Source organism: Nothobranchius furzeri, chromosome 7 (genome assembly GCF_043380555.1).
Source record: "Nothobranchius furzeri strain GRZ-AD chromosome 7, NfurGRZ-RIMD1, whole genome shotgun sequence".
Lineage (NCBI taxonomy): Eukaryota > Metazoa > Chordata > Actinopteri > Cyprinodontiformes > Nothobranchiidae > Nothobranchius > Nothobranchius furzeri.
Window position 1 is genome coordinate 52,537,786 of NC_091747.1, and position 114,744 is coordinate 52,652,529.

At 41.7% G+C, this 114,744-nt stretch overlaps 1 protein-coding gene and 3 long non-coding RNA genes across 12 annotated transcripts; 2 read left to right on the forward strand and 2 right to left on the reverse strand.

Moving 5' to 3' along the window:
* Nucleotides 1–314: 314 nt before the first annotated feature.
* eya1 (EYA transcriptional coactivator and phosphatase 1) lies at nucleotides 315–44,645 on the reverse strand. Of its 9 annotated transcripts, none has more exons than XM_054751138.2 (18): nucleotides 44,412–44,645; nucleotides 39,007–39,134; nucleotides 38,430–38,495; nucleotides 37,294–37,368; nucleotides 35,646–35,712; nucleotides 35,155–35,297; nucleotides 34,288–34,410; nucleotides 26,242–26,324; nucleotides 25,646–25,835; nucleotides 24,978–25,120; nucleotides 24,229–24,312; nucleotides 21,101–21,190; nucleotides 4,852–4,910; nucleotides 4,600–4,760; nucleotides 4,343–4,457; nucleotides 3,927–4,048; nucleotides 2,783–2,883; nucleotides 315–626 (listed from the first exon to the last, which is right to left on the reverse strand). In XM_054751138.2, the coding sequence occupies exons 2-18, from the start codon at nucleotides 39,128–39,130 to the stop codon at nucleotides 546–548; spliced, it is 1,827 nt and encodes a 608-aa protein (XP_054607113.1). In that variant the 5' UTR covers nucleotides 39,131–39,134; nucleotides 44,412–44,645; the 3' UTR covers nucleotides 315–545. The 9 variants fall into 9 exon arrangements, with proteins under 9 accessions (XP_054607113.1, XP_015810751.1, XP_015810752.1 ...); XM_015955265.3 differs by having other exon boundaries at nucleotides 34,288–34,425; XM_015955266.3 differs by having other exon boundaries at nucleotides 35,155–35,300.
* LOC107382914 (uncharacterized) lies at nucleotides 40,504–97,915 on the forward strand. The gene is made up of 4 exons (XR_001572679.3): nucleotides 40,504–40,636; nucleotides 44,590–44,678; nucleotides 46,509–46,565; nucleotides 97,778–97,915. It is a non-coding gene; the product is annotated as an uncharacterized lncRNA (long non-coding RNA).
* Nucleotides 56,665–58,962, forward strand: LOC139070615 (uncharacterized). The gene is made up of 3 exons (XR_011521098.1): nucleotides 56,665–56,778; nucleotides 58,548–58,667; nucleotides 58,750–58,962. It is a non-coding gene; the product is annotated as an uncharacterized lncRNA (long non-coding RNA).
* LOC139070616 (uncharacterized) lies at nucleotides 71,160–79,832 on the reverse strand. Its single transcript, XR_011521099.1, has 3 exons — nucleotides 79,672–79,832; nucleotides 75,808–75,930; nucleotides 71,160–71,281 (listed from the first exon to the last, which is right to left on the reverse strand). It is a non-coding gene; the product is annotated as an uncharacterized lncRNA (long non-coding RNA).
* Nucleotides 97,916–114,744: the final 16,829 nt, after the last annotated feature.

Here is a 114,744-nt window from a genome sequence, read left to right on the forward strand (position 1 = left end):
GACGTCCACTGTCCCGCCGAGGGGGGGCTTTAGAAGCAGGTAAAGGTGGAGCAGGAGAGGGGTAGGGAGGTGTTTGCTGAGTTCTGTGGCGAGGAAGGCGAGGTCGTCGGTAGCTCTGCTCCCCTCCGAGGTGTGAACCCTGACAGAGTCCCGGCATGAGCAAGTGAAGGGGCTGTTGGGTGTGTGTGTGTGTGTGTGTGTGTGTGTGTGTGGTAAAACACGTCGACAGCTTCAGAAAGCAGCCGATTCACAGTAATCAGGGCAAGCAGCTGCTGCGCCGTAAATTCCCCTCTCTCCTTCGCTTCGCAGGAGAGGAAAAAGTTTAGGTTTAAGACGACGTGCGACAGTATGTCAGCACATTAACCGCCTGCTTCTTTGTTCCACTCTCCTCTTCTTCGTTTTTGTAGTGAAAGACACATGCCAGGCAGTACGGGGGCGAGCCGCAGGTGGAGAGGGAGGTGGGAGGGCAAGCAGGCCTGGAGGGTGAAGGTGAAAGGTTGTTTGATGTGCTGAGGCGCAGAGGGGTGTAGGACGGCGACGTAGTGCTACAAGTACTCCAGGTCCAGAGCATGGTGGAGGGCCATGAGGTCTGAGTGGCTGGAAATCCTCCAGAAGGGCATGTTGTGCTGTGGAGCAACAGAAATAGCGATTTAGGGCTAAATCTGAATAAATAACAGTGTTACAGACACACAAATATGCTTTCTAAGTTTAAATCCAAGCTACAACAAATTTCAAGTAGAAGTCCTCCAGTAAACAAAATAACTGTGGTAGAGACCGCTGATGTTGGCTTTTATTAAAGTTACCATAGATGTTCGGATTCAGGCACAAACAACCGTTTCTGGCAAAACCGCAGCAAGGAAATGAACAAAACGGGCTTTTTTGTTTACAGTTGGATCACATGGAGTCAAATAAATAACAAAAAGATGGTCATTTCTAAATAAATCCTCCATCTTTATTTGTTACAGATGAATATAAATGTAAAAGGGAGCCGAGGTCACGCTCATCTACTTCCGGATCACGGGTCCCCAGAAGAACAAAAAAATGAATGCAAGTCAATGTGGCTAGAAAAGCCATGGGTTTCACCTGACGTCCGACTCTGATGCCAACAAGTGCTTGCTTTTGAATACGGGAATGTGTGAAAATACACGTAGGACTACAAATGCGCATCACCAGATTGACGTCACTGAACCAGACACAGAGAAGAACAGGGGTGTAAGTTCAGCGAACTTTGAATCCTCCCTTCAGGAGCAAAGAACCACCATAAATCTGGCCGTGTGGTAAGTAGCTAATAGTAAAACAAGATAAAATGTCTAACAAAAGGTTGCTTTACTTTTCTTAAAAATCGATTTTTGCCTCGTGTGATCTGTGAGAATTGGTACATTTTATACATGATAAAAAGCAAATAAGTATATGAAATACCACGAGCAAGGTTTTCCTAAGCTTAAAAAACTTTCTATTAGATTTCAGTCTTCTTAGTGCATTCAATAAACGGATACCTGGGAATTTCACCAGGAAAAGCAATCGTTTCGATAATGCACGTTTCGTCGACGTGTTCACACACTTTTAGCTCTAAAGTGCGTTTTCATAACTCCAAACTGATCCAGGAGCAGTTAATAGTCGTTCTGAATGGGTGTGTGTTTTTAGCACAGTGCAAAGGAGCTGCCAGGTTAAAAAAAAAAAGGATGGAGGAGAAACCCGAGTCGCAGAGAATGAAAGGAGCTTGTCAGGTGGAGTTCTCGGCTCTTCAGTATGTGGAGCCCATTTACCCCCCCCCCCCCCCCCCCCATCAAAGGTATTGCCTCTCCCAGGCATATGTTCCGCTTAGGAGAGCCTGCACTGACCCTTAAAAAGCTCTTTGCTTTTTGTTTTGTAAATCGTCTTTGCTTTTAAGTTTAAAAGCAGGAGATGTTATCTCTGCCTGGTCTCCCGGGCGACGGTGATAACTGAAGACAGAACTGTGTCGAGGGGGATTTCGGACCTTTTCAGACATTTGCTTTTGTGGTTCCACGCGGCGTCGCGTCCGATACGCGCCTCCTGATGGGTGAAGTCGTGGTGTGTTGACACAGAAACCATTCACTCCATCAATGTCAAGTGAAAATGACTGCATCTATTTCAACCACCGTCCCTGAAGAGCACATTCCCCGGATGTGTGGCTATTGCACTAACTTTTATCTGGGGCAAAACTTGTTCCCCCTCTCTAATCAGTCCTCAGTTGTCCTCCAGCGTCCAGTCGGAGTGTACTGACGGGTGAAAATGTAAAAGGAAGGACAAGTGGCTCGCTGAAACTGTAAGGAAGATGTGCTCTAGAGCTGTGCAGGTAACACACACACACACACACACACACACAGGTCAGGATCTTAGACGTTGAGCTGTTTCTCCATGCTAACAAGCCTTCCGCTGCAGTAGATTTTCCAATTTGATCAAGAATGATTTAGGTCTTCTTTATGCGACATGCCTGAAAGGGCTGGTCTAGCATTACACACGCAGCGTTCACACTGCTCAGAGCACCAAGCAGGAATATATAATTATGCCATCTCCCTCCTCCCTGCTCTGTGAACCTGAGACGGAGGAGGAAGCACACTGATTACACGCTACACACTCTCTCTTGTACTCAGATGCATTATGACAGGATGAAAGCAAAGTGAGATTGTTGAAGGGAGCTGAAGTGCTAATTACTTTCTTTCTGCAATGGTACAGCTGTTCTCTTGACCTCATGAAAAAGAATAATAATAATAATAATAATAAAGCTGCTGTTGGGCGAGCTGGATTTGGTGCCTCTCACCTTTTTCGAGCCCTGCTCCTCTTCCACACCGTCTCCAACAACAATGTAAACAACTTTCCTCCCGAACCTTTGAATTACTCTCTCAAAACAGCTTTCCTTCCCTGTGAAACAGTAAAAAGCAGGATGTTAGAGTGATGCACACCTGAAATGACAAAAGGCAGAATGTGAACTGAGTTAGGGGGGAAAACATTTAAAGTTACTTAAAAGGGACATATTATGACTTTTTTCTCGTTATAATAGTGATATGGTTGATGCAAAACATGTTCCCAAAGCTCTTTGCATGAATTCGGCATTTGTATTCTTGACATTTTCAGTACCTTCCAAAATGAGCCGTTTCAGGGCTCTAAGAAGTTGGACCTGGCCACACCCACCCATCCCCTGCTCAGGCTGCTATAAGCTCAGAAGCTCCGACATCTGGGAGGGGCTTAGAGTAGAGCCGCTAGTAGAGCAGCAGCTCTATTTTACAAATGAGAGGTGTTTCTGTTCTATTCTAATTTTCCTATTTGTGACATCACAAATGGGATCTTTTTCAAACAGCTTGTTTTAGGCAAATAATTCCTAAAACCAAACCCTGACAGAAAACGGATGGACGTTGTTTTTCCCAGTTTGGAGTGTCTCTAGAGGCAGTAGAGATCCACATGGCAGCACAAAAGGATGCAAACGGTGAGATTTTCTTTATGTGTCTCCTTTGAATCTAAAACAAACAGACTTTCGCATGTTACAGGGTCGGTTTCATCATGAGAGAGCTCAAAGTCAGCTCCGATTGGCATGGAAATGTTGCAACAGCGAAGCTGGATGTTTATTTTGCATTTGAAACGTGAAAATGAGGGGGTGGGGTGCTTCTGTTCCTCTGGAATGACATAAATGTGCAGAAGTGGTTTCATATGCAAGAGGCGAGGAGCAGAAGGCCTGTGGAGGCCCATCGCAGGTCCTGCTCCAAGGAAATAATCCCAGGTTGATTAGGTCTATTCCCTCACAGAGGAACATCAACCCTCTCCGGTGACCAACCACCCCCCTCCCCCATGATTCCCACCCAGCCTCAGCCACAGTCCTGTCACTGAGGTCCTAACAGTTTATCCTCACCATGCCGGCAAAACAAAAGAGAAACAAATCACGAGTGTCAGACAAAAAAAAGCACCGTTACCTATTTTGGTTGCACTATAAATATTCTCTATAGGAAAGACGGTTCCCAAGCCATAGAGCAGAACCTTTGCCAGAGCGGGGATGAGCTGCGTGGTGGTCACCAGGATGTTCACACAGTTGGACCTGAGGAGAAGAGCAAAGAGCATCATCCTAAATCACTCCAAGGGAGGACAAGAGAAAACCGCGTACACACACAGCGATGCACGAGTTCTGTAAAAACATGTCCAACAGTGAAATATTGGCTCGTTTTTCAAGTCGGATCATTTACCCGTCTTATTTGTCAAAATTAGAGGAAGCAGGCTGTACAAACGACAAATACACAACCTGGTTTCTTTATTTAGGAGCTAAGAAAGGATTTATTGACTCCACATAGAGGTTTATAAATGTGCAGTGAGGGACTGGGTACGGTTTTCCTACCTTGAGTGGATGAGCGTTAGTGCTTTCAGTGCCAGTGTTAACCAGGAGTCTGTCAAGGCTTCGATTTCTGCTCGCAATTGCAACCAGGCTTCCCTTTTGGCTGGGCCCAGCAGACCTGAAGCGCAGGGGTACATTGTTTGGATTGGCCCAGCTTCCCCAATACCTCTGATATTTTTCAAAACTCGCCCGAGCTTCAGACACAATCAGGGCACACAGACACAGCGGTTTGAGAGCAGAGCTGCTTTGTTGGGGATTACCTCCGACGTTATTTTTGTAGGTGGTGTAGATTTCTTTTACTCGTCTGTAGCGGAAGGCCAGTTTTCTCATCCAGTCCACGCCTCCGCGCACGCCGGTGGCCAGACACAGGTTGGCACTAGTGGCTGCTGCGTGGAAACCATCAGCGCCGAAGTTATACGTACTAAAACAGACACACATAGGATCTGTCACCACAAGCTGCTTCCACATTAAGATGTTTTGTTTTGATCAATTGTCCAGCTAATCTCGTGTACCTCAAATCCTGGCCGTTGTCGTCAGAAGAGACATCATCAATGTGCACCTGGTCACATTCCTGAAAACAGACAAAACATTCACTCTCAAAGAAACGGTGCAACTTTTCCGATGTTTTTCCCCTTTTCGTAGAAAATGTTGACAAGAAACAACATCTCATAGAAGACCTTGATCTTTGTCTCTTATTTTTCTCCTTTCAAGCCCCTTTGGATATCCCAAACAAACTGAATAACCCCAAAATTCCACTACCTCTGCTCCGCTCCGGTCCGCCCCCGCCTTCCGCAGCTGCTCGCTTCCGAACTCAGTTTTTACTGGTACCCGCTCTACAAAGGCTCCGCTCCGGTGCGGAGACCTGAGGTGCGCAAACAGGCATGCGCGGGATTTTCGAGATCTTGCGATACAGTCCGAGCAATAAACGCGGAAGTTAGATCCAAACACCCGTTGTGTGGGAGAAGCATTGAAATGAACTGTTTAATCTGCCCATCAGTTGTGTTGAGAGATCAGCAGTGTTTGGATCAACAACAACTACTTTGATAGTGGAAACTGTATTTATGGCTTACTTTTGTGCATTTAAAGTTCAGCTGCCATTGATAGTTGTTAAAAGTTGTTAAACCTGTGCATATGAAACAAAAAACGCCTTTTGTTTATCGATTTATTGTGAAATAACAGAAGTTGTGCTTGCTCCCTTTCCTGTTGGGCGGTTGTGATTTCTGTCCGTTGACTGCGGAGGTGCTCCGGCGTCCCGCAAAAATAGAATCGATCCTATTTTTGCTGGATGGCGGAACGGCGGGCAGCGCACTGCGCCGCACGGCCGCAGTAGTGGCACAACTCTGACTGACTACAACGGGACCGATTTTGCTGCGGAGTTCGTGCCGGAGCGGAGCGGAGGTAGTGGAATTTTGGGGTAAAGCCTTTTATAAAAGGATAGATTTCAGGAAAGGCTTATTTCCAAAATGAAGGGAAGTCTAACAGCCACAGTGAAGTGTTTTTAAAATGAACAATTTTTCACCATCTGAAAAAATTCTATCTCATAAATTTAAACAACGCCAGCAAATGATATAATGTTGATTTTTACAGCGCAGCACATCGGCATGGACACTTGTTTTCTTTGGAAATAGTAGGTGCGTGCAAATAACCTAAATAAAGGTACAAACAAACGTCTACACTCTTGGTACTTGATGATTATTGATTAAAGTGTAAAATAACTCAAGAATAAGAATGTTTTACTAGCTCAAATCAATCAGAAATGCAAAATAAATAAATTTAACACAAACTGAACCAAATCGATGTCTGGAGTGCTTTATCATCGGTTCTCTGTTCCTTTGAAGAAATTCTGCAGGAAGTTTCAAACATTTTTGGAGAACTAAAAGATTATGAACACAAAATTTTGAGCCCTAGTCTCAGTCTTGATGACGTAGCTAGCCTGTACTCTAAAAATGTAAATGTTGACTTTACTTTATCAAGTTTTGTCAACTAGTCGGAGGAGAGGGCGGCAGAAAAGGACAGGACTCTTTTGGATTCTTACTCACCTCGCCTCTGATTGGCTAACAGCATCATAACTCTACCACTGACTCTGTTTGATCGGCAGCACTGATGTTTCTTCTCCACAAACAACACAAGCCTGAAGGAGCATGAAGGAGTTCTGCCATTTTATAGAGTTGCTAATGTTAACTGTTAGCTTCTACTAGCCAAGATGTCCTCCACGTTTCAGAATCTATTTTCTATTGATGGCTAATGCAGGAAATTGGGGTAGAAGACTACTTTACGTTCAACGTGCATGTGATACTCGCTGACTGAGCAGTTTTAAAAAATGAAAAGTAAAAAAATGGTTTCTTAGTGAACTTTGTCTTTAACTGTGAAGAGTAATATTCATTGACGTTACAATGTATACCAGCCTTTACATTAAAGGCACACCTGGCAGTTTTGGCTAGCTTTTAGCACCCCCTAGTTTTGGTTAATCAAAACATATTTGCTCGTTGTGCGTTCATCTTTTTACCACTTTAATCCAACAGCTGAAACGTCTCCTCAGCTTTCATTAGTGTCTACAGGGGTAAACAAATCAGCTGTGTTCATGATCTAAAACATGCAGGAAATGTAGCTTATCCAATCTTTCTTTCTTTCTTATCCAACAGGTGGCGCCCGCCAGTCTAAAGTTGCAAGAGAGACATTCAGGCCACAGTGAGCGGTGGGGGTCTGAGTGACTTTTCGTTTACCCTGCAGCGTAATTTTAGCACCTACTGGCTCAAGAACATGATTTTAAATCGCATCGTATCCCTTTAAAGAAGCTAGGTTTGGCGGACCCAGTTGACATAAATTTCTTACAGTGTAACACAGAATCTAGTCATCATCCTGTCTTTTAGTATAATGGTCATTACTCGGCACTAATGGTTGAGCTTTGTGCACACCGCTCTTCCTGCAACAGCTCCTCTTGGAAAGGTGGAGGGATTTCTGCAGCTCTGCACTGATTCCACCGTTACACAGTAACACAATCCAGACCTTCTGGTAAATGTAACCTACTAGAAAAATTGAACCTGATGCTAACCGCCAATGAAATTATGACCTCTGATTGCTGCTGCGCCACACACCAACACAGCCCCGCGGCTAGCCAGCCAGCCGGCCGGCCGGCCAGCAGAGCAGCACAGGATGAGGCAGACCAGGGGAAAAAAAATCTGTTATTAGTTTTCCATGCATAGGAGGGCTGAAGTGCCTACCGACCCCCTTCCTCCTCTTTCTCCGACCCACCAGCCAGCTCTACATGGGAAAGCCTTGCTTCGGCATTTAGATCAACACTTTTCATATTTAAAAGGGGAAATATGCTCTTTCTGTGAGAATGTGCTTTTAAAACAAATCAGATTCATGACATTTTAATTTGAAGATGTTTTCCTTTGAATTTATCAGGAAACCTGCAGGCTTTGAACAGGTAAAGGGAGCCAACAACACCAATCTCACCTGTTTAACGTTACGTGAGAAATAAGAATTTCACGCAGAAACTGAAACTTGAGGGGGACAATTCCTCTGGCTTCGAGTACAAAAAATCCGCTCCAACTTTTCGAGCTTTTTAATTAAGTTTCATCCGGTTGTTAAGACACCCAAACACAGAAAGGACTTCCTTGTTTTAAGTCAATCTAAGTGAGGCCAAATGCTGACGTTATTACATTCCTGTCTAATGCTGGAGCAAGGAAAGGGTAAGGGCTTTGGACCGTAAACCTTTTTTATTTTACTGGTTCCCCTCTGAACAAATTTTTCATCTCCCTGGATTTGTGGCACGAGGGGAGGGAAGAGAGCGACGTGAGGAGAAACTCAAACCAGCTGTTCTTTAACAGAATTAAAATCTTGACCCCCCCAACCCCGGCTCTAATGCAGCCATTCTCTAGCCAAGCCTCTCCCAGCAAGCCCCGAGATCCAAAGAGGAAAAGACTTTGACCTCGCGACCCCTCTCCCCTCCTCTCCTCTAGCTCCAGCACCCTGATAAGGGGGTGGAAGGCTAGGGAGGTGGAAACAGAGGAGAGCGACAGGGTAAAAGTGGCCGCACATGGAGCACGCTCTGAGCTCCAGAAGACGAACGGCCAACTGATGTGGGGTACGTCTCTGGTGCCCTGAGATGTTTCCACACTAGCTTGATTTGTCCCATTTGAGGATCTGGTGCCAACAATTGTGTGGCTAATCTATAATAATCCACACATGTTCTGCAGAACGACTCGTACGAAGGTGCTCTTAATTCCTTAAGCAGCAGAGGCATGTCTGTTTGTGCAGGAAAACAAAAACAGCACCTTTGGGTTAAGCCTCCTTTCAACAGACTGGAATGCCTCCATTATCCAGTAATTACCTGCTGATGAATCAGACACAACCTGCCAACAATCAGCCCTCGCCACCTCTTTCACTGCACCGGTACCGCACCGTTCAGTCCCACCGGTTTGGTAAAACATCCTAAATTGCACGCTGCCTGCTGGAACCGGGCTGACAACCGTGTTCGTCCTCCCCGTGTAATTTGTTTCTTTCAGAAGGTGACAGCCAGCATGAATCAGAACAGATATTTGAGAACAATGTTGTTCAGTGTGCTAATTATAGACCTGCTTAAGTTCGTGATGCTGAAAAACCCCAAAACGCACACACGTGCACACACACACACACACACACACGCACGCGCGCGCACACACACACACATGCACGCACGCACACACACACCTCAGTAATTAGGCCTGACTATGAAGGATTTTTTATCGCCCCAAAGCTAATAAACACATCAAACCTCAATAAATGTAAAGCACTCAAGATTCCATGCGCCAAGAGAAGCTGTTAGAATCTGTTCTCTTCTACTTTACCGTTCCTGCTTGTGTCTCGTGACAAAGTCGAACGAAACAGCGGAATATCCATGAAATAAGCACGTCCATTTGAGTGTTTATGAAATAAAAATGGAGTTTCTAAAAGGACGGGGGTGTTTCTAATTCCAACTGAGGTTGGTATGAACACTGTGGGTGATGTCGCTCAGTAACCCTTTCACATTCTCATTATAGGCCACTTCTGAGAGCCTCGTAAACACAGCAGAGCCGTGAGAGAATGGAAAGAATAAATATCAGGTCGTGAAATTTACTGTTCAGACAAATAAACACCCAGTGAAGGAAATCCAGGTTAAATACGCGGTGAAACGCTACGATATTTGGTCAAATTCATAAGAAGGCTTTTGGGAAGCTGGCAGGACTAAATGATGGTGACACACTGAAGCCTCAGAGTTTCTCAGAACCTTTTGAACATCACTTTTCCACTAAATTCCCCCGTTCTCCCCTCACCAAGCAAACAGAGGTTCCTCTGAAACCTACAATCATGCTAACTCACACCAGATGTTCCTACTGTACTAAAGAGTGAAGACCCTCCATCAGAAGTCACTGCTATTACTCCACGAGAAAACACTATGCTTTTCTGCTAATTTAATCGGCGACATTTTTCTCTTTAATCTGAGCGGAGTTCTTATCGGCACAGGAAAGAGGAAGACGCGTCCATCTGCTGAAAACCTTTCACTGGGGAGGTTGTCAGAGCCCTCTTTGTTCTCCTGGCGTCTGTCACTGATGTCAGTGATGACGGGCCGAGTCTTCCTGTAGCTCTTCGAGTGGTGACTGGAACAGTCAGGAGCAGAGGAAGGAAAGACGCCACGAAAACAACTCTGAATTCGCTTTTCTTCCTCGTGAAGAGTTGGGTCGCTTTTGACGTAATCAGGTAAGCCGCGGATCTGTAGGGGGCGGAGTCTCATCGTTGCGGAATTCCTGGCTACCTTACGGGGTAAAGAAATGTGAAAAAGGCTCATCCGGGGTTCACGGGTTCTCAATACCGCCGCTCCACCGGCAGAGGCTGTCATCCCTTCACCTGATCTTGGTCTGTGACCCCCAGGAACTTCCTCCTCCGTTCCCACCACCGGCACCTCTGTCTATGGGGGGTGGGAGGAGGGGGAGGGTGCAGGAGGGAGGTGGGCTGTGATTAACTGGGGGTCAAACACAGGATGTGGGCAACAAAGGGAGAGTTCTTCAAACCCACTTCTTTCCAATCCACAATCTGTGCTTGAACAGTTACGGAATTCACACAGGAGTGCCAAACAAAGCACAGGTACAGAGGAGTCGACGCTGGTTTTACTGGTGAGAAAAAACTCCCACCGTCAGGAGCAGGCACACAGAGAGAGCTTTGATTCCTGACAATCTGTGTTTTAACTGTGTCTAACTACAGCAGAAAACATAAATTAGTTATGTCTGATAGATGAGCTGCTCCAGAGGTGCTTCCAAACCACGTCTCAAGGCGAGGAACATTATTTGCTAGATCAAATCTCCGTCATTTAAGAGGCTCCCTCCGAGCAACAAACACATTCACAGTCTAACAGTTTGTTTCTGCCAGTAAATCAGAGTTTATGCTCCTTTCCCTCACAAACCCTGTCTAGCAGGTGTTGCATCTTCATTTTTAATCCAAAACCAAGACGTCTGCAGACTGTAAGACTAGACTGTTCCATGCACCCTCAGTCATTATTGGTGTTTTGGGATGGTGGGTAGAGGGTGGGGTGGGGTTGAGTGAAGACTGACACCACAGCTTTGAAACCTCCACCTTCTGTCTGTAGTCCTTCCAGAAGCCATCAGTGGCCCAGCCTTGAGACTTGATGGAGTCATGTTGAGGAACATGACAGAAGTGCTGCATCAGGGGCCAAGCAGACGATGAAACGCCCACGCGAACGACCCAAAGCAGCACATCTGACTAAGTAAACGGAAATAGTTCTGTTTGGTTTAAGAATCACGCTGTTAAAAACGTTAACAGCAACCCATGATTACTGCTCGCACCATTACGACTAAAACTGCAGGGTGTTTACTTTGAGGAAACGTGTCTTCTTTTTTTTTAAGAAATCAATAAAAGTGACAGTCTTACCCTGAACTGTGATATAATGTAGGCATTGTTGTCACACCATGTGTTTTAGCTCTGCTGGACGGCTAGAGACGCGCGTTCACGAACGAGAGGCTGTAGGGGGAGGGGCTTAAGGTGCAGTACATGTTTCTGCCTCTAGATGGTGCCCTCTGAGGAAAAATACACCAGACTGCTGCTTTAAGCTGCTAAGTGACCTAATGTTACATTTTAATGGAAATCATCAGGTCTCGCTTTCCCAAGAAAGGGAAATTCAGAGAAATAAAACACCAGGAAAATCATAATTGGGCTACCAGTTGTACGAGAGGGCAAGCACAGGATCTGACTCTCAGCAGCAGGATGTAAAACCAACAGAAGGGTTCCAAAATAAGAGCCTCTGGAGAACCATTCTGGGCACTCTGCAGAGGTAACCGTGCATTTCACAGCATCCCTCATTAACAGGCAGCCCCTCGGTGAGAGTGACAGAGGAGGTTTCAACTCTACGACGGACGTTTGGGAGCTATAAATGGTATTCGGCATACCCTGTTACAGTCCAGCTGCACAGGTATGCATGTAGAAAGTAGCTGGAGCACCACATGTTTGAGGGCATGTGTACAAGTGTTGCACATAGTTCAGATGAATCAGAGGACTCATTTCAAATGTTCCCACCTTTAAAGACCTCTCACCCCTCCCTCTCTCTCTCGCTGAGTGGTTTGCCCCCATGCCCTTTATTCTGCAGACTGGGAGGGTTGTTTTCTCATCCAAGGAGGCGGGAGATGGCAGGCCCCCCATACCCCACTGAGAGGGGATCGCAGGGGGCTCGCCTAGCCAGAACGAGGCCCCTGGTTCCCACATACGGATCAGCGTTAAGGGTTCGGGCTGCAGCAACACACCTATAGTAAACTCATACCCCTGAGTCGCAGCAGAGCTGTCAGTCTTCTGGTGAGCTCAGTCTCAGTGGGCTTCATTACACACACCACTTTAGACCATCAGTTAAATTCACATCTAATGTCTAAAAAATTGCACCCAGTTAAATTATCATGTTTGAAATTGTGGCTTTGCAAACTAACCTGGGAGTTCAAAGCCTATTTTCAAGCTTTTTGCTTTAATATACAGATCAGTCCTATTTCAAGAAAAAAGTCCAAATGTCACAATTAATAATCTACATTAAAAAAATCCAAAATGTTGATCAAATATGTGAAAATTATTTTCAGTGATGTGGAAATGTCAAGAGAAAAACTCAAACTACTAAGATTAAATTTAAGATGCTGAGAAAAGGGACTAAATTCGAAATGTCACTAATATTGTAGATGTTTAAAAACAGTGGAAAAGGTAAAAAGAAAAACACAAAGTCAAGATTAAAGTAAAAGTAAAAAAATTGGCCAAAATGTTATAAAAAAAGACAAAAAACTATTGCGAGACTTTCAGGTTTAAGAAAACCACCGAAATACGAAACAACAACTAAATTAGTACTAGAGTAAAGACCAAAGATACTCATTATGCCGTGTGTAAAATCAAGGTGATGTTTTATGAAAATGATTGTTTACATGTACTGCAACTCTGCCCAATTGTAAAAAACTTCCCATAATTCATAGCTGCATTCTGATGTTTACTGGAAAATGTAATTTAAATCAAATTCTAGCTCCAGATTTTCTGTACTTTGAGGAAAATCTGATTGTTCACGACTCTTATTGTGAAGGATTGAAGGAAACTGATTCATTCAGTTAGACATAAACAAATAGTCAACACATGGACTTAACTATTTTCCCTTCCGAACATTCTTTCCACATTTTTACATTAATATTTCACTTTATTCGCATCATCTTGGCTTAAATGTCAAAAATAGAAAAATCTAAATTTTTTTCTTTTAGGAACATTTTTCATGTCATTTTAAATAAAATATCTATATTCCTATCTGACTCAAATACAACTTATTTGATATGATAAAATTAATATAGTGAGAATCACATCAATAAGTATCACATCGCCTGGAATCACTTTCCTAATCCGTCCCTCACTGAGAGCATTTCTGATGATGAGAACAGATTGTGCTGCCCCTACACTCGTCCTTTACAGGGCCGGGCGGCAAATGGGTTGTGGGCGTCGATCGATAGAGATGTCTGTGTGTGTGTGTGTGTGTGTGTGTGTGTGTGTGTGTGTGTGTGTGTGTGTGTGTGTGTGTGTGTGTGTGTGTGTGTCTTTTGGAGAAAAAGTTTAGAGAGGAATTTTTGAAGATGTGAGAGGGGTGAGGGGTGGAGAGAGAGAAAAGGAGAGAGAAAGAGGGGGAGAAAGGGAGAGAGAAAGAGGGAAAGAAAGAGAGAGAGAGAGAGAGGGGGAGAAAGAGAGGGAGGGAGAGAGAGAAAGAGCAAGAACAAGAAAGAGAAAAAGGAGAACGAGAGAGAGAGAGAGAGCTTGTGTAAGAGAAAGAGAGAGAGTATAGAGGAAACTTTCTAAAGATGTGAGATAGATAGATAGATAGATAGATAGATAGATAGATAGATAGATAGATAGATAGATAGATAGATAGATAGATAGATAGATAGATAGATAGATAGATAGATAGATATAGAGGGGGGAGAGAGAGAGAAAGAAGGGGATAGAGAAAGAAAAAAGAGGGACAATGGGAAACAAAGAGAGAGAGAGAGAGAGAGAGAGGGAGGGAGGGAGGGAGAGAGAAAGAAACAGGGGGAGAGAGAGAGAGAAAGAGGGGGAGAGAGAAAGAAAAAAAGAGGGACAATGAGAAACAAAGAGAGAGAGAGAGAGAGAGAGAGAGAGAGGGATGGAGAGAGAAAGATTCTGTGTGTGTGTGTGAGAGAGAGAAAGAAACAGAGAGGGAGGGAGAGAAGAGAGAGAAAGAGGGGGAGAAAGAAAGAAAAAAGAGGGAGAGTGAGAAACAAAGAGAGAGAAGAGAAAGAAAAAAGGGGGAGAACGAGAGAGAGAGAAAGATCGTGTGAGCGAAAGAGAAAGAAAGAAACAGAGAGAGAGAGAGAGAGAGAGAGAGAGAGAGAGAGAGAGAGAGAGAGAGAGAGAGAGAGAGAGAGAGAGAGAGAGAGAGAGAGAGAGAGAGAGAGAGAGAGAGACATAAGGGTGAAACTGATCCCCGTTGACCCCTTCGGCATGCCCTCTTTCTTTTATGACTTTCTCCCGAATCATCACTCACCAGCTCCATCAACACGGTCCAGCCTCCACTCACACACGTCCACGCTGCCGTGGTTTCTCTAAAGGTGCTTAGACTGTTTTAAAAAACTCTCTTAGTTTGGATTTTTCTTCAGAAGAAGAGACAAATTTGAAAGAGTTCATGTGTGTTGGACCACTCCTGCACCAGTAACCATGCACCTGTGTTTCTGCACAGCCTCTGGGGTCTCCCTTTATGGCTTAGACTAAATTAGATGGGCCCAATGCATTTCTGCACATGCTTAAATACATAACTGCTGCTGGCAGCGGTATTTATAGTGGAACTCTATTTAGCTCTATTCAAGATGGTGGGACTGTAAATCAGCAGAGAGGAAACACAACTGGTAAGGCATTGCTGAGGACTGGCAATTAACACTCGGACCATCTCAGCTTGGTTTAGGAAGAGAGACGGATTCGCCTCTGAGGGAATGTTACTCCCTCTCCGACATGGTTATTAATGACAATCACTGCAGCCCCTGCAGAGACGGTCTAGAATGCATTCCATGGATTGGACCACTTTTGGCCGCTGCAGTCGTGATGGTTTAAAGCAGAGAGAAAAAAGAAATCAGAATCTTTTTAAGTGTCAAAACAAAATCTAATAATTTGGGAGAAATATACGCTCAGGGTTTTCATATAATTTTATAAGTAGACTGAGCTGCCAATTCATCTGTGAGCTTCGTACATGAAAAGAAATCAAAACAAGGGACAGATGTTGAGCAAAAACCACATTTAAGACATGTCACTGACGCCCATTTTTTCTTTCAGATGATCGGAGCACGTCTATTAAATAGCTAAAATGGATTCTGCACAGTCGAGGCATGAGGGAATATTTAACCAGTCAATTGCAGCCAATTAACTTTGATCACGATGACTGAGTTTGGAATTCCAGTCACTTGTCTGTCTAAAGGAGTACGAATGTTTTCTTTCTCCGTCTCATTTTTTCCCCTTTTCTTTCCTGGGTTTGCTTCGTGTAACACGGCCGAACACGGTGGTGAGAAATGAAACTTGGCAGACTTGCCGCAGATTTCTATGCACTTAAGAATCAAACAAAACATTTCCTCTTTTGTGAGGTCAGCATAAAGCAGCGGTTCAGATTAACTGGGAGAAAAAAGTCAAGGAGGTACGGACAATAAAATACCCACAAAATCTGTTGGATGTCTTGACTTGAGCATATACGTCCTGAAGCTATCTGCCTCCCTCAGTTCAAGACAACTGAGCATCTCCTCATCTGTCCCAGGGGAAGATTTTACATCAGTTATACATGAATCAGTGGGGCAAAGAAGCATGAGGGAGGAGACGGTGGGGGATTGCATGCTGTGATGGAGGTGTAGGAGGACAGTGACACCAAGCACACCCTGTGACACACGGGTAGACACAAGAGCCACAGAAACACAAGACCCTGACAAATTGCACTGGCTGCCATGAAAGTGGGAAGAAGGTGGAGGTGGTGACCCGAGAGATCGGCAGCACATGTAAAATTCATGGTATCCCTTGGGTTCTGGGGTAATTCTTCACTCCAGCAGGGTGGACAACTGAGAGACAAGATTCAGGCTGAACTTAAGTTGTTGCTCTTATAAAAAAAAACTCTCAAAGGGAAAGTTTCTTGGCTACGTTAAAGTTTGCTGTATTGTAAAAATCTTTAATTACGTCCTACCCAAGCTTTCCACTGTAAAAGACTTGCTTCCCCACAAGCTTTGCAGCGTGTCCCTTTCCACCGGAAGTATTTCAAACGCTAATTATTAACAAAAAAGTTCCACGCAGCTTGTCCTCTGAGGTCACGAAATCACAAAGGAATTGCAAGACCAAGAAAAAAGACGATGGCATGTATTGTTACCTTGGCCATGTAGGTGTCACATATTTTGACATGACATATTTTTTGTTGTACTAGTTAAGCAACTGTAAATCTGCACGTGTCTTTTATTTTGAAAGTTGTCGTTTGTTTTACGCTGCTTTCATCTTTGACTTCTTGCCTGGCCGATCGTAACTACTGAGCTTGAAAATAAGCTCAAAGTGTAAATTTAGAAGAGCGACGCAACACTACGCTTCGAGGACCCATCCAAGACGCTCCCATTTACAGCCAGTAGATACTCATCAACTGACTAAAACAGCAGCTATTTGCTGGATGATGCACTCCACGGATGTTACACAAGACTTACGTGCTTACCATACCATACCATACCATACCATACCATTCCATACCACACAGGGTTTCCCCCAGCACTTTATAAGCCTGGCGGCCCGCCAGACTTTGCTTGACCACCCGCCAGGCTAAGCGTCATGCCCCGCCCCTCCCCGACCCTACCGTGTCCGCTGACACGAACGCGCAACAAAACTAGAGCCCTCCATCAGCTGATGCTGGTGAGAAACAGCAGCGGAATGTGTGGAACACCCCGCTCTCACAGAGGAACACTGCGGGACGAAGCGCGCGCACCCCCCCCCCCCCCCACTGACGGCCGAATCCGCAAGGCTTAACTCATTTTCTGGGGAAAACCCTGCCATACCATACCATACTAAACTATCCCATACAATACTATACTATACTATACCGTAACGTACTATACCATACTATACCATACTATCCTGTACTGTACTATACTATACCGTATGATACTATACTATACTATACCAGGGTATATGCAGGAATCTCAAAATAAAATTTAAGACTTTTTCCAAGATTTTTTAAGACCTTGGAAAAATAAAATTAGGACTATCGCAAAGAACTAATCAACTGTTAAACACTTATATTGTTTTTAAATACTGCATTGCTTCGTTTTCCACTTCTTGTTGGGTTACGTCACATCCAGGACAGCGAGGCTGTAGCAATAACACGTAAAGCCAAGTGATACAAAAATGCAAACTGCGTGCATAGAAGAACAATATATATATGTTTTTAGTTTACATGCATCTGTTTTTCATAGCCACGAACTCCGAGGCTGTGAAAAAAGGGACAACTAAAATAACTCCCCCAAACAAGGTCCTCACGTGCTGCAGATGTGCATCTATTCTACAGTGGGTTTTGTAGTGACCTCTGACATTTATATACTTTTATTTTATTGAGAATTAAAAAAAAACATTTATGTGATGGTTTTGCAAAATGCAAACAATTTTCTACCAGTCCTACAGTTCAAGAGAGCTAAATATAATAAACTGACAGAACTGATCAGATAATTATTATATGATGATCCCTAATCGTTAACTATTATTATGAAACTCGTCGTCGTCTTCCTCCGCTTATCTGGGTCCGGGTCGCGGAGGCAGCATCCCAACTAGGGAGCTCCAGACCGTCCTCTCCCCAGCCACCTCCACCAGCTCCTCCGGCAGGACTCCAAGGTGTTCCTGGACCAGATTGGAGATGTAATCTCTCCAACGTGTCCTGGGTCGACCCAGGGATCTCCTGCCAGCAGGACATGCAAGAAACACCTCCCCATGGAGGCGTCCAGGAGGGATCCTGACCAGATGCCCAAGCCACCTCAACTGGCTCCTTTCGATCCGGAGGAGCAGCAGTTCTACTCCGAGTCCCTCCCAAATGTCCGAGTTCCTCACCCTATCTCTAAGGCCGAGCCCTGCCACCCTACGGAGGAAACTCATTTCGGCCGCTTGTATCCGCGATCTTGTTCTTTCGGTCATTACCAAAGCTCATGACCATAGGTGAGGATTGGGACGTAGATCGACCGGTAAATCGAGAGCCTGGCTTTCTTGCTCAGCTCCCTCTTCACCATGACAGATCGGCTCAGCGTCCGCATCACTGCAGACGCCGAACCAATCTGCCTGTCGATCTCCCGATCCCTCCTACCCTCACTCGTGAACAAGACCCCAAGATACTTAAACTCCTCCACTTGGGGCAGGACCTCTCTCCCGAACCGGAGTTGGCAAACCACCCTTTTCCGGTCGAGAACCATGGTCTCAGATTTGGAGGTGCTGATCCTCATCCCAGCCGCTTCACACTCGGCCGTGAACCTACCCAGCAAGAGCTGAAGGTCAGAGCTGGATGAAGCTAGGAGGACCACATCATCCGCAAAAAGCAGAGACGAGAGTCTCCGGCCACCAAACTCGACACACTCCACACCACAGCTGCGTCTAGAAATTCTGTCCATAAAGGTAATGAACAGAACCGGTGACAAAGGGCAGCCCTGGCAGAGTCCAACCCTTATGAAACTAATTCACAAAACACCAAACATAAAACAACTGAAAATATTCCAATTTACTGTAATCATTCTTAAGTAGGATGACCAGATCCCAACTCACCAAATGTGGGACAGAGACTACTCACTGTGGGACGTGAAGTTTCATTGTAACCAGATAAAGATAATTATTTTTTAATCTATTCTGCCTTTTATCACTAACATGACTGTTAAATATACATACAATTATTATATAATTGATGTCTTATATATTCTATTTAAACTTGAACAAGCAAACAGCAAAAGCTTTAATGCTGTTTCTCAGTCCCTCTCCAGCTACCACAGCTTAACTCGGACTGGACCTTCTACAGTGGCTCTGAGTAACTTTAGTCACAGTTACTTTAAACAATCAACTGATTTTATAAATATAGACAGGCCCGCCATAAAATAATGAAGGTTTAAGTAGCTTTTTAAAGTTTTCACAGAATATTTGTGCTGACTTTCCACAACAGAATGATAGTAAAAGTACCAGAAACATCTTTAGATGTATTTATGTTTATTTTCCAATAATAACATCTCACTGAAAACAGATCCATGCTGTTTTGCAAGTTTTTCTTCTTCTTGATTTCAAATCTCTTATATAACATGTAGGGAAGCCATACCTAAAGGGTTTAGCCTGTATGCACCTGAAACAACAACCACAGCAGCTTGTCTGAGAATCTTTTTTAGGTTAGGATGGACCTGTCTAATTACTGGGAAAGCTGTTTTTGACCAACACTTGAACTCCCCCCCCCCCCCCCCCCCCCAAAAAAAAAGACCACAAGCCTCGGGAAACATCAGTTAAGGCTGAAACTGAAAGGAGACAAAACTGCTAAAGTTCTGGACAGAAAACTGATGTATCTGGAGGGGATTTTGATCAGGGGCGGATTTAGGACTGAAGAAGATCCAGGGCTTAACACACACGCACGTCCGTGTGCGTGCACACACACACACGTGACATGCACTAGTCTTTTCATAAAACATTCGGGGCTTGAGCCCAAGTAGCCAGCCCTAACACCGCCCCTGATTTTGATGATGTTATGAACTTTAAGCTCCAGCCACAGCGAGATGTTGGAAGCAACAGTAGTAGCGGCGCCGTGATACCGGCAACGACAGCGTGTTTTTCCCTAGCTGTCTCCGTGACTGTGATTGGTCAAATGGCAACTCGTGACCCACTAACAAAGATGGTTTTTGAAGAGGATGAACACTCCTCATTTTTCTGAAACAGATTCTTATAAAGCGTGACTGAAACCCAACCAAAGATTCACCTTCCCTAAAACAAAAACTCTTTGATTCACGTGAACATATTTGGTTTCATAAATGGCAATTTTTGCTGAAAAGCGTAAAGTTTGCAAGTATGAGACAAACGCATTTTAAAATCACATCAATACGAACCAAATTTAAGACTTTACTAAATCGACTTTTAATAAGACTTTTTAAGACCCTGCGGATACCCTGTATAATATACTATACCATACTATACTATACTATACCACACAGTACTATACCATACCACACCATACCATACCATACCATACTATACCATACCATACCATACCATACCATACCATACCATACCATACTATACCATACCATACCATACCATACTACACCATACCATACCATACCATACCATACCATACTATACCATACCATACCATACCATACCATACCATACCATACCATACTACACCATACCATACCATACTATACCATACCATACCATACCATACCATACCATACCATACCATACCATACCATACCATACCGTACTATTGGCAGAAATCTGGCTATACAAAATATATCACAAAACAGGCAAGACAATACACTATTTAGGGTTAGGGTTAACCCTAACCTGATAGGGTTAAGGTAAGATGATTTTTGCAATACTTAAGATTGAATTTAGTAAGAAAACGCAAAACAGATGTTTCCAAGACTTGTGCAGTATTATCGCGAGATGCTCTGTCAGAATGAAGGTGATAAAATCTGCTGCCACCTAGCAGTTGGAAGTTGAATTGCACAAGGCAAAAAAAAGACATAGATATTTGCATGAAAAATTTAAATTAAAAATTGTCTCACTGCTTTTAAATACTGATTCAATATCAAAACATGGAATAATACAATGCTTCAGTGTATTGATACTTTCTTACATCCCTTTTGGTTGCAGAACCACAATGAAATATAAAAATTAAAGCTCAAAAGAAAAATGAGAATACATTTAACAAAAAGAAAAAAAGGAAAGTGTGTTTCCAGGTGTTCACTGAAAGATGGAGCTGTTTAAAAATGGCAGTAATCCACTTTGCTATTGGTAGCACTTGAACTGGATGTTCGCTCAATCGTCATGGCTGCAAGCACCATTTCTCCAAAATGATGCTACTCAGGAAGCTAACTACGACAGGTAAGATACTAAGTATTTATATGTTTTCACAACAAACACACTTCAAAAATACCCCGAAATCCTTTTAAAATGTAAATCCACATTTTCAAGACAAATAACACACTTTACTGGTTGTCAAAGACACACCACACAACAAACACCAAGACTCACCTCCAAGTCGTTGAAGAATAAGTGCGTGTCGGCCAAGTTGAAGATCATTTCTTCCATTCTTAGACCTAATGACACAGATGATGGAGGGTCCTGAAAAATAGATAAAAAAACAAGTAAGAAAAATGTATTAATTTCAGTTTCAGACGTGATATTGTCTGTTTAAGCACATCAGAACAAAGTCGTGCAGTAACTAACAACATTCTCTATTAGTCCCTGAGTTTAGACAGAATCCCTTTTAAAGTCCACAGCAGGCTGCTCCCATAAAGAAGACATCAGTTCAACTTGAAAGTTTCTGCTTTTACGAGCCTCTGAAACGGACCAGAATAGTCATCAGGAATGCCACGGGCTTGAATGAAAGCTGTAAAGGGTGGCCGGTTAAGGAGAGCCGGGGTCACAGCCTGAATCGTAAATCGCCCCGTTCTCCACATATTTGCACCAATGCATCATCGGATTGCTCTCCAGGTGACACCACACCATCCCTGCTGAAGCTTCTGCTTAGGTTAATAATGCAGAATACAGATTTGTCAAGCTTCGTGACGCGGACAGCTGCATATTTTTCTTCTCAAATCATGAGTAATGCGACACCAGCTGTAATGACGATCTGATTGCACTGTCTGTAAGCCAATACCTTGAAAAGAGTTTGTAAATAGTTAATGAGACGGGGGCAATGTGTGCAATTTTCCTTGTAGGAAGTTCACGAATAGGCAAAAACCCTCTACCTTTTCAAACAAAGTTTTAAAAAGATTTTAATCATTTTCAGGTGTTAATTAAATAAAAAAGCATGCATTAATTCCCCTTATGTCTTATATCTTCAATCAGCTAATTGTCTGGAGTGAGTAAAGGATGAGGACAGACAATGGTTTTCTGTGGAGGAGGTTTCCGTGCAGCTGCATTTAAGACGGACCAGGCAGGACCAGAACCTGGGATTAAGGAGCTAAACCTACCTAAAGACACACCTGAGCTCTCCACTGATTAGCTGTCACACCCCACAATGCTTATGCTTTCGCTAAAACGACAAGAGTACAAACCACACAAGCAGAGCGCAATCCCCACTTGTCGGGGCTTTCTCGTTTCTCTTAACCTCCCAGTTTGAATCGATCTTTCAGTAAGAATTAATCAAAAACAATTAGCCTCCTCCTTCAGCGCCGCTACCTCTCTCCTCCCATCCTCCGCCTCTGTCGGTTCAGTTTGGTGGGAAAAGTCGACCCTCTCCGGCCCGAGTGAATCCCCTCCAATTAAATCTAAACAATCAGTCAGTGAGGGAGTTAAGAATACAAGCAGGCCAGAAGGCCAAAGTGCTGCTGCTGTCATTGCTCCAGCACCACCTGTCCTGAGATGTCACTGCCTCCAGAAGGGCGCCAAGTCCCCCCCCCCTCGCCAGAGCGCCTTAGTAATAACACCCCCACGCCAAACATCCTTGCAGAGTTTAAGCCTGAGCTCTGGCCAGCCCAATAGCAGCACAGCTGGCCTCAGCCATCAGCTTTATGGGGGGTGAGTGCCTTGATGCCAATTAAAAAGGGCTGATAAGAAGAGCACTGTGTTTATATGAGAGTCCGAGTGGGTGGGAGGTCACAGCGAGTGAGGGAAAGTGTGCATGTGGACTCACTTAGACACACATCTATTTATAGTAAGTTAAGAGCAGCGAGGAGAGAAAACTGTTTAGTAACTTCTTCTTTTTGTTTATGCCACTGAGATTGACGTGATGTGCATGACTGACACATGGTGGCAGGATGAGGAGTGGAGTACAGGATGGTGGTTTACAGACCAGGAGCTGGATGCTCTGTGGCTTTCTTGTGTGGCCTCTCTCACTCAAAATGGAATCAATGTGATCAAATGTAGGTGAGAAAGGTGCAGAGGAGGAGAAAAAATGAAGAGAAAAGAGAGCGAGCGGGACTCTAGAGGCTGACACATCCCACATGAGGTTTGATGGAACGGGCCCTTCTGGAGTAAAGAGTGTTTCCTGTTTCAGAGGAGCCTATGGGTGGTTGCATGCCTGTTCATGTGTGTGTGTGTGTGTGTGTGTGTGTGTGTGTGTGTGTGTGTGTGTGTGTGTGTGTGTGTGTGGTTTGGGAGCCCCTCATCGTGGAGCCACGGCTCCCTAAGCTTTAGCTCTCTCTACCCAGCATGCAGGAATGAGGAAAAAAAGTAAATAAACAGTGGAGGGTCGCAGGGCAGCCCTCCTTCACCCCAGAAACAAAACACTGCCCCCATCAAACACCCCCCATACCAGAACAAAGGCTCGGAGCACGGGCCGCAGACGCTAAGCTCTCTGACACATGAGCAGCAATATCTCTTTTTTTTTTGTTACTTCCAAACCAGACAAGCCCAGAGCCAAAACAGGTGACGACTCGAGATCCGATTAAAATGAGGGTTAAAATAAGACGTGGAGAAGGCAGAGTGGACGATGCCCACTGAAGGCTAGACAGAGATGACCTTAAAGAAGTCATGAGAATAGAATGCTGCCTTAATTCCCAAATTGTTTGTTTGGAAAGTTTAAATTTAGAGAAGCAATTTACATGACATAATAAACAGCAAAGCCTGGAAAAGCAAACCCTTCATTTTATGAACATACACGGTGAGCCAGGATAGAACGCAACTTTCTGCTACTAATAATAAAAATATTAGGATTAAAACATTAAAACATATAAAAGCACACATATATATATATGTGTGTTCCTCATTGTGAATCTTATAGGTCGGCTCTGCATTTGACATTTGTTGGACTCTGCTTCTTGCCGAGGTCCCGGGGGATGTCCCGGCCTGAAAAGGACGGATTGAGAAGCACTTAATTAAACTAACAATGTGGTGTTTCTGAAGGAGAAAGGAACACTCGAGATGTGTCAATAGACAGCCAGAGTGCAACTGTTGTGAGAGCCCCTACAGCCGAGCCCCGACCAGCCACGCATAGCTCCAACAGCTGCAAAAGAGCAGTCTAACACTTGTCAGGCCTCGTTGGACCTATTTAAAAAAAAAGAAACAATTATCTGTACATCGAGTTCTGCTCTGTTCTCTTACTACGGACTTGGCAGAGTGAAATCCATCCACCGCTCAATGGCCATTACCCCTCATTCTCTCCTTTTAATATTTATGCGTTTTGCTGATAAAGTGCACAGTCTGATGTCACTCACCCGTCCGTATCTGTTGGCATAAGAACCCGTGAGCAAGGAATGGAAAACGATGATTGTTTCATCCAGGTCCCAGATGAAAACTCGCTGGAGATGGTAGCGGGGGGGGGGGGGGGGGGGGGGGGGGGGATAGAGAGAAAAGAAAAGAAAGATCAATGGTGCACTCTGTAGGGCTGCAAAGCGATCCTCCTGGTCAATAGGCCAGGAGCGGGTATTTGCGTGCCACAGGGACCTGGATCCATTTGCTTGGATTGGTCACCGCAACACCCCTCTCATCACCCCGTTACATGCATTCCACCCCTTTGCCCTTTACATTAGAGCAATCAATAGTGACAAACTAATTAACTCGATATGTTAACACGCCATGATGTCAGCACTGTAATGGCCGCTATTATCCTCATTCAAATGAAATCCGTATTAATGAAGAACCCTTGAAATTATCGGGGGTTTATTTTGACAGATGGTCACTATCAGCGGGAGCAGATGTGCCGCCGTGTGTTGAGGCTTTCAAACGCTAAAATACATCGTCTGCTCATTTAATTACAAGCCTCATAGTTTATTTACAAGATGTGTTGAGTCATATATTCCAGAACGGGTTAATAATTTAGCAGCAGTTAAGAAATAAAGCGTTAAAAGTTTAATGTGCATCAAGTGTTTAAGTCGGTGTGGCAGCCATGCAGTAAGTGGATTAACGTCCATGTGCCTCAGACAGGGCGAGGCTGTCTGTCGCCAAGGTAGCGCGCGCATCCTACCTCAAGGTCAGAGTCGGGCGGCGGTGATGGGTTGTTGTTCCTTCTGCCACGGCCACGTGACTTTCCATCCGAGGCCCGGCGCAATCGATCTGAATCTGAATCTTTAATGGGGGTTGATGGACTGTGGATGGTACTGTACTCTCCTGAAAGGAAGCAAAGAACGCAGAGGAGAGAGAAGAGAGGGAGCGGATCGTAAAAAGAGTGTACAGACGATTATTTGCTTTTAGAAAAGATTGGCCGTTTGTCTTGATGCAGGCCGGACAGCGTCCTGCAGGAGACGTTGTTCAAAGACAAACTATGCAGGGCAGCAGATAACAAACGTACAGTGATTCAGTTATAGAGCAGAAGAGCTAGGGCACTGATTAAATAAACAAGAGGTAAACAAGAGTGCACGTCCTTTATCTAAACAAGATGGTTGTGTGAAATTATGTTAAGCTGAAGCCGTTTGAGGGCAATTTTAAAAGCAGTCATAAAAGTTCAAGCGACTTTTTAAAGATATGATCTTAATTGCCAGATCACGCATTAATGTCACATGAAATTACGGTAAATTCTACATACGATTCCACTTAAGACTTTTGTTGTTTTTTTTTGCTGCTCGCTGCGGCGCGGTTTACTAGACGAAACGAGTAAAATCGTCTCCGACATCGTTCTGCCCGTTTGGTTTTTACCTGCAGGGTGGTCGGTGAGAGCTTGGCTGGTGATGGCAGCGGGAGGCTCCTGGAGGGTGTACGTGGTGGTGGTGGTGGAGGGCGTGCTGGGGCTGGTGTTGTTACTCGTCATGTAGGGTGAAGTGTAGGGTGAGCTGTTGTAATACGGCGTGTACTGACCCTGGCCGAAGCCGGGATAGCTGGGGTAGTCCTGTAAGAGCAAGGTGGGTAACATCTGGACTGAGATAAGGCCAAGATTGAAGAAAACAAGCGTGTGGTTTGGCAGAGTAACGTGAGATATGCCCTGCATCGGTGTTGCTACTTTATGGAGCGGATTCCAAAAAATAAACGCAAACATATGTCTGTTTTGTCCTACATCTGCCTGCTTTTATCGTTCTGTGGCATAACACAAGTGCTGAAAGGGGCCAAAGAGATAATCCTGTGTACAAAGCCTTTGCGGGTGACTTATGTTGACTGTCACGGCTGAAATGTAATATTGTGTATACATGTTTCGAGTAGATTTGCATGGTTCAACGCCTACGATGCAAGCCCAAGGTATGAACAGATATCTGACTATTTCCAGTGATCAGATCGATAAGGAGGAAGCAGAAATGTACCTGTTGTGTGCTGTTGAAGCCCGTGGAGTTTGTCAGAGAGTTGTTCCCTGCATACAACCCTGACGTTGTTGTGAAAGATCCCCCTGTAGAGACAAAAATACCAGCTACATTATATCAACACAAATCAAATCTTTATGTGGAAAGCAATGACCAATATAAAATGGCATGCTGAGTCAAAAGACAACATTAGTTTTTTTTTAAAACAACTGTTTGAGGAGCTGAACAGAAGGAGGCCTCAGGGAGTCCTCCTAACAGCGGTCTTATCTTTCTCCTCTTCCTTTCTTATCAATGATTGGATCAGGACTGATGAGTGATGGGATGGAGGGGGGCTGGAGCCCACTTCCAAGCCTGCACAATACGAGGAACACATGAGACTGTTGTGTGTGAATCAGTGAAGGATGCCGTTGGGTGAAGGGGGTGGAAATGGTGGCTGTGGAGCATCGGGGAGCAGGGGAGGGGGCGTAGAAAAAAAAGGGGCTGAGGGGTGAAATCCAGTACAATTGAATATGTATGCTCTTCTTTTGATTTGCGGGAAGAATGGTTCTAGCGGATAATTAAATAATCCAAAGGGGTTGTTAACATTTAATGACTTAATAGCACACAAGTTATGAGTTATAGAGAACTTGGAAGCTTCCCTCCCTCATGTCCGGTGCTGTCGCGTCAAACCGGAAAACAGCAACAAGGACAGCGAAACATCGGAAAGTCTCAGAAAAACAGGTATAATCTACTGAAGTGGTTTAGTTTGGAGAAACATACGTGTATTAAGCTAACAGCTAGTCTGAACAAGGCCGACATCCCAAAGCCGGGTTTTCCACGTAAATGGCACATAACGCAATAAACGCGTTTTCCCTGCGTCGTCAGCGGCGCATTCCTTCCAACCGGAAGCATTTTAGACACGGATTGGCATCAAAAGTGTTTCTTGTGGGTGGTCTCACAAGATCACAAAATCACAGGAGAATTGTAAGATCACGCATAATTTAGGCAGTTCACGCAATAACAAGCAAGGAGAAAGAAGGCAGCTTGTATCCAAAAGGTTAGCAGAGCGATGTAACACTTAGCATCAGGGATGCGTTTAAGCCGTGCAAGACCCATCACACCCTCTTCGAGTGGCTGCCCTCCAAACGCCGACTTCGATGCCCATGCTGTAAAACACAGAGGAGGAGAAGTTCCTTTGTTCCCAGAGCTCTGCGTCTTCTTAATTCTTAGTGTCGATAGGGGGCGTGTGCATTACTTGTATGTGTGCGTGCATGTAGTTACATGTATGCATGTGTATTTGAGTGTGTGTGTGTGTGTGTGTGTGTGTATGTGTGTGTGTGTGTGTGTGTGTGTGTGAGCCAAAGGTTTGCTCATTGCTGGTCATTAACATGTGAGGTTATGACATGAATGCGTATTTAGGTTTTATGGGTTTTACGAATGTGTAAATTGGTTGTGTTTTTAGGATTTAGAGATTTTAGTGCCGGCTGCTTCACAATGCTGTCTCGAATTGCTCCTCAGGGGACTAAGGCCGGGGACACACTGGCCGCGGAAGCGCCGCGAAGCGCCGCGAAAATGGGACCGCCTTCATTCGGCGCCCTTGTTAAGCTATTCTATAGACCACATGGGCCGCCGAAGCGCTGCGAATCGCCTCGCGCCGGCGCGCGCCGGCGCTCCAGCCCGCGCCGTGCAGCGATCATTTCGGCGTTGGCTCTATTTTTTTCACGAGCCGCGGGTGAATCGCGTCAATTCTGGCAGGAAGTCAAACGTAGACATAAGAGGCAGGCCGGTAAAGTTAACAAAATAAAGCATTTCAAAATAAAATTCCGCAATAGTCAAATGTGTTCGTAAACAGACACTGCAGAAAAACCACACGAACACGCACACACATACACACACATCGAACTTGTGTGCGTGTGTGACCACGTGAAGGGGGGAGTGGTTTTGGGTGTCTTTTCACCGGAGCAAACAGGACAGAGAGGCAGAAAGTCTGAGGCAAGCAGTTAGGATGGATGACTTTAAATTAATTATGGAAGTTGAGAAACACAAGGAGCTGTACGACCCCCGAAAAACATTATTGTTTACGTACCCATGTCGGAAGAAACTGCTAGGATACAGCTGCAGAATTGGAGCGGGTTCCAAGAGATTCAACTGGCAGAAACAACTCATACCATAGGTTCACACACACACACGCGCGCGCGCACGCGCACAAACACTCAAACGTAGGAAAAGAGCTGAGAAAAGGCAGAGAGGAAATGGAGGACACCAAGTGTTTAAAAGAAAAACTACAGCTGAGCCGAGGCGCGCCTCGACTGGGGCGCGTCTGATCTGAACTGAGGAGCGGCGAGCAGCGGCCGAATTTCGTGAGCGATTCGCTTCTCGGCGCTTCGCGGCGCTTCCGCGGCCGGTGTGTCCCCGGCGTAATATAGTTGTCTTGAGTCTTGAGTGCCCCATTCACGGCTGGTATCGTCATCACGTAACATGATGCTAACAAGACTGGTGGAAGGTAATGGCATTTTATTTTTTTTACTGGTTACGTAAATGAAAAGCTGCATGTGACTTTCATATTGAAAGCTTGTGGATGTTTTACACTGCTTTCATGTTTGACTTTGTCTGGTCCAATCTGAACCGCAGAGCTTGACGTAATCTGGAATCTGGATGTATAAACGTAGCAGAGCGATGTGACACGACACTTCCGGGATGCGTCCAAAATCAGCTGCTCCATGGCTGGTAGTACGCCAAGGTAGTTCTAATCTCAAATGACTACATAATACCCCCCCATGAGTCGCTTTGGACTGAGCCAGGTTCCGTTAAAGGGGAGTTTTCCTCTCCACTGTCGCTACATGCTAGCTTAATATGAGGATTGCTGTAAAAATTATACTCGTATGTCTGCATCGATGTGGAGACACGCAACCCCAAGATGCGTCAACGCAAGAGCTTTCAGATGGTCTCGCAGAGAGTGACAGAGACATGCCCGATTTTTAAACTATCTGTTGAAAGTGACGGATACTGCTATCGTGTGATAGGTCAGGACGCCACTTGCTGTAAATTCATCAACAGCACTGCTATTGTCCCCTCAAAAAATAAAAAGATATTTAGTGGCAGACACGGAACAGATTGACGAATGCATCGTGGAAAAAGTCTGAAAATACGAGCATTTATTCACCCGTGACTGAAGGAGTAGAAAGATATGCAGCGTTTTATTTGTGGAGTGAAAAGACGAGAAACGCGGGTTTGGAGGTGCCAATCGCATGAAGAGGTGGACGGGGAACAAATGTGTTCAAAAGTCTCTGAAATACACTAAAACAATGTAAACACAATAGTAGACACACTATCGTGGGCCGGATACGTGACTGTAATGGTGGCAGAATACCTCAGACCAGCGCTACGCCCTCTGTAGTCCTGGCGAGCTGACGGAGAAGTCTGAGAGCAAAACGTCTCTGTCGATGCGTTTGTGTCTCTCCCTCGCGGAGTTGATGGAGGAGTGTGAATTAGGCTCAAGTCAGTGACTCGATGCTGGGTTTTCTTACATAAGAAACTTTTAACTAATTGGGATAACGAAGTGAACTCGATTGGCATGTTTACTTTGTGAAGTATCTTGAGATGACTCTTGTCTTGATTTGGCGCTTTATAAATAAACCCAATTGAATAAGCCAAGTCTTGCATATAAATGTTTGCAAATATAAAGCCTAAAAGAATGACGAGTCAAGCTTCTCTTCCAGCGAACAGAGCTGAATCTGAATAACTTCATAACAAGTAGTTAAAACAAATGTGAAATAGCCCTTTAAATACATTCCTGCACATTTAAATCACACAATTAGAAAAGCATAAAGGAGACACTAATAGGCACTCTAAACATCTTATTCCCTTATCGCCATCCATCATGATCCCTCTATTGTCAAAGAGACATCCCCAGTTAGAGTGAAAATGAGGCAGCAGATAAAAGTACTGATCTTAAATGAGGGCGTAATCACACCTTTGTTGTCAGAGACAAACAGGGGAGTGTCTTTCATCCTCTGGTCATTGGCCCCATCAGGAGAGCCCTCCCACACGCTGACAAACGTACAGCAGCTTTCAGAAAGCAGGGGATGATTGGGGAAGGTTGTGTGTGGATGGAGGGGGCATGAAAGGTACAAAAAGCAACACACACCCACACAAAATGATGAAGACAGAGCAGTGTTTGGCTTTGTCAGCTCTGTAGCAACAACCGAGAAACAGAAAGAGGCTGAAAAAAAAATCCACTTTTGATTTGTGTAGATTCTGTTTTTCACCCCCCCATTTTTAACTTTCACCAGAACGCTTCTCCTTTTGTTTTGTTTAATGGTTCAAGGCGAGGAGAAAGATAGAAAAAAAATGAAAGAAAAATAACGACTCCAAAGAAAGTTCAACGCCAAGTGAAAGTGCGTCGGAACAATGAGACAGAGACGAGGAGCAGCAAGGCTGTGAGGGACAACAAATTAGCCTAATATGCAGTTCAAACAGTCGTAAAAACTCTCACTGGGAGTGTTTGAGGGTTGCTCTGTGGAGAACACCGAGCCACATAAAAGCTGTGGGGACCCCTGCTAGTCCTGCGAGAATGAGCCCATGCTGTTGGGAGTGGTGGAGCTGGTTAAGGGGGGGTTCGTGTTTCCCCGGAGGGCACGTTTTCTCTCCCTCCCCCCTGTTCTTCAGCAGTTAGTTCACTCACTCAAGACCAGACACTCCCTCCCTCCCTCCTCCTTCCCTCCTGCCTTCTGGCTCCACAATTGGAAGTCCATTTGCTTTGCTTGATCAGTCCCCTTGCCATGGGCTATGTCTATCATCAGTGCACAATATTTGTAGCAGAAGTTCCAATGCATCACTTGGGAATAGACGATCAAGTCCAGATGGGGCTCTACTCTTAAAAAGAAGGTAACCAAGGACTCTTAAAAAGAAGGTAACCAAGGCTTTGACTTCTTCTCCAAACGCCATCAAACGAGACCGAAAGCTGGAATCCAGTTATTCATCTAATTAGCATCTGCTCACTGTTTTTTGAGTAGATCTTATGTTTTAACCCAAATCAAACAGGAGATGAGAAGCCAAACAAAAAATATCACAGCAGATTGCCCCCAAAGCCATTTTGTCCTTTCATAATTTTTTTGCAACAACTTCAGCACCCACAATAAATAAATAAATAAATAAATAAAGCTCCACTGGATTTAACATGAAAGCAAGTAGCAAAAACATTAATTTAATCGTCCTCCATCTTGACAGCTGGCCACAAGCTGGATGCAGGGACACTGACAGAAAGAAGAGTATCAGATGTGGAAAAAGTCTTTGGTTGGGACACCCAGGCCCGAGGCGCATCGCCCAGGCAGATCAATAGGCCAGAAAGAGTAATGATGATGGTGTGGCGGAGGGCCAGAGCCACAGTTAGAGAGCCCAGGGCCAGAAAAGTGGCCAATCTGTCATCTAACATAGCTGTCAATTACGAACGCACTTAACGCTAACATAGGGCATGTGATAGCTAGAGATAGCAAGGGAGAGACAGGCCGAGTCAGATGGAAGGGAAAAGAAAAACAGAGTAGGGCATAATACTTAGAAGATGAATGGGAACATAATACTGTCATCGTGAGTTTAACTACTGAGGCCAGGAGAGAAGCTTTTGGACTTCACTGCACACGCTCAGCTTCTTTTCCTCTCTCCTTTCCCATTCCGCCGGTCCACTTTTAGGTACTCCCATCCAGGCTACAAAACTGGGACTGTGGCCAACTGAATCTGGTCTGGTGGCGACCCAAACACCATCTGCTGCTGCTTTAGAGGCCTTTCAGGTGAGAACACAACAACGTTTAAACCAGCAAACCGAGTTGACTGCAGGAACAAGAGGAAGTCTACGCCACTGGGCTACCTCCGTTCCTGACCAGATTTTCGAGGGAGTTAAGTCGTTTTAAGTCAAACAGCCTCACGCTTGTGTTACTGAATTTTGTTTGCGTTTGAAATTCAGAGAGAGTGGCAGTGCGCGCATCTGGAACACATCTGGATCCCTGCTCGATATGCGAGACAACTTTGGGAATGGTTGGTGACCAAACAGTGAATAATGTTTTGAACAAGATGAGGCACTTAGCGACTAAACTGCAGAAAGTTTTGCTGGAAACGCATCATGTGACCCTCATGACCCGACCATTAAACTAAGACTTGTTACAAACGCTTAGGTCATACTAGGGAAGTAAGAAAATTTCGATACACTGAATTAATCGCAATATTTCGTGTTACGATACTGAATACGGACATTACACGCAAACATTTACAGTATTTCTTTTGTATGTTGCAATTCGTGCCTCGACCACTAGGTGGGAGCAGGTTTTACCGCCTTCATTCTGATGCAGATCTATTGATAACACTTAAGTATCTGGCCTGAGTTTTACAATAAAATTGCAAATATCACCTTTTGGTGTCGGGATATATCGTATTATGTATCCCGCTATTACATCGTATCACCAGAGTCCAGCCAATAAGCACCCCTAGTTAATAACAACTAAATCAAATAGCATTTTTTCCTCACATTTTGGAGTCTCAGCCAGGAGAGACAGTGGTTTTAGGTTGGTCTGGGTTAAACTAAATGTATGACTCAAATGTCGATAGAGCCTTCGTAGCCCCTAAAGCTGTGGAACCGCGTGCCACGTGAAATTAGACAAGCAGCGTCTTTGAGGGTTTTCAGAGCTAAACTAGTGCAATACTATGTCTGATGCCATCCTATGAATATGCATTAAGTTTCTTGTGTTGTCCGCCTTTAAATTGATTTTTTCTGCCTTTTAAGCAGCTGAAAGTTCTTTTAACAGGATTTTAGGAGTAATTTCTTATCATAATTTTGTACTTGGCGTCTTCTTATCCTTGTTGGATTGTTTTATTACTCTTAACTATAATAATAATAATAATAATAATAATAATAATAATAATAATAATAGCCTTTATTGTCATTGTACAGGATACAACGAAATTAGAGTGCCACTCCCTTGGTGCACAATACAATAATACTTATAAATATAAAAAGTCCCCTAAAACAAAACAATAGTAAATACAATATATACCGAATAGCACAATATATACAGAATAGCAGCTAAAATATTATGTATAAAATGGCATTAGAATAGCAGCATAATAGTTGACGGTGACCTTGACAAGTCGCTAAGCAGTTTTAATTGTTTTATGCTTATTTACTATAGAGATCGCCCTGGGAAAAAAGCTATCCCTGAATCTGCTTGACCTGGTTTTATGTGACCTGTACCGTCGACCTGATGGTAATAGTTGAAAGACTTGATTGTTGGGGTGAGACAGGTCCTTGATGATATTACTCGCTCTGCTGAGGTACTGAGAGTTTGCAATGACCTCCAGGCTGGACAGAGACCAGCCAGTGATCTTCTGGGCTGTATTATCTGTATTCTATCGTGTTCTGCCTTGATTGGTGGCAAAAAGGCGCTATATAAATGAATGAATGAATGAATGAATGAATGAATGAACAGCAAGAGGGAAAGAGCGGGAGAGCAGAGAAACTGCTACTCCTCCTTAAAGGTTTCAAGGCAATAAATCTCTATAGCCTCAGCGCCTAAACAAATACAAATATGATCACAGGGAGAAAATAACAAAGGCTGGGGAGCTGCATGGCTCATGCCTCCTAAGTGCCTGCCATTTTTTCTATCTGTGATGACTCTTAAGAAGAGAGAGGAGGGAGTCAGTCGTTGCGGCTGCTCACCACAGCACCAGGATGCAACCATCGTCTCGGGTGAGAACGACATGGGTGTCTTGACTGAGTCTGGTTGTGTGTGCTGTTAAATCAGAAACAGAGGCCTGCTTCTCTAACCGTTTTCAAAACAGTACAATAAGCCTAATTAGGTTCAGTAACCAGAGGAAGAATGTTTAGACAAAAGAATAGACTACTAGAGATACACACAGAGATAAAACGAAAAAGGGGGGAAAAATACGCAAATTAAACCCAAATTTTAGGAACAAAACATGCGTTTCATCGCTTTACGTGTTTTCATTTGCGTGTGATGGATTTCTGAGTTTGCAGATGAAACTTAGGAGAGACAGGAAAAAATATACAGATGTTCTTCTCACCCTGCATCTGGTAGCTGTAGGGGGCCTGTCCCGTCTGCGGCGTGGTGAAGCCGGAGCTGTAGCTCAGGAAGCCCGTCTGTCCCGGGGATTGGGACTGGCTCAGACCCCCCTCGGTCTTTATGCCTGCCCACAATGGACCTAAATCAGTTAGTGACACCAGATCGGTTTGATGCACAGACAACAATCAACACAGTTTTAAATGACACTGGATACAGCAAAGGGACTCCACCTCTGTCTGTTAGTGTAACACGCTAATCTCAACAGATGAGCTGTGATTATCTGATAACTGCTTTTCACCATTCTCCACTCTTTACAAATGTTTTCTTGCAGCCAGAGAAGGGGTTGGACAGCTTGGCTGTACAAACAAAGGCATGTTTGTACTGCGATTTGTTTTATTTGGTGATAAAATTAACAACAACAGTCTTTATTACGACGCAGGTCACAAGATGCATGTGAGTTGTGATCACTGTAGTGACCGGATCGGCCGCGGCAGTGGTTTCTATGCAGCAGGACTCCATTCAAATAAACAGCGTGAATTCCTGCACATAACGGAGAATCCTGAAGGGTCAAAACGCTCCTCAGACTTTGGACAAATAAAGCCCAGGAAACTGGTTTCTGTTTTCAGATTTATATCACTAATCTTTCTGATCTATCTGAAAAAGGTCCACAAGCAAATTCTTCTTTACTGCACTGACCGGGAATAATACAGGCACTAAACAACAGCTCAGCGTTTCCGCAGCTCCTGGTTCTCTGCAGGAATTCTGGGAACGTGTTTCGGTTTGAGAAAGACCTCGGTCCTGACCTTCAGCGATGATACGTGTTTATTCTTGTTTTGCAATTAAAAGAGTCGACGTTTCCAAATCTTACCGTAAGCTGGGATGCCGTAGGGCTGTCCAGGCTGAGGGTAGCTAGCATACGCTGCGGCCTGCTGCATTCCTGTGGTGTACTGCGTCTGCCCGTACGCAGCCATGTTCTGAGACGAAGGAGTGGGGAGAATATGCGGATATGTCCTGCTATTAGAGGAAAGAAACACAAAAGGAGCCAGTTTTACCCCTAAAACCATGAAACTAACGCTGCTCACTGACAAATTCCTTCAGATGTTGCTACTTTTTTTCCTCTAAACACCAAGCCAAGCCATAAGAGCTAGCGCCCCGGCTCTTATACACAGAGAAAGAACAATAAATGGCAAAGGAAACTTTTGCAGGATAATAATTACAACAGATTTCAGAGAGCACAAACTGAAGACATCCAGGCAAACAAAGTCAGTCAGAAAGCCTCAATCTAGCAGGAGGATCTAATTACAGATCCAAATGAAGCGGCTTCTCTTTTTTTATGTAGAAAAATAGAAGAAACCTTACTTGGAAGGGTAAATCTGTGGAGAGAACTGGTGAGTTTGTCTTGGGCTGAAGCCACTGGTTCCAATAGCTGAGGAGAGTCCAAAAGAAAAGAGGCACATATTTAAACGTTAGAAAATAAGGTAAATATTGTCTTTCGCCAGAAGAACTGCTGGAGTCCAGGGGAAAGTGTAATAACACTGCTCTGCTCTATTTATTGTGGTAAACTTATTTAGGACGGAGAAGCGGAGAGCAATAATGGAGCAGAAACAATCGGGTAAGAGCATCGGGTTCTCGGTCTGACGCGTGTTCTGGGCTGAGGCGTCTCAGCCGGTAGCTGCAGCTGCCTCGGGCCTTTTGACCGCAACAGCATTGAAAGTGACAACTCCGGCCGCAGGTAGAGGGCTACTGCATAATCCTTAAAATACCAGGAGCATGTGGCTCTGCAGCGCAGCCGACCTATGCTACAGAAAACCTAAAACTTCCCATTTTTGTGTTTAAAACTTTCAAGGTAAAACAACAGAAAAATCTGCTACATTTAAACAGAAACACTAACAAATGAATAAAGATGATTCAGAGGCGTAAAAAAATACCAGCTAAGCATCTAACAGTCAGATTTAGCTTTTAATTTGCAGAAATATTAGGCATAATTTAATTAAAACATTAAAAAACTTGATAATAAAACAGAAAAAAGGACCAAACATTCATTTAATATCACACAAGCAGCAATCTCAGTCCTTCTTTTGTGTGTAACTGCAGTCTTGAAACATCTGCCTAATTGGTCATGACATGTAAAATGAAGGATTTAGTTGCGGGGGAGCGCTAACTGTATGAAACGGTACGCAGTAACCCCTCACAGTCGTTATTAATACTGAACAGTTTTCCCACATCGCCAGCACCTGCCATTGGACCGAAGTTTCTCCTCTGAGCGGAGCCTTGGGTTTCCCCACGGAGGATGTGGGGTGTACGATTACTACATTTCATTAATATCGTCAGAGACAAAAGTCAGATGGCTATTTATGCCCCGCGAGCACCAAGTGTCAGGTACTTAGTTAAATAGTTGAGAAAATACAGGAAAATTAGCAGTAAGATGGTGTCATGCACGCTTTAAAGGTGTTGTGATTGATGCATTTCTACAGAAAAGGGGAGAAAAAGTGCAAAAAAGATGTTTAGATTCTACAATGCTTGTTATGAGATGTGGCGCTGACTGATTTTAGCAAAGCGTTTATGTGTGTGTGTGTGTGTGTGTGTGTGTGTGTGTGTGTGTGTGTGTGTGTGTGTGTGTGGTGTTTCTTCGGTGAAAGGAAGGTGTGAAAACAGGGCGATAGGGTAACGGCCTGTGGAGACCGAGAGCCACTGGGACGGCGTGTCACTCCTCTGGACAGGCTCAGAACGTTACAGGTCACAATTCAGCCCTCACTGACAAGGGAACCGGCATCACACACACATACACACACGTACGCAAGCACAGCATTTAAAAAAGCTGACACGCCTTTTGTTTTTGAATACAAACAGTTTGGTCGCTGATTCGCTTCCCAAGGCCTCCTGGCTTATCAGTCGCCTCACATCTCTTGGCTCATGTCGTCATCACTTCTGTTGTTGTGTATGTGTGTGTGTGTGTAGCCAGATACACCTACACACACAACCACAAACACCGAACGCCTCGTCTCACCTGATCCTGAGAAGCTGTCCAGAGCGTCTGTGACTGAGGAAGCGATTTCGCTGCTGCTCATTGGCTCTGTCTTTACTGCAAAAAAAAAAAAAAAAACACGTCGCTGAATCTCACCAGCAAATATTAAAAAACACCTTTTTATATATTTAAAATTTGAATGAAAGTAAAAAAAGGTTGGCGTCTTCAAAAGTAAACAGTCAAAATGGTCTTTCTGACACTTTCACGATCAGCCAATTTTGTACAAGATGAAGAGCAGATTTAGTATTTTTCCAATCTTAATGCAGTGATCTTGTTATTTTTTTACTTTCAGGGATACATTTCAGTAAAAAATACCACAGTTTAGTTTTACTGCTATAATTATTCAAATTAAACATTAAATTTCAGTCTTCTGAATGCATCTTACAGATGCACTTGAAAGTTACTGAGAAAAAGCCCAACTGTGACATGCAAGCACAATTGAGACGTCAAAGGAAAAATACGGCGTATAAAATCTTTTTCGAGGTGTAGCGAACGCTCTTTGACCTCGCCTCCATTATACAACCCAGCAATACATGTGCAGAGACGATTTCACAGCTATCTGACAGCTCGGGAATCTTTGAAATCAATCCATTTCTCTTCAGGCGGGAGCTGAAAGGGGCTTCTTTTTTCCTCCTGTCTGCCTTCTTTTCTTTTTTTTTTGGCTAAACAAATTGACAATGTGGGCAAAGGGATCATGCTCAGTGGAATCCCTCATGGTTGAAGAAGTCATTTGCGCTCGTGTTTTACACGAATCAGCGCAGAAACGCGCGTTGATGACACAGTGATGACGGTAAAGTGCATGCATTCACTCGCCTCACATGGCACACAATCACCACTGGATTCAGGAGGCGGCGTGGAAAGAAAACAACGCTGGTGCACATCCACAATCCGACCAGTCGGTAACAATAAACTCAAGGCCGGCTGGTGTCAAACCATGCTTGAAACAAAAAAATATAGAATAAATGTTTCCTAATGAAAGGCACAATAGTTGAGGCTGTTTTGGACTCGTAAGCGTCAATTCCATGAAAACCAATTGTTTTGTTGCATCAGAGTTTTTGTTTGAGTTGGAGGAAACACCAAGTATTGTCCTTTCATTGTGGCACCAAGAGAAGACCAACCTGCTGTAGACTGTGAGCTAGAACCTAACAACCAGTCTGCAGTGGTAAGCATTGTGATGTTATCACCTATGGGAAAGAAAGACATGGCTGCATGACGACTCCACTCAGAAACAGAAGCTGCTGGCTGACATGAAACCGAAAACGACACGGCTCCAGCTGATTTTAATAACTTGTTGGTTTGGGACTGCTTCACTAAACAAAAGCTCCGATTTAAAGTGCAGGTGAATCACCTGAGCAAATAAGTACGTACAGTGGAGACCACATTCAAAATGCCGTCATTTCCATGCTGTGGGCTTTGAATAATTACACGGTTGCTTAAATAAACAGCTAATAGTCGCTGGGAAACAACTCGACTGTGTTCCCAAGATGTTCAGGAAGAGAATACAATATAGGACTGGTAAAAAAAAGTTGATTTCACCATAAAAACAATACGACTTCAATGCAAAACGACACGGGAAATAGCCAGTAATCCCACTGGTTTGTTGCTTCTAATAGTTCAAATGAATGATCTTTAGACTGTGACATTTTAAAGCAATGTTCAGAAACGAGAAATGTGACAGAAGCGTCGCAGACGTACCTTCAGTGCCATTGGGTGTCATGGAATTGTTAGTGATGTGCGAGTTGTCGAGGCTGGGACCATTAGGAGATTCGCTGCTTCCACTTACTCGGCTGTGAGGACTGGCTAGATCCTGCATTTCCATAGACCTGGCAGGAAACACACACACACACACACACACACACACACACACACACACACACACACACACACACACACACACACACACACACACACACACACACACACACACACACACACACACACACACACACACACACACACACACACACACACCAAATCAAATTACACAAATCATTCTAGTTTCAGGGAAGGTGAAGAGCAAATGCGAGGCTGTTCACTCAAGTCTTACAGTTGAAGAAAGAAATTCTTCATATAAGACAAATAAACACCAAATTTTACCACAAAATATTTATAAAATAAAAAAAAACAGATTAAAAAATACAGATTAAAACAAACTCTAAATACTTTCATCAAACACTTTCTGATTCAACTGTCTGACTTTGACTTCTCGTGAAGCAAAAACAAAAGTGTGTACGAGTGTGTGTGTGTGTGTGTGGTGATGATGACTGCTAACAGATGTTTGCTGGTTAGCTTAATGTGTTAAAAGTGCAGCATGCTGCCTGATCGTAAGAGCCAGTGATGGGTGGATGAGGAGCTCGTGAAGCGTGTGTTTGCTCTGGCGAGCTCCTTAATTGTTTCTGTGTTTACACAAAAGACCACGCCACTGAAAACATTATTCTATCGTTTGTGTGCTCAGAGGATCCGATCGCGCTTCGACAACGGTCGAGTCATTCGAGGTAGCTGCAAACTTTGCACCAAATCCGCCTTGTCTACTGACGGTTGATGCGGCATTTTAATAAAGTTGGGTTTGAATCGTAGTCAGTTTCCATGATTAACTGTTTTTCTTTGTTTTCTGACGAATAAAAACAGATAAATAATTGAATTTGAGTATAACTGCACAAAAATGATTTTAATTACTTTGACATAAAGCCAAAAGACAAATGTTCCAGTTGATAAATTAAAAAAATAAAATAAAACAAGAAACAAATGCAGAAGTGTATTTTTCCTCAAAGATATATTCATTTACTTCTTTCACACCTTTAAAGCTAACGATAACCCGATTTCCACTTAGCTCAGAGCTCGCTAGTTCACCCAAACATTCCAGCATGTAAAAAATTCAGAAAACCAAACGAGCAGAAATCCTTTCACTTCCTTAGCAAAGACTTAAGAGCAGTCCCCAACGCCACATGCTGCTGGGCTCTTACCTGGACCTGAGATAGGTCTGAGTCCTCTAAAAACCCACACTCCCTTCCCTTATTCTGCCTCCACCTGCCCCGGCACAAACAAAGTCACTCCTTGTTACTGATGTCACAGTCCGGAGCCATCCATGACACAAAAGAGGTCTATCTGAGAAAACATTATTGTTGCTCTGGGGGGAACAGAGGCGCACATTGTCTGTCTCTGAGCCGCAGCCCTGCTCCACTGTTGTTTCCTCCTCCAGGTCCTCCCTCCTCCCTGAGCGAGGGGAGCATGGCCAAATGACGGAGAGGTGATTCATCATTGGTCTACGACAGCTGCAAACTGGATTAGCCCTCCCCCAATCAACATGCAAAGCGGCTTAGCCAAGGTAAGCAGGAAGGGTGGGGTGGGTGAAGGTAGGCAGAGGGGTGAGGGGCCGGGGGTTGAAGGGGCCGAGGGGCAGTGGAGTGTGGGAGAGCCTTTCTGCTTCCCTGCTGCTGGGAAGGAGATGGGACTTGTTGAGCAGCGGCAAGCCGAGCGTGACGCCCCTAGCATCTTCAGCAGATCTTTCATCTGCAATTGACACTATCTGAAATTTATCAGCACTCCTGCTCCAGGCACACTGACAGGTCCTAATGACCATCAGGGCTGCTTCCAACAGGCCTGCCCCAGCCTGCGGCCATGACACCCTACAGGAAAACACGCCGCGGTCACACTCAGTGACCAAATCTGTACTTTAACCACGTTAGCACAAAGGCTCATGCCTGCATGCGTGCACACACACTCACGCACTTCAGAGGCCCCGGATGAGTGGTGCATCTCAGACAAGAACACATGGAGCCACATGTGTTTCCTATGACGCTACGAATGCCTCTATTACTCTCCTTTAGCTGACAGTTACATGTTGATGTCCACTCCTTTCTACAAACATCAAGCGATGCCGTAGACTCGCACGGCCATAACACGACATTAGACCTGACTCAAGCCCACCACGGGGATGAAGGGTCCAGAAAAAGGTCAAAGGTATTCATCTGGTCAGGGAAAAGACATATAAGGTCCAAACACTGGCCGGATTTTTTAAAGGCTCACTGTTTACATGAGCCGGGGGTAACCTGAGCTGCCTGGTCTTAAGCTTTTTTTTTTTTCCAGCAGGCTTTGCTCTTCACACCAGGGCTAAGCCTTCATGAATACCACTCTAGCGTTATAGTTCACTTGCTCTCCCAAACTTTCATAAAGCACAGACAGCAGCTCCTCGTCCTCTAAACGCTGACATCTACAGAGAGGAAGTAAAAACACACATCTGAGGAGCTGAAAGCCTCAAAGACGAAAGAGAAACACATTTTGCTACAGAACATTAACAGCAATCACAGAGTGGTGGCCAATAAAGCCATTACTGTGCTGCTGCCAGCAGGTGAAGCCTGCCAGGTGACTATAGGAGAGGGGGGGTGCATATTTAAACCAAAAACAAGCCCTTTTCCTCTCCTTCAATGCTACATATTTGTTTGTTTTTAAAGAAAAGACTGCATTCAGCATCTTTGATGTGCATCTTCCTTCAACCCGAGCTGCCAGCTCGTTGAAGCTAGCGAGAGCAAAACCCGGATGGATGAAGCGCCGAGAAAAAAAAAGTGTCCCAACAAGCTTCGTTCACGCCGGTTCGCTTGAGCCTTTTTGTTTCGCTTTACTTATTTCAAGACCTGCGTTTCCAAAAGGTAAACACGGCTGCATCCAAGCTCTAAGCAGAAACGGTGACACATCAGAGCTGACCTGCAACTAATCATCTCTTCTGTTTATCCTGCAAATAACCGCTTTGATGTTTGACTTTAGTAAAAAATAATAATAATTTATATGACACTTTGTAAGTGCATCACTGCAAGACGTGTGTGTCACACCACATTTTATTCCAAATGAAACTTTAAAACATCTAATCCCCTCTTAAGCCGGTCAGCTGAATCCACATGGTGGCCCAGGAAAAATAAATCCACCCTGGAAGAATGTAGATGCAGACAACAATTGGAGACAGATGTGAATAGAGTGAGGCACGGTTGACAAAAAATGCTACACTTCACTTGTGTCTCTGTAACGGGGCCACAAACACCACGGCTGCCAACAAACACCACGTAAAATAGACCGGTGATTTATTTATTTAGTTTAAAAAAAACTTTTTTATTTTTATTTTTTATTGGTGGAATTCTAAATTATAATCGAGACTTGTATTTGTTTGAAATTAAATTAACAGTATTTTTGGGTAAATTAACACCTTTACCACATCTTAGCAAGACCTAAAAGCCTTACGGTTCAGAAAAATCTTTATTTTATTAATTTACTCATCTGTAATTAAGTGCAGCGCAATCAGCAGGTGTGCCGGGTGCTGATGTGTAATTTGTCTCTCGTTTTGGATTCATCTGACATTTAGCTCAACAGCAACGTTAAATCTGTTAATACTGCGCTCCAGAAAGCCACTTTGCCTTTGAGAGGGCCGTCAAAAAGATTCAGGGTAGATGTTTTATCACAACTCGACAACGCAAGATGAACTCTAGTGATTTTGTCTCCGTAATGATTCTAATAAATACAATTTATGCAGTTAAAATGCCACATTTATTGTAAATGTGCAGAGAGACATTCATACTGTGACATATTTACAAATAAACAGGGTAGTAGAGGATATTAGTGATTAGGAAGCTGCAAGGACACCTTATTTCCTGCTCTTTCAGCATCTTATATCAGATCCAAACAGCAGCGTGTTAACAAAACAACACCCCGTGGTATTTAGTAAACAGCCCCTGCCCACTAATCACCTACTGCAGGCTACCTAACAGAGGGTCTCTGCTTCCGTCTCTATTTTTAACCGCCGTCTTCTTCTTTTTTAGCTGAAAGAGTCTGGATCAATTAGCGCTCCATCATGTCTTTCACCGTTTTCAGCCCAGCTGGACTTGTCCGGCAGGAAAAGCATCAGTCCTTGTGCAAACAATGCCACCAACTCGGGAACGCACATTCATGCTGATCCAGATCTCTTCATTATGCAAAGCAAATACGCCATGCAAACAGACCCGCTTATTATCTGTTAATTAGATAAATGGGGTTGTCGTGTGTGAGTGGCTGCAGGAGGCTTTTACACACACGCTGTCATGTTTGTTTCCATGGAGTGGAGGCAAGCCGGCCTCGCTATCCTCTCCTAACCTCTTCGTTTTGTTCTCTTTAATCAACACACACTTCTTCTAAACACACCAGGAAAGGGAAAGAAATTAGAGGGTGGAAATGGAAACGAGAATAAAGGCCAGCTTCTAAGAAGATGAATGTCCCTCACGTGGATGATCGTTGAGCCTGGGATCAAACGGAGGACATTAAATTAGAACATCCTTCAATTAGTGAGGCTGCTGATTACAGCGGGGGTGAGTCATCCACGCTGAATGTGAAAGAGCGGCGCGGCCAGGAGGGGCCCGTTGTCTCGGAGCTCCTCGCAGCACACTCCGGGCCTCAGCAGATGGCATTATGTCTCAGCTGCTGCTTCTATCAGTCCTGCCGGGAGAAATCCAGCGTGCTCGGACTTACCGATCTAAAACGCCAACCGAGACGGATAAAAACTAAATTAAAAAACATTTAGTGGTTTTGAATTTCCTCTCAAGACAAGTCAAATGTTTATTTTTACATTTTAAACCAATAAAATTTTGCTTTTCAATATTTTTAACGTAAATAAGGTAAACATGAAATGTTATTTATGACCAAATTTACTTTACATAGTGTTTTGATTTTTACAAAAAAAGGCTCTGCAGCTGTTATTTATTCCTGTAGGATGTGAAATTAAATTATTAACTGAACTAATTATGAGCTTTTATCAAAAGTTTAAATATTAATTATGCGTTGTTAGTAAATCAACACCAGAAATATTTTATTATAAGAACAAAAATTATTGTTTTACTTGAATTTTGAGAATACAATTTATGCTTTAATACAAACTGAAATTGATCTAACAGATGAGATAATCACACACACACACACACACACACACACACACACACACACACACACACACACACACACACACACACACACACACACACACACACACACACACACACACACACTTTAATATTAGACTCCACTCGGAGTCAAAACAAAACAGTAAAAGATGTGAAAAATCACTAATAATTTAAAGTCATACTCACTACAATTCTAGGTGAATCCCAGTGTGTGTGTCCCCTCTTAGATCTACACTTAAAAAGGAGAAATCTTGTAGAGAAACGCCGTGCAGTCCAGGAGGAGAGACAGCAGGCGTTTCCTTAGACACGGTGGAAGCGGCGGCGTGATTAAACTACAAGGCCGCTTTTTTCTTTTTCATTTTAGGTGTTGGAACCCATCGAGCCCCGCGCGGTTCCTCAGGAGACTCTGTCGTATTTGAGGAGTTGTCCGATTACTGCTTCAGGCGGTGACTGGTGAGTGTCTGAGGGAGAAGGAGGAGAAAAAAATGAGCGAGAGTGAGGGCGGCAGAGAGGGAGGGAGGGAGGAAAAAGAAGTGAATGAGGGGAGGGAGAGGGGAGGCTGTTGCTGCTGTTTGAAAAAAAAAAGGAAGAAAAAAGTTGCCTGGTGCTCTCACAGGAAGACTTTGGGGCTGGAGGAGGCACAGGGGAGTTGTGCCTTACACAAGCTCCCCATATGTCATTCACTCCCAGCTTTAAGTCCAGAGAGCCCTCACCAGATTGTATCTAAAGACAATGCTCACACACCCCGAGGGCTCAAACTTTTCTTCTCCCCCACATTTCTCTGTGTGTTTTTGCCACGCTCATTTTTTCCCTCCACCACAAACCACATTTTTGGGTTTTGTTTTGCTTTCTCTTGAGCTCTGGGTCAAAGATGGATTTCTTTCTGTCATAGAGGGGCTTCAGAGGGCAGACGGGGGCTAGGTCATTAGCTTAGGTGATGCTCTGCCCGTCTCCACAGCGCTCTAGTGGAAGTCCTCCGTCAACACAAACGCACGGCGTCTGTGTGCAGAGTAATGACTGCCTTCTGTCTGCTCCGGGTTATTATTTCATCTGCGCAGCATCGTTCTGCTACTGATGAGCTAAAACTGGTGATTTATTCAAGCTTGAACAGATTCCGCTACAATATGTTGTGAAATTATTCCTAAGAATATCAACTGTGTGTATAAACCATCAAGATCCCAATGAACCCTAAATAATTGTTTAATTTCCACGTAATGAGAGTGCAGAAGAAACGCTGATTGTAATACTGACAAATGGTTACGAAGAAAGGGGAAATCATACATTCGCTACGGGAAGGAGGTGGTGAGAGAGGGAAAACACCCAGACCTGCAAGAACTGTGCTCTCTGTTAGCCACTGGGATTGCTAATGTCATTTTCCAACTGCTCAGACGTTTGTGTTGAGAAATACAATAAAGACCAGATTAAAACCTGACTTTTAGGGATTATTAATGTTTGCAAAATGTAAAAAAAAAAAATCTCTACTGGCCACAAAAAGAGAAACAGAAGTGCAGAAATGATGCAACCGACCCAAGCAGCCACAGGTAGGTGTAAAGATCACATTACATATATCACACATTCGACAATCGACTGATAATAGATGCTAAGGGACTCTCAGGTGACTATTTCTAATAGCAGCGGGGTGCTCATGTCAATTACGTTCCTGCATTTAAAGCAGGGACTTTCAGTGTCAATAAGCAGCCGTTTAAAATTAGATGGAGATGCAATTTTGCAAGTAAGTTATTTTCAAATTGCACAGTATAATTATGCAGAGTTGTTTATGTCTCAATGACTAAACTCAGATTTTCCCCATGCAGAGCGCAGAGCTGTGTGGTGTGTTTTGAACCAAGGCTAAAATCAACCTAGCAGTTTTACAGTTTCATGTTCTGCAGCATCAAATTTTAAATGCAAACAATCTCATTAAGCATCGATAAGGGTTCAAATTAAAAATGTTACTGTTGCAGAGTTGAAGAGTTTGTAAAAAAAACACTCATATGTGCAAAGTTCATTATTTGTGCAACTATACAAACTTTACATTCCTGTCTGCTCAGATGAAGATGAACAGAAGATGCAATGATACGGTTCAGCTGACAGAAGCGCTAAAACGGCACTTGCCAAAAACGATATCAAGTAAGAAATTTGAGAAGTGAGCTAAGATTAAATGTGAAGCCGTTCTTTATTAAGGATTATCTTGATGGGACTCAATGGTCTACACGTGGCGTTGCAGGGATGCCTGCCTGCAATTTAGAGTGAAGAGAGATCTAAACTGTCCTCTGCTGCCAACAGGTTGGCCCCCTCATGGAAACGAGACTTCATCTGAAATGGCTGATCCAGTTTTTTAAGGTAACAAATCGATGGCTAATTAACATAAAACCTCAGAAGTTTTAGGGAGTTTTTGTTGTTCTACTGTCCACTTATCTTGACTAAGAATCTTTAAAGAGCCTGAAAAAGGTGGGAAACGGTGTGAAAAAGGATCAAATGGTGCAGATGAAACAAAATGCTAACATTCTGGTGACACAGTTGCAATATTTTCATATGCATGTGCTGCAACATTATTTGGCTAGCGCTCCGACGGTGTTTATTCAGTGTCACGCTCTGAAGGGGGTCACGTTCCTTTTTTGACACACGTCTCAGTAGAGCATTACGCATTCACAACCTCCCCCAGAAGGGAAATCTGAACTTGGGATAACTTTGAATAAAATAACATTTAATATATTTTTTCAGGCATTACCAGAAGTGGTCGGCTATTAGTTTGAGAGCAAATCCAAAAAAGATAAATAAATAAGAACTATACGTATCTTCTAACTAAAGCTTGCCGTGCATCTACACTCTAAGAAATCAAATGTTGAATTTACTTAAATCAATTATGTCCAGTCATGGCTCAAATGTAAAGCGCGATATGACTTAAACATAAGAGCGTATAACTCTGATGTTCAACAGGATGCGTAAGCAGCGCATAGCATAATAAATATCTTTTACCCGCGAGTTAAAGCAAAAATCCAAAGTTTTTTATCCGACGGCATCATTTGGAGGTTGACAAATGTATCGCACTTTAAGCCGTTATTCTCACCTCCATACTTGCGTTTGAAAGCAACAAATCTCGTTCATGAATGCGCACCTTTAACCGTCCAACAGAGCAAAAACACATTGTCTTACAATAAAATTCTCACATTGTACAGACACACAAACACATGTACTATATATATATATATTAGTCTGAAACTTTACTTGTCCACATGAAAGGTCGCCAACTCTGCCTCTACATGCTCAAATGTTTGCGCACACTCTATGGTTGACATCTGTATGTAAGTGGATGTTTAAAGCTAATGGCTAATGCTGAGCAGCGCTCAATTAAAACTGCTTAGCAAACAATAAATAGATGTAGAAAATGATGTATTTAGGACACGAAAGTGTAAGATGAATGACTGTTTCAGATTTGGGACATTGTATGTAAAAGACGAGCTACAATGATGACAGTCAACCTCAAAAATCTTATCCAACTCTTTCATTCATACGGTATTTTAGTTTATATTTTGTAGATTATTTGAAAAAAAAAACTATCAACAACCTGGACTTCAAATATGGAAAAACAAGTAAGTTTAACTCTGAAATACTTTTTTCTAACCGTATAATATTATCTAAGAAGTTATCATTAAACCCAAAAACCCACACTGATGAATAAGTTGTCATAGAAAAGATTCTCACAGTGCAGACAGGTAATTTTGAAGTTCCTCAAGGTAAATTAGTAGCAAGTCAAGTGCTTTCAAGTGGTGAATGAAAGTTGCGAGTGAGGACTGCATTTTTCATAAACAAACATCGGCTTGGCAGGCTTCTCGGAGGAGCAGAAGATGAAAGTAAACACAGCATACCTCGACATGGATATGCACCGGAGCTTCTCCTCCATGGACGCTGAGGAACAAAAAAAAAAAAAAAGATAACCTCGGTGAACGTCACAAACTTATATTCAAATAGTGGCCTTTTTCAGGCAGCCATCTTGGTTCCAAACAAAACAACTTTAGAAAAAGTCTGCTTTGAATACAAACTTTAGCTAGGACACCAAATCTAAAAGATCTAGCACAAAAGCAATCACAGTGTATATTTACTGTTGTAAAAAAATCTTCTGCGGACGTGGTTGTCTATGAGTGTACCGTGAGAGGAGGTAGGGTTTATGATCAGTGAAAAACACCTGGGGAAAGTCTACGAAGACCCTGAAAACCCACAGACAGATTCTTTATTACTCTCCAGTGACCCTCAAAGAGCCAAACAAGCACACATCAGAGACCTATAACTCAAAACGAGACCTCTGTTAGGCTGGAAGCACCACTGAAGGCATTGCACACAATACATATGCAGTAGAAAGATAAAGCTGTTAATAAGAGAACATTCAGCCAGATGAGGAAGAGCTTAAACATGGCAGGCTTTATATGCTCAGACGTCTTTTCCAGAACAGAACTTTGTCAAGAGTGGATTTTATATTCCTCTGCTAAGTTTGTTCACAAACAGAATGCAGGTTTGTGGCCCGTTTTTGTTGGATTATTAAATATATATTTTTAAAAAGGCCTAAAAATGTCCAAGAAAGGCTAGATTGGACTAATGTAATTCATGTCCAGCTAATTAAACAGCATAAATACACACTTACAAAGGTGATTAAGAACAATCAGATTTCTTATGAATTTATTTCTACTGTAGAATGAAAAATCCTGCAGAAAAATATCAAAGATAAAAAGTATTCACTTACATTAAAAACATGTATCTTTAAATTAGCTTTATAAACAAACCCTAATTTCTAGATTAGGGTTAGGTTCAAATGTGGATTAAACCCTGTTTTTGACGTTCTTAGCTGTAAATCTGAAGCTTACTTTAGATAAAAGCACAGAATATAATGACATGACTATTTATATTAACTTACTTTAAAAGCAAGAATCTTTAAATTAGCTTTATAAGCAATCCCTAACCCTAACTCACAGATGAGGGTTAAAATAAAAAATGGATGAATCCCCATTTTGATGTTCTTAGCTGTGAATCTGAAGCTTGTTTTAGATAAAAGCACAGAAAATGGTGAGTTTTTTGTTGAGTTGACTGCAGAATACCAGTGATTACAAAAGTCAGGGAAAACTGTAGTAGGAGTCTAGTTTATGAAGTAATCTGGTATTCTGGTTTAAAGGCAGAACCACAGCAGCCACACCACTAAATCAAAATCAGCTGCGCCCTAAAATACCAATATGTTTGGTAATAAATTTTCAACACCCAGCTAATGGCAACATTTGTCGTGCTAGCCCCAACTGTCTGGGACCGGCTTCTTACTGGTGCGACCCGGGCAGCCAGAAATGCAGCACTCCCCCGTTTCTCCCGCAGCTGCCTGGCTCAGCGGCGCGCAGGGAGCCGGGCCTCCCATCAGAAGGCCCTGAATCTGGTCTGGGCCTAACGCAGTCATCACTAGAACTTGTGTTCAGCACACCACCAACTCCCCACAGGTTAGAGAGCAAAATGCAGAGGTTACACACATAACTGCAGCCTTCCAGTCCCCCTCCTCCTCCTCCCTCGGGTTGACTCCCCATCTCCCCCCTTCCCCTGACTCACTTAGCAAATCCCCACCAGTCCAGCCACTGTGACATTTGTGAAGCCAAGAGTCCACATAACAAAAACACATTAGGCAAATGTCTGGGGTCAAACGTCTGTTTGAATTGGCCAGATGAAAGACACTTAGGCTGGGTCTGTACCGTTCTGCTCAGCGAATAAACTCGGCTACAAAGGAGGGAGTGCTCTGCAAGTCCGGAGCTTGTCTTAATGACGGAGAAGGCCTCTATGTTCAAACTATGGTGCCGTATTTACCACAAGGCCCGGGCTCAGCGTGGTCCCCCGGAATAAACCCAAACAGAAATAAAGACGAGATAAAGGAAGTGAACTCTGCGTGTGTGCACGTCTGTGTATCATCTGCGTAAGATGTGAGGAAAATCACAGTTTAATGACATTGTCATTCTCCGTCCTCTGGGACCCGAGACTTCCTTCATTTGGTTGATTTTTACCAACACATCATTGTGGGGCATCAGTGGAGCTTAATGATATGCCATGTTTGTAGCTGCACTTTCCCAGCTAGGAAGGTGACTTCCCCTAGGAGGAAATGGAATTTGGAATGCACTCCTTCCAGAACACTCCGCCTTTGTACTTGTGTGAAAATATCCTCTCGCTGACCCTGAACTGATTTGAGGAAGATGAATATTTGTATTTGACTTTTTGCCGTAGATAAGCTAGGAAATATGGTAGTAAAGTGTTAAACTAAAGGTCATCATAAGCTTTAACAACAACCAACCAACAAAGTACGGCTACCAGGTAAGCATAAGAATATAAACACTAAATGATTCAATAGGTTTGACTTAGGGATGCACTAATATGAAAATGTGGGTTGATATCGATATCCAATATCAATATTTACCAATATTATTATTCCTGTTATATAGAATCTATACATAGATATAACTACAAATCCACAAATTAATATTTACACACATTAATACTTCTGAGATGTTCAATATCAATGTCCCCCCCCCCCCCCCCCCCACCAAAAAAAAACATAGCCACAAATAAATATTGGCTTTTTATATCAATCCAGTTTTAGTCATCAAACCGACATGTAAGGAATGACCAACATCGACCAGTACCGCATCCCTAGTGTAGCTTAGGTTTATTAATGAGATAATAGACTAACTGAAGTATAATTTTTTGAAAAGTTATTAGCAAATAATGAATTATCTACTTTAGGTAATTCTTTGAACAACCTTAGTTTAGATAATTAGAGATTAGTTCCTAAAGAACAAAATGAATTCCTACTGGGAGAGCTGCAGCCAGCTTTTATGGCTATTTGTGTTTAGAAATAATCATAACTTTTTATATGAATGACCTTTTTTATATGAATGACCATGTGATTTCAATCTCAAAGCAAAGTTAAGGGTTGGAATTTAGCTCTTCCTACTGTCCTGCATCTTTTAAATAACCATCTGGAAGGTTTTATATTACAAGTTATGATTTTTGACTAGGAATGCTTGATATCAGCTTTTTTACCGTTTTCCGACATACTGATATATTCTTCTAATATTGATATAAATTAATACCAATATGTTCAGGATCTTCCCTTCTTAAAATAAAGAAAAAATAAATAATTTTATGTAACTAACGTCACATGTCTCCTATCACGCATACGCAAACATTATCTGTGAAAAATCTGACAACTAATTCAGTTTACGGTAAACCGATTGTGCCAAACAAACAAAAATATGTCAAACTAAACCTCAGATCTGTCATATTTTGACATTTTGAGTGAGAGGACAAGTAGCCGAAGAGTTTGATGTATAATACATTAAAATTAGTGTCGTTCAAAGTAGTGATGCACTGATATGAACTTTTCGGGCCGATACCGATATTAAGATCAGTTATGGCCGATAACCGATATTTGCCAATATCGATATACTGACATTAATGCTTCTAAAATCAGCAGATTTTGTATAGAATGAAAATGATTAAAGCTGAATTTTCGTTATGTACACACACAACACACATTTATGCTTCTGAGATGATTACATTTACTGTTCACATGACTAAACAATTCCACATCACCCCCCCCTCACCCTCTGAAACAGGCAAACAAATGGAGACGAGATGGAAAAAATATAAGTTGTTAATATCAGCCCGGTTTTATTTATCGAACCGATACCGATATGTTAAAAAATGACTAACAGCGGCTGATACCGATACTGATGCAGATATATTGTCCATCCCTAGTTAAAAGAGTAAATAACGGTACAGATAATACTCTACATTCCATTTTTATGCCAATATTGGCTGATAATATAGGACATCTCAATTTTTAATCATAAGAAAGTCGAGTTTTTTTTTTAATTAAAACAGATATTTTATGCAAAACCCATGGAATCTGAACAGAATTTGAAAATGTACCTAATCAATAATATAGAAATACTGTAGCTTCTATACTTCGTGTTAGCTGCAAAGACAGAGAGAACAAGTAAAAGAAGTGGAGAAAGTGGAGTTCAGCTTCTACCTACTGCCAAATGCCTGTGGGGATATCTCTTCTTGAACGTTGTACTTGACATTTTTGACAGTTTCTATACATCCCGTGGATTAGAAAGAAATTATTGTTCTTATATGAATGGTTTCCTAATGAACCTTTTGAACGTGACACACCAATAGCAAAGATACAGTGAACTTATGACGACCTTTAATGCAGAACATGTGATTCATCAAAACCAGCAGGTCTGCATGTCTTTGTTAAATCCACAAATTAAGCCACAACAAAGACTTTCCGGTTATCCGGAGAATTGCCTCGGACTCCAAAATAAACACTGCATTTGTAACGAGGATCCAGTTCTGCACTGTGGGGCAAAAAAGCAGAGAGAGGGGAAATGTGTAACAGAGTGCGATGGTCTCCTCCTCTTGACTGGGTGGCTGAGGCTGCAGGTGTTTTACGTTCACTAAGTAACCAGGCTGCTCTCTAGTTGACTCTCAGTCCATTACAATGAGCAGAAATGTTTCGAAAAGCTTGACCTAAAAACAGCATTGTGGGAAGCAAACCGCAGCCGGTATCAGTTTTCAGAGAAGCAACATTTAGAGGTTAAAAAACGTTCAGTTAGCTAGGAGACGATGAGGAAGAACGGCACTTTTGGATGCAGAACAGGTAATACCGGTCAAAGCAATTAGAGTACCGATTTTGCTGAATGGGAGTTGTCAGAGAACTGGCCCGAGGTTATTTAGAGGTTTATTCATGCACTGGCAATAATGTTCTGGTACATTAAACAGCTCACAATAGGAAGAACGACCAGTCTGTTTTCTGTAAGTCAGGGATTGTATCTGATTAAAACCTGCCAGAGACCTGAGGTGCAACAAAACTCTTACTTCATTTATTTCCACTAGCTACCTGTTGTGGTTGAAATTAGTTTTCTCCACAGAATGTCTGGGCTCTTCCTTAGAGATAGGGTGAGAAGCTTGACCGTCCAGGAGGGGCTCGGAGTAGATCCACCTGCTCATCGAGAGGAGCTAGGTGAGGTGGATCGGGCATCTCCTGGACGTCTCCCTGGTGAGGTTTTCCAGACACGTCCAACTGGGAGGAGACCTTAAGGAAGACCCAGGACATGCTGAATGGACTATGTCTCTCGGCTGGCCAGGAAACACCTTGGGATTCCCCGGAGGAGCTGGCCCAAAGTGGCTGGGGAGAGGGCAGGCTGGGCCGCTCTGTTTGGGCTGCTGCCCCTGCGACCCAACCCTGGATAAGCTCATGAAAATTGATGGATGGATATATTTAAAATGAGTTCTTGTGCTTCTTCAATAATTTATGCAACATCTTGATTTCTGAATAACAGCTCCAGTACCTGCTCATTTAGTTCCATAGTTGTGAGTCTCAGAGAGGCTTGACTGATTCCCTGCATGATGACTATGCAATTTACAAAATTACAAGCTAGCTGAAACCCTGTCCTAAAGAAGCCCCAGACTGTGCCTGAATTATTAATTGCGTATTGATGAAGGCCTGATAAATGCACCCGGCTCACCGTCCCAATGACATCCTTGTTCCCCGCCGAAAGCCACTTCTGCTGCTTTGTCCTCCTAAACATCTCCACAGTTCATGCTAAACCTATCATGTAAAATGTGCTCATTTAAATCACAATACCAATTGTTTTCCAAAAAACGTATCATCTTACAGGTTTCAGCTATGCTACTCTAGCTGCCCAGGAAATCAAAAAGTACATTACGAGGCGGCAAATTGCAGTTTCACACAGTGTGACAGCCGGCAATCCTCCCCAATTCTGTTGGCCAGGCACCAAAATCGTCTAATGTCTCACGCTGGGGGATTCAACATGCTAATCTGATGGAGTTATACAAACATCAGCGCAGAATTACAGCCAGAATTGTGCCTGTTTATCAGCCGTAGGTATTGATACAAAGTAAAACTGAGCAAACTCATTTTTAAACGACATGGATACATCTATGCCTGGTCGATATTTATGAAAAATTGTGAAAATGTTCGGTAGCCCATCTGAATCTGGGAGTCCACATCCTCACTATCCAGCAGCGGCAGAGCACTTAATAAATTGCACCTTTAACAAAAAGAAAAGGCGATGAATTGAAAAATGTTTAGCCCTTTCATGGATTATTAATGCAGCCTCTCTCTCAAATCGGTCACTAGTGAATAATTAAAATTAATCTCATTATGGGAGTTTTCATTATGGGGTAATTTAATTAAATGAAAGCCCAAGGACCTCTGAGGGCCCTGAGCCACGAGGGCCCCACGCTTTACTCATCTAATGGGCCGAGGACAGCAGAGTGCACTGCTAATGCACAGGAGCACATACATTTATTAATGGATCCCACTACGAATGGACAGATCAATGCTGACCTGTCAACTCATCAATGTGTAAAATGCATTTTAGGGACGAATATACACAAAAATACAAATGTGCACAAATCAACGCGTCACAGTCATTTCCATTCTTTGCTTACATGCAAACATTTGATGCATTATTTGAATTTAAACATAAGAAAACTAGAAAAGGTGCAAAAATGTAAAGGAAGAAGTACGATTCCCATTACAGTTAACCTACAATATGCTTCAGTGCAAATGATGAATGCTACAAGGTGTACACCCGATACCAAACAATAAATGATATCCGAGTCAAATGGGGGCCATTAAAGACCTTCTTAGTGAACAAGAGGAAGAGGGTTTGTAGGTTTGTCTTTGCTCCAGGAGCACTTAGGCGCTCTAATTATTACATCACAGTAAAGAGGCACTCATATGGCTCACATTGAGACGACTACAGCTGCTTTTTCACTGCACGTTCACAGAGCTGTCTATACAAGTAACAAAACAAATAAATAAATACACTTTAACGTGTATACAAAGTTTATGGGTCTTTTTGTAATTGATTTGTGTCAGAACTGAGCAACAGATGTCACTTAAACATTGTGGTATTTTTTACTCACTATATTTCACTTACATACATACTTTTAAAAGAGATAAGATGTGAATGACAAAATCGCTACACAAAACTCGCGTAGAAATCTAGACATACCGTAGCATAAGCAAAAGAATTTTGCTTGCGTGGCAGTCTAGCCATACTCCATTGGTGCCTCAGTAGGTCTACCATTGGCCTGAGCAGTTTTGTGTCTTGCCAATCGCAGCACTCTACTGGTTTGGTGGGCCAATCACAGGACTCTACTGGTTTGGTGGGCGGGATGATGCAACAGAGTGGGCGGCTCGTTTGGAACAGCATTGGCAGAAACTTTGGACTATATAGATGTAGGCTTTTCTTTGAGTCAAGAGCAGAAAGAGGTACTTAAGTCCTTTATTTAGAAAAAGGATGTATTTGCATTTTCTTTGACAGTGTATGGTGGACTGCCCACCCTGTTGACTGAGCAGTGAGTGCATCACATTGCTCGTTGTCCAATGGCATACGGAGACAGTTTGGTAAATGGCCTGTATTTGTTCAGCGCCTTCTTAGGGTTTTACAACCCCCAAGGCGCTTCACAACTAGGGCTGTAGCGAAGCCTCGATGACGTCGACGGCTCGATTCTAAAAATTCGTCGACGTCAGATCCGGTAGTCGACGCACCGCGCCCACTTGTTGCATCCCCAGGAGTTTGTAAATAGAGGAGGAATCTGCCTGTTTTTCCTCTAGTTCGCCCTCTTCTCCACCTTCACTAACATCTCCGCCAAATACCAAAGACCCGGAACAACGTCCGTCCGCTACTAGGTTCCTTTCGTGTTTTGCCCGCCTTCGTCTCCCGGCAACGGACAACAACTTCCGGGGTCAAATGCGCTGCTCCGTCTCTATCGCAGATGTAGAAAATCACCGGGAGCGTTTCTCCCTTCATAAAGGAGCTTCTTTCAGACATTAGGAGAGCTGTTTTTGTGGTAGCAGTCTCTCCTCAGTGCTGGTCTGTTTGCTGCTGGGTGTTTTTGGTTTATTTAAACTTGGTAACTTGAACTTAACGTTGGTAAAGCTACTGTTAGCATTTTCGCTAACAGCTTCTTGCGTTTGGATAAGCTGTTACGTTTTGGTTTAGAGTTGATCTTTTTTATGGTGCAGATCTCCCTTTTATTACATTTAGAGTGTTGTGGGTTTTCGGTTTAGTTTAAAATATCACCTTGAGTTTGGTTTAACCACCCAGTTTAGAGTTTGGAACTTTGGAGATTCTTATTCTGGTCCAGAACCCAGTAATCTGTGCCCAGTGGGACATCCCTAGTTATTTGTACTTTTGTTTTAATTCCCCACTGGCCATTGGCGGTTCTAGGGGCGGGGCCACAGGGGCACTGGCCCCTGCTGAAATATGATTGGCCCCTGTAGTGCCCCTGTCCTGTCACTCATCTGTCCTTTGTGCGGTGATGAGATTATAGGTGGATGCAATTCCGAGTCCAAACACTAGTGGCCGTGTGGCGCTAAGGAGCAAAATAGTGTGTGAAATCCAACAGAAGAAGATTTGAAAGATTCCAAGAAGGGAGAACTTTTCAACCGACATCGGATCTGATGAGAGTCCACGTTATGAGGAGTTTGTTGGTAAGTCACGAATCACTGTTTACTCACAGTTGCCATGTAAGTCAAGTCTGACAATAAGTCCAATGGAAAGCAATGCCGACATTAGTTAAAGGTAATGTTAAAAAGGGCTTGTGAAAAAACGTTAGCCCTTGCTAATCCATGTACTTCTTTTGTAATCTGCATTTCGTGTGTTAATAGTTGGCACTGTCTGATAGAGAACATGAAAAGAAAGGGTCAGATACAGGCGGGAATTCTGCAGTTTTTTCCCAAGAGAGTGAGTGTGTCAGCTGGTGAAAACGAGCATGGAGAAATCAGAGAGAGAGCAGCAGGAGGCAGTAGACCAGAGGCTGGAACAGGGCAAGGGACCTCCATTCCCCCTTTATCAGGTCAGAAAGAATATAATCTTTATTGTGCAACAGTCATGTCAGATAAACACGAGAGACAGCCTCTTGTAGGACATACCATGCTGGGAAATCAGCGTACGTGTAATATAAACGCGCCGTGGCGGCATGGTGTTGCGGGAATTTTGTGGCATTCGTGCTGCCACGGTTGATACTAATATCACCGCAACGCCGGACTTGTGAATGCATATTACAACTTGGCGCAACAGAAGAGGGTATCATGATCACGTGGGCAGTTACTGCCGAGCTCCGGCCGGCAACTATATTGAAAATGAAAGTAAACATGGGCCGTAACGTAAGTTTGGCTTTTCTAAACAGAATCAGCTGAGATGATGGCCGGGGAGCCTCTCCGTAAGAGTTGAAGCTCAGATCACCAGAGACTGCACGGGGACAGACACCTTCTGGAGCGGCTTGTTAAAAAAGCTTAATGAGTGTGGCTTTGATCGCAATAAAAAGCAAGTTATGTCCAAGATAAACTGAAGTCCGTGGCAGCGCAGAGACCGCCCCCAAGCTCCCTTTTCACCGCCATCGCATAATCTTTTGTAAAAAGATCATGATTGCACCACATTATCCAGCAGGACGGACTGACCACTTATAAACGACCTAATGCTGCCCAGTGTGTTCTGCTTATAATTGAGGATAACCTTTTCCCATTTTATCTTGGAGCTGATCCAGTTAATGTGGAGTCATTTTCTTGCACAGAAAATTTGCATTGAGCTTTTTATATTTATCAGTAATAATTGGGTCAGTTATTCCAAGCACCAAAAATAAAGGATTATTGTTTAAATTGATAGAAGTTGTTAATCGTGACAAATCATTAGTGGCAAAGTTGCTTCCCTTTAGTAAATGATTTTACGTTTCTCAAAGCATCTTTCCATTCATCATCAGTAATGTTGCAGTTAAGTTTCCTTTCCCACAATTCCTTCAAGGTTTCCCTAAATTGTGACATTTTGATGTATTGTAAAATGTGTGGGAAAAGTCCTTGTTTGAAACACTGAATTTTCTAATTGGTTGATTAAGTAAGGTCAAGGTTAAGTTTTCCAAAGAGATTTTGTGTTTTGGATATTCCTTTGTTAGTCCAACTTTTCCTGCCATTATTCTAGGTAAAAATAAAAAAAATCACCATTATCTCAAATTTGTTAAATGATGTTATCTTGTACTAATGGCACATATGTTTACTGAATTCTTCCGCTTCATGGTGATGTGATTTACTATAACATTAACATAATGGATTTAAATTGTATTGGTTTCTTTGTCTACATCTACCACATCTCATCTTTATAGTCCAATCTTTGAAGTCTTCAATTTCAAATAAATAAAAATGTGGTCTCATAGAAAACAAAGTTTTGGCTGGATTTAGCTGGAGTTTGACATATATTTGTATTTTAGCTGCAAACTGGGACAAGACTCTCTCCAATTCAGACAACCAGAGTGAAGTTAATGACTCAACCTTCCATCCTGCTGGGCCACCAGAGTCACCAATCAATACTAATCCTGCAGGATCAAATGGTAAACATTGATCTTTGAAAGTAATAAATGCTTGTGTATGTATTTGGCTTATGTTAGATAATTTCTCATTTGCTGTTTTCAGACATCTTCCAGTGTGATGCACAGAATCCTGCGCAGACATCAGAACGGTGTTCTGTTCCAGTAGGACCTGGTGGTGTGCTTCTCATTTTGTAAAGGCTCTTTAAATTTAATTGAATTTTGCAGTCAGTCACTTGCAGATTCTGAATGCCATGAATGTTAAAGGTTGAGAGATATAAGCAACTGACTCAGACTTATTTAATTGACTTCCCACCAGACATTTCCCAGTCAAGAGCAGAGGGCCCTGTGATATTCTTCTGGTGTTTTTTCCACACAAACATATTTTAACCTGATATTTGTGGCTTTGCAAAATAAATTGAATGCTAAAATTTCTCAAATGCTGTGTGTGGTTGTATTTTGTCAATGTACAGTAAAAATTGATGTACAATTGCATTGATGTTTTTCAACATGGTGTTGGGGTAAACTGTATCTACCATACAAAACTGGGAATAGTATGCAAGTATGTTGGACTGTTCGTGGCCCCTCTATAAATATTGTGGCCCCTTGATGGCCCCACCCTCAGAAAAATCCTAGATCCGCCACTGCCACTGGCAGAATTAGTTTTATTACTCCCAACCTGTGGATGGAAAGATTTTTTTTTTTGTAGTTGTAAATAAACCTGATCATCATTTTAACTTTTAAATCCCACATTATTGTCCCTTCCTTTTTGCACACGAGCCAAACTCCCCAGGAAGGGTCGTAACACCACTCGCCTCATGCACATAAGTGACCAAAACAAAGCAGCATGGACACACTCCGTCTCCAACCACCTCTCAGGCAACAGCCTGCACTCCCAAGTTCTACACGTCACCAGAACGTAACCAACCAACACAATAAAAGCAGTGTTGTACAAAATGGGAGGCCTGTAGTGTTTATTCTCTTACAGTAACAATTAATCAATTTTTTGGAGGAATTTATTAGAGATTTTTTGGTTTTTATTAACTGTGCAATAGAAAAATAATCATTAGATTAATTGTATAAATAGTCATTAGAATAGTCGACTATTCGATAAAATAATCGTCAGAATAATCGTTTTAAAAATAATCGTTTACCCCCAGCCCTATTCACAACACAATCAGTCATTCACCCATTTACACACACACACAATCACATACATGTGGGTACGAGCTGCAATGTGCAAGGCCTGCCAAACACTGGCGCCACCGGTCCCTCCGACCACCACCAGCAGGCAAGGTGGGTTAAGTGTCTTGCCCAAGGACACAACAGCAGCATTCTCTGGTCAGAGCTGGGATCAAACCTGCAACCTTCTGATTACTGGACAACCCGCTCTACCTCCTGGGCGACTGCTGCCCCCTGTTGAAAGCCAACCATAGATCCCACCTTTACGACGAGCTCTCCATGGGTCACAGCCTGAATATATATTCACATATATAGGCTGGCCTATAAATGTTAACACATAATTGCATTTTCAGGAAAACTGTTTTTGTATTTGAAAAGATTTTAAACCAGCAACTAACTTCACTCCACTTAAATCAGGCATAACTTCCAGAACTTCCACCTAATTTTACCCGGTATGTGCATCTCCATTTCGCTGGGTCAACTCAAAAGGACCACTTTCTGGGCCATTTCAGGGACAAACAGAGGACCATAGCGTGTGAATGTGTGTGTACGTTCGTGAACGACTGGTTGAGTTGTAAAACATCTTGGGGGGTTGTAAAACCAACCACAAAGTATTGAATCAAATAAAGGCCAATTACCATTTAACTGGGGTATGTACTCCAAAATGCCCGGGTAGCGTTGCTGAGCAGGACTTGTGGTTAACTCATGCTGACTAGCTTTAACTCAGCAGGAAATTACATTAGCAGATGTCGCCAAACAATCAGTATTTTTAAAATTGGAAAAGTTGTTGGTGAATTAGAATGGAAGGAAAGGAAATGAAGCAGCTTTGACACTGCTTTAACAACGTCATTTCTAAACTCCAAACACCAAAACAGAAAGTGGAACTCTTTATAAAAACTATTCACACACACACACTCCTCTTTCTGTCCCCTGGACGGATGGAATTCTGTCATATTTTGACAAATGAAAATGTTTAAATGGGGTAGGGCCTTAAACATTTATACTTCAATCTATCTCCATTTTAAACAATGTTGATTGTTAACAATTGTCTATTTATTTTTATTTTTTAATTTTTGAAATAAATAAACAAAACAGATGAACAAATTCAAACCTTTCAATTGTGATTAATATCTTCTGACACCTTTTTACATTGATCAGGGAAGTAACTTATTGCTGAAACGGTCGTGATATGCTCACGCGTTACGAAAGTCCTGAAAGGGCCGATTTTGTAAGTCAACACAATGGCAGAGAGAACTGAGCAAGTACGTTTCTTCCGCCATCTTCCCCCTCTGCAGAAATTCCCACAACCACTACAGAGGAAACACTAATTGGTCATAAAGACACTTAAAAGCATGAATGACAAGAAATGAAGACTCCAGGATAGTTTTCAAAGGGGTAGCCACATTGGGACTATTGATAATCTAGGAGTGGTATGCCTGAAAATGTCAGGAGTTTCATTATGCTGTGTTTTGTATTATACTGCAATGAAAAGTTAAGCTATCGTCTTACTGAGCCTCAACTGTCTGGGACAAATAGAAATAAGTTTTGCAAAAGAGTTTCCAAAGTGTCCTAAAATGTTTTGACCTTCCTCAATTTCCTCACGACTTGCCGGGCTACTTTGGAACCTTTTTGGAAATTTTCGGATTCAAATGTTCTCCCTAAATAGTTGCGGAGTTCTCGTCACGTCTACGACTCATTTGGAACGGTTTTTGAGTTTCTGTGACTGAGAAAATTCAGGAAATATGAAACAACTTCAGAAGGTGATCAACTCTGCGAAACGAAGACACGGAGACAAAAACAAAATCGGACATTTACGAGAATGACGAGAAAATTTGTTGATAAAAATTGATAAAATGAGAAAGTTTCACACAAATTAGGGCAAAATTAACATATATTGTGAATGTTTGAAGTTTTGAAATATAAAAATAGTTGTAAATACAAATTCATTGTTTTCAAATAGAAAATCTCTATATATCTGATTAATTTTGTTGGTAGGGCCAGTGCACATCAATGAACACCTACTCAATACATAAATAAAATGGATTATAGCGGTTTATGCAGACCTTTTAACACGGATTTCTTAGCATGGATCTGGTTTTGTAATCACTCAAGAACAAAATGGACTTTTTTTCTATTCTATTACCAACATTTTAAAGCATGCCAAAGATTTTCAAGCAATTTGTGAGGAATATTTGTTTCTAAAGTGAATAGTTGACAACCGGTATTCAACGTGTTCTCCGGGCTTCGTTCTCGCTGCAAGACTTATTTAAATTAAACGAATGATGATATTTAATTCATGGTGGTAAAGAGACGTGCGCACTGGGTCTGCATTTCAAAGAGGAAATCCTTAACATAAACATTTGCATTTTGTGAAAACAACTGGGTAATTAGTTTAGGGCATAATAAGCTGGAGTAGGCACACAATGAAAGAAAGCATTCTGGCTTTAAAATGAATAAAAATTGATTGTGTCCCAATAAAAAACGAATTGGCAGAGTGTTAACTGGATTCCGTATAAACGTCTGTAGCAGTCCCTGGCCGCTTTATTGTGTGCTAATGCAATAGAGAACACTTAGCAATAAATGCTCCTCTCTGATGAGCTCACAGAGGCTTTCCAAGATGGCCTGATGAAATTGTAAAAATTAGATTTCAGCTAGCTGCTAATGACTCCAAAAACAAAGGAAAATCTCCAAATACAATTAGCCTGCCCTCTTCTTCTCTAAATACATCATATGTAAATTACTGTCATTTAGAGAAATATGCTTGCCTGGAAGGTAAAGCCTTCATTAGGAGATCTCAGTAGGTTTGGGACTCTAACAAGAACTCCTCCAGGACATTTAAAAAGTTTGAGAGCCGAAAGAAAGTAAAGGTATTATCCTCTCAACGAATCAGAGGCATGAATAAGGAATTAATTTCTTATTATTTTCGTCAAACCAGACAGATTTTGTTCCAAAGCCGATAGGCACCGATAGCTGCTATGAAAAACAAATAATTTGTGTAAAATTGCCACAATCCAGGTTTAGATTAAATTTAATGTCCACAAACAGTACGCTCACTTAGATACAGTATCATTTGTAAATCACTTTATTTATGCATGGAAACCAATACAGTATCCAAATGAAAGTTATTCAATACAGTTAATTAAATGAGTGAAAGTCTGATACATTATTGTGGCCACTTTAACTAATATATACAACCCTACATTGGGCTTTTAATGAGACAAGCTATGCTAAATGACTTCCTTGTGTTTTCTGTGTTTTAGTCTGAATCTCACATTAAGGAAATCCGTTTTATTGATCAAGAAAAGAATAATCTAGTTTTAAAGCTGTATTTGATGACTAGTTTTAATGAACACCATTCATCAAAAGAAACACTTGTTGGTGAAATGCTATTCAGGTATAAAAATACCAATATTTTTCTAAAATTGCTTATATTCTTATTTCGAAAGCACCCTTTTTGAAAACATATCAGTGTGATTATTTGTCTTTATAGTCAAACATTAGTGGCACAGGTGGGCTTCGGCAGCAGAACATATCTTGTTTTGCAGAAAAACAAAAAATTAGTTCAGAGGGAATTATAAAGAAAGATGTACATGATTCAATACTTTGTTGTCTTTTAAATTTCTACTAGTTTTGAGCTAAAAATACACAGATTTAGATCTTAGACAATGGAACTAAAGTTAGATTAATCCAGGGGCGCAGATAGGATTTTCAAACTGGGGGTGACAAAGTTCCAATGTACCCTCCCCCAAACACATACACACACACACGCACTCACTCACTCACGCATGCACGCACACACACACACACACGCACGCACACACACACACACACACACACACACACACACACACACACACACACACACACACACACACACACACAAACTATTGCAAGCACCTTAACTAGAGCTCAGTCAGTTTGCGTAATTTCATCCAATGGTTTATGTAAAAACTAACTATTATATACGTGTTTGAAGCCATTATGCAGTGGAACGCTGGCAACAAAGCTCTGCCTGATCAACACTATAAATGATAAATGATCCGCACTTGTATAGCGCCTCTCAGAGTAAGGACTCCAAAGCGCTTTACACTACAGTGTATCATTCATCCATTCACACACACATTCACACACTGATGGTGATGAGCTACGATGTAGCCACAGCTGCCCTGGGGCGCACTGACAGAGGCGCCCCACTATTTAATTCAGTCATTTGTTATTCTCCCAGTCAATTACTAACCAAAACCTCATGCTTTATGCAAAACATTAAATGATTTTTAGCACACCAATCTTTACAGAAAACATAAAAGCCCTAAAAAACTGCACATAAAATATTTTTAAAAATGAAATTCACTTATCACTTAGAGCAGTAGTTCCCAAACTTTTCAGCCTGACCAACAGATGTTCCTTCGTATTTTTACGTTATTTATAAATTTTCATTATATTTGGAAAGTTTTAATTTATATATAAATATATAAATCTCTTTTTAAATTTTAAATTTTACTTTTTTTATGATTATGTGGCACACTTGACTTCCATACCTAACGCATCGGCATCTGCCTCTTTTTTACGGCTTTTTTTTTACATTGTCGCTACGTCTGTCACGTTTGCGGTGTTTTACCATCATTTCTACATCCATCACGTCCCAGAGAAGGTTAAACCAACATCAAACCCAATGCTTGGAGCTTGTAAATTGCACACACCTCTCGTGCAGCACCAGCTGTCTGATGCTGCAGCAGCGTCAATCTTCCCGGCTGGATGAGTGAATTTCTTCATCAGAGTCAATATTCTGCTTCATAATCAGAGTCAGTCATTACCAGACAAAGTGATCAGTCAACAATGACCAGACCTGCCGGCAATTATACGTTTTATCTAATATTTGCGCTCTTCATGTTGCGCGCATCTCCTCCTCTCCCCGACTGGGAGCCTCACGGCGGGAGGCGATTTTCAAACTCTAAAAACTCCCAAACTTTGCTCAGCCTGAAGGTTACACATCTCCACTATCTTCTGGTGTAAAGTAGTAACTTCATGAGGGATCATATTTGTAGATGAGACTTGTTAAAGTCAGCAATGAGGCTTTGGCGCTTTTAACGAGTAAGTCCCAACATTGACAACAATGTACTGAATCTATAACCAACATGCATAAACAGACAGATCGGTCCCGCCTACTTACACTGTTGGTCTTTTTTAAATACGCAGTAATCATTGCTTGCCTTTTTCGCTTCATCCTGCATCCTAGCAGCAACTCCTTTGGCGCCTCTGGAGTCGGTGTTTGTTTATGTCATGCTACATTCAATGTAATTGGAAAAAGGAGCTTCAAGCGCTTAACCTCCGATTTTGTTTTCTTTCTGGCCTTAGTTGGGGGGACGGATCGGGGTCGATCTGAATCTGGGGGTTAGATCCCTCCCGTCCCTCACCCTATCTGCGCGCCTGGATTAATCTACAGGTGAAACTCGAAAAATGAGAATATGGTGCAAAAGTCCATTTATTTCAAGAATTCATCTTAGAATGTGAGACCATCTAAAGGCTGAAGGACCATTGCAGGTGTTTTGAATTAATCAGCTCATTAGAGTGTGACACTTTGAGACTAGAATATAGAATTTTTTCAAAATATTCTAATTATCTGAGATTTTGGATTTGGGGTTTTTCATCAGCTGTAAGCCATAATCATTAATTATAACAAATAAAGGCTGAAATATCTGGATTTGCATGTAATGCGTCTATCTCTTGTATTACTTTTAGCTTTTAGGTTGAATTACTGACATTAATGAACTTGTGCATCATACACTCATTTCCTCAGTACCTAAAGATCACTGTATAAGAGTTTAATTTGTTATAAGTGGCGTTAAAATGTATATATTTAAACAATGGTGTCATCTTTTGTTGAAAGACAAATTAATATTGGCCATGAAAGAAGAAACAAATAAAGTTAGTAGTTTACAATAGCCATTGGCTGGCCGGTCTCCTAAAGACTGTCACTGCCACTGAACAACCGCAACACTATAAACGGTATAGCAGCTGTTGCATCGAGACCTACGTGACATCCGTTTGAAACTTTTATCTTGTTTAGCACAAAATAATTTCTATTTATATTTTTCACAATTTCATAAATATCTATTTAGGCTCTTTTATTTATTGCATATATTTTTATTTTTGAGGGGAAAAAAGTTCATTGTTCTGGTTGAATGTTGTTTAAAAATAAAAACTATTTGGTTACATTTAAGAATAAGAACATTTTTATTTTTGACCTTAAAACACAAACTCAATGTCAAGTTTTGAATGATTTTTTTTTTACTGAACATAAAAGTTCTTTCTTAACCACTAAATCACCCTTTGGCCTGTAAAGGCCAAGGAAGACAGTCAGACTGTTTGTGACAACTTTTAAACAATTCTACCTAAATCAGCAAATACAATGGAGCTCAGCAGTGGCCCTAGATCTGGATCTGGTTTGTTTATCACTTATCTGGGCATTGTTCTGAGTTAATCCCTGTTGAATCTCAGAGTTTTGTCAACAGATTTGCCCAATCTGAGATAAAATACCCAGTTTAAAGTGGTTTTTAGAATAAAAGTTGCATTTAAAATAAAATCTTTAATATCGTTTATTAAAAACAGAACATCTGTGGCTTTCATCAGAGGGTTTGTTGGACGAATGTCTGTGTGGGTGTAAGCGACAGCGCGGCTGACTGTTTTCTTGAGGGGGTCACCCATGGGGCAGGAGCCAGACTGCAGCTGTGGGGTATTTCCACTGTCCATAAGCACCTATGTATTAATGAGCGCACAGAAACACCGAATCAAAGCTAAAATCTGTCAAACCAAATGCTAGCAGGTATCTTATTACCTCCTGTGAAGTGCAGTGAACAACTGAACTATTAATGGATACAAGACAGAAAATAAGGCTAAAAAACACTGAAAAGTACAATATTTTATTCATAATTAACATCTCAAACTAACATATTAGTTTCACCTTTTTTAGATATTCAGTTGACGTTTTATCAGTGTTTAGATGTACTGTTTGTGTCATATCACATAAAAAATAAATAATCAAGCCTGATGTTCTTGAAGGAGTGAAGCAGCCGATTACAGTAATTGAAAGTCCATCCTGCGACAGAAATAACCAATCTCACACCAGACCTAGACCCACTGGTGCCTTTTGCTGTCTGTTAGCGAGAACTAAATATATTTTCTGCATTCTGAATGGCATTCCCCTTCAGCACATATGTGCCAGTAGTTAACAGTGTGTGGGAATAAATAGCTTTCTCAGCCAAGCCTTGAGACGTGTCAAAGATACATGTATGTAATTTATTAGTTTTAGGGAATATTTATACCCTCAAGCAGGTGGAAAGCAACAATTCGAGTTCCAGTTGTATCAGTTTGCCTTCAATCGCAAGTTAAATGAGCTGATATTTATATTTTATACTGCAAGCACTTTTTAGGAACATAATCAGAAGCCAGAATTATGACGTTTTCTCCACCTGTTCAGTGAAAAAGTCGTTCCTGCATCCATCCAAAATGTGAACTTGTGAACCAGAGTTCTCGTTTGCGCAGGAGGGGGAGGCAGCGGTGTGTAGCAACAGGCACTCTAATTTTGTAGTGGCGGAGGGAAGGTTTACATAAGTGATGTGATGTTCTGTGGCTGTCACTCAGCCTGCCTCAGACTGCCAAATAAATAAATGAGGTTGATGCTGTTTCATGTCACCTAAAAGCTAATGAAATTATAGATCAGAGGCCAAAACGCTTTAATTCGACCAACAAAACGCTGATCCTTGTTTCAGTGGAAGGGACCCTGAATTTGAAAGAAAGAAGAGTCAGACAGCAGCTTCTCTCTCATACAACGGCCTTCATATAAAACAAATATTTGATCATGAGTTCACTTTGACGGCACTAATTACTTCCCTGTTAGCAAGAGAATAAATAAAAAGAATCTCCTGTGGCTTATGTCTGTCCTTAAGGCAAAGTTGTGTTACAGGTGCAGCCTAAACAGACTCTATATTTCTTTTGGGCTGAGGTTTGAAAAAGGCTGTGCAAGCATTTGTGGACCACACACAGCTGTCAGTGATGTGTTTCTGCTCACATTGTGGACGTTTATGCCAATTAGCCACTCTGACTATTTATGGAGTGTCAGTCATAAGTGAAAAGAGGAGAACCAATTATAGTTGATTTGACTATAAAAGAGTAAAGAAAACTTTTTAAAGAGAGATTACAACTGTTGTTGTTTTTCTGGAGGGTAAAGTGGGGTTAAATATACAAAAAGGTTGAATGATCTTTAAAAATTTTCAAGCGATATTCGTCAGTATAAAAATGCGCTGTGAGGTTTAGACATTTTGTGGGTAAGATACACAGAGTACATCTGTAACCCAAATCATTGGTAGGTTGGGAATATACCTCGCGTTGACCCGGGCTGCATCTTGTTCACATTCTTGCTGGAGCACTGCATGCAGTACTGGAGGATTACACTAGAGGGCACATTGCATAACGTGGACTGGATAGAGTGCAGGATTTGTAGGTTACAAAGAAAGCAAACATGGCAACAATAGGGAGCCTAAGTCACTTCCGCGTATCTAAAGTCCCAACATTTCATTGAAGCATTTTATGAACTTAGCAGGAAAAAAATAGTAAAACACTAAAATTCTAAAGAATATGTGAGGAAAAGATGTAACATTATTACACAGCAATAATATTACATTAATATTATTACAATTAGTATATTATTAATACTATTAATTTACATGAAATTAAAGCCATAACCCCAAATCAAAAAATACAAAAGTGTAATGTCCATCGCTTTTTTCTTGTTGAGGACGGTAAAGGATTAAAGGTATTAGGTAGAAAATGTCAGACATATATACGCAGGTGTAATGTGGACTGGCGCTGCCTATTGGAGCTGGCGTAGCAGCAGGCCACCATCTTGGATGGGTTCCCGTTCGCCTCCACTGTACTTGTTTCTACTGAGGAAGGTGTATACCCAATTAACACATTTTATCATGCTTTTTCACCAAATCAGACATATAGCATGGTATGATAAATATGATTAAATTAAAAAAGTAAAAACAAAAATTACAATATTAAATCCCAACAGGTAGGCTAAAAAGGTTAATAGTAATCCCACCTAATCTGTTTTCAACTGGTTGTTGCAACTGTAGGCTGCAAAAACATGAGCATAGTTGCCCATCCTGTGTTGACTCCAGTTGGGTTTGGAGAGTGAGGAACCCACCCAACATGGCAGCGATGCTGTTACGCTCTCCAGCGCCCAATGGTGCGCCTACATATTCATGTCTATTAGGGATGTAAGAAAATATAGATATGACAATATATCGTGATATTTTTTCCTGCAATATTATATCGGTATTCAAAAGCTATGTATCGAATTTTAGAAAAGAATTTACATGCAAACACTTGTGTATTTTCTTTTCTTTTGGTGCAATTATTTATTTCTTTTGGTGCATTAGTCGGCAGCAGAGCGCAATGGGTTTTGTTTCCACCATTGAAATGTAAATCCCTCTATTATGGTTCACATACCTCATGTTAAACATGTTACGTATCATCTTAGGTGTGTTCTTGCTGTGTCTTTCTAAATCCATGCTTTCGTTCTTTTTTAAACACAGAAACAGTTTTGTTTACCTGTTTGTAACTACAGTTTCGCCAACGGCTGCCGGCTTCTTCAGGCTGACGCTGATGGTGGCGCGTCACTTCCTTCTCCGTTTATCTGCGGGCAGCAGAGGACGTTGGCGAGCTGCTGCTGCTACACAAGCAATCGAGATAAGGAGACGTGGATGTGGGACCATGAACAGGGACGACGGAGTTTACACGCTGGACCACGCATGGGACTGCATCGTCGGAGAGGGGAGAGCGGGCAGTAGAGGGCGACAACGTCCTCTGCTGCCCGCAGATAAACGGAGAAGGAAGTGACGCCACCATCAGCGTCAGCCTGAAGAAGCCGGCAGCCGTCGGCGAAACTGTAGCTACAAACAGGTAAACAAAACTGTTTCTGTGTTTAAAAAAGAACGAAAGCATGATGTTACGTATCAGTTTGGACTGTTTATAGAATTTTCCTATAATAAATTCAGTCTAAGAAAATGATGACATATCGCAATATATCGTCTCCCCTGTATCGTGATACACATCGTATCGCCAGAATTTCACCAATACACATCTCTAATGTCTATGGAAACTGTAGAAACCATGACGTTCAGGTGTAGATGAAATATTATAGGGGCAGTGTGTTGCAGTGGTCAGGGTGGTCTGAGGGTCTTTTCCAGTGTTTCATGACATTTTTAGGGTAAAGGAATTGTACAACAAGGATTTCTTGTTACTGTGATCTAATGAGCAAGACAGAGACACACAGACACCTGTATTATAAAGGCTGAAATTATTAATTCACAGTTAGGTGAAAATGTAAATGTCCCTCTTAAATCCATGAAAGGTTCTTTATCTGTAAGTTTCAAAGCTGCCTTTATCTACAGGAGAATCAGCCTCCACATCAGCTGCCTTAGCTCCATGCGCCAGGGTGTCTATTATGTGTGAAACAAGATGTTCAGATTCAGATTTGCCTTTTTGACTCTGATGACATAATGCTGGCGAGCTGCTGCTGCTACACAAGGCACTTTCTCCGTCCCTGCTTTTATACGCCTATTTAAAAACAGCAGTCTTTCACACCAAGTTCAGCAGGAAGTGGCAGTAAAATAAAATGGCCAAGGCCTACAGTATTTCATAATTAATAGGTAGCTGTGAGAGCTGGGCGCTCCACACTGGCGTCGAAAGATCAACAACGTATAAAGGTGATTATTTATTCTTCTGAAAATCATGAACAAAAAAATATGTATCTAGCTGTATGTTATTTGCCGTTTTATAAAATAAAATCTAACTTGGAACTGTGTACATTTTTTTCTCATTTCTCATTCATCTGCTTTCTTTGGAGGTCCTACAGAGCCGCTACTCCACTCGCCTAAATGATCTAATTTGTTTCTAAGGTGGTCCTGAGCTCATTCCAGGTCACCACCTGCGAGCAGTACTGTAAATTACTCGCTGGGCCTAATTGCCCATGTCCGCCGTGTTACTATAAACTGCTAGTGCTTTGCTAACTCTATTGTCAGGTACTCAATCAAAGCAACCAGATTTATTTCTCAGCTCTAACTTTAGGGACAACTCCAAGCCTGCCTCGGTAAACTGATCTCTTTTTCTTATAAAATTAACCACGTAGTTTAAGTGAGAACTGGAAATGATAACAATAATGATACCAACCAAAACCATATGAGGTCCTGCCTTCTCTACGGTCAGCTGCACAAAGCACAATAGATCCAGATGTGGCTCTGAGTGACCTTACCTAGGGGGTATGAAGCTATTATGCCAATCAAACTCTTTAAGTCAAAACCCTTAAAGCAGATTAAAGAGAACCTGTTTCTTACCTCACTTTTATGCAGCAAAGCAACAAGTGAAATTAGTTCAGGCCTTCCTGCAAGCACCTAAAGCAGATAAAAATAATATTTAGAACACACAAATATAATGCATTTTCAGAGGGAGTTCAAACAAAAAGCATATATTTGAGGGCAAAATAGACCTTACAGAGAACAACTGATAAATACGTTTTTTGTGTGCCAGAATTAAGGTTTCAGTCTTCATTGAATCTGGCCAAAAACTCTTACGAAACCATGGAAGATAATTCCAATCCTGTCTAAAGAATGGATGCAAGCAGTGGAAGTTGAAACGTGTCAGCAAAGGTAAAAACAAGCTCTCTTTGCTCTGTGTATGATGCAGAAAAAAAACATTCAACCGGATAGAAAACACAGAATGGACGTAACAAAGAGGCTCGGAGTAGATCTGTTGCTTCTCCACATCAAGAGGAACCAGTTGAGGTGGCTCGGGCATTTGGTTAGGATGCCTCCTGGACGCCTCCCTGGTGAGGTTTTTCAGGAATGTCCCACCTGGAGGAGACCCAAAGGTAGACCCAGGACACGCTGGAGGGACTATGTGTCTCAGCTGGCCAGGGAACACCTTGGGATTCCCCCGGAGGAGCTGGCCCACATGGTTGGGGAGAGGGAAGTCTGGGCCTCTGCTTAGGCTGCTGCCCCCACGACCCGACTCAGGATAAGCTGATATGGACCTACATTACTTTGGGGTCAGCCCAATTCAAGATGGCCACCACAGCTAAATGACATTAGCAAAAAACATGACTCACTCTAAATCAAGTCAGTTTGACAGATACTGAGGCACATTTTAACAATAACGGCCATTCCTGTCACATACTTTGAGTGCTAATTGATCATGTAAGAGCTTCACTTCCTGCGTAAAGTCAGTAAGTCCATCTTTTTTCTACCTAAGATGGTTTAAAACTGGAAAAAAGCGACAGGTGATGTACTATCTTCCAATGAGCACAGCTACTTTCACTCTTTAAAACCTTTACATTATTCAAAAGAGTAACAAACAATACAGTCATATGCAAAAAACACACATTTTGTTCAGAACTACGCTGAGTTTTTTCAGTCTAAGGCAATGAGGGAGCTATCAACGTGCAAGCTCAACAGAAATCTAAACAAAATCTGTGAAAACGTGACAATTTTGAACTAAAATCATGGGATGCTGTACAAACGGTGTATATATATAATAACAAAAATAAAACTAACTTAGTCTTTTAAAAAAGGTTTAGAAACTTTGGTGTATTTCTGCCACAGAATTCCCAATAGCCCCTCTTAATTCTAATTGAAATGCAAATATTACTCTTACTTAAGGGTCTTAGGGGCGACGGTGGCACAGGAGTTAAGTGCTCGGTTGCTGGTTCGAGCCCCGCTCAGTCTGTCGCTGTCGTTGTGTCCTTGGGCAAGACACTTAACCCACGTTGCCTGCTGGTGGTGGTCGGAGGGACTGGTGGCGCCAGTGCTCGGCAGCCTCGCCTCTGTCAGTGCGCCCCAGGGCAGCTGTGGCTACATTGTAGCTCATCCCCACCGGTGTGTGAATGTGTGTGTGAATGGGTGAATGACTGATTGTGTTGCAAAGCGCCTTGGGGGGTTTCAAGAACTCTAGAAGGCGCTATATCAAATACAGGCCATTTACCATTTAAGCTACTCTTGGCTAAAGTGACAGGTGAAAAGCCACGTGGGGTTCCAAACCTGCAGGTTGCACTTTCAAACAATTAAAAACAACTTTTATATAATTAAATCTGAATTCCAAACAAGACGCTGATCCATAAAAATGTAACATTTGACCATGTTTTGTATTTTTTTACCCTCACTATTAATTGACTATGGAGCCCAGGCGGAGTGGAACGTAAGGTGCAGCGGTGCGGAACTGGCTGAGTGTAGTGAGCCTGCAGAGGGGATGTGGTCTGTGCTGGGATGTCAGGAGCATAATGGGCAGCTGAGTCATAGGTTATAAAAAGCTGTCATTAGGGATTTCTGTCCTCAGCAGCTCATCACACAGGACTCGTGAATTATTTATTACGACGGAAACTCAAGTGGCCCGTTAATCAAGACCGCCTGGTTTCCTGCACTTTGCTTTTCTTGGGCTTGTTTAATAAAACCGTACCATCTCCTTGTTCTGGTTAAAGCCTTCAACTGGCTCCAAGGTATAAATAGTAATTAATTTTGTTAATGTAACTACTGAACATAACAAATTATACACTAACGGTGCATGCAACCTAATTTATAAAGCACACAAAGTGTTTGGAGAACAGGTCTTGTATTTCTTTAGCTTTCAGTCCAAATGGCGACCTAATTACTAACCACAGGGTACATATCGCAAAATTACATTTAATACCTTTTCGAGACTTTTAAGACCTTCTAAAATAATTGCAATGAAATAATCGACTATTAAGCATATCCGGATTGCTTCATTTTCCACTTAATTTATTGGCAGGATTTGTCACGCCCCTTTTAGCAATAAAGTCACATAGTACGGAAATGCATGCCAAACACTGCCATAAGAGAACCAAAAATTACATGCATCTATTTTAAGTGCATGTCAATACTAATCAATTGAAAGGCTTTACTAAATTGATGTAAGACTTTTTCATATATTCTGAAAACGAGCTAGGTTTTGAACCAAGCGGGAATCCCGGACAACCAAAACTGCTCCCAACGCGGAAGTGCCATAAATTGCAGGTTTAAGGTTTAAGGTTGAAATTATGAATAGCTAGATTTGATTGGCAGGTAGCATGAGCGTCAGAGCAACGTCAGAGCTAGCGCTAGTGGCTAGCTCCAGGGAAGGCCTCAGCCTCAGACTGGCGTCAACAGATGTTCTGCCATTTTGACTCTGAACTTTAGTTGTGTCTTCTGTGTGTTCGTGTTTGGATGTTAATCATGGAATTTTTGGGACAAAAAGGGCAAGCTGCGGTTATTGGCTGTACTAACAGTTCATCCAAGAAGTCTCTGCTTCATTTTATCAGTAAGTAAAGTAAAATTTCTGGATTTTATTTCACTGGTTAAATGAAGGAAAATGTGGTGCATTAATGTGCTTTTAACAAAACACGGCTTGGTCAAAGATGGGGTGAAATATAATGTGTTGGTGTGGCAGACTGGGTACAGAAACTCAAGCTAAGTACGCTGACAGAGGCTATGGGACTTCGGGGCTTCGCTGGTCAACCACGGTCAAAGATGCTTGAGGTCACAGATGCAAAATAGAAGTTTGCTGAGTTTCAGTAACCTGCTTCTCCCTTTAACAGCGGAGGCCCTGCGTTTAGAGAGCTGCTTCAATCTTTTGGAGGGAACCCAACGAGTTGGATGCCAGGCCTGTCCTGTATCTCAGCTGGGAACGGCTGCTACACGGGTATCTCGGCTCCCTCGGGAGATGGGAGCGTGTGGCCGCATGGCTTCCTTGTGAGGCTGTAGTTGTGCTGGTCGCCTGTGGAGCTTTCTGAGGAAGACTACAGAAACACTGCAGTTCTTTGAGTTGATGTTGCTTCTATTTGGAGCCGCTCAACCACGTATTTCTCGCTAGAAAGTGCCTGCAGACCTCAATTAGGTTCAAGTTAGCATGTGGCTAATGTCCCGTTGATCTCCAACCATGGCGGAGGAGCGGAGGATGAGCTGACATAAACGGCCAGGGTGCCTGGCTCCGATTGCAGTGGTCTGAGGCTCTGCTTGTATATTTTACAGTCCGTATAGAGCTCCACAGGCAAACAGCTCAACTACAGCCTTGTGCGTAAGCCAGCGGGCTACGCGGGTCGGCTACCCCCGGAGCTCTAAGTTTTGAGGGTTAGCTAGTAGCTACATTGGTATTATTGAGCTGTGAACGTCTCACACCAGTGAGACGGTGTTCTGTTGCTAAATACACAAGTGCGTAATGTATGGAGGACCCAGGGAAGTTTGGGGAGACCAAAAATCCTTTGGTCCAATGGTTGCGTTCCCTCCGAAACTTGTTATAGGTGGAGCTTCTTAGACATATGCAAGAGATCCACTTTATTATTTTTTTTTTCATTTTTAAAATCTCCACAATAGATTTATAGCTATACGTTAGAATATTGTTAATAGGCATAAAAATGAAGCAAATTTCTAATTTTTTTATAGCAGCTTTACAGGTCTTAATTTCCAATTTATCAACTTTTAATACACTTTTCAAGACCCCGCAGATACCCTGAATCAGAATAAATTTGATTCATTTCTTCCTAGATAAACCAAAGAACAATCCCACTACCGTGACCATATTTATAACCCAAAATGAGATTTTATCACCAACTGCTTCTTTTATCTATTTTTACAGATCCCACTGTCAAAATTATTAAGCAGTCACGCGTTATATATTCTCCCCCACATATCGTCCAAATCTGAAAAAGGAAACGACTACTCTCCTAAATCAGTCTCACTTAATTTTTTCTTCTTGGTTTTTGATATGAAAGTCAATGCAAATCAGCTCAGGCATTTTTCCTCACTTTGTTTTGTTCTCGGTGTATGAAAATGGTTAAAAATCCCATGGGTCAGTGAAAATGATCCCTCCACTCCAGTCGCCTGCTCTAAGTCAAGCCAAAACATTCCAGACTTCAAAAGACGGCTCTGCCTACCAGGGCCGATTTCAGCATCCCAACCTCCACGGCCCAGGAGGACTTGGTTATTTGGATAAATTAATTTCTGGAGTCTGCCGGAGTTGCAAAAACAACCTCCTGCCTGACAGCAAATTAGTCCAACTGAAACAGAGAGAGAGAAAAACACAAAAAATATATCAGGTTAAAGAAAAACACTGAGTTCTACTTTAGACAAAACAGATTTTATTTTTGTTTATGATTTTATAAAATTCTGTAAATTAGAAAATCATCACATTAAAATATCATAGAGCACACGTGCAAACCGAGCCGCTGACACAGGCTGTGAAACACACAGGCTAGGTATGAAATAGACTGATGTAAAATTTAACACAAAAAAATGGATATTAAACCAAAACTCTCGTGAAGACAAATATTTTTGAAGGGGGGAAAAAAAAGTACAAACCTGAGAACAGACTGTCAAAATTGGGGAGGAAAATGGTTACAGAGGGAAAATTATGCAAACAGATGAAGACAATCCAGAATTAATGGTCCGAAACATTTTCAGGCACTCGAAGAGCTGTCCAAGGACACCGTGGGGGAGACTCCACGGCCCCAGTAATTGGAGGAGCATGTAACTTCAAAAGTAAGACTGGAGAACTTTTCTGTGAAGTCAGGTCTTAAAGAAAACGTGAAGCACATGTAGAGTACAGTAGGGAATACAGCACATGTGTGAATGAAAATTGTCCTGTTCAGACATAATACACAGCTTTGCAACCACACTTTTGACTCCGGGTCTCTGGGTTACTGGTTTTTCACCTCGAGTCGTCCACTTTTCGTGCATAATGAACGGAAAAGGAACGCCGGGTTAAAACTAAACAAGATATTCCGCAATGTCAATAAATACGTCAATAATCTCCAGCGATCAGAGGATGTGAGATCATCCTAATAAAATAAAACAGCTATAAAATGTTTTGACCACAAGTAATAATAAATATGTCATTCTCAGCATTGGACTTTGACCACGTTCCCACAAAAAGATGAAGGTTCTGTGAGACGGTCCAACATGGGAAAGCAGGAACTTACGGTTTGGTTTCTCAGTAGCAGAACCAAAAATCAAACGATTTGGCAATCAACCGAATATTCAAATAAAAAGTCATTTAAGTTATTTTCACCTTATCAGCAAAAACGTTTTTTTTTAATATGGTGTAATTAATGAAAATTGTAAATAATGAAAAAAAAATCATTTTTACAGAAGTTAGAATCAGGTAAACCCATCCATATAAGAAATGGACCGATATGGGATTTTCTACAGCCGATACCATTGTCAGCTATGTGCGGCCAATTTTTTGGGCCAATTTTCATGGCCAATTTCTAGATGTTTCCTGTGAATAAAAATATATTTAAATAAATTCAAAAGCAGCACCTGATTGCTTGTGCCTGACTAAATTGGCTCTATTAAAGAGGTACATTGGACAACGTGATGTATCAGCCGACCAATATATCAATCCATCCATAATCGGTACCTCTCTATAAATATGAATTGGTCATAGTTGACATTTTATAGTAACAGTATAGTATTGTCCAATATTTTATTTTTCTGGTATTCCCCAAGTTGATTGTTAAAAGGTAAGAAGAAACTTATTTTACTAATTAGATGGGTTACAGCTGTTAGTGGTGACCCTAACTAGCATTAATGGCAGCAGGTATAAATAAGTGCATCTGCTAAAATTTGGTCTTGTTTTCACAAAAAAATAAGTAAAAAAAAAAAACAACAAAAACAGTTGGTTTGAAAACAGTAAGGGCCGTAGGGAGCCTAAGTCTCCTCCCCTTCCGGTCGGCTCATGGGTCCCCGGAAGAACAAAAAAATGAATGCAAGTCAACGGAGCTAAAAACTCCATTTTCTAAAACTGCTTTGCCTTACGCCCTGGATCGCACATATGTTGCACTGCAATTTAAATGAAAAGTAATGATGGGTGTTTTGACCACGCTTGCCACGTACTTTGAGATTTAACAGCTTGTATAAGTCCGTAATTAGCATGACTACAAACTAGAAATCGGCACGTCGCATATATGACGTCACCACACAATCTCCTCTCCTCTAACGTGGCTGCTATACCAGATAACCAGATTTATGGTGGTTCTCTCCTCCTGTGGGAAGTTCGCTGAACTTACAGCCATTTTCCCTCAGTTTTCTCCGTGTTTGGTTCGATGACGTCACTTTCGTGAAGCACATTTGTAGTCCCGGACTTATTTTCACACAAAACCTAAAATAACGTTTCCCCCTGTTCGAAAATAAGCGCATTCTTGGTATCAAAATGCTTCTTTAAAATTCACGGACATCATACGTGAAATCCATGGCACAAAACAAGTGGAATAAGAAAATAGCGTTTTTAGCCCCATTGACTTGCATTTTTTTTCGTTCTTCTGAGGACCCGTGGTCCAGAAGTAGATGGGCGTGACTTAGGCTTCCTATGGGCAAGAACACGTATTTTTGTGCAGCCTACGGTTGCAACAACCTGCGCACTGTTCAAAATAGATTACGTGGGATTACGATCAACTTTTTTAGCCTATAACTGTTTGGATTGTATCTTCTGATTTATTTTATGTAATTATATTACATATATCATGCCATACTATATGACTGATTTTGTGAAAATGCATAATAAAATGTGTTTTTTAGTTGGGTAAACACACTCCTCTGTAGAAATAAATGCACTGGGAAAAATGTGAATGGGAACCCATCCAAGATGACGGCCCACTGCTACGCCAGCTCCAATAGGCAGCGCCAGTCGATGGGGTGTATACGTATGTCTGTGGTATAAGTCCATAATGATGAAAACTGGGTAATACTGATGGAGATAGTTAACATGACCAGTAGAGTCCCTGAGTACATTCTCAGCAGTAAATATCCCCGTAACATTTAACCAGATGTATACAGTTTTTAGCTCCTTAATTCGACACATGGACACCAAAACAAACAACTGATTACGTGAATTTTTTTATTCTACTAAACGAAGCAAAGCACTGATTTAGAGAGCCGCTGGTTTAACACAGCTGATGCAGAGGGATGCTTATTCATTGCTGCAGAAATAGCAGAGAAGGCCTGTCTCTGTAATCATGATGATGGCATAACTTTGACATAACCTACACTTCTGTCTCATGGATGTGACTCTCCTATATATCATGTAAATGAGTCCAGGCCAGGAGAAAATGAAGATAAAGTGTATCATAATGGAATGGGAAAAGCAGAGGGGGGAACACAATCTTTCCAAGGACCTTTGGTCTGAAGGAAGAACGCCTTGCACTGCTTAAGTCGATCCAACATACACCAGCCAGGAAGAAAATGTCCATTTTTAACCTGCGATCCATCACTGTCAAATGCGGTGTCCAGTTAAAAAAAGGGAAATAATCAAAGAGAAAAACGACTTCAGTCTGGGACAGAATGGATGGGAGCAAAACTTACAGCTGCTGTTATGATATTTAGACAAATGTCTCTAATGCAGCCTTTTTCTGAGAGTAAAAAAAAATGTTATTTACACAGCCCATATCAAAGAGGTAATGTCATGAAACTCATTTTTATCATGTTTGAGGCCAATTTCCTGTAAACTTATTTGAATTATGTAAATAAACAGAGTGGAAGAGTAAAATGAAACACACCAGTCCAGTATCTGCTTGGGTTCAGGAACTACTTTTTTACATTTTACACATTAATTATAAATTGCTGATCTGAGATCCCTCCGCTCTTGTTGTCCGACTCTGGCCCCGCCCATGCTGAAAATGGCTTGATAACACGCTCCTAATTACCCACGCTAATCAACAAACAGCCCGTGTAGTAATGACTGATAATTCTGGCGAAAAAGGAGGAGGAAAGAAAGTTCTCTCGAAAGAAAAAACAGTCCCTACCTTTTTTATTTTCTCCACGCGCACAGTCGCTGTCACCCATGCAACAAGTTTCAATGAATGTCACTGTCCTCTAACGCTGGCAAAGAAACAACGACACGGACTGAAAAGAAACTCTAAACCTAGACGCATTCCTTTCATTAAAGCAAAAGAGTTTGTCTGCGGTGTCGGAAGGTTACATCAAGATATCCGTACGCGTGTCTGCGCGCGCGCGCGCTCTGCCCACTGGTATCAAATGTAGGCACGAGGAAGCACAGTCGGCTTAAACGTGTCCCCAACTAATACAAGTTCTTATTTTAGAGGCTTTTATATATTTTGTATATTCATTTATTAATAGTAAAGCTAAAATATGATAGGTGTTGATAAATAGTCACAAAATTATTTAATTAATCTGTTTTAGTAATTCCAGTTGCGTCCTATAATAATGATAACAATGTTAATTTCTCTGAATATGATTTAGAGCGCCACCTATAGGTTCAGAGACAGCCACAAACCACTGGTCTGCAACTGTGGCTGCGGGGCCCTCGGATATTTCTTTCTTTCTTTGAACCCACCCCTTAAACGAAATAAATAAATAAATAAATAAATAATAATAATAAAGGAATAAAAAAGCTGCTTTGTCCAAGTTAGTCCAAATACTTATAATAAACACTAAAATAGATTCACAGATGCACATGAAAATATTTGATGAAGAGCTATTTTTGCATTCATTTGACTATTATGGGATACTGAAATAATTTGTTCTAAAACGAATGGCAACTTATAGAACTGTAAAAAAGTCTTGCTTTTGATAAAAGATCATTAAAGCTGAAGAAAATAAGAACTGGGCTCATTTTTGTCACTCCGTTCAATTATTCGTATTATTTATTTTTTCAATGGGATGCTTATCATTTTTCTACAAACATAAAAACAATTCACATGGACCTTTATGGTCAAGTGTTTAAATTTTACCGCAAGGATAAACGAGATGTTTTTGGGTGTGTTTTCAAAGACGTTTGGTCTTTTCTTTTGTCCAAACTTGAAAAAAAATACAAGTTAATGTCAATAATTTATCACAGTTGCTTAATTCCATCATTCTTATTTAATGCTTTCTGAGCTTCAAGTACGCTTAGTGGCTCTAGAAAATGTTTATTTATTGAGAGAAACAGTAGAAATGTATTTTAATTGTTCTTGATCAGTATTTATTATTTTGGTTGGCTGTAGAAATATATCATGGTTAACGATCTGGTTTAGTGGTTTATAAGGAAGTGACCAAAGATGCAGTTTTCACTCAATTTATTGATGTTAAATAAAAATTAGAGTGTGCAAGAATAATAAAGTATTTATGTAACGTCTACTTATCAAGAAGAAAAAATTAATCTCACATTTAAATTCATCAACGGTGATAAATAAATCCACTAGAAGCATGCAGAAATAAACAGGTCAACTGTTGAAAACTCTTTAAAATAAGTATTAATTTGTGACAACTCATTCTGTTGTATAAATACTAATAAAGCTGCTAAATCAACTAATTATTAAGGCAACGCTCTAAAAATGGTGCTTAAATTTGGCCTTTTAGTCTTAAACTAGAAACATAGAAAATGCACCGGTGCAAACATCTACTGTGTGAGGGCATTTTTTTATTCCAGATAAATGACTGCATGCTACGTTCCTGGTTGCTCAAATTGCCTCCATATTTTAACTAATTGGACAAGATGATTGGATGGACAGGCTTTAACAGCTAGGAGCAATACATCATGAGGCAATTGGGATGATTTGTTGCATCAATTGACAATTCCCTTAATCCGGTTAGATGATGCACTCATCCAAAGGTTCCAATTCAGGCCTTCATTTCAGCACAGCCAACACACCTTCAGACAAAACGGGGGGTGCAAGTGGATGGAGAGTGCCACATATCCTTGAGAGCATTTTTTTAATTTCTTGGTGCTCCATCTGTTGAAATGATAAAGTGCAGCCATAATGGAGCGCAACAAGATTAAATTAATCAGGTTTGTCCATTACACTGCCACAGGCTCTGCACAGATGATTGCAATTTTCTCTGTCAGGCCCATTATTGTAAGATCTGCTTAGTGGTTTGATGCAATTAAAATGGACTTAATGTAAATTTAACAACACAAATAACACTTTTCGTTGTGTATGTTTGAGAGGGGTGCGGCTGAAGGGTCCTGAAGTGCAACGGTAAACACCCACTGTAACCGTTTTTAACTTCAAACAAACCAGGGAGCTATTTGATTAGTCTGGACTCGGTGATCAATAACTATGTTTCATGTTTTCATGTTCTCCGTGATGTCAAAGGATCCGGTTGCACAGACCACCCTTGTCTGGACGTCAGTTGTGAGGAACACAACACCTTCCACAGGAGTATCATGATGCCCACAGATCATTTGAACCTGAGTTTAATGGAGTCGCTCTGATGAAAGCGTATAAAGTGCGCGCCTCTGGAACCTGGCGGTTTAGAGTAGTAGGTGAAGCAGACTTGAGAGGATTTTATTAATTTCTCCCAGAGCTGATCTAATATCTTCCTGATTGGTTGCTTCCTCCTGCTGGACCGGGTCACTGCCATGGGACAAAGACTGCAGGATGTGTGTCTAACAGGAGGAGATCTCCGCCTAACGCCACAAAGCTCCCGCCGCCATTTAAACGCGGGAATGGCGGAACAGTCACGCCAAAAACGTCCGATGCTTTTTATTCTCAGCACTTCTATAATATCTGATTTATGCTATGTAGTAAAGCAATGCACCGATGTTTTGTTTTCATTGGGATGATCTGCACTACATCTGTTTTTTGGTGATTTTGAAGAGTCAGAGCTGAACTTTAATGTGCTTAATGTGCACAGCCAATCAGACACTGCCCTTCAATACATTACGTGCAGCTTTTTATTTAATGATAATGTGAAATCATTCAAACATGAAGGAAAGTGCGGTTAGTCCTGATACAGAAAACTGTATTTTCTTAGTCCGTTTAAAAAAAAAAGCCTAATTTATAATAAAAAAGTGCCGGCCCTTGTAACCCGAGGAGCAATCTACCAGTGTGTTTGTGTGAGGCACCTTTCACACGAGGTGAATTCCAGCGGTCCTGGCAGGCCATCAACAAGTCAATCAATCATATCCCGTGCAGCAGTAATTCAGTAGGTGTCACACTATCTCTTTTGTTAGCCACAGGACAGCAGAGAGAGGCAGACAAGGGGGGACAACAAAATGCTTTTCACACTGAAAATATGATATGGATGCCTTGCAAAATCAGATCATAAAACATTTTGTGCACGGCACAGGGGGATTCGTGCACGATTCTCTACAGCAACAATTTGTTATGCATGAAAATCAAAAAGAAACAGTAATCCGATTCCTGATTTTTGGATATAAATACAATATTATTTTTTCCACATGTAAGTAGATAGAAAATAAAAGTTGTCTCCGTTAGCCTCGGCTCACAAATTTCCCCGCCAAAAGCAGCCCTGGGGCGTCATTCCAAAAATAAAAATCAATTGGCTTTTTTTTTTTTTTTTTTTTTTTTGGCATTTGTGTGTTTGTCTTGACAGACCTCCGATTATAAAAGTATAAGTAATAACCAAATAACTTTGATTCATTGCTCTGGTTTGTGATACAGCCTTGAGGTGAAGGCTGTCCAGCTGCCAAATTAAATACGGCTGTAGGTGTGCAGAATGCTGGAAAGTGCACCTCAGCACGTTCCCTATCAGCAATAATGGTCAGGGGGAAATTACGACTGGATTTAGCAAGAGGAGCCTTAAATAATGAACTGCCCCATCCAAGAAAACAACAAAGATTATTACAAATAAACACACAGAAGTTAGAAATGCCTAAATGTGTAGCCAGCAGAAATAAATCTGAACTCCTTCTAAACTTTGTTCTGCAGATAAAGAATTAAGTAATGTTTAAATGCAAAGGCTGATTTTCTTCATTTGTGTGTTTCTTTATATGTATTTCTCATATTTTGATTAAAAGTTTTATTGCAAAGTTTGGAATAATTAATATCTTATCTGTTGTAGATAATCTTTGATGGACCTGGAGTTTAAAGATAACATTTAAAGGCGTTCTATATAACTTTTTCATATTTTTAAACCATTTGCTTGAGTCAATATGTCCTAAAATGACCCTTTACTGGGTTAATGAAATGTCACTCAGACCCCCACCACACCGCCCTCTGTGGCCAGAATATTGCACTTGCAACTTCAGAGTGTCAATTCGGTCCCTGTAAGTGGAGCTGACATGCTTGGTGCTGCAGTCTGCTTCCAGCACGTTTCCTGCATGTTTTAGATCCTGAACACAACTGATTTGTATGATTTAGTGATGAACCGCTCCTGTAGAAACTAATGAAGGCTGAGGAGAAACTTCAGCTGTTAGAGGAAGGTGTTTAGTTTCACTAAATGAACACTAGGTGGTGCTAGAAGCAAGCCAAAACAGCCTAGTCTCCCTTTAAAGGTAGGGATGCCTGTGGCTCATTATTGGCATATATTAGCATTAAAATGTATCATAGGAAGTTATGCGTATCCGTTTTTACTCTTTTAATAACACAACATTTATCTATCACACACGTATTATATATTAAATTCTTCAGCTACATCTCCTCTCACTCAATATTTCTAAATATGACAGATCCGAGGTATAGTTTTCAAATATTTTCAGTTGTTGGCACAAGCAGCTTAACATAAATTGTAGTTGTTTTATTTAGCATGGATAATGTTTAAAGTGAAAGTATGCATAGGAGCGATGTGATGTTGGTGTAACTTTATGCTTTATTACAAACATTTGACTAGCAGTTTTTTAATTTTACAATTACGTGTAATTTAGTTTTACACAACAGTTTTTTTTTTGTTTGAATTAAAAACAAATTAACAATTCAACATAATCTTCAAGGCAGAGACCTGAAATGTTGTATTAACTTTAGTCACGTAGATTTTTGTGGCTTTATTTTTTAGGATGCTAAAGAGGGTTCTTTCACTCATAAACGGTGCGGACCCGTGTCAGGAGAGCGGCTGTGTGATGTAAAACTTCAATGACCAGAAGAAACATCACTTTTTACGGCACTCTTTGAACGAGCCACAAAGCTGCATAAATTATGGTGCCAAATATCTTAGGTGTGTTCTTGCTGTGTCTTGGTTCTAATTCCATGCTGTCGTTCTTTTTTAAAACACAGAAACGGTTCCGTTACCTGTTTTTTGCAGACGAAACGTAGCGAAAAAACAGGTAACGGAACCGTTTCTGTGTTTTAAAAAAGAACGACAGCATGAAATATGGTGCCAAAGCTGCTTATTTTCTTTTCCTTCCATTCTGCCAGTTGTTGCCAATATAATTTTTTACTTCGTTTCAACCAATCAGCATGAGTTAACCACAAGTCCCACCTAGCAATTCTAGTGGGCCATTTATGAGTATTCCTCAAGGCAGGTACTTGGATGGTTCGTGGAATGTCCCGGAATTAGGACCTTTCAGGGCCGCCCTTAAAATGGAGATACGAGCATGCTGCAAAGTTCAGTGAAACTATGTGGAAGTTCTGATAGAGGAAATGGGTCTAGTTGACTCTCTTACGAAATGCTACAGTTAGCTAGTACAGACAATTTTACAATCGCAAATAAGGTCAATTTTTTAAAGTGATGTCAGAATAAATCACTGTGAATGTTTAATTATTGGAGTAGTTTTTAAAATGCATCAGTTGACTTTGGACATCACTTTGACTAGTAGTTAGCTCATCAATCCAATCAGAATGTCTTTGTTTCTCCAAATGTAGGTTCTCCAAAGAGCCATCTATAGCAGGTGAATTCTTCAGAACCTTTTTCACACGACCCCAGTTTGAAACATCTGTACAATCCCTTTTACCTTGACCAAAATTAACTTCATTACATCTTTTTTTTTACTACCACAGCAGAGATTTATGTTACCTTCTTTTAAATCATCACCTTACCAGAGTCGTTTTACTTTCTAGTGGGAACCACTCCTGGAGGAAATAATGTGTTTTAAGGTTAAAAATGTCATAAGGAGCACCATGGAGGGGTTACCTTATTGGCTCCTCTTGGATTTAATATGATTCCACTGATGCACCATCCGCAACCTGGTCCTGAAATCTCACCCCTTTCCTTAAAACCGACACCATTACCTTACAGGTTTGTCTTACATATCGTGTGGGTTTTAATACAATCTCTTGTAGATTTTCAGGAAAGGTTTTGTCTCTATGTGTAAATTGTCACTAACAGGTACTATTAAGGTGTTTTCTGCTGAAGGTTATATTTCATGATGATGTTTTTGAGAAGGAAAAGACTCCATGTTACTTTTTTAAATAACAACAGGCCACACCCCTTGTAGCTGTAGTGAGAATGTTTCTATCCTAAAAGGCGACGAATGTGGATGAAGGCTTGCCTCTGAGCTGCAGGTCGAGAATGGGTGTGGTTGAGTCCCTCAGATGGAGGGCGAGCATGTGGACTAAAACTGAATTCAGGCATGTTTGCCTCATGGGATGTTTCTTTATTATTATTATTTTTGGCTGTGTGCAACTCTGTGTTGAGGCCAGGAGTCCAGCTTAGTATTTTCACAGAAAAGCCAGGAAAAACAAAACTGTTTGGCTATTCAGTTTAAAAAAATTGTGAGAGAAGGAAAGAAAGTTGTAGAAGAGGGAAACGGTAGTCCCTCTGCCACTGCCTTACTCAATCCATATGCGAAGCTTAGAAGCAGGAAATACCCACAATCCAGTGTAATCAGGGCAGAGGCTGCATACCCCTTCAGAAAAAAAAAACAGATTGGGCACTTAGGGCAAGCAAGAACCCTCCAGATCACTCTATTTTTTATTTATGTCGGCTTTAGCTGCTTAAGGTTTACATGTATTTGTGTTTTTTCTGCCTTATTCACGCAAATGTTCAAGTTAAAGCAGTAGTTCCCACCTTTCAAACTGGGATTCTTCTGTGATAAGAAACAACCTCTGTTTGGACTTGTTCTGGCATGATTGATGAGCTAACAGCTAGTCTGAGCTGGCCCAATAACAACAAAGATCATTGTCGTTTTTTTTTTATTCTAATCACATGATTTATTTTCTGATCAAAAAGACATGACTTTTGCATTGCAGCAACATATGGTTAAAGAGACCATGTGTATTTTATCGTTAATCTCTGGAAACATTCATCAAAACGTTGCTGAAAATGAATAAAATGATGTCCGGTTGTTGTAAAATATTGGCAGCTTCGTACCATATAACCATAAAAAATCAGGTATAAAGTACATGGAGCGCAGATCTAGCGTCTTTGGGGGACGCCATATTGGATGTTGTTTCCTTCTGGCCGGCACGGGGTCCCGTGCCTGTCGATGACGTCACACTATAGACGATTGGCTGGATGTACGACTTACAGAAGTTACATTACCATGTTTGAAAACATGAATTTAATAACAGAATAGCTAAATTATTTCCAAAACATATGTGAAAGAACAGAATAGAAAATGAGATGCAATAAATTTTGACCAAGTAGTGTTGCCGTACAATGATGACATCATTGGCAGGTGCAGGACCTCAAGCAGATCCTTTTTTTTTTTTAAACTAGCGACAGTCATGGTAAGATGGTGTAAAAACTACCCTGAGATGTATGTACTTCCTCCTAGCAGCAGGAAATACACACTGCCACTTAAAACCCACAGCAAGGTAATTGGGTCCGAATTCTGCTTCATTTTCACAAATTGAGGCTGCTGGAAAAGCAATCAGACAGATCAATCCTTCTGTAAAATCCCCATTCAGAAAATGTAAAAATGTTTGTCAAATGAGCACGTTGAGTCAAGACTCAGACCATCGACCCATTTCTGTTTTGCTGCACTTCTTATTCAGCGTGTTCTTTTAGGTTTAAACGCCATTTAACCACCAGTACAACTTCAGCAGAGCAAATGATAATGGGCCTCCCTAAGAAGCCAACGGTTGTTTGACAGACGGGTGGGTTTGTTTCGTGATGAGGCAGAGCTTCTGGCATGTTCAATCATAATAACACCTCCCCCCAAACTGGCGTGATGGCTACAGCCCTGAGTCTGAACCGACGCGGGGTTTCCCCCGGCACACACAGACACACAGAAATACACTCACACACACACACGAGCTGGCTGACTCGTCTGCACAGCTTGACATTTATGGAATTCGAGGAGTCTGCTTGTTTACTGATAGTTGGTTTTGGTTTGTCCCTTTTGAGAAATAATTGGGGAGCGACAGCTGATGTGGTTCGGTCAAAGGGAACGAACATCTGCCTTTGATTTTATATGCGGCCCAATAAAGACTTATGGCAAAGCCTGCCTTTCTCTGTGTCACAGTCTTTTGTTAGATCCGTTTCCCCCACTCACTTTTTTCCCCTCCGCATCTTCTCCACCCGTTTGCTTTAGAGCGTCTTTTGTTTAATGTCAGCGGTTTGAAATGTTTGCACAATCAAAAGCATTGTTACAGATCGGCCTGTGCCTAGTGAGTAGGAGAGAGAGCTCTGAAGTAGTTAAATCCTTGATTTGTACCTCGCAAAACTCTCACAAGCCTCCCGCGCCCCTCCGCCCCTGCTCTCCACCTCCCACACAATTCCCAGGTCAACAGAGCTCTCAATATGAGGCGCGTCTGTTCCATCGTGACAGCATATGGTTATCCACTCAGTGTCCGCAGACTCGCGTTCTTCAGACATTAAGTGCTGGAATTATTCAATCAAAGCAGGTACGACACAGCGGAGGAAAATAACCTGTCTGGCTTTGCTCGGGTTTAAATCCCATACACCTATCCTGGCTTTCTTTAGCTAAATAAAGGGGGCCATATTTAAAATGTTACACCAATAAAGTTAATTCGATTTAACAGTTTTAGTCTCTCAGTTTTTCTTCTACTCTCTGCAATCAGGCTCGCCTTTTTTTATTTATTTTTTGCAACATTTGGCACCAAGAAGGAGCCACGGCGTGTTCGAGTGAAGAGTAAACACACCAAATGAGTCGCTGATTACATCACATTTTGAATCAGGGTCTGCAGTGGAATATCGCACGGAGTTTCACGAACACTGTCAGTTACCTTTTGAAACAATACGCTCACCGCGGAGATGCTGTTTACTTTAGGAAAACAAGTGCGCGTTCTGCCCGTTAGAGGCTAAATTCCTTAAGTGCTCAGCAGCTCTGAGCAGATGTTTGAACTGTAAATGCTTACAGTGAATATTAGGATGACGTCGGTCCAGAAATAAGGTGGATTTCTGCAGCCAACTGCCACCTCTGCATGAGTGCTTTTATTTATGATCATTACATTCAGCTTTGACAGACAGCTGTGCTTTTTTGTTTCGCATGGCGACAGTAAGCATGATGGAGACGTGTGCTCACAGTGATAGCATCTCTGAAAGGCCGTTCCCCTGGGTTGATGGGGGAATTATCCCATTAGATGCCCCCCCCTTTGCTCCTCCCCTCCCCCTTTCTCCAGGAGAGCACCCATCATTGTTGGGACTCTCCGGTGAAGAGGCTAATGGCCGTGTTCAGCTCCCCTCTCTCCTCCCTCTGCGTTCTGACCAGCTGTCTCCATTTCTCTACTTCTTCACTCTTTATTCAAGGTCAATTATTCTCAACGGGTGCCTTTGAGTTTCCCCCTCAACACTCTGCTTCATAAATCAGCTCTCTGCTTCTCCTACAGGAACGATGTCTCAGCTACAAAACATCTCAAGCAAGTTCAGATCAGAGGGTGAGGCGCTTGTCTCCAGCTCTGTGTCTTCTTCAACTGCTTCCACCGCAGAGATTTCTTTTCGTCTGTTGTCAAATGACGGCCGTGGAGGTCTATAACTTTGACACATTAAGCAGTTGCCCAGGCCTTTGAACAAACTCTGGCTTTTATTGCATTTTTTTTGTGCTCAGAAAAAAAAAAGTGAGCAACAATTCCAGCTTCCAGGATCCCCAAATTCTTCGCAATTGGCGTACAGGAAGCCAAAATTATTGCGATATTTAAAATTGGTCTTGATAAAAAGTATTTCATGTTTTCGTTTAAAGTTTACCTTTTAGACTCTGTGACCATAAAATTGCAAAGTTTGTGTTTTAACTAAGGAAAGAGCAAAAACCTGAAGCTTAAATCTAATTGAGAATCCCTTTTTGTAGTAGAATGCTGTTTTGGTGTTTTTATAGCTTTAGCCAAAGAAATTAGACAACTGTGACAAGTTGATTGTAAAAAAGTTCTTAAAAATCCAAATTAAAGTGGGTTCTTGAGTTAGTTTGCTGTGTCTGCTCAACCTCTGAATTTAGGAGCCGTTCGTGCTTGAATAATTTGGAAATCAGAGTTAGGGCAATATTTTAAAAAACTTCCTCAGAAAAGGAGAGAAATGGTCCAAGACAAATCAGCGTAAGAAATTCATAAAGTCTGATAGCTAAAGTCCAGTTCACAAGACGGACATTTTAAATTGTTGACTGGTTTTCAAAGCAAGAAAGACCACACACTTGGTGATAAAAAATCACGGATATAAAGGCTTTAGTCTTACAGTTAGTGATGTACAGCAACATGCAAATTCTTCACAAAACACACAAACTGATTTCTCTCACGGACAGTCCCTAGTCAGACGGGAACTCTCGTCAAATAAAACATGACTTCAAAGTGAACGACCATGAGGAGGCGGAGCCTGCTGCATGCTTCCATCGCTTCGCTTACTGACTGGCTACATGCCACATTCAAAAGGCAACATGCTTGTTGGTCCTCCAAAATCAGATCAAGACAATCAAACATTTTTCAAAGCCCAAATTCATGATCAGAGTGTTTTGTTGTCTTCCAAGCAGACCAGAGTGCTCATAATACACCGCACATGGTAGGATTATCTGATCAGATTATCTTTACAGCTCTTATGTAATCTTGCCCATCCTTAAAATTGACAGAGGCGGGTAAAGCTGGTGAAAAATTAGCATGGATTATCCTGCCACACAAATTGGTCAAGACTGGTTTATTTAAAAGTCTGGCCTTTTTGCAGCAATGTGTATTTTTACATAAAAATCAGGTCAGACTTAAAGGTTTTGCACAGTGCTTTATGTTTTTTAAAGACTGAAAGTCAAAGCAGGGAAACCTTGAAAGTTTTTTTCCACATGGGTTCGTACTGCTTTTAGTCCAGGAGTTCACACTGATCCAGACCTTCAAAACAGCACCTTAATGACCATCTTCACAATAATTCTTTTAGGTCAAAGTGTTGAAATTGATGGAAGAAAGCAAAGAAATGTCCAACTATGATAGCAAATTGCACTCTGTGATGTGTAGGACTTCAAAGATGTAACAGGGAGGCTGGCTGATCTTCAGTAGGGAAGGTTGATATATGGTGTGAGAATGGAGGCAGTATGGTGCTCCAACCCTGCACCATATTTACCCTGGTGACTCGTGTACCTGTAAGCTTTCGGTCAGGACCGGAGAGGAGTTTTCCTCACAAAAGATGTAGAGAAGCTTCTGTCAGAATGAGGTCAAGAAGTGGCAGAGTGTTTCTTTTATAGTGTAACCACGAGGGACAAGAAAAACATCAGACAACGTTGACGCTCATATTTTTAGCCTTTCACCGTTTTAACCACATGTTTAAAGCATTATATTCAATGCTTTCTGCACCAGTCGAGTCGTCTGAGATCTTTAATTTCTAAATGGAGCTAAATCAGAGCCAATAACATACAAGTACTTCAAAGAGTGTGAGGTTTGTTGCCAAGAATTTATCATTTTTAATTACAAACACTTCCAAAAGAGGCCAATGGGTTTTCTTTCCCCTAAACTCCCGAAGCCTAACCCTACAGAAACATTTAATTCCCCCTTTTGTACAAAACTTTGTCCTTTACTGCAGCACAGACAGGTTATTATGTCTCCGCATTACGATAAAGAACAGATAAGTGGGAGACTCATACCAAACAATGGCTTTTCTATTGCAAGTGTGTAATCGACTTGTGGAAGGAGGCACCGTGTTTGGCAAATTGCACCAGATTCATCTGGCTGCAGGCATCCCCTTTCCTGCGTTCTCCTCAGATTTCTTCCACCCCATCACGGCGCGGGGACCTTATCGCGCTGCCTACTCTCAATAGTCGGGGCCCACGCTAAGATTTCAGATGCTGGCCAGCTTCTCTGAAGGAACAGGTGTCCCCTCTGTCTGCCCGCGGTCGAGGTCCCGTGGTGGAAGCATGGGAAAGGGCAGCCACCACAGAGGTTCTACCCCAGCGGACAGGTAACAGTGCTCCATTCAGCTCAGCCTGAATCAGGTAAATTGGCATCCTTTTAGAGACCCCGGGAAGCAGTTGGGAGTAGAAAATAAAGAGCGGAAATTCACCAAATGATTCCCAGTTGACTTGAAGTGTATGTCGTTCTCACAATGGCAATGGAGAGAGGCTATTTGATGTGTAAATGAGAAAAGAAGAAATAAGGGTATTTGTTCCAGATTGATTTACTTTGACGCATAAATTAGCAGGACAGAATCTGCTAACGAATCGAAACGCACCAGCTTTTGGAAACTGGGGTGTCAATTGTCACATTTGAGAGACGAGGGACTTAGTCTTGGGCTGAGCCGGCCACTTTTGAAGGGAGATCAAAAGAGCAGCAGTGTGAGCCCTGGAGCATCGTACTCCTCAGAGTGATCAATGGTGCAGGTGTGGAGGAGAACAGGTAAATATCTCAGAGGCTGCCAGCTTGGACAGCTCATTAGATACATAAACGTTAGCAAATGGGTTGGGAATCAAAGTCAACTCAAGACCACAGGAGGAAATTCCACTTCTCAACAGTAGAGTTTTTTTGTTTTATTAATTTGCAACTTCAGCATTTGAGCTTAATAGCTAATTTTTTTGTGGCCAAACAGCTATTAATGCTCCATTTCCCGAAGCACGTGCACGCTCGTACACAAACGTGGCCCAACATAAACAGCAGAGTGATCAAAGTCAGCAATAGCCTGAAGAAAGTGAGCAAAGACATTTGTAAAAATGTCACTCGGCGACCCCTGGACACGAATTCTGCACAGTGGTAATGTATCGATGGGAATGCCATTAAAAACAGTTTCAGGCTCCTCCTGGATTCATTTGCACTGACCCAGAATGCAGTATTTTCTTAACACAAGCAGCAGGCCGCTTTGATGTTATCTCCCTATCCAAACAGTGGAGGGCCGACTGCACCCCCCTTCTCCTCCTCCTCCAGCCCCGCCTGTGTCCACGGAGAACGGCGTCGATTAATCACTGTGAGGCCTGCACAGAGCGCGTCCATAAATCGCCTCACCGCTCCTTAAACAGGAGAGTCCCAGGGCGCAGCGCCGTCATTTATCAACACTCTCCACTCCGGATGAGGAGTAAATAAAAGTCTGAATATGTAGCACAGGGGAGAAAAGGCGGGGGTTGTACCGGGGATGTGGAGCACTTCCAGTGGCGTCATGGTAAATAAAGAAAAGCCTAAACTCTGACCTCAAAGAAATCATCAATTATATTTTATTTGTTAGCTGAAGATTTCTCTACATCTCATGCTTGTGAGTTATCATCACACTACCAACAAAATTCACATAATTAATCTCACATTGCAAAGGGTTAGGAATTAAACATATTCTGGCAAAGTTAAAACTCTAAAAAGTGTATTTTAATGTGTTTACGTAAAACGCCTTTAGACCACACTCATAAAACACCATTTATTTGACTAAAGACAGTCAATAAAAACCCCTGAAGCCAAAAGAGAGTCCAATTATTCTTTGATGTATACTTAATCACCAAAATGATATTTTAAAACAATAATCTCAAGTGTTGTTTGCAGATTGTTTGTTCCATTAATAATACATTTATTATTAAAAAAACATTATGTGACACAACAGGATGTGATATGATATAATCTAATGATGGATAGGACAGGACAAGGGGTGTTGTCCAGCAACTCTGGAGTTCTGTGAGACCAGAAACACCAACAGAAAGCTCTATCTCCGTCATCGGCCGCACCGGGCCTTTCCTCATGCTGGCAACCCCACAAAGCCTGCCCGGAGACAGATGACAGCGCCACAAAGACAACAAAGGTGGCTGGCTGCAGACCACCTGGAGCAGAAAAGCTCGGCTACGTTGAGAACTCGGAGACACCGGTGACAGGAGGGCTTGGAAATGGTGTAGGAGGTGCCAGGAGTCTTATCAAGTGAAAGGCCCACTCTCAATACTCACACTTCCACACTTGCGCCCTTCAATTGTGCCATCCTGGCCAGCGGTGCGAGTGAGTGGGGTGTCCTATTCTCAAGCGCGGAAGTTGATTACGCCCTTTATTCACCCTTAATCCACACTTCGCCCAAGTATGCATTGAATTTTTAACATGCTACTTTAAAAATCTGATGTCACATAAGCTCAGAAATCCGAATGGAAGAACAGGAAGTGTTGTCAAATGTGTGCTTTCTCAGCTTTAGCGCACAAGAGAATATCAGTAACATTGTTTATGCAGAGTTGTATTTGGAATTTAACCTGACAATGAAAAGTCAGTGTAATTAAAATAAAGCACCATTTTGCCACAAATGATGTGTCTAAAGACAAATATTCATGATGATGGATTAGCTCATCAAAGCTAACTCAGAGTCTATCACCAGCGTCGCTGAAAAGTTCACATTAAAGTTGACCCTGTTCTCCTGTTTCCTTTAATAATTCCGTTTAATAACGATATGGTTCGTCACGCCTCATCCCGCGATTACATGCTTCACTTTCAAAAGGGTTTCTCCCAACAAAGATGAATCTCTCCTCAGGACTCATGGACATACACCTTTGAACTGACGGAGACGCCTTAGTGCCATGACCTCCTTCTACTCCCCCACTGAAGGCACTGTACTTTTATCCAGACGGCTCAATCCCCATGATCAAATTCTTTACTGTGATGGTAAATTTCTGAAGCCACCTGGTCTTTATGGGAAACATGGTCTTTTGAATTGGACTTTATAGCTTTCCTGTAGCTTAGATTTACTTCCACGAGGCGCATGGCTGATTACATTTAGAGATGGAAAGAGGCTCGAGGAACTGTTTAAAAGTTAGAGAATGTTAAAGTCATACATGGTTGTTAGATTTTGCTTTATAGAGCTCCGGGAGTTGACGTCGCTTCTCCCGGCATGCAACAGTTCAAATTGAAACGGCGCCATATTGGCATGCAGAAGCCCGCAGCTGGACTATTTGTTATTGTCAGAAAACTCAATCAAACGGCAAATATGGTAGATTCCTGTTGTGCCCCAGGATGCAGAATAGACACGGACGACATAAGGAATGAGCCAGCTACAGGATTCCCCAAGATCCGGAGCGCCGCAAACGTTGGATCATTGTAATAAAACGCGCTAGTGACCGGGCTAAAATGAAACTGTGGGATCCTGAGAGTAAAGGTTTTCACTTATGCAGCGACCGCTTCATATCAGGTACTTAAACCAATGTTTCCTCAACTGTGTATGGTATTTATTTTAAATGCTTTTATTACGATTCTTAGTGGGCTTCCTAGACTTATTTTGGCGTGGCTTTTTCTGTCTTATTACTCATAGCAACAAGTAGACATCACGTAAAACGTTGCCTCGTGAGTTCTGCGTGCTGCCGTTTACGTGTTTTATGATCACAGCAATGAACCGGCTAAGCTGTATTTCATTTTTAAGCAATGGTTGATCAATTGTCAGATCACACATAAAAAGCACTTTGGATTGCTATTATCTGTCTCACCGAGACAGATCTCAGACAGATCCTGAGACGCTCCTGCCTGACATATTTATTTTATTCACGGAAAACAATCAGACTAGTGATTTCTCTTGGCGTTCAGTTTATACATTCAAACAGCACAGCACTCTATTTAAACTACTTACATGTAAATCCGGAGTCGGGGTACGGGGGCAGTAGCGTCGAGAGGCCCAGATTTCCCTCTCCCCAGCCAGGGTTAGGGAAGGTATGAGGCCTTATTCTTGTGTTCTAATAAAAAAAAACTAAGGGATTAAAAGAAGTATTAACAAATGAGAAATATTCCTGAACAATGTAGAAAAGAAAACTTCAAGACCTCAGCAGTACAGTTCATAACATCAGCATTACACTAAAGGAACACGAAGCAGTTTTGCTTGCTTTTAACACCCCCTAGTGTCCTTTATTAATTATATGTGGTCAAAGCAAAAGTGAAACTTATCTCCTCCCTGTGCGTTTGCCTTTTAACACCTTAATCTAACTGCTAAAATGTCTCCACAGCCTTCATTAGTGTCTGCAGGAGCAATTCATCACTAACTAAGGGGGTTTCTCATTGCCAAGGAACCTCGCCTTGATGTCTTGGCCCCGCCTTGGTTGCTTAGGAGATACGTCATCGGGAGCCGCCAAGACGTGTTCCAATGTTCACGTTCTACCGAGGCGTGTTCTCCGTTTGTTAGCCGTTTAGCTAGCTGAGCGAGGATACACTGGAGGTGTCTTGTAGCCTTAGTCAAAAATTACCCAGAATACACGGCAGTATTTTCAAAAGGACGGCGGATCAGAAGCCGGCAGCTACTTCGGGGACAAATTTTCAAGTTTAAAAGTAAGTCAACTAATTTAAAACGTTTTTTTTTTTTTTTAAATCCAAAGAAGTTATCTATTGTTGGGTTGCTTAGTAGTTGCACCTTCGGTGGCTAGCAGGTAGTAACTCACTTATATTTTTTATTTAATAAACATATACACAATTTAAAAAGTAAAAGGCGTGTTATATATTTATATTGAAACTAATACATATAAAATATAATGTTATCTCCCGTGTCACGTGACGTTACGTGACCGCCGTGGAATCCTTGGTCACGTAATGCAAGTCTGTTCCATTTAACCGTTTTCTTTGACCAAGGAAGGACAGAGTCCTTGTAAGCAAGGCGCCTAGCCTCGCAAGGCATTGCCTCGCAAGGCCAGGCGCCTTGACATTGAGAAACACTCAAATCAGTTGTGTTCATGCAGGAAACGTGCTGAAAGCAGACTGCAGGTAAGTCCACAGTTGGTCCAGCATCCTGAAGTTACAAATGCGGTATTTTGAGAACAAAAAGCGGTAGGGGTCTGTCTGAGTGACATTTCTTTAACCCTGTAAAAGGTAATTTTAGCACATAGTGGTTCAAGAAAATGATTAAAAAATATGAAAAAGTTGCCTAGTATCCCTTTAAAGGAACAGAATTTACCACATTTGTGAAATCCTCCAGGTGTGAGAAAATTCAGGAGAAGTAACGTTTACTGACTTACAATGGAAAAAGGTAACAAATGAAACTTCAGGCTCTATTTTTTGTTGATCAGTCTTGATTGGTGCATAGGAACAACAACATTTGTCTAATAACGCTCAAATGCTTTCAATTTATCAATTTTTTAGAAGGCAAACACATTTTCTAAACTTTGTGTCCCTACCAGTTATGGATACTGAGCTAGAATTATACATAACTTGATTATTTCCATTGAGTTCTATGGTTATTTGCAGTCATCATCTAGCAACAAAAGCAGCTAGTCGTGGCACTTCCAGTACAGTCTGAGGCCCTTCCTGCCAAATCCTTGTAACGTTTCTGCAGGAATGACCACCTAATGAAAGTGTGACATAAATGTCCAAGTGATCAAATAGCATTTGCATGAAATTTCTACGGTCTTTTGCACTAATGACTACATTGTGAGTCTTTTTCTGTGGAAAACGTTTCAGGAAGTAGAAGTTAGCCAGAGGAGAAAACAGCAGGATTTGGAATCGTACTCATTAACATTCAAGAAATGTGAACGTCTCACCTCTGATTGGCTAACAGCAATGCAACTCTTCCAACGTCCCCATTCATTTTGGGATGTTGATGTTTTATCTTCACAAAGAATTCAAGTCTGGAGGAGTTCAGCCATTGTTGTGGTGTTGGTAATGCTAACAGTTAGCTTATTCTAGCTAGCTCTCGGCCGCTAATTTAACAGCAGCCTTCCATGGACGCGAGTCCACGAAACAAATTTACAGCGTGACGTGTGACTGTGTGGCTTTTTCTGACCCAGTCGTTTCCTCATTTATTTTCTTTTGGCGGCTAATGCAGGAAATAGGGGTAGATGACTATTTTGGTTGTTCGTTTCTGAGTGAACCTTCATTTTGGTTCCTTTGAATAAAACTAAATGAAGCACATGATAAATTCTCAACCTGTGATCTGAATTCTTATTCTTTGTTATAAACATCTTCCACCTCATTGGTCTTTTATTTCCATGTTTATTTTTGTCTCTTTCCACCACAGAGACTCCAAATCTTAACCCCGTTCATCCAAACTGAAGGTCCCAGCTTCACCTCATCAGTAGAGCCCTTCACCTCCAACATGAGGCCTGCTCGTCTGTCTGCAGGTCTCCTCAACAGCTGTCATGAAAACCAAACAGACAGTCTTAATTGGTGTTCCAGACTCAAGGAAACTGGACTAAAATATTTGCATAATTTCACAGAGGATGAAGGAAATTGTTAAAACATGTGAGCGGAGGCCCTTGTGTGGTGCTGTAACCCTAACTCTGGACCAGGTTGCTCTTGGGTGCCACCCTGTGCCGATGGTGCCAGGAGGGAACGGAGGGAGCTGAGGGGGGGTTAAAAGGTCATTGGAACTGATCTTATCAGTTTCTCCTTTTCACATGGCTCAGGGCCAAAGACGACCTGACACAGTCGAAGCTCGGTCCTACCAATGGAAAACTGAGATTCTTTTACTGAAATACAGAAATAAAATCAACAGTTTTATGATTTATCTGTTGGTGTTTAATTAATTTTGTATTTCAGAGACTTTTGAACACAAACAAATTTGTCCTTCGCATCTCCATCCAGTCATCACCTCAAACTCACATTTCCTGTTATTTCCTGACATGAATAAAAAGTTTGCTGCGTATCTTTGTGCTCGTTCCGTCACGGGTGTAGTAACATTCCAGTGTCGGACTTTTTCTGTGAGACGTTCTGCTACTAGCAATGTTCAGCTCTCGTTTTCTTTCTTTGAGGTGGAACACTGGTGCTGCTGACAAAAAACAAAGGAAGAGGTGTTCTGACAGGCTTGTGGTCTCCGTTGCATTTGATAAATATTTAGAAAAGTGGGCTCTACTCTATCCGTCCTCACGAGCCTGTCGAAGAGCCCTTGCAATGATGAAAAATTGCGCTGCCTTTCTGCATACCAGTGCAGACAGAAAAGTATATAATACTTAGTTACAATACATTCTTCCTCCTCTAGAGGGTGCCCTCTGACAAAAAAAAACTCCAAATTTTTGAATTAAGTTATCCAGAGTTCTGGATGAGATACAGACTGAAATAGTTTTTTGTTTGTTATGTTGTTATTTTATCTTTTTGTAAGGCAGAAAGGTTTAAATTAATACTATGTGACGAAATTCTTGTTTTTTAATAATAGCGTCAGATTATCCATAATTTCCACAAAATGCTGATTTTAAGTGGTCCTCGAGTGGGTCTGGGCAATGTGGCCTTGAGTCAATATCACAATACAGCGAGGAGTTCACCTCGATAACGATACATAGACAATAACTACATGAATGCGCTGAAACAAAAGGTGTCCACTGGATGGGGTCATCACGTGCGTTACGGTGATTCACGTTGTCAGGTGACTCTAAGTGGAACAGCTTCTTAGAAGCCCGTTTTAGAAGACCCGCAACAGAGGCAAGTGTCATGATCACGAGGGGAGTTACTGCTGAGCTCTGGCCCGCTGTAATATCGAAAACAAAAGTAAACACAGGAAGTACGTTTCACTTTTGTAAACAGCTGAGATGATAAAATGGAGCGATGCAGAGCTCCAGTGGCTCCGTTAGAGCTGAAGCTCAGATCACCAGAGGCTGCATGGGGACTCTGAGGGCCAGTCACCTCTGAAGCTCGGTTTATGCTTGACGCATTCACTTTCCGCTTGGTGATGCGGCTCGTGGATGGAACGCGCTTCACAACTTGCAGCGTTTATGGTTCGTGCGGCTTGTCTCTGCGGTGAGCCAATATTCTCCCAAACTGAACAGGGCAGCATGGAGCTCTACAGCATGCATCCAACGCTACACCATAGTAGAAGTAGAAATTACTGTTTACAGCATGGCATTCCAGCAGTTTTAACAGCGTCCTCGTCTTTTCCGACAGTGCGAGCTATTTCTCTCCAAGAATTATTAACAACATGTTGATCACGGTGATCTCTGAGAACTGAATCATACAAATGTCTGTATTTACGAACCTCTGCCATACTAGTTCTTGCCACTCCGCCATGTTTTTCCACGTCCGACTGTCCGCATGGTTAGAAAATTTCCTAGGTGCGCGGAGCGGAAATTTTGGGCCGTGCGGAGGCGCGGTGGAGGGGTGTGGTTGTTAAAATGATGCAATTTCGCCGGGTGGAGCCGTGCGAACCTCGCGGACGCGTCAAGCATAAACCAACCTTTAGGAGCGGTTCGTCCAAAAAAACGTATTGATCGCAGTTTTGATTGCAATTAAAAAAGTTATGTCCAAGTTAAACGGAAGTTCGTGGCAGCGCAGAGACCACCCCATACCCATTTTATACCACCTTTGTGTAATCTTTTGATGTCACCACATCACCGCCACGGTCTGACCATTTAAAAACGACCTAAAGCTCCTTGATGCCGGCTCGGCGTTGTTTTCTAAAAGAGGCTCAAGAGGCATGAACGTCGCCAACCTACATACCTTTTCATTTTTTTTATTATTACATTTATTAACATGGGAAAAATGATATCCTCAAGTATAAAATAACAAAATAGCAAAAATCATTTTCATTCTTGATCACCTGAATCTTCTGACATTAATATGTGATATATAATAATTCCAGCGTATTAGTCCTAAGCAGCTTTCTTAGACCCTTTCCTCCTCCGCCCGGGTTCCCACACAGTCACAGAGCGGTGGGCGTTTGACTGCTCCAGCTGAGACAGCGCAGGGTAATTAAACTCGTCTGGGACATGTGGAAAAGACATAGAGCTTTAAATGCCCTCGCTGGAGATAACATGAGCGCCGAGCAGAGAGATCACATGTGAGTCCCTCGTTTACTGGAGATGCCAGCTGCTCTGAGACAGCGGCGAGCTTCGTCACCTTGTAAATGAAGGAGGAGACAATTATGTGGAAGATTGGAGTGGAGGGGGATGTGGAGGATCCAAGATGTAGGGTGCTTAATAAAAACGTGGAGGAAGCCGGTGTGAGACGCATAAAGTAGCTCAAACAAGCATCAGGTATCTCTGGGGTTTCAAAGGAAATTTCATGCTGCAAATCTGTATTTTTATGAGTCCTCAGCTAAGAGCTGGTGAAATCCAAACCCATGATTGTTGACATAATATAATATTTAGTTTTCTTTCCTTTTTTAAGCAATAAATATGCAAATGAGCCATCAGACTTTAGGCGTCTCAGGGTAGAGGAAATGTCTGACTAGGCATTCACCAGAGATACAAGTAATTATTATTATTAAAAACAATTCTGCATTAGAGGGGTGTGATTAGATCTAATCAAGTGGAGACAAAGTGAGTAACCAGATCATCAAGCATCCAGTCCTGTGAATTCAAAGTAATTATTAGATGATTAGGGCGATTAGACACCCACCAGAGTCTGAGGCACGTCTTTATTATCACAAAGATTAATCACACTGGAGTGGCAGGCAGATGCAAGACTGGCTGCGCGAAAACGAGGCAGAATGAGGTCAAAAATGAGGCAATTTTTTACAGTCGGGAGCTAAATTAGCAGGGAAGGTTCTAGACTAACATGGGGCGGGGGGGGGGGGGGGGGACTCTGTTAAAGAGCAAGTCACCCCTTACAAATATAGGGTTTATAAATAAAGCTTTGATTGATTGATTGATTGATTGATTCATTGATACAAGAAGCGTACTTCACTCCCACTTCATGTTCGAAAAATGCAACAACTGCTGTTGCCTAGCAGACCGAGAGGGTGGAGCCACTAACAAATACACACACTCACGACATTGTGACATCATAATGTACCAGTTTACATCATAGCATACCTCTTAGCCAATAGTGGTGGCAGATTTAAATTCAAATGCAGTCAAGAGTTTTTACCTGACAACGGCACAACACTGACAGTTTCAGGCAGAAAATTTAAATTTTAACTAACATGCACTGAAGTGCAAAACTATTGACTACACGTGTCTGCAGCACAATTAGACACGCATTTATATAGTTTATCAGAAAAAAATTGTTGATTTGGGGGTGACTTGCTCTTTAAAGAGGAACGTTTGTAAGAAAACACCATAACGTTCTTTTCATGTCTCAAATTTATGTGAGTAACTACAGCATAAAAACAGATATTTAGTTGTGTTTACTTTAGATACAACAGCCTTTCGATTAGTTTGAAAATGTGACTATTTGGCCCATAAATGCCTTATCTGCATTGATTATCTCAACAAAAACATGAAATTATTTGTCTAAGCATCTCTTTTTGTTGTTAGATAAATGCGTTCACATGCTTTGTCTACACAACTAGCATTAATCCTCCTTTCTACCGGGTGTGATAGTAGAGTGTAACGTAATAGAGGTGTTTCACCCGCAAGCTTCCTCCCAACTTCCTTCCAACAGCATAAAAAATAGACTCCAAACATAATGATAGTGTTCCATCGCTTCTGGGATGCGTCCAAAATGTTACACTTTGCTCCCATTGGGAAGGAACCCATCCACTATAACGCCAGCTAATTGCCTCAAAGTACGTTTTGTGGCCGTTTTGCAACGCTTTCACATCTGGTGGAAAGTAGACTTTAGGCTTAATTTTAAAAATCTGTATTGCTTCAACTCTGCCTTCAGCAAGGGGGAGATCCAAGCTTACTATCAGGAGGGCACTAGCCCCAACTGGAACCCCTTAGAACCACCCCTGTAAATTAGATCATAAATTTATGCATGAGAACACTAAATCAAACAGTGTAAAAGTATTTTCTGTGTAAAAGTTGTAAACATTGCCTCATTGAACAACCTAAGTTTAGAGAAATGGAGATGATATCCGCCCAAGACCAAAGGGGATTGATACCACGTTAAAGCAGCTCCAATCTCAAAATGTCATTATGGTTCATGCAAACCTTTTTTTTTTACCTTTAGTCTGAAGTCATTTTTAAATTGCACAGATATTAATCTTTTCACAACCTCAATTTGTTTGAATATTTTCCTCAGGACTTTTATTCATTTTCAGTCATGCAAAGTTAATTTGTGAGCTAATAAAACCATTCTATTATGCTTTCAGTTATTTTAGGCTTGGCAAAAAATACATTTTGACTTATGCATATGACAAACTTAAATAGTAATAAATATACTGCATTTATTATATCCCTTGTGCCTGTTAGTGAAGTGTCACAGGACCAGAAAGTGGGAGAAAAAGAATAGATGAAAAAATGTCGGGATGCAGCCTGTGGGAGTATCTGTGGTGCATCGAGACAGCGGAGGAATCAGCAGTGACAGAAATAACACAATTGCAAGTCTTTTCAAGTGTCTCTCAGCGATGACAGAACAAACCAACTCCTCTATCGGCCTTGGAAAGCCTCAGTGGATTTAGACTCTGGGTGAGTTGGGGGGGGGGGGGTTGTATTTAGCTGTCCTTGAAGCTGCCTGCTTGCCTCTTTCCACACTGCCAAAGAGCATGATCCTCCACCTCTCCCACGGGTCAGGTCCCTCTCAACCCCCGGAGAGCTTTGATCTGACTTGCAGAAGAAAGGTGGCCTGAGAGGTCTTTGGGAACTCAACGCTTTGTGTGTGATGGACTTGCAGACTGAAAGCTGGGTGGAGGGGCGGGGGTGTTGGATTCAGGTGGGGTCAAAGGCCGGTGTCCATCTCCACTGTCCTTCTGTTTGTTGGCTACAAAGCCTCTGACAGTTTTATGAATTAGACAAACACACATGTAATACACATAAAAAAGAAGTTTTTGAACTACTTTGACAATTAAAATGATTTAGGTGTGTTTTTCCAAAACACGACTTTGACTGCATTGAAATTATGTTAATATCCTTTTTGTAGTTTGATTTATTTCAGTGCTTCAAGTCTAACATATTGAATCAGTTATTAATGTACACCAAAATATCACAAAATCACAGGAAAATTGCAAGATCACGTGTGATTTCAGCAGTTCACGCAAAAACAATTAAGCAGAAAGACAGCAGCATGTATCCAAAAGGTCTGTGGTTTATTTTCTGTTGTATTTACCTGGCATACCATGGCATATCTTTTTTTTACTAGTTAGGCTACTGGAAATCCGTACATTTCTTTTATTTTGAAAGTTGCCAGATATTTAACACAGTGGCAGTGTTTGACTTCCTGTCTGACCTGATCTGAAGTGCTGAGCTTGATATGATTTGATCCTGTTTGATGCTTATTTTGTGTGCATGATTAGTTGCCCTTTAAAGTAACACTAAATAGCTTTTTAAATTTTAAGCTGGAGCTTTAACATTGATCTCAGTTATTGTTGAGCTAGAAACTTGACCAGTTTGATATTTCACACCACTCTGTAACCCTCTATCGACCAGATACTGTACTAAACAGTTGTATGGAGCGGGTAGGTGTTCTATAGGGGAACTCTTTACCTGCTTTATGGCTGTTAGTTGTTATGCTAGCAGTTAGCTTTCTCAGTTTGCCGATCGGCAATAAAAAGCTGAAGAAGAAAAAAAAGAAGACATTTTTCTGTTGGCATCATGGCGGAGCCTGCAAGTAAAAGTAAGAGAGTAACATGTTTAGAGGTGAAGCAAATGGCTAAAACCAGAGTGAACTTCGGCACGGCCTATGCCAGTTTGAAGGAGCTAAAGGAGGCCACAAAATTATGGACTGATGGTGACCTGGCTTTGTTGCTACTGGACTTGTAAGTAATAATATCTTTTAGCCAACAGCGTGGGCTTTTTCACCTTGTGGCTTATTTTACTTTTAGTCAGCCTATGTTAGCGTTATCTAGCTGTTAGCGCTAGCTATAGCAGGCTGCTGCAGATTTTGTTTTATGATAGCTGTAATTCCACTTTTAACCAGCAAGGCAGAGAAGCTTTTTGGAGAAAGTGGAAACTCCATTATTTTACAGAATATGCTGCTCACTATAGTGGCAAACACAGATGGCACTTTATTTTCAAGAAATAGAAAACCTAAATGCAGAAAACATTTTTAGGAACTAATCTCACACTGAAACCTCACATTTTTAGTGCTTTTATTAGAAAGAATATATCTTAACACACTTTTGAAAAAAGGAAATTGTAAATAAGGAAAAAGCATTTGCATCCTTTCCTTCAACTTCTACCGCACACCTGTACGAGTGGTTGTGTATTTGTGTGATGTGTGTGTGAGTAGGGCTCCGCATTAACCCCCTCCCCATCATCCCCACCGGCGACCCTCTCTGACCACCACACAGCCATCAGTCCTTCGCTCACTTCTGCCTAGGACAGCCCCCCTTTTGAAGGCTAGTAATTAACGTGCCATCTGATACACCATCCGGCCATAGAGGCTCTCTCGGGGAGGGGGTATAGACACATTGCACAAACACACACACACACACACACACACACACACACACACCACTGCACACACTCGTGGAAGCTTACATGCACAGGTAATCCATCACACAGCGTTAACTGGCCAAGTGTTGCTGTCAGCTGAGTGTTATGTATGATTGTGACCCTAAGGTGCGCCCAACGAGACCATCGTGCTGTGATTATAAGCCCCACTCCTCTCATCTGAATGCATCATTTCTTAAAATTCCACACCTAAAATAATTAATACTTATTTGGTTTAAATATTAGCTTAGAATCGATTAAGTACGCACAATTGGTGTTAATTTTTAAATATTAGTAATAATAATTATTATTATGGCTTGTCAGCGGCTGTTAAAGGTGCAGTATGTAAGAGTATAGGATAATTTTACAGTGAGAAAATCCCAAAAGAGTCTAATGTTTCAGTCATTTGACTGTGGGGATTATCAGGTTTTGTCCTTTCAAAACAAAAGGGACATAAAGTGGTTGCAGCAACCAAATGTTATCGTTTTTACTTCATTTCTACAAAATGCACCTTTAACTTAGAGATACATGTTTTAAATTCACAGCGTCTTTTTAGTATTAATCCACCCAAAGCTGGTATTTGAAGAAAAAAATATTAGAACAGACTTGAACGTTTTGAACACTTAAGTTGATTTTTTATTGACTTTTTTTAAATAATAAAAAATAACCCGAGGACTATTTTGAACAGATTTATAAAAAATGTTTTTTCCTCGTGATTTAAAAAAAAATGAAGTTTTCTGTTACAAAACCCAACCTCTAAAAATTTAAAGTGAATTTAAATGAATGATTTATGACACGTTTTATTATATTACTGCTAAAAATCTTTTATTTTGTCCACCTGTGCAAAAAAACTGTCCTTAGAAGTTAAAAACAAGCAACAATCTCCATTTTTTCCCCCTTCTACTGAGATTATTAAATTTTTTATGGCGTCACGTTCTACACGGTCGCCGTGAAATCCTTTGATTTTGGATGTGGTCAGGAAAAGTTCAAGCCTCTTAGAGAAAGAGCGTGGATTTCGGGGATTCGGTTGCTTCGTCTCGGCAGCCGAAGACCATTTTCCACGCAAGGTTAAAGGTGATGCAGGGGATGTCAAAATAAGACAGATGATGTGAAAATATATCCCACCTGACATTTATTCGGGCTTGTAAAAACATTCAGTACCGGTCGATGGTTTCAATAAAGAGAAATGTTTTCGTCACATCATTCAAATTTTCATGTTTTTATTCAATAGGAACAAAAAAGTTCTTCTTTGCTGTTGTTGTCGCGGTCACTGGCTCATTTTTCTTTAGCTTTTTTTTTTCAAAAATACGCTTTTTTGATGCAGACATCATTGCCATAGGCAACAAAAAAAGAGGACACCAGAACAAGAGGATGAATGTGAAAAAACGTCTAATCCATAGTTGCAGGTGTGTACACTTTTGTTGCCCCTCCAGAAGTTCACAACAGACTCGATGACAAAAGCTTGGGCCCCGTGTAGCCCATTGTAGCCCTGGAGAACAATATGGAGGCTGTGAATGGCTAATCCCTCTGGACTGCTGACAGGTCGGGCCTTTAAGCAAACTGGGGGGGGGACTCATTTCTCTACTGGGCAGGGCCGCTGTCTGACAGGGATGGGAAAACCCGGTTTTTGCTCACCGAGCCTTCGCCCAGAGCAGATACTGGGGGTCATTGTGAAGGAAAATATCATCTCCCATTGTCAGCTTGTGGTCGTATTTGTAACATCAGAAGACAAACTTGCGGGGGGGAGAATACGCCACCGGAGGGCAAATGGACCAGTGATGGAAGCAGCTTGGTCTTTGTGATGGTTTTTCAGCCTGGTTAAGATGGTTTAGGCCCTGGAACCATGTCTCAAAGCAGTTCTTCTGACCTCATTAGGGTTACACACAAGAAGATCAGCAGCAGAAACAGAACAACTCGGAAAATCTCATCAGCGACTGCAGTCTGTTGTCTTCTGAAGCGACTGGTTGCATGAGCACACCTGAGGCAATAAAAGAAGACGAGCAAATATCTTTGTGAGCGAGACAGAAAAGGTCATTGTTAGATAATCAGCCAGAAGCTCATAAACAAGACCTAGGGAGTACATGACACCCTGAGAGAAAATATCTGTTTCTTCTTGGATCTCACTGGGAGCAGATCTGGAACTGGGACACCACCCAAGCAGCTCAAGACCGATTATCACTTCACGTTCTAGTCAGACAATAGAGAAGGAGGCAAAGCAAAGGCCCTGTGGGTGTCTGTGGATATCGTTTTGTTGAGACGCTCTCCTAACCAACCCATCCTCTTCTACTCTTTTTCTAGTTTGGTTCAGAAAGTCCAGCTCAGCTTCAGAGGGCACCAACCCAACATACATGGCTGATTTACCTGGCCTTTCCATCAGACACCGTCACGTATCGTTCATAGTGTGCAGGAATTAGCCAGCTTTGCAGAGTGTACCACTGCCCACTAGGGGGCAGTGTGGGGGAACCCTTTATAAATGGATTTCATCTGTGGCCACAGCGTCTTTCATTACCTTCATGCTGCAATGCGTTGATTTCACTGTTCACTTGTATCTGTAAGTCTGAACACCTGTTGTACACATTTATTAAGCTGTTGATGTAATGTTAAATGGTGTTAGTCTGCATGCTAAGTCACGCCGCATCATGCTATGTCTGATGGCCCATGTGGTTGTTGCATGCTGTTGTTAGCCTTAGCTCATGTAGCTTTACATGTGCTGCAGGGCTCCTTCATCGTTGTCAATAAAGCTACCATGCCATTGAGGAGTGTGTTTCTTCAACCGTTATAGCTGATGGGTGCGCTGCCACCGATTTCAAAGCATCGCATGTTGGACGCAGCCCAGAAGCGTTGCAACACGTTGCTCTGCAAAAGTTAAGCTTCATGTCTATTTTTTTTTACACGCTATGCTTCTAAAAGCATCAAGCTCAGCAATTAGGACTGGGCCAGACAGGAAGCCAAACACAAAAGCAGCGTAAAACATCCGGAAACTTTCAAAAATAGTAAAAAAATTAAAAGAATGTTATTATGAGTGACGCCTCCATAACCAAGGTCCAAAGAACAGGAAATTAAACACAGAACTTTGTGGATACATGCTGCCGCCTTTTTCCTTCCTTTTATCATGTGAACTGCTGGAATCACATGGGATATTGCAATTGTCCGGTCATTTCGTGGACCAGCTGCGTTGATTAGCTGCGTGGACTAGCTGCGTGGATTAGCTGCGTGGACTAGCTGCGTGGATTAGCTGCGTGGATTAGCTGCATGGACTAGCTGCGTGGATTAGCTGCATGGACTAGCTGCGTCGATTAGCTGCGTGGGTTAGCTGCGTGGACTAGCTGTGTGGAATAACTGCGTGGATTAGCTGCGTGGATTAGCTGCATGGATTAGCTGCGTGGATTCGCTGCATGGACTAGCTGCGTGGACTAGCTGTGTGGACTAGCTGCGTGGATTAGCTGCGTGGATTAGCTGCGTGGATTAGCTGCGTGGACTAGCTGCGTGGACTAGCTGCGTGGAACGCTTTCACTGCAGTTTCGCATCTGAAACGCTTCCAGTGGGAAGGAACCTCGCAGGTGAAACCTGTTTGTTGTTTTACACACCACTGACACACCCAGTGGAAAGCTATGGCTAAATCTTTACAAAGGTGTCACCATCTAGAATCATGGATTCAGCCAAAAAATGGTTCACCCTTTTTCCTTCAGGCAGAAGACTGAAGAACTGCTTCTATGAAGCTGCGAGGCTCAAAAACTTTCTTCAACGTTTTCTTCCCTATGTTTCAGATGTTTATTAATATTTGAAGGCTAACAGCTCATGCATTAAACTCAAAGAAGAGAATAGTTTGCGTAATGCACCAAAGCCACTCCTTAGATCTGACACAAATACTAATTTTACAAATATGAAGTATCCATAAAGACCACTGCTGGTCCAGGCCTGACTCTGGATCCGGGGTTTTTTAACCAGTGGTGGTTCAGCGGTCGAAACTTTTAAACCAGGAAAGGATGTGTTTTCTTAACAAAGCCTGAACACAGAAGAGGTTTTAATGTCTGAACAGGGAATTTTCTGCACATCAGGAACATATGACAGAAGTTGCTTGGGATTTAAATATTTCTCTTCGTATTTGTGCTATTGAGTGATCGGAGATTAAATAACTGCGAAAATCCTTTTTGAAAAGCTCAAAGCTCTTGGACGATTCCCTGCCACTTTTGAGGCCTGTTGAGTTTTTCAGGCGGCTGCAAAAGCAGCCTCACTGAACCGCTGATGTTGTATTTGGACCTGCTGTTCCTTCCTGTTCATGGAACTTCTCCTACAATAAAAAAACATGTTGAGGCATGAAAAAAATCAGCCTGGAAAAATTAGTTTAAACAAACTTGATTTAAAATGTTTTTCCTAAAATTCAAGTATGATTACTTGATTATTATTATTATTATTATTATTATTAGTATTCTGAGCTGCTACAGCATTCAGTTTCCCTCTGGGATTAATGAAGTATTTTTTAATTGAATTGTATATTTATTTCCACATAGATTAATATGTGTTTTAAAGCAGCTTCTAACCTCTGAGTTTATAACAGCTGAAGGAAACCTGATGGACTTCAGGTTTGTTCACTAAAGTGAGTAAACACTGACCTCTGCTGGACATTAGTGGTAAAAACCTTTTAAAGCTAGTCAGCTCATCTTTAATGGAACTAAATAACTTTTTAAAACCTGCTTAGGGTTTCATAGAGAAAAACATCATTACTTTATTATTATTACTTTAATTAAAATTGTTATCAGGCCTTACTATTCTGAAATGTCTGTCCTCTTAAGTGTTGTTAAAACAGTTTCATTATTATATGAGGGATATCTGAGTTATTTTTTAGTTAAGAAACAAATATATGTTTATAAGAGGCATTTGGTCCCAAATCCATAGTGTTAGATGTCCATTAAATTACAATGAAATAACTATTGTTAATTATTAGAACTGTTATTTTTTCAATGGTGTGTCCCCCTCCAGCTTCCAGTGTGCAAGCATTTATAATCTTAAGCTATTGTTCAACATTTATTGTGCTTAAAGGTATATTTAAAACTACTCGTGCATCAAAATGTTACTTCCTCCAGGATTCAGACGTGTATCTAAAATTTGAGGCTCAATAAAAGAACTTTTCAACAATAAAGCTGAAGATGCAAACTAAACTTAAGTCAAAGATGAGGAGACTAGTGTATGTTTGATTTTTCAACGGTTTTGCATCATTCTCTTGTTCTGAGCTGAATGGATTTACAAGATTCTGTTTTGCCTCATTAATGAAGAAGAAAACAACACAAATGAGTCCATTTTAAACGTTATTTAGGCGACACTGTAGGGGCCTCAGTAACGTGTGGGCCATTCATCTGCAGTTTGGCTCCTCTAGTTTTGCTCATGCTGGTTACCAGTCTGGCCACACCTCCTTAGGAATAGCATCCCAAGTTTTTGACGGTCATCCATCATGATGGAGTTGGTCACTCCAGCACTTAACAGGCCAGGGCTGTCTAAGAGCTGTCAATCAGAAGCAAACCAGGTGTGAGTCATGCATGTTTGTCCGGAACACACCTGACATCACTTCAAGCTTAAAACAAGTGTTTTAGTTTGCGGCAAAGGTGCGTCCGCCCTTCTGACGACCACCAGCAGACAACAGTACAATTTGAAAAGAGCTGGAATTGAAACACTGACACTCACCTGGAAGTATGTTATCTCATTCTTGGAAAACGTCATAACCATCCAGCAATTTTTTATTTTTCAGTGGTTTTACAAAAAGTTTTAAAGGAGACATATTATGCCAAACTCACGTTGTTCATCATGCTGCCATGTGATCTCCACTGCTTCTATTAACTCTCCAAATGTGAAAAGAAACCTACCCATCTGTTTTCTGTCTGATTTTAGGAATTTGTGTTGTTTTCAAGGACAGAAGTTCGAATTTGCACAAGAAACCAATTTATTTATTTCTGGTTGAGCTGTTGTGAGATTAACATCTCCTGAAATGTTCTTTGAGGTTGGTTCATGCTAACCTTGCTGTGGTTTGTAGCTTTACAGCTATTATTCTCCTCCTCGCCACTAGATGGTGCCACCGTAACACCAGAGAGCACATTTAGAGCCTTAACACCTTAGGCTCATTTAAACTGAATAGGAAATAATTAGCTTACTTTGAATGAACCAGTTTCTTACACTGTACCTTATTATTTATAAAGCACTTTTAAAGTTACAAATTACTTAAACGGATCTTACAATTATAATAAAATAAGCCAGTAGTGGTTCAGTCATTTCCACTTTAACCCTCTGATGCATGAATTATGAGATCTTCAACCATGATTTTTTAAACAATTTTTTTCATTCATCTTTAGGTGTGAATGAAACAACTTTCAACAAATGTTTTTGTAACATTTTGTTAATTTCCAAATAATTTATTACATGTCCATCTCAGTGGACAGCGTGCATTCTGAAAATGAAATATGTTGGCTTGCCTTACTGAAGTCCAAATGGAGGGGCTCACATGCAATAAAGTCTTCAACAGCTGTGCTTAATAGCAAAAATAAAGAAATAACAATTTTGAGTACCTGTCCACTGTAGTGACCATTATGCATCAAAGGGTCAATTGATGGGGCCTCATTTTAAATTTGCCCAACAAATATTTACAAGTCGTTTTGTCCCTTGAGCTCCAACTGAAGAACAGAGGCTCACGGAGTGTGAGAAGGGAGCTCATTAGCTGTCCCGCTCCGACATGAGTGGCCAGTTTCTCCCAGGAGAACAGTTTAAGAGATCTGGGAAACCTACCAGAATGTCAACAGCTGCAGCTCAGCATTAACCTGATGAAAAGTTGTCCCCCCCCCCCCCCCCCCCCGTTCTCTTCATCTCTTTCTTCATCCAAACCGTTTTGTCAGCTGGTCCCGGCAGACCTCCTCAGTCTGGATCTCCATCCATCTGTACTCACGTCGTTGTGGGTTTAACTGGATAAAAGAGCTTCTGGATGAAGAGATGGCTCTGATCCATTCTGATGATGAAGACAATGCTTGTGAGAAGACATTTTTAAATTTGGACATTTATTGGGGGAGGCTCCACCACGCCATGACCTTGAGCTTCCCGCTGAACTTCATACCATTCTTATATGAAAACCAGTCTTGCCACAGACTCAAGACCTCTTAAACACCTTCATGCATTAAGTCTTCAAGCAGATAAATGAAGGTTTCAGAAATTTATTACTGAATTATGAATGCATTTAGTCATAATTTCATGCTTTTGTACCAATATTCTTGTAAGTGTTCATATGTGATTGGCTCTTTTTGCTACAGAATAAAATTATTTAACCAAAATGATGTTTCTGTAGTCTTAAGGCTAATAATATGTTGCACATTTCTTTAAAAACCTCCTGAACTTTGTGCAGTCAGCAAGTGTTTTAGTATTGAAATATGCAGCTGTTGCATAACAAAAAGCTTTCAGAAGACCTTATATTTTATTAAGATTTGTAAATTTGTTGGCAGTCAACAGAAACTGCAGGTTAGATTGAATGAAAAACTCTGAAGTGCAAATGTAAAAACAGGTTCTGCGTAGAAGTCCAAAGTTTTTCCTAATTTCTTTAAATAAGCTTCTAAAAAACGACTTTCTTGCACGGTCTTCATCAAGAAATCATCTAATCATCTTTCAAAGTTTTTATTTTACCCTCCTTTCTGGTTATTTCTGGAGGAATATTTTATTCTAGGCAATTATAATTGATCTGAGGACCAGAAAGGAAGAATTTAAAAGATAAGTCAACAAAAGTATGAAATGGGCTATCTCAACTTTTTATCTACAGCCTGTTAAAGGCAAAATGTGTTGTTTTATTTTAAATATGCCCCATATAGTGTTTAGTAAACACTTATTTAAAGGGATGTTAGGCAGTTTTGTCTTTCTTTTAGTGCCCCCTATAGTTCTGTTAGTGAAAGCAAAGGTGAACTCTATCTCCTCGCTGTGACTTTTAACACCTGAACCTAACAGCTGAAACGTCTCCCCAGTCTTCATTTCAATGCAGCGTGGCATGGAGGCAATCAGCCTGTGGCACTGCTGAGGTGTTGTGGAGGCCCAGGATGCTTCGATAGCAGCCTTAAGCTCATCCAGAGTGTTGGGACTTGCGTCTCTCAACTTTCTCTTCACAATATTCCACATATTCTCTCTGGGGTTCAGGTCAGGAGAGTTGGAAGGCCAATTGAGCACAGTAGTACCATGGTCTGTAAACCATTTACCAGTGGTTTTGGCACTGTGAGCAGGTGCCAGGTTGTGCTGAAAAATGAAATCTTCATCTCCATAAAGCTTTTCAGCAGATGGAAGCATGAAGTGTTCCAAAATCTCCTGATAGCTAGCTGCCTTGACCCTGCCCTTGATAAAACACAGTGGACCAACACCAGCAGCTGACATGGAACCCCAGACCATCACTGACTGTGGGTACTTGACACTGGACTTCAGGCATTTTGGCATTTCCCTCTGCCCAGTCTTCCTCCAGACTCTGGCACCTTGATTTCTGAATGACATGCAAAATTTGCTTTCATCCCAAAAAAGTACTTTGGACCACTGAGCAACAGTCCAGTGCTGCTTCTCTGTAGCCCAGGTCAGGCGCTTCTGCTGCTGTTTCTGGTTCAAAAGTGGCTTGACCTGGGGAATGCGGCACCCGTAGCCCATTTCCTGCACACGCCTGTACGCGGTGGCTCTGGATGTTTCTACTCCTGACTCAGTCCACTGCTTCCGCAGGTCCCCCAAGGTCTGGAATCGGTCCTTCTCCACAATCTTCCTCAGGGTCCGGTCACCTCTTCTCGTTGTGCAGCGTTTTCTGCCACACTTTTTCCTTCCCACAGACTTCCCACTGAGGTGCCTTGATACAGCACTCTGGGAACAACCTTTTGGTTCAGAAATTTCTTTCTGCATCTTACCCTCTTGCTTGAGGGTGTCAATGATGGCCTTGTGGACAGCAGTCAGGTCAGTAGTCTTACCCATGATTGAGGTTTTGAGTAATGAACCAGGCTGGGAGTTTTTAAAAGCCTCAGGAATCTTTTGCAGGTGTTTAGAGTTAATTAGTTGATTCAGATTATTAGGTTAATAGCTCGTTTAGAGAACCTTTTCATGATACGCTAATTTTTTGAGATAGGATTTTGGGGGTTTCGTGAGCTGTATGCCAAAATCATCAATATTAGAAACAATAAAAGGCTTGAACTACTTCAGTTGTGTGTAATGAATCTAATATATATGAAAGCCTAATGTTTATCAGTACATTACAGAAAATAATGAACTTTATCACAATATGCACATTTTGTGAGAAGGACCTGTATATAACACAACAGTGCGGTTTGTTGAAGCTGTCATCGGCTGATCAGGAGCTAAAGGAACGGGTGTTTTCATCCAAGCAGTCCCACTGCAACACTGGCTGTATTGGTCTCAGACATCGTGGGCGCTCAGGTGTTATTAGTACTAAGTGTGTGTCTTTATCACCCCGTTTAATCACTTCTTCGTCAATTTATGTCCTCCATCCGATTTGTGCCAGTTCTGGTGTCATTTTTGACTCTTACTAGATTACAAATAATAAAAATAATAAAATACAATTATGTGAATCTGAAAAAATTAGAACACTGCAAAATTACCTTTGTTTCAGTAATTCCACTCGACTAAAAAACATTTAAAGGCTCGGGAACCCTTGATAGATGTTTTCTATTTGCAATAATACATTTTTGTTGAATGGCGTCTTGTTAAATATCACATCGTGATGTTTGAACAGTTTAGATTA

Bases quoted from the DNA above. Each gene is read 5' to 3' on its own strand.
- eya1 (XM_015955263.3), bottom strand. From the start codon at position 39,130: ATGGAAATGCAGGATCTAGCCAGTCCTCACAGCCGAGTAAGTGGAAGC. The intron at 4,458-4,599 runs GTAATCCCCAAC...CCTGCGCTTCAG, and splicing joins CTACAAAAATAACGTCGGAG to GTCTGCTGGGCCCAGCCAAA. The intron at 627-2,782 runs GTGAGAGGCACC...GTTGCTCCACAG, and splicing joins AGGAGCAGGGCTCGAAAAAG to CACAACATGCCCTTCTGGAG.